Genomic DNA, 138,572 nt, shown 5'->3' on the forward strand with positions numbered 1-138,572 from the left:
TATGTTGTGAGGATGGGTGCGGTAATACTTTTCTGTTGTTAGTTCTAATCTTGTTAATTTAAGATGTATGTTGTAGGAGTGGGTCTGGGGAAAGTATATAAGGCCTTGAGAAGACTAGGAGTGGGGCACTCTGTCTCCCTTCTGATGTCTGTGTCACAGTAGAACTTCTGCCACACAAAAGCTCTGAGTGATCAAGCCTGGTTCCTGGTCCCAAAACTAAATCTTCTTCTTCAGAGATCACGAATCTGACATCATTCACTGTAAGCTATCAGAGTCATTATTTTGTGTTGGGGAGAGATTAAGAGTTCAGTTTTGAACATGACAAACCTGAAATGCCTTTGAGACATTCAAGTGGAGCTGTCAAGTAGGCAGTTGAAAACATACCCTTTGAGCCCAGAGGAGAGCCTGGATTGGTTATGGGCATATATATATATATATACACACACACACATATATGTACATACATATATATATACATATATATGTATTTAAGGCTTCCCTGGTGACTCAGACATTAAAGAATCTGTCTGCAATACAAGAGACCTGGGTTCAGTCCCTGGGTTGGGAAGATTCCCTGGAGAAGGGAATGGCTACTAAATCCAGTGTCCTTGCCTGGAGTATTCCATGGACAGAGGATCCTGGAAAGCTATAGTTCATGGGGTCGCAAAGAGTTGGACATGACTGAGGGACTAACACACACACACACACGTGTTTAAAACTGCAGTATTGGATGAGATTACCAAGGGAAGAAATGTACAGAGAGCCTTAGGACCTAGGACATTGATGCCAGTACTCAGAAGTTGCAATGACAAGAAGGTGCCAAGCCAAGAAATCTGATAAAGAGGTGCCACAGAGGTGTGAAGAAAACAAAGAGTGGGGTCCTAGAAGCTAGGAAGGAGGAAGTGGTAAACTGCTGAGGAAGGAAGTGATAAACTATTGAAAATAACTTGAGACTTTGCAGGTGGTCCAGTGGCTAAGACTCCAAGCTCCGGATGCAGAGGCCCTGGGTTCCATCCCTGGTTGGGGAACTAGATATCCTACATGCTGCAACTAAGAATTCACATGCCTCAACTAAAAAGATCCTGCATGCTACAAAAGACCCAGTGCAGTCAAATAAAAATAAAATAGCTATTAAAAAAATAAATGAAAGGGCAAGCAAGATGAGAATTTAAATGGATCCATTTAATTTAGCAACAAAGAAGTCATTGGTGAGTACAAAATCCTGCAATGAATAAACTCATGCATATGTTTTCTCATACACACACACGGAAGTCACTGGGGAGTATTAGGAAGAGGAATTCTGGTGGAGAGGCTGGAGTGGAAGCTACACTGGAGCACACTGAAGAGTACATGAGAGATGAGGAGGCAGAGACGGCAGGTGTCAGAGTTTGCGAGTGGGGTAGAGCAATTGGGCAGTAACTGGAGGTGGGTTGTGGTGGTCAAGGTAGAACTTTCTTAAAGATGTAGATACTAGTGGATACATGTGCTTATGAGAATGAGCCAGCTGAAAGAAACGGATGCTTCAGAAGGAAGATGGCATGATCAAAGGAGCAAAGTCAGAGAGAAAGGGGCAAGGGAGATGGTACCTAGAGCAGCATCTTCAGACTCCTTTGTTCATACTCCCTCACAAAATATTTATTTTTAAAATGTACCCTCTTCATTTTTGGTTATTGCCTAAATTATTTCATAATTTTGAATAACTGTAAAGGACAATTTTTCTGCCTGTTGTATATGCTCTATATTTATTTCTAAACTTATTTTTTCCCTTGATGTTTCATTTTAGATAATTTCTATGTCTTCAAGTCCACTGATCCTTTTGGTCTAAAACCTTGAAAGTATTGATTCCATCCAAGGATTTTTTTTTTTTAATCACAGACATTTTAGTTTTCATCTCTACAAGTTAAATGTGGGTATTTAAAATATGTGCTAAGTTGCTTCAGACTCTTTGTGACCCCATGGACCATAGTCCACCAGGCTCCTCTGTCCATGGGGTTTTCCCAGCAAGAATACTAGAGTGGGTTGCCATGCCCTCTTCTAGGGGATCTTCCTGACCCAGGGACCAAACCCATATCTCTTGTAACTCTTGCAGATTCTTTACCTGCTGCCCCATTTTCTATATATATATATATATATTCTCCAAGTCTCTACTTAAGCTATGTGACCATAGGGAATACAGTTATGATAATGTTCATATGTTCTTGGCTTTGCTCTCTCAAAGACTTGCTCAAGCAAAACATTCTAAAGTAGTCCTTTTATTTATTTGTTTGTTTATAGTGCAGAAAATGGTGCCAGAGTAGTAGGAGTCAGAATGAAGGAAGGGTCACTGCTGGGGAGGAGAGAGCGCTGGCCAAAGACTCCTTCTTAGGCTGATCAATATGTGGAGAGGGAACTTATGAAGGAAGCTCTTGAAATTGACTTCCAAGCCATCTGTATCCACCTATCTGCTATAAACCATTGGTGGGGACATTAACTGCTTCCTTGTTTGTAACAGAAGGGATGAGGAGAGAAGCCAGTAAGAGCAGGGTAGGTAAGCTGGGGACTGGGTGCCTTGAAGGTGAGGAAATTTCTGTCTGATGCCTCCAGCTTTCATTATGAATAATGAGTTTTTTGACTACTGAAAGTAGGTGTGCAGAGAGGTGAAGGGCATCTGATGTTGGAAGCAAGTGGAGAAAGTATGAAATGACTGCTGCAAAGAACTGAAACTAGTAACTAGAATGCAAGGAGGCTAGGCAGAGCTGAGGTTACAGGTGAGGCTGTGGTCATGAATTCAAATTCACATCAGTCTGCCCAGCTGAGGGATTCTCTTTAGCGATCTTGAAGCTCTAATTTGTTGTTTGTGAATTTGGTAAACTGTTGCTCTTCCCCTTATGCTGAGGTATAACATGAATAACCACACAGAGGCCTGATGATCATGATAAGTTTATCAAGGTCCTTCCAGGGCTCTTCAGCACAAAGTGGCTTAGGACAGCCCACCATTTACATAGCACGTGGTGGCTTTCTTTTGTTTCTTATCTTCCCGAATTGAGTGACTTCTCCTAAGCATAAATACCTCTACACCACCTTGAGCTACTGTCGTCCCTGTGAACAAGGGTGAGGGTAGAAAGGGTAAGAAATGTCTGTTTTTTCCCATTCCCAAGCAAATCTTGATGTATGTCATGGACGCCAGAGAGCTCATAATTGCCCACATGTATTATCAAAGGCCAAGATAAGGCCACCACGAAAGAAAAGATCAGAAACTCTTCGATGTATCTTCTTTTCTGATCCCCTCACTTGCCTTGTCATGGACTGGAAGGAGAGGAATGAGTTTGAGGGGGCTAAGGGCATTTGGCTTATAAATCTCTCGTGAGATGTCTCTTTCAGAATCAGGCTCAAGCTGAGATACCGCCTAAATATCACGGTATAGGGTAGGCCCCGTGCCTGTAAAATCTAAGATTTACCAGTCAACTCAGTCTCTGACATTGTCACCAAAGTGCCACAGCCGTGGAAGGATGGGTTTTCCCATAGTAACAAACTATACCAAGTTACATTTTTAAAACATACAATAACACATACTCATGCTCTGGGTTTGAGTTCAAGGATCTGTGGCACAAATAGGAGAAATGACTGCAAGTCCCAAATCAGTTTTAATACAGTGTCTCAGTGTTAAGGAGCCATTTCTTGAATTTTCCAGAGCCTCACAGAATGCTTCTAAGCTTCTCTCCATGTGTATCCAGGGCCATACACTCTTTGTAACCACCATAATGATGATAGTAAATCTGCTGAAAATACTTCAAATCTTGCTTTCCAAAGCTGGGGCAAGGGGGACTTTCCTGGGAGTCCAGTGGTTAAGACTCTGCACTTCCCCTACAGGGGACACGGGTTTGATCCCTTGTTGGGGAACTAAGACCCTGTCAAAAAAAACCAAAACACCAAAGTTGGAGCTAGAGATGCAGGTGGGATTACCCACTACTGTGATGCCTGCTGTTGGTTTGGGCCACTCCAGGTTCGAGGAGCTGACTGGGATTACACTGAGTTCTTCCAGTCCTTCGGGCACGCTGGTGTAAAGATCAAATCTAGTCGGTACTTTGGCTGCTCCAGCTCATCTGCCTTCCTGAAGGGTTGTGTGGCCCTGAGAGGCAGCTACAATGATGGAGTCAAGGCCAGACTTCTGCTCATGTTCAGGAGGAAGGGCTCACTTTGTCCTCCCTCTGGGTGATGATCCCAGATGACCAGAGCTCTACCGACCTGGCTGTGTGATAACAGGAGACAGTCCATAGTGCAGAGAAGCCAGGACTCAGAGGCTGATGAGCAGCCCTAGGCCAGAGAAGCTGAATTCCTCTCTGACATGAAGAGAGAGAGGTCCCTCAGAACTCCAGGGAGATGGTCCAAGTTAGTCCTAGTTACTGTCTCTCCTTCCTGACACCAGGAGTCAGATGGGTATCTTTATCTTGCAAAGCCGATGTAACCTGTCATTCCTGCCCATGGTCTTCTGTCACTTCCACAACTCCCATATCTCACTGATATCTCCATATCCCACTTCTTATAAGTTGGTGTGGGAGGTAAGTCTCAACAATACATATTTATATAAAGCCCAAACCCTCTAATTTGCCTCCAGTTCTGTCTCTTTGGGCCCAGAAAAATCCTTCCCCTCTGTGATGCTCATTTGTAAAATGACCTGGACCAGTGGTTTTCAAGACACATTCTTCAGAGCCATCAAGAGCTTTCAGGGTTCCCCAGGATCCCCTGAGAGGCACCGTAGAAAAGGAGGCTGACCTGGCTCTGGACTTCCCCACCCCCAGCATCCAACAGTGTAGTTGCTTTTTCTCAGCTTTATATGCAGTGTTTCCACACAAGGATTCTTTGAACAAAGGGTCCTGAGGCTCCAAAGTTTGAGAACTGCTGAAACAAATGATTGTTAAGGTCACTTCCAGGCTGAGATACTGAAGCCCAGCTCAGGAATCCTTCCTGGTTACCAGTCCTGGGTGCTTGAGCTCCAGCAGTGCTCATGGTGACAGGCATATGGCGCTCAGCAAGTGCTGTATGGTGCCATCAGTGACCCACTGATGCCTGCATGTATGGGGGTGGGGGCTGTTTCCCCAGCTAGAGGGTGAGATCCTTGAGGGCAGATGTCTGATTTTCCCTCCATGTCTCTGTCCTCTTATAGTGCCATAGGTGGAGTGGTGCTCAGTAAATTTGTTGATGCTCCAGGTGTCATGAGCCCTCATGTGAGATAAAACCTTCCAGAGAGACCCTTTGCTTTGGGGAAGGAGAGTCAGACTTTTGTCTGCTGAGTGCCCCTAGGGAGACCTGTCCTTTGGGAACCAGAACCCTGACCTGCGAAACAGCATCAGACTGCCATACCTCCAAAGAGGTCAGGCCTGAGTTCCTGCCTTAACTGGATTCTGCCCAGCCTCGACTGCCCTCAGTGCCTCTCCTGGCAGGGGCTCTCTGCACACCGAAGCCATGGACAAGGCCTTCCCCTGACCCTGAACTTGGGAATCAGATCAGCTTAGGTGCCTCATGGATGAAGACATCTCAGCTGGAGCTGGAAGGAAGTCCAGGGGCTATGGGGAGGAACTCCAGGCTTGCTCAGAGTGCAGCTTCTGGAGACGGAGGCCTAAAGTGGTACCCAGAGGCACCTGTGAAGACAGGTTGTTAAAAGGTGCCAGAGCAAAGGTCAACACAGCCGTAGGCCAATGTCCCTGCGGCAGCTAAACAGGAGGAGAGTGGGAGCAGCAGTGGAGTCAGTTAGGAAACCTGCTCTGCCACTCGCTCACTATGGGACTTAGTGAAAACAGGTAACCTTAGTTGCACTGTCTTTACCTGTAACCTGGGACCCAACCAAGTACAGGCTACCTCACACAGAAGTGATGAGATTCCCAGGACACAATGGGCATGGAAGTGTTCTGCAAACCAAAATAGGCGGGATGTAAAGGATTCTTACTGGTGTTAACAGGGCAGAGGACACTTCCATGCCAGAGCAGCTTTCCATGAGGGACTGTTAGCAATTCAGGGATGCTCTGGGACTCACCATCTCTCCACCACCTACTTTACTCCCAGAAGCCATCTTTGCTTGGCTGGGACAAATTTTTTGACAGACTGGGTAATGTGAGGGGAGTAGACCATTCAGGACAGAGACCCCAGCCCAATTATGACTCCAAGAGGCTCCCCCAAAGAAAAGGAAGTGTCCTGATAAAAAAGCCTCTGAAAGGTGAGAGGCCCAGGAGGCTGCTGAAGTTTCCCAGGGCTCTTGGTCGATGAAGGGGCCCACAGGATCCCAAGGACTGGGTCCCTTAGTCCCACTGAATTTCATGCCCCTTGTCATGGGGGCCAAGTCAGCCTCCCCCAGTACATGGAGCTGCACACATGACCTTCGCCCTTCCAGAGGGTGGGTCCTGGTTGGCACTGTGGGAACAGATGAGCCCTTCGCAGGTCACAAGGAGAGCTTGGCATTTCACTCCAAAGACCACCCCCCAAACCAAATCCTCCAGGTGTGGGGAGTAAGCAGCAGCCCAGACCAGGGCCAGAACATCTGGCAGGGTTTAAAATCTGCAGCTGGAGAGCGAGACCTCCCCACGCTGACGTGGGAAACACTATCAGGCTCTAGCCTGGTGCTGCTCTCGGCTCGTCATCCCCACAGGCTCTGTGCCCCAGTCGGGCCTCCCTGGGCCTCCCTCAGCTACTGTAGCCTGAAGTGTGGGTGCTGGGCCTGCGGACCCAAACATCTGGCAGATCTGGCTGGCTGTTGGGCAGCACCACAGGACTGCCATCCCCCGGCCCACCACGGCCCTTCCAGGACAAGCTGCTCTGGTGTGAGGGGGGCAGAGATGGGTCGTAAACAGTCTCCTTGAGCGCCAGCCACAGTGTGTCCCGCTTCTCATTGAGCTGGCCCCGTTCAGGTACTGTCTGCTCGGCTTCATCCAGATCCTCTGGGGAGGCACCCACGGAATCTGGCACACGGGCACTGGGCTCGGAGGTGCTTAAGCAGGTCTCATCAGAGACGCTGAGCCCCTCCAGGGTGCTGGCTGAGGAGCAGAGGCAATCAGGGGGCTCCACAACCTGGGGCTTGGGCCTGGGAGGGTGGGCTGGGGCTTCTAGTGAGGCCTGCACCAGCTCAGCCTTCTTCCCTGGGGAGTCCTGCATGGCCCGGGTTTTGGGGCTGGGTCCGGCTTGCTTGTAGGGAGAGGAAGTCTGCAAGGCTGGGCACTGGCTGAAAACTGCCTGGTGGTCCAGGAACAGCTCCCTTGGGGATGCAGGGCCTGGCGGGGGCCGGGGGCAGTAGGGGCCATCATGCAGCTGTAGATCTTCAGAGAGCACTGAGGGCCGGTGAGACAGCTTGCTGGTGGCTGTACTGGTGTCAAAGCTGGGACTCCGGCGTCGTGCCAGCGGCTGTAGCTCGTACTGCTCTGAGCAGGACCCGGGCACCCCTCCCACTGGCCCTGGTCGTGGGCGACCTGCCTTCTCCCCACCAGGCTCCCCAGTTCCAGCATCCCACGGCAGGTGTGCACAAGGCCAGAGGATCTGCCCACAGTTCTTCTCTGGTCCAAAGAAACAGCAGAGAGATTGGAAGAAGAAGCTGGCGAAGCCGCAGCTGACACACTTCACCATCATGAGGATGATGCCCAGCTTGCGATAGAGCAGCACCGTGGCAGGCAGCATGAGCACACCGGCTGCAAACAGGGCTGCAGCCCCCACTGCTGTGGCGCAGCTGGTCTGGCGCAGTGAGAAGGCCACTCGACTCAGGCGGTCAGGGTGTGGGCACAGGTGGTAGGAGATGCAGTAGTTGACAGTGAAGTCCACAGAGAGGCCCACTGAGGCGGAGAGAAAGAGGGCCTCGGCAGTGTTGAGCTGCCACTCGAGCAGAACCAGGAGCCCCACGGTGAGCAGCACAGTGCCTGCCACAGCTGCCACTGAGAACAGGCTAAGTGGAACATTCCAGGTGCCCAGCAGCAGTGTGGCAAAGGCCAGCGCCAGCGCCAGGCCCAGCACCACTGCAGGCTCGGTGCTCAGGCTGTGCTGCAGGCTGTACAGCTCCAGATGGCTAGTGAACCAACCCCGGCGAAGGCCAGGGGGTGCCCTGCCCAACTCTGCTGCCAGCCAGCGGTTGACCTCAGTGTAGAAGTGGTGAGCCTGGCTGTAGTCTGGACTGTAGGGGCAGTTGGTCTGGAACTGCAGGACCAGGGCAGCCAAGCCGCCCTGGGTATTGAAGCGGGGTCCCAGGTCCTGGGGGCTCTCCGGGCCTTGCTCCAGAGCCATCATCTTGAGGCAGTGTAGGAAAAGCTGCGGGGCCCAGGGGAAGCCCAGGTGGCCACAGCAGAGGCCCGGCCCCAGGCGGGCACAGCCGGGGCTCTCCATCCAGCGCTGGAGGGCCTCCACGAAGCACAATGTGGGCCAGCCCTCCGGCTGGGCCCCGAAGAAGCTTTGATTCCGAGCTCCGCGGCAGAGGGCCAGCAGCCAGCGCTGGGCCTCAGGACCGCTGGCTGAGAAGGTAGGGTCGCTCACCAGCGAGCTGTTGCTGCGAGGGTCCAGAGGGTCTCCCGTGTCCACGGGCAGGATGCCCCACACCAAGACCACGGGCATGTGGCCGCCCTCGCCCTGAGGCAGCCGCTCAAACAGAAACTGCTGACGGTACTCGGCGTCGAAGCGCTCGAAGGGGTGGCTGGGCCGGAAGACCTGGCCGCGGGGCGGCGGTAGCGTGGGCAGCCGCAGGCGGGGGCTGACGCCGGCGATGTAGGCGCCCCCAGCCGCCAGCGCGGCGAACCAGCAGATCCAAATGTAGCGGAACTTGATGACACCGCAGGGCAGGAGGCGCTGGAAGAGCAGGCGCGAGGTGCTGGCGGCCGCCCTCCGGAGGCCGCGGAGCCGTCGGTGGAGTGCCAGTGCCAGTCGCCGGGGCGCGCTGCCGGCCCACGGACCACGCGCCTGGGACGCACAGCCGCGCGCCAGGTAGCGCTCGTGCAGCACCGCGGAGGAGGGCAGCCAGGCCAGCGTGAGCGCCAGGTGCGCCAGCACAGCCGTTCCCATGTAGAGCGCGAAGCAGCGCACGGCCGGGAGGCGGCTCAGGTAGCTGGCGTAGAAGGCCGCGCCCGTGGTGAGGCCCGAGACCAGCAGCAGGTAGCCGAAGTGGTGCATGGTGCGGCCCACGCGCTGCGCCAGCCCCCCGGAGGGCAGCTGGCTCTTGCTGAGGCGCCAGAGGTCGAAGAAGATGAGGGTGTGGTTAGCGCAGACGCTGCTCAGCAGGACGAGGGCTGCCAGATTGACGAAGGGGAAGTAGGCCATCCGGAAGGCCACTCGGTAGAGAAAATAGGCAACCAGCAGAGAGCCCAGCACCCCCAGCAGCACCATGAGCGTGAGGAAGAGCGAGCGCAGGTAGAGGGCGATGCTGAGGAAAATGGCGGCCAGGGCCAGCAAGGGGTACACCGTGTCCTGGGCCAGGTAGTGCCTCAGCAGTTCCTGCTTGAGGCCCAGGTCCATGCCGGTGACGGACGTGTAGTTGTCGGAGAGCCCCCAGGGCACAGCGAGGCGGTCCAGGTAGATGCCCATCATGGAGGCACCCTTCAGGGAGGGCAGGAAGAGCAGGCTGTACCTGAGGGAGGGCACCTGGTAGTCCGCAGTCTGGGGACTCAGAAAGTCCCTGTCCAGCAGGAAGTGCAGGAGTTGGTAGACAGCACTGCTCCGGGAGCACTTGGTGGGAACCTGGGCACAGCGTGGGGGTTTGTCCTTTCCGGGTCCCAGACAGGAGGGCACCAGGGCACCACGGTGATAGTAGAGGGCACAGGCCCGCAGCAGGGCCAGCGTGCGGGTTGTATCGGCTTGCGTAATGTCTAGGCAGGAGGAGCGATTGGAGAGCACAGCCACGTAGTTGCCCAGGGACCAACTTGGGCAGCACTCGTTGGCTGCTGTACGCTGGCACAGAGCCCCAAAGCTGGGATGGGAGCGGATCTGCAGGGCACACACAGCAGGAGAGAGCTCAGGGGAACTGCCGGGGCCCAGGTTTCTAAGCACTGTCCCAGGCTCTCTCACCTCCTTTGAGGCAGCAGGGCAGAGGCAGAGGGGTATCTTGACCTGACTGGTCAGGCCCCTGTTCCAGCAGCTACATCTTGACTCCTTCAAGGAGGAGCCTCAGGACCTTTTGAAAATCCCCGGGCTCTGAGGGTCTGTCTCCCAGCAGCTATGTCTTGGCACTTCTGGAAGCAGCTGACTCTTCGCTTTCCTCTCCCCCACAACCTGGAGCCTCTTAGCAGGGTTGCAATAATTTTCTAAGCAGGGAATGCTCTTTCCTAGCCCAGCCTGGCAACCTTGGTTCAACTCTATTTCCTTATGATCAGGTCCCTGGTGTCCCTGGCTCTCCCCACCCCCACCAAGCCCCAGCACATCCTCAGCCAGCTCACCTGGTCATGTTCCATGCGACACATAGAATGAATGGCGTGCAGGTTCCACAGGCTGCCCGCTGAGGTGGACATGAACACCAGCTGTGCATAGCTCTTCTCTGCAACACATGGCCCAGAGCTCAGTGCTTTGGCTCCAGATCCTGGGCCCACCAAAGGGAAGATGCTTACTCTGGGCCATAAGAGGCTCAGATTCTCAGGAGCCTCAAACCTGTGCCTGGCTGCCTGATGCTGGGCCTGGATCCCTCCCCTGTGCCACACCCCCGTCCAGCTTGACCCTTCCTGGCTGGAGCAACTGAGACCTGCCTCATCCTCCCAGCTGTAACCCTTACTTCCTTGGTTTGAATGTGACTGGCCAGTCTCCTTCCGCTTCTGTCTGCCCAGATTTGTTCTCCTGGGCCCTCCAGTTCTAGTAGGTGGGGAGAGGGAGAACCACCATTAAAGCTAGGAACTGGCCAGGCTGCAGCTTACCAGGGGGGCCACAGAAGAAGCTCTCCTGCCCTCTGTCCTCCAAGGACTCCACCATCCTCCGAGGCCGGACCATCCCCTCTTGGGCACTGCTCCAGGGTGTGGCAGGGCTCAGAGTGGTGTGGGGGTTTGAGCTAAGGTAGAGAAAAAATCTATACCAGGCACTGTCCAGAAGGTGAGGGGCTCAGAAAAGGCCAGATACCATTGCCCAGGGGGTTCCAGCAAGGCCCTCTGACCTGATTTTTTTTTTAAACGTTGTTCTGACGGCACTACATGGCATGTGGAATCTTAGTTCCCTGACCAGGGATCAAACCTGTGTCCCCTGCAGTGGAAGTGCAGAGTCCCGACTGCTGGATAGCCAGGGAAGTCCCCTGACATGTCTTTGGCTCCTCTCTGGAGACCTCGTTCTATCTCTGGTTGCCCCCAAAAGTGGAAAGATGGGAAGTCATTACCTGTTTAGCTCAAGGTCTGGGGAAAGGGAAAGCAGCTTCTTGGGGCCTGTGAGGGCCTGCAGTGCTCTCCAGACAACTAGCTTGCGCCCAAGGTCCGTGTCCCGAGGCTCAAAGCCCTGCAGGGAGGAGGGCAGAGAAGATCAGACCACAAAGAGGGGGAGTTCTTCTTCCTTCTCAGTTTTGCTTCTTTGGGTCCCTGAGCAGGGAGGCCTGGCCTGCCTGCCTGAATGGTTGGACCCGAGGATCACCTCTGTACCCTTTCTGAGCTCTCACTGGAGAGTCCACTCCCAGCAGGGCCACTCCAAAGTTCTGCCCCAGACCGAGCTGAGGTGGTCAGGCATGGGAGCCCCATCCCTCCGTGGCCCCTCACCAGTAAGGGCTTGGAGAAATCAGGTAGCTGGCCCCCCAGCAGTCCAGCCAGGGTGCAGAGAAGGATTAAAGCCAGACACAGCAGCAGCACGGCCACTGGGCACTCCGCAATCAGCTGGGAATAGCTGGGAAAGAGGAAGAGATCACACATGAGTTGGCGTTGGGCATGGTAGCAGGGAATAGATGAGCTTAGAAGCCACCAAGAAGGGATGGTGGAGCTAAACTGGGCCTGGTCACCCCATGGGTCCAGAGAAGGCCCAGGCCTACCTCTTTGGCATCCGGAAGGCCCGTTCCTGCCTATGGGAGAGAAGAAAAGACACTTGCTTGCTGTAGTCCTCTTGTAAGGTGGGAGGTTGGAGTAGGGGTAGAGGGTAGAGGAAGTTGGCATCGACCCTTGCAAGCCTCCCCACTCCCGAGTTCCAACCCTTCCTTCCTCTTCCCTCCAGGCTGCCTCCTCCATCAGAGACAGGAGACACGGGCTGCCTCCTAGTGAAGGAATCTAGACCTCGGGGAGTTGGCCCCACTTTGCAGCCCTGCCCTACCTTCCAGGGCAGCTGGCCAGCTGCTGGACCCCTCCTTACCTGACGCTGACCACGTGGTGCTGCACAGATGCTGGCTTCCAGGTCCCATCACGCTGTGAGGGGGCTGGGGAAGGGCTGAGGCTGGAGGCATGGGAGCACAGTCCTGCCCGGTCCCCAAGCCCTGGCAGGGAGCTTGCCCCCCGGTGCTCCTGCGGTACTCGGGGATAGGTAAAGTGAGCAGGGGCTAAGGGGCTGGATGGGCCCACAGGCTGGAGGGTGGAAGTTGCTGGTGGTGGTCCAGAAGAACTGGAAGGGTCCTCAAGGGGGCAGCTGTGGAGGGAGCAGCTCCTCTCTGGGCTGGCCTCTGGGGCCACAGCCTTGCTCTGGGACCTGGGGGAGGAGGAGGCAGGGAAAATTGGGGTGAGACAGTGGTGGTCCATACCATGCCCCAGAAGTGTTCAGTGAGCTGAGATGGATGGGGCTTGGGTTTTACTGTTACTGGTTCTGGCAGGAGGCGACGAGGATAGAGCCTCTGGGTCTACACCTCCAGCCTACTTCTTGGGGTTTCTTGTCTCATTCCCTCATCAGTCTCTGCACCCCTAAACACATATGATTAATTTGCACCTTTAAAAACCATACAGGGGAAGTACTTTCCTTTTATAGAGTTGAGAACTGAGGTTCAGTGAGCCCTGAAGAACCAGGCCTTGAGCCCAGCTCTGTCTGCTGCAATCGTCTCTTCATTCTCTTGTCAGACGCTAATTAAGTACCTGCTGCACTTTTGTTCCCACCTTAAAAGCCAAGGAAAGTCAGAAGAAGTTTGGCATAAGCAATTATTGTCTTTTTCACCAACCCTAGGACTTTGGGAAGAGGTTTGCTCTGCAAGGGTGTGCACAGCTGGGAGAGGGAGTTAGGACCCCCAAGAGACTTGCCAGGAAGGAGTCAGCAATAGATTTGTCTTTCCAAATTACTCATGGGGGCAGTATTCTGTGCATGGACCCAGCCCCACTCCTTGGGTGCAGGGGGAGTTGTCCTACCCCAGTGGCAGGATTGCTAGACCTAGGAGAGAAGATGGTCACAGAACCAAGTGCCTGAGGGCCATGGGTGATTCCCAGAGGGTTCTGGGCCCAACAGTGAGTCTCCTTCCTTCCATCCTCCCGGCTCACCTGGCCTGCTAGAATTTGCATAGCTCCCATGGAACAGCCAGGTGTCTGCTGATCCAACCCTGGCTTCCAGTCTTGCCTGCTGCACTGCTGAAGGGGCCATGGGCCAGGGCCCTGGCTGTGATGGCAAGTGGACATTGCCCACAGAGGCTGGGTTCTGCCCAGAAATCAAGTAGAGGAACTGAAAAAAAGTAAGCTCCTTCTCTTCCTGCCAGAAAGCTGGGTGGCAGGCAGTCGAGGGGCAGGGGATAACCCTCATGCTGAAACTAAAATGAGGGAGCAGTGGAGGTGGTATCCTGGCCCCATCATCCTTTAGCTCTGGGGTCTTGGGAAAGATACACAGTTCTCGGAACATTGACATCCTTGTCTGTTGAGTGAGGGTATGAGAATAAGGTCCCCCTCTCAAGTTAGTCGGAGAAGGCAATGGCACCCCACTCCAGTACTCTTGCCTGGAAAATCCCATGTATGGAGGAGCCTGGTAGGCTACACTCCATGGGGTCGCTAAGAGTCAGATACAACTGAGCGACTTCACTTTCACTTTTCACTTTCATGCACTGGAGAAGGAAATGGCAACCCACTCCAGTATTCTTGAATCCCAGGGATGGGGGAGCCTGGTGGGCTGTTGTCTATGAGGTCACACAGAGTTGCACACAACTGAAGCGACTTAGCAGCTTAGCAGCAGCTCAAGTTAGTATGGGAATTAACTGAGGTAAGATCTGTGAGGTGCCTGGCATGGAGCCTGGCATGTGGAAGACATTTGCTTTCCTGCCTCTTCACACTCAGTGCTGCAGGAAGTGTGTAGATTAAGAAGTATATTTATATTTACAATTTGAACTCTTTAGGCACTTCAGATAATATGTCTCCATTTGAGAACTTCTCATACCTTAAGAATCTCTCTACATATATAATTATAATTACTTTTCTTTTTAAAATATTTATTTGTTTCTGGTTGTGCTGGGTCTTACCTGCAGCATGTGGGATCTAGTTCCCTGACCAGGATCCAGAATCCAGTCCCCCTGCATCAGGGGCATGGAGCCTTAGTCACTGGACCACCAGGGAAGTCCCAGTACTTTTCTTTTTGTTATCAAAAGCTGCATTAGAATTTATCTCATGGTTTATTTATTTTTTAATTTTTATTTTTACTTTATTTTACTTTACAGTACTGTATTGGTTTTGCCATACATGGACATGAATCCACCACGGTATCTCATGGTTTAAACTACTATTTCTTCTTCTTCTTCTTTCTTTTTTTTTTTACTAACTCTACATTTAGAAAAATAGGAATTTGACTGAAGTTGTTTTCAAGCAAGACCTCAGATGACCCCATAAAGTTAATGATATAGCAACCAGTGTCCTGGCAGATAAATCCCTTGTACATCCATCCCCATGGGCCAAAGGAAAGCTGGAAAAATGACCTGGGTTTCATATGTATAAGTGGGGATATCTATTTCTTTAAGATTTTTATTCTGCAGGTCTTTTCTGAGCACTTGCCACATGCTGGGCACTGTGCTTGGTCTGGGTTGGACCCTGAAGGCATGAAGGTGACCCATTTTATTTTGTATACATTTTTGGTTGCACCCTGTGGGGTGTGGAACCTTAGTTCTCAGATCAGGGATTGAACCCGTGCCCCCTGCCTTGAAAGGTGGAATCCTAACCACTGGACACCAGGGAAGCACAAGGCGACCCATTTTAGTCTTGGTCTCCCTCTTTAGAGTAGGGCCTGCTTTCCAGAGTCAGGAGGGTGGGGCAGCCAGGGTGCCTATTTCAGCTGCCCGTGATTTTAAAGCATCACTGAGCTTTGGGCTTGCCTTAGGAGTCAAGTCCCCACTTGGAGTGTCAGTTCCTTTTTCATGAGGGAAGCCAGCATTCCAGGGGGTAGTGGCTGAGAACTGAACTCAGTCCTCCTTAACCAGCCTACCAAATCTCATCAGCACCCCCCTTGCTTAGCAGGCTCCTGTTCAAGGGGGATTTCAGTCTCCCCCATTGGTTTGCTTCTACTGGGATCTCCCTAGCCCAGCCCCTTCCTGTCAATCCCTTTTATCCCTTTCCAGGAACCTAGGATCAGCTGTCTGCCTTGCTTCCCCTGGGGGCTTTCATTCTCACCCTCAGTTCCATGGCTCTGACTGGGATGAGCAGTTTCCTGGGCTGCTTGCCTGGGCACATTGGCCTGTAGGCCAAGTGACTGGGGCAGATAGGAAGGTTAATGAAAAGGGAAGACACAGGTCTGACTCATGGCCATAGAAGTTAGGGCCTGGCTAATAATGCCCCAGACCCTCACTTGGGAGCCCCATAACGGGCAAATATACAGGAGTATTAACCATGCCCCAAGCCCACGGACATATAGCTATATGAACAACCATGTGATCAGGCAGAATGGTCAGGACAGATGAGGGAGCTCCAGTTCATGCCACTAGGAAAATAAAAAGTAATTTTAAAGACACAAAGAATGAACTGTTTCAATTTGCCCTGTTGTCTTTACATTAGTAAATGTGTGTGTGTGTGTGCGTGCATGCGTGAGCACGCGCATGTGCTGTCTTATTCATTCTCCAGGGTGCTGCTTAGTTCAGCAGGAATGATTTTTGTTTCTTGGAATGAAATGAGTCCCCTTGCCTGATTTGTCCAGGGTCTCTGGGGAGGGGCAGAGAAGGGCCAGAGGTCTCAGGGAGTTACTAGAAGACAGCAAATAGTTCCTGTATTCAAGTATCAGCCCTATGTGCAGGGGAAGTAAGTAGTCCAAGATAGGGCTGATCCTGGGCAAAATATCTGAGGCAGCAAAAGACTCTCCAGCCCCTTCTAGGGATGCTCCTGGCCCCTGCCCTGTCACTATCTCTGCCTTGGCCATCCTTGGCTCTTTGGTCGGGTCATAGTGCCAGGCAGTCCCCTGGTCCAAGGAGCACATTAATCCTGTCTCTCATCCCATCGCAGAAAGTTCTGTGCCTTTCAGTCTGAAAGGTGGCTAAATCTATCCAGGCTGGTTTGACAGTAGAGGGAAGGAAACATTTCTCTCTGCTTGTGGGGTCTCCTCTTCACTCTGAGGTACAGAATATACATTTAACCGGGGCAGTCTGGAGATAATGTGTTCACCTCTGCTTTTGCCCCCAAAGAATGCTTCCTATTTCAGTCCAGGCAGGAGAGAGAGGCAGCGTCATGTCAGGTGAGGGATCCTGGGGGCGGCAGAACAGGCAGGGCACAGAAATTGCGCCATATTGTTACCTGGCTGGGCTGTTCCCTCACACATATGGTGGAGGAAGGGAGAGGAGAGGCACCAAGATCTGGGCCCTCAGCAGGAAGCTGTTCCTTCTGTCCTGCCAGCCTGGTGCTCCTTCAGGGAAGGTACTGACCACGACCTGACTCTCAGAGCCAGCCAACCCATCACATCCAAAGGGTGCAGGTGGCTGCCACACGTGGGGACTCCAGCCCACACGTGCGCAGCTGGCCATGCGGGGCGGCAGACTGGAGACCGATGGTGATGGACAAAGACAGACCCTAGTTTGGCAGCCGAGTGTCTGGCCTCTCCCTAGGACATACACCTTGGCGAGTCCATCTACGACACACACGCACCCTCGAGCACATTGACATGCTAGAACCCGGACTGAGGTTGCTGCAGGCTTGGGGCTTACAGAGAAGACTTGGGGGCAGGGCCAAGAGGGAGGGGTTCTGGAGGCCGGAGGGGCGGGGGAAACTCGAGGTCTTAGAGGTAAGGTATAAACAGTGGGTGGGGCAGGTCCCGGGGGCAGCGAGGGCGAAGGGGGGTGATATTAGGGAGTATCAGGGAGAATGAAAATCGGCAGAGAGAGGGCGTGGCCAGGGGGCCAGGAGTCTGGCGGCGCCAGAACGGGCTCTGGGAGGGTCTGGGGAATGAATGGGGCGACATATGGCGGCTACTGGGAATATCTGGGGCGCGGGTTCTGGGAAGGACTGAAGCTGGGTCTGCGGAACAGTCCGCCCCTACCTGTCCGGGGAGCTGCCTTCTGGGGCCAAAAGCTCCCCCTCGGGCCGCTGCTCCCCTTCCGGACCCGGGCCGGGAACCGGATCGCTGCTGCTGCTGCCGCCACCACCGTCCATGCCCGTGGGCGGCGCCGCTGTCCGGGCGCCGGTGCTGAAGCGGCGGCGGCAACGGCGGCGGCGGGTTCCTGCGCATGCGTCGACGCCAAGCAGGCCGGTCACTGGGCGGGGCCGAGGCAGAGCTTGGCCAATGGGCGCGTCACTGGGGGGCGGGGACAGAGGCTTCCCGCCGCGGGGCTGTCGGAGCTGGGGGCTCCCTGTCTTTAAACGATCCCCCGAACTGCTGTTGTGGGCCCCTCTACCCAGGGCATGTCTGACAGCTGCTGTTAGGAGTCTGGCCATCTGGCTGTAGCTCGCACACCGGCGTTTCTGGGGTGGATCGGTCTTCCGTGAGGGACAAGGAAACGCGACCCCAGGCTCCGTGTCGAGAGCCTCAATAACTTGTAACGCTGATTCTTCAAGCCCAGAAGAGCAAGCAGCTCCATGCCGGCACTTTACTGCTCAGAATGCTGAGGGGTTGAAAATTTGGGCTGCTTTTACTCCCATATTTCTCTGAGCTTCCCTTAGCGGACCCCCACCATTTCCTTCCCAGTGAGGCTAGGCGCCTGTTCAAGTTGGATCTTTCTCCAAGTTGGTCTGGACCTGGGTCTGTGCCCCTCAAATGTGGAGCCTCGATTCTGTTATTCAAGTGCGAGTATGACCCGGAAGAGAGAGAAGCGACTCAGAGAATCCTCAGCTCCTTTTCATAGAACTACCCCACTTCAACCTGGAAATGTAATCATTAGCCACTCATTTCCGAGTTCTTGCTGCCTCTCCCATCAGGGAATGGCTGTGAGAGAGGGGCAGTGTGTTGGGAAGTGGAGAGGCATGGTTGGAGAGCTGTAGTAGCACCAGAATAGGTAGGGTCCCTGTGAGAAGCCTAGGAGTTGGGAAGTGGAGAGGCCCCCAAATGTGGAATTTGAATGGGTAGAAGGCAATGGCACCCCACTCCAGTACTCTTGCCTGGAAAATCCCATGGATGGAGGAGCCTGGAAGGCTGCAGTCCATGGGGTCGCTAAGAGTCGGACACGACTGAGCGACTTCACTTTCACTTTGCACTTTCATGCATTGGAGAATGCAATGGCAGCCCACTCCACTGTTCTTGCCTGGAGAATCCCAGGGACAGGGGAGCCTGGCGGGCTGCCGTCTATGGGGTCGCACAGAGTCGAACACGACTGAAGTGACTTAGCAGCAGCAGCAGAAGGAATTTTACAGCAAGCAGGCTGTCTGTATGTTTGGGAGATGCCTTGGCTGAAGAATAGGGCTGGGAAGAGTCAGAACCCAGTAGTATCTGGACTATGGGTATCCCTAAACTGTGTGCAAATGCCACTCTATGCAAGGTATAGACCAGTAGGGGATGGGGGTGGGAGAGTCTAGAGGTGTAGAAGTGGTGGCCCTGCCCTGAGTAGCTTAATTTGGTTGGAGAGATAAAAGCTGTCCCATTAGTTGATGCCAACTGGGTAAGGTGTGGTTGGGCCCATGCAATGGTCGATATAAGCTGCAGAGAAAGGAGCAATGTGCAAAGACAGAGAGGACCTCACTCATCCTAAAGGGCTTTAGGGAAGGCTTCATGTTGATGGTAGAGCTTTGGTTGGCTTGGAAGGAAGGCTTTCCTGACCGGGGCTGAGGTGGAGGAGGTAGTGATGGAGAAACTGTGCAAAGGTAAGGAGTCTGGAAAGTTCTACATATTTTCAGGGGATAGTTAGTTCAGGATCCACTGAAGGCTTCTGTGGATCCTTCTAGAAGGAGGCATGCATAGCCCACTGTGTCTGAGTGTATGTGATGTGGTAGAGGTGATGAGACCATCCTTGAGACCCTTTAATGGGGGATGGGGCAGACGTGCAAACAAAGGAGGGGTGACCTTATTCAGCCATGTGCTGTGGACACCACTGAACCAAACTACTGAGTATGCCTGACTGGGACCAATTTTCATAACTAGGAAATTCAGAAACCACTGGACCCCCTGAGTGTCAGGTTGGATGTGAAGGAAGATTGGCTCTTTTAAGAGTAGAATATGGCCTCTAGGAGGCTGTTTATTAGGAACAGAAGATTCTGCTTCAGGCCCCATGCTAGATCACGCTCCCCATTCTTGGGTCCTGTTTCTTCTGCTTCCTCAGTGATGTGGGCCGGGGGGGTGCCCAGGGGGCCCAGGTGGGTGGCCCCTTCCAGGACAGTGCCCTGATCCAGGGTGGGGACATGGAGGGTGGGGGTGCCCAGGGCCAGGGGGGTGCCCATGGCCATGGCAGTGCCCAGGGCCAGGGGGGTGCCCATGGCCATGGCAGTGCCCAGGGCCAGGGGGGTGCCCGCCTCCATGGCTGTGCCCAGGGCCAGCGGGGTGCCCATGGCCATGGCAGTGCCCAGGGCCAGGGGGGTGCCCATGGCCATGGCAGTGCCCCTGTGGAAAATCAGATGAACAATATTAGAGTCAGAGGTCAGTGCCAGTCTTGCCTGAGATCAACTCCTCTTCTCCCTTCCCCTTGTCTCTCTGCTGCTCCTCCTCCAGAGGACACAGGATTCCTGGGTACTAGTAGGGGCTCATGGTAGAGGTCTGGGAGACAGAGATCGCAAGTGACTGCTCCTAGTTTTAGGCCTTTTGCCTTGATGAAACTAGAGCACAGAGCAGACACAATGGGAGGAAACTAGATTAATTGAGTTCTATTCCTTGAGCTGAGATATGGCTCCCATCCTCTGGACCTTGGTTTATTTTATCTGTGACTAAGAAGCTGAAGTATCTCATCTTCTCCCTTCCTTCACCCAAGAACCCATGAAGAGTGATTAGAGGTTTTGCCATGTTGACTACTTAGAAATGAAGGTAGGGCTGGGGGAGGCTACAGAAGAACTCAGTGAGGACCAGGGGCACGGAAGAGACAGGAGGCACAGAGAGGAGAGATGCAGGAGCCAAGGGGAAGGAGGAGTCAGCTGAAGGGTGGGAGGAGACAAAGGTAAGGATGTGCTTGTTCTCTATGTAGGTGGTACACGTGTGCAGGTAAAGATCTGTACTACCTCTACATAAAAATAGTTATGTCTATATACGTGAGCCTATAAAGACCTTCTGTGTACACAGGTACATGCTTATGGGTGCATGTGCCTGGCTATGTGCATACATGTCAACAGAAGTACATGTGAGCCCATGCCTGTCCCTGAGCAGGTGCTAGACTCATGAAATCAGGAAGAACAGAGAGTAAAATCAAGGTTTTATTGCTTGAGGCAGAAGAGTCCTGGAATGGGTGGTTTACCTTTCTGTCTTGGCTGGAACCACTCCTGAGGCCCCAAGGCCAGAGGAGTTTCTTTGCCTTTTAGCACAGGCCCAGGGAAGAGAGGAGACACAATTTTGCTTCCGGTGCTGGGCACTGGGGGCCTGGGACCCCCAAGGGAGCAGGCAGTGGAGGGTTATGGCCCTACTCTGTGTGTGTGCATAAGTCGCTTCAGGTGTATCTGACTCTGCGACCCGACACTTCTTTTGCCAAGAATACTGGAGTGGGTTGCCATGCCCTCCTCCAGGGGATCTTCCTGACCCGGGGATCAAACCATGTCTCTTAAGTCTCCTGCATGCGCAGGCAAATTCTTTACCACTAGCGCCACCTGGGAAGTCCCTAGGGGTTGGATAACTCCCCAGTCTGCTGCTTCCTAGGGCCTGATAATGGCTTATAACCTGTGGGAAAGAGGCAGGCTCCAGGGTTAGGAGTCTTTTCTGTGACAATATTAAGCAGCCGCTGCCCCATCCAGGCTCAGTGACGCCTGGAAATTTCCACCTCCCACCCTGCTTGCCTCTTCAATGTCTCTTTTGTGGTGGGGGCATTCCAGGCCTAGGAGTTGGGTCTGCTAGTGGTAGGGGGCTGGCGGGGGGGAAGCAGGGAGGAGGGCAGACAGAGGCAGATCACGGGTCCCTGCAGTGTGGTTGGGATTTGGGAGCAAGCCAGCCATCTGAGAGGGCTGTGGGTAGCCAGGAAAGCAGAGAAGCATGGAACAGGAGGGGAAGCAGCAGGAGAGAGGATGAGCTGCTGAGGCAGGGAGGGGATGTGAGAAAAGAAGAGGGACAGATGGGAAAACTGGGGAGGAGTAGAGAGGGCTGCCGCCAGGGGTTGGACTTGTACTGTGATGCTCCTCCCCTCCCCACCCCCACACCGGTGGGGCTGAGGCCTCCCTGCTCTACATTTAGGGGATGTCTGTGGCTGCCACCAGACTGTCTAGGAAGAGGACTGACAGCAGGGAGGGAAAAGGGAGATGGCTGGGGAACTTTCCTACCTGTGGGCCTGTGGAAGAGGAAGGAGAAAAAAAACAAAGGGCTTTGGTTATTTGGTTCTGCAGTGAGAATCCTGTCTTCTTCCTAGTGCTGATTTTGTGCCCACCTTCCACTGTCCTCCCCCAACAAGGCTCCTCAGACTTGACCAGTTGCCTGACCATCATTCCTTCATTCATTCATTCACTCAACACATACATGTATATGTGTGTGTGTGTGAATGCAAAGCTCAGTGGTGTGTCCCTGTTTGCTCAAGAGCTGGCTGAGTTCTCCTGGGTGGGGTGGGGCTGGTTAGGAAGTGTGGGTTCTAGTCCTCACTCTGTCAGCTGTCTGCCTCCTTGACCTTTTGTTTTTTTAAAAAATTTTTTATATATTTGACTGCACTAGGTCATAGTTGCAACGTGTGGACTTTGAGTTGTGGCAGGTGGGATCTAGTTCTCTGAACAGGGATCAAACCTCGACTTCCTGCACTGGGAGCACAGAGTCTTAGCCACCTGGCCCACCAGGGAAGTCCCTCAACCTTTAAAAAAAAAAAATGATTTAATTTTATTGTTGGAGTATAATTATTTTACAATGTTGTGTTAATTTCTGCAACACAGAAACTGTACAAAGTGTACCCTCCCAACCTATGTCAAAGTCCATGACACTAACGGAGGCGCCCTGGTTCTTTTATTTCCACCTTCAGGTGGGCCCCACATAGCCTCCTCCTCTGCCCCTTCCCACCAGATTCCACTTTTCTCAGGCTGATCTCTGCTCAGATCCTCAGCTGTTTCTTTGCTCATGCTTATAACCTTCTGGTTCCAGCTCTCAGACTTTGCTCTTATCTCCTGCCACTTGGAAATCTGTCTTGCTTCACTCTGTGTTACGTTCCTGCAGGAAGTTCACTTGGGTTGGACCGTCCTGCCTGCCTTGTCTGCCAAGCTTCGGGTCCAGTGGGCTCATTTCTGCCATAACCTATCTGACTGGTCCTGAGTATTTTGTAGTGCTCTGTTGGTGGGAATCATCCACTTGATGAGATTTATATTGAGGGGCATCATGGTCTCTTGTTCCTTTGGAGGGGAGCCATTGGCATAGCTGCCGAGAGCTGAGTTCTGAGCCCCAGATCCTGCCACACCTCCAGGGCCTCACCCTGAGAAAGACTGATAGCTTCCCTGGAGCTCACGTGAACAATGGAGGGAGCCCCTGCCTGTTTCATTCCTGAAGTCGAAGACCTAGTGACATGAAGGATGTGTGGGCATGTTTCTTAAACTGTAGAGTGTATTAAGAACATGGGGCTTGTTTTCATTTTGGAACCCTACCACCACACACACACACACACACACACACACGGCTTGCATTAGATGTGACTGACTGCCCCTGACTTCATGACCTTCCCTCCCTTCTTATTCCTTCTTCCACGCTACTGCCTCCCACCACAGTACTTACGTGGCTCCATGTTTTTGGAGCAGGCACAGGGAATGACGAAAGGAACACCTATGAGTCAATGGGTAAAGTTTAGTGTACTGTAATCTAAGCCTCAGTCTCTCCTTCCTCCCAGGGATGTACACACATAGCCCCTTAAGAGATGAAAGGGGTAAACTGCTCCCTCTAGCTTAGCTTGGGACTCAGTATGGAGCTGGGCGCTGAGTAGGTGCCAGGCATGGGTGTTGAGTGAATGCAGTGGGTTTATCCATCTGGTATGTAGACAGAGACATGAGAACATTATGCATCCCCGAACCATATACCCTTACATGTGACCCCTCAAGATCCACCCCCAGACTCACAATCATGTATGAACTCATTTCTACTTGGGCCAGTTTCAATCATGTTAGTTATTTGTGTAGCGTGCCTGCTATGTGTCAGGCCATAGTACTCATAGTCCCTATGAGTTTCATAGTCCCTAGAGACCTTTGTCCCTGTGTGATGTCTGGCATAAAGGTGTGTGGGGGGGGAAGTGGTGCAGGGAAGCTTGGAGATCAGTTCACTCAGAGCTGGGAGGACTGGGTTAGTGGGTGGGTGCTTCTGGGGGATGCAGGGGACTCTAAGACCTGTGCCTCCAAGCCACAAATGAATGGAAACCTTCCCTGATCCAAGCTGCCTGTTCCCGCCTCTTCCCACTAGGAGTGGAAGCTGGCTTGGTGATCTGAGTCAATTTGTCATATCCCAACAAGTGTGCTATCATAGGATGGAGCTTCTGGGTTTCTGAGGTGCTCTGGTGCCAAAGCTGGCATTGTCTTGCATGGGGCTGGTGCATAAGTCATAATGGGCAGTTCCAGAATGGACCCAGTGCAAATGCGGTATATTCATTTTTGTTTCTGACCCACAACTCAGAATATAATATGTAACATACAGACCAAATGCCTGACATCAGGGTACTCTGGTTGTTGAACACAGAAGCACAAGTGTTCACACACCACATACAAGCACACACATCTGTACTACAACAGCCCAAGCCTCTTGCAAGACAGGACCCTGGCACCTTTTGAGTCATCTGTTTCGTTGGCTTTTACTTGGGCCACAGATGTTGAGCTGAGGTCAGCCTCTGAGCTATGCTATGATCCTTCTTGCCCCCTCCTCCTTCCCCTTAATGAGTGATGAGTCTGGAAGAGATTCACGGGACTAGTTCTCAGGGAGGGAGTGGTAAAGAAAATGTTAGGGCCAGCCAGGATCTGACTTGGAAGAAAGAGAAAAGACTGACTCTGGAAAAAAACCCATCCCATTAAGAAATGGGTAGAGAACTTGACATTTTTTTCCAGAGATGACAAACAGATGGCCAGCAGGTACATGAAAAGGTGCTCAACATCAGTAATCATCAGGGAAATGGAAGCCAAAACCACAATGAGATATCGCCTCACACTCATTAGAATGGCTATTATCCAAAAAACAAGAAAGATGTTGGCAAGGATGTGGAGAAAAGGGGATGTAAATTGGTACAGCCACTACTGAAAACACTATGAGGTTCCTCAAAAAATTAAAAATAGAACTGCCATATGATCCAGTAATTCCACTGTTGGGTATTCATCCAAAGAAAACAAAAACCCTAACTTGAAAAAATATATGCACCCTCATATATTCATTGCAGCATTATTTACAACAGCAAAGACATGGAAACAATCTAAGTGTCCATCAACAGAGGCATGGATAAATAAAATGTGTATTATACACAATGAATATTATTTAGCCATAAGAAAGAATGAAATCATGCCATTTGTGACAGCATGGATGGATCTTGAGGGCATTATGCTGAATGAAGTAAGTCGGAGAAAGACAAGTACTACATAATCTCAATAATATGTGGGATCTAAAACAATCCACAAACAAACAAAACTTTTTGAGCTCATAGAATCAGAGAACAGATTGGTGGTTGCCAGAGGTGGTGAGTAGAGCTTGGGTGAAATGGGTGAAGGGGGTCAAATGGTACAAGCTGTTGTACACCTGATATAGATATTGATATTGATAATTAATATTATGATAATTATACCTCAATTAAAAAAAAAAAAGACAGGCCTTAGACTGTCCCTCCCCAGTTCAGACTAAGGTGCTTGGGGGATAGGAGTTGGTGGCTCTGGAAGGAAACTAATACAATTCCTTCGACCAGCTAAGCCCCTGTGCCTGGCACATTAGAGGCTGTAAATTCAATTCTAACTCAAGTAGAGAGCAGACCCAGGAGTCGGGGCAGGGCCGGGCAGGGGGCAGGCACCTAGACACATAGCACACAGACCTACATTGTATTTATGAGAGATACAGACCAACACACACACACACACACGACACACACACAAAGACACAGTGACACAGATACCAGTTCAGCACACAGACACACATACCCAGGGAGACCATGATCACAAAGACCCACAACACAAGCTCACAGAGGCCCTCCTGTCCCCTCCCACAGCCTGCAGAGCTGGACCCTTACCTGGGAGTGCAGGACAGGGGGCAATAGGCAATCTAAGGCGCTATCTGTCCTCAGGAGTATTTGTAAAGGATGGGGAGGGGCTGGCAAGGTCAGGTCCACAGAGGGTGTGGAGGAATGAACAGGGCTGGGCTAAACTTAAACAGGGCAAAGAGTGGTTGGAAGCAGGGTGTGTGTGGGTGTGTGTGTGTGGGGGGGTGTGTGGGTGTGTGGGTGTGCGGGGTGTGTGTGTGGGGGGTATGTGTGTGGGGGTGTGTGTGTGGGAGTGTGTGTGGGTGTGTGTGTGTGTAAGGAGGCTGGGTGGGAGGGAGCAGGGAAGAACCCAGTACCCCATCAGTCTGGTAACAAGATGCCACAGAACCAAGGAGGCCGGGGGCCCACACCATGGCAAGGCTGTTTATCACCCAGGGGCCATCTCTGAACACTTTCAGAGCTCCTACTGAATGTCAGGCCACGAGGTGCTTCACACTCTTTAGTTAACCCACTGACTCACACAGAACAGTGAGATTATCGCCTGTTCCCATGGGTGGAGGAGGAAACAATGCACCTCGTGGAGGGGCCTGTGGAACCTTTGCCCTGCACAGCAAACCCCAGGCCTGAACTCTCGCATGTGCCACCCCAGCTCAGGGAGCTGCCTGGGAGTGAAAAATGAATGAGTCAGGAAAAAAACAAAACAAAACAAAGCTTGTGGTTGTCAATGAGGGGAGGGACACATCAGGGGTATGGGATAACAGATACAAAGCACCATATATAAAATAGATAGGCAACAAAGATAAGCAGCTATACTCATCATCTTGTAATAACCTCTAATGGAATATAATCTACAAAAATAATTGTAAATCAACTACATTTCAACTTAAAAAAGTGTTTTAAAGCAGGACTAGGGATAAGATTAATCACTTGCCAGGATATTGAAGGAAAAAAAAAAAAAAAACAAAGGCAGGACTTTGGAGATGGAATATGGACAAGCAGGAAGGGGCTTTGCAGTCCAGGTTGCCAGCTTGCCAGCTGTCTGTTCTCTGTAAGTCCCTGGGGCCTGGGCTCCCTGAGCCCTCTGGCCTCTGCTGTGTGCCACACCCCTTGACCTCCCTTAGGCCCTTGCAGACAGACCGGGTGGCCCTGTTACAAGCTCCCCTCTCTCCCTGGGTTCTGTCTTCTCCTATCTCCTGCTCCACAGGACTGTCTGCTCACCTTTGTATTCCCAGGGACTGGCCTTTAGCAGATCTCCCAGCCCTCAGCAGGTGTCCAGTAACAATCTGGTGAATGAAGGCAAGGTTCAAGTGTAGTTGTGTGCTGTGTGCTCAGTTGCTTAGTCACGTCCGACTCTTTGCGACCCCTGGATTGTGTAGCCTGCCGGGTTCCTCTGTCCATGGGATTTCCCAGGCAAGGATACTGGAATGGGTTGCTATTTTCTCCTCCTGGGGATCATCCTGACTCAGGGATGGAAACTTCTTCTCCTGAATTTCCTGCATTGGCAGGTGGATTCTTTACCACTTTCACCTGGGAAGCCACTAAATCAATACAGCTGATAATTTAAAAGCTTAACACATGAGGGAAAAGTAGCCACTCTATAATCCTGGAAGCAATCTTTGTGTTCATCAATACACACCCATCACTTGAATCTGTTTTATGCAGTTACTGTTGGGTTATAACTGGTCTCGATTTCTGTGCTTATTTTTCTCTCTTCTACAAATTTAAGCTTTTTTTTCTTAGAGAAAGGAGCAGGAGGATCTTTCTCAGAAAGGCAGCTCCTCAGCAGACCTGAGTTCAGGCTGCCTACACTTGGGCTCACCGTGCTGGATGAAACAGGCCCACTGACACTCCCATCCTCACACAGGCCAAGGGGCTCGGTCTCGCCCTGCTTCAATCCAGGAGAACAATGATCATGTGAAATCTAGAACACACAGGAGGAAACAGAGAGGTTAAAGCAGCTGCTGTCTCCAGGCTGGCCTGGAAAAAGCCTGACTGAACTGGATGCACCTGAGCTGCATTAAATTCATTTTTAAAAAGTAACCTAGGACTCCCCTGGTGGTCCAGGGGTTAAGTATCCACCTTTCAATGCAGGGGACATGGGTTTGATCCCTGGTTAGGACACTAAGATCTCACATGCCATAGTGAAAGATTCCATATGACCTAAGTATCCAGAGTACAGCAGCTGAGACCGGATGCAGCCAAAAAAATAAATACTAACAAAAGTAAGAAAGGAAAACCTGGGCCTCACTAGAGTTTATACTTGAATGTTCATAGTAACTTTGTTTGAAATAATTAAAATGGCAGAACTTCTCAAACATCCATCAGTACGTGAATGAATAAATGGGTCACGGCACATGAACTCCATGGAACACCAGCGTAAAAAGGAATGGACTGTTGCTACACAAGAGAACATGGCGGAACCTCAGAATCACTGCTGGTGAAGGTAAGACAAAAAGAATCCACACTATATAATGGTCTATGAAATTCTAGAATGGTGTAAAATTCTAGAAAATGTGAACTAATTGATAATGACAGCAGATCAGTGGTTGCTCAGGGAAAATGTGGTGGGAAGGGGAGGGGCTGGAGGGAGCCATTAGGAAGGCACACAAGGAGAGTTTTGGGGTTCATGGATGTGTTCATTATCTTGATTGTAGTGATGTTTTCATGGAGGAAACTTATTAAACTGTACAGTTGGTGCCATTTCTGGTATATCATCTTGGCTTCCATCAGAGCCGTAAAAACAGAAGCAACATAACCACATCAGAAAACAATTTGAAAAATAGAGAGGTGGAAAATAGTGATTCTCCTTTATTTCCATGGTGGGCAGGAATGGTAAGTATTTTGTGTGTCAGCTTCTTTTAAAATACCAATTATCTCATATCAGGTCTTGGGGATATGTGTTATATCTTCTCTTTTCTAGATTAGAAAAAGCCAGGATTCAGAGAAGTTAAGACACGTGCTTGAGGTCACCTAGCCAGTGTGTAGTTGGTCCCAGTTGGGGACCATCTGAGTTTAGAGCCTGGGCCCCTTTCCCACATTATGTCGTCTCTCTTTTCAGGAATGCTTTTCTGAAAAATTCCAGCCTGCTTTGGTAACACTGTGGACAAAGGGCTTTGGTTTATGGCTGGGTGGGGAGTTATTAATCCATCATGCACACATTTGCTGTGAGCCTTCAGGGAGCCAGGGCATGGAGGGCGGGCAGAGGCTCACAAAGGCAGGGCTCAAAATGCTCCACCCTGTAGCCTGGGCTGCCTGAATGGCACCACCTGTGGCCACCACACCCCGTCCTCCCCAGCCCTCCCAGCCGCCTCTTTCAGGAACCATCCTTTTCCCCTTCCGGCACCCTGATGACATGAACTGTCACCTCCAGCCCCGGCCTTTAGCTGGAAGCTGAAAAAGGAGGCCTATGACTTCATGGACCCCCAAGGGGAGAGGGGCTGCAGGGCTGAGGAGGGCAGTAGCGGCTCTGGGCTCGAAGTTCAGTACCCCAGTTCTCTGTGTCTCTGGAGTCAGGGTCTGGGTCATGACAGGCAGGTAGGTAGTAGGCAGTACTGAGGTCTCGGGCTGAGGAGGGAGACCCATCTTGACGGGGTGGACAGAGAAGTGAGGATGGTCTGAGTGGGTCCTCAGACAGGTGGCGTGCAGGCCTTTGGGAAGCGAGGAGAGTGCCCATAGCAGTGGTGGGCACATTGTAGTTAATTTATAGCAGAGCATGATGCGGGGCTTCCCAGGTGGTGCTAGAGGTAAAGAACTTTCCTATCAATGCAGGAGATGTAAGAGACATGGGTTCGATCACTGGGTTGGGAAGATCTCTGGAGGGGGGCGTGGCAACCCACTCCAGTATTCTTGCCTGGAGAATCCCATGGACAGAGGAGCCTGGCGGGCTACAGTCCACGGGGTCACAAAGAGTCAGACACGACTGAGCAACTGAGCATGCACGATGTTCATGGGATCCCCCTACCCAGTCCTAAGATATTGTGGGTGAGCAGAGCCTAGACCACGTGTGAGTCCCCACCCTCTGGCACTGTACACTATAGATAGGTCAGCTACAAACTGGCACTAGCCAAGAGCGTTTGCCAGTGACTGAACAATAGCAAGGGCATTTGCCATCTGCTCTTCAGAGGAGATTGAACCCTGTGCAGCCGCTGACCTTCAACACCCCGAGGAGGATTCAGGGTGGAGACTGAAGCACTCTGTGCTCCAGAGAAACTGGTGGAACAGGTCTTTACATAGGTAGATATTTGCAGGAACTGATGTAAGATCCCAACCCTTGCATCTCCTCATATCTAGAAAATCACTAAATCCCTTCATGGTGACATCAGCTCCTCAGGAACGCTTTAACCTCTGAGCCACCAGGGAAGCCCTAGGACTAAGAAAACCTTTTGTAAAGTAAGCCTTGACTGCACTAAACTCCGCCTTTTGTGGCTCAGATGGTAAAGAATCGGCCTGCAATGTAGAAGACCCAGGTTTGATCCCTGGGTCAGGAAGATCCCCTGGAGAAGAACATGACAACCCACTCCAGGAGTCTTGCTTGGAGAATTCCATGGACAGAGGAGCCTGGTAGGCTACAGTCCATGGGGTCACAAAGAGTTGTACACGACTGAGCAACTAACACTTTTACTTTTCCGCCTTCACCAAAATCATATATACTGACCTTCCCCCATTTCCTCTTTGGAACAGTTTCTCAGAGCTATCTGAGCTGCTGTCTCCCGGGCTGCAAGCTTCATTTTGCCCCAAATAAAACTTAACTTGCAACTCTTAACGTTGTGCGTCTTTTTAGTAGACAGATACTAAGCGCTCACCAAGTGCTTGGGTTTATTGCCTGGCAGAGAGAGGTGGCCCTTCCCTGCCAGAAAGGCACCAAGTGGAGAATAAAGGCACTCAGGGGACAAGAAGAGACATTTCTTGGCTCAGGGAGAGGAGAAGCTGAGAGGCCAAGGGTGGTGGTCCTAGGGAGCATGCGGATGGACAGTGAAGGCCAAAAGGCAGGATATCGGCCCTTTCTGTGACCCCCCAATCCCTTTCAGCAGAGCCAGCAAGGCCTCTGCTCCTGGACAGTCCTATAGGGTAGGGAGGGAGACAGAGCCAGGCACATTTGCAGGGTTTGGGGAAGCGGGGGTGGACAAGTTTCCCATGGCAGGAGGGCACAGGTGGCTGGCTCTGGCTTGGGCTGGAGAGAGTGCCGTGGGGACCAGGCAGGTTTGGTGGGAGATCTCCACCTCACTACAGAGACCTCTGGGCAGGTCACTGACCCTGATCTCCAAAACGTGAAAAACACAAGCACTGACTAATTCACAGATTTCGAAGCCTGATGAGACCAAATGACACAGTGTGTGTGAGGGCTTTGGCAGTGCTGGGTGTAAGTGCAAGGTGTTACTGTGATGATCGGTAGTATCAGCACTGATGACCCAGGTGTCTTCCTGGCCTCACTGTTCTTCCCCTTGCTCACACTGGGATCTTTCTTCAGGACACATCCCTACCTTTGGCCTCCAGCTTCACTCGGAATATTTCACTCACAGGCTCCTGAGAGCCGGCTCCGGCCACTTGCCGCAGCCTCCTTCCCCAGAAAGAGACCGAACAGCCAGGCTCACCTAGGACCAAGGGAGCTCTGGACACAGGACTTCTGGTGCTGAGCTGGGCTCTATTCTAGGCAAACCTGGACAACAGGTCACCCTACTGCCCTCCCACCCCCAGGCTGCTTTTTCTTCCCCGTGGTGACTGGCGTTCCAGGCACGGCAGCATGTTTTCTCTCATCCAGTTGCCCTCTCCAGCCTTGAAGCCTCTAGGCTGGGTGACGCCACCCATGCCATGCCCCACCATTCCAAAGGCCCTGTCATCTTCTCAGTGGGACAGGTGGCCTGCTCTCAGAACTGGGCCAGATCTTTTCCTCATCCCTGGAGAGTGTGAACCCACCCATATCTCACCCCCCTGAGAGCCAGCCCTCCGTGGTAAGTGTCAAGGTGTGGAGGGACTTCCAGCCTCTCTGCCTGCTGGGAGGAAGGAGCACCCGGGCACATGCATGGCAAGCCCGCCTGCTCCCTACAGCCATGAGGGCCCCAGGCTCCAGACCTTGACACTGTCTTGGCTGCCCTGCCCCATCTCTCACTGAATGCACGCACCCCACCCCCACCCCACCCCTGCCACACACTGATGTTCTGAGGTGCTTCTGCTCACTCTTCCCTGTAAAGTCCCCTGCCCTGCCTGGTGCAGACCCTGCCCTGCAGGATCTGGACTCGGCCTCCTCCCTGGCTTCCTAAACCACTGCATGGACTCCTTGGCCCCCACTGTGAAACCTCCAGTGAGCCCCTCTGGACTCCTCTGCCCCTGGGTCTGCCCTTCAGTGACCTCCCCTTTAGGACTGCACCCTCCTAAGCTGATGTTCCCTCACTGGTAAGAAGCCACTCCCACTTCTCAGGCTGCATTCGTGCAACATTCTCACTGCCAGCCCCTTGCTGAGTCTTGCTCATCCCCTGGAAGCTTATCTTCTGGAAAACTCCTCAGTTGGCCTGGGTCCCATGTGGCCCCGGCCTCAGGCTAAGGTGGCCTGGTATCCTCAAACACCTCTGAGGTGGAGCCTGGATCGTCACTTTTTGTTCCCTTGTGTTGAAGGGGCCGAGTGAAGTAGATCAGGAGTTCAGTCCATATCAGAGCTCTCCTCCCACTGCTGGTCTGGAGCTGTAAAGCTCAGGATACCCCAGCCCAGGGTGTGCCTTGGAGAGCAGAATGGAAGAGGGGTCCTTGGACCATCTTTCTGCCACCCGCTGCTTCAAAGGACTTCGGCTCCATCCTGCTCTGGCACCAACATTGCTGGGAGAAATATCAGTAACCTCAGATATGTAGATTACACCACCCTTATGGTAGAAAGCGAAGAGGAACTAAAGAGCCTTTAGATGAGGGTGAAAGAGAAGAGTGAAAAAGCTGGCTTCAAACTTCACATTCAAAAACCTAAGATCACAGCATCCGTTCCCATCATTTCATAGCAAATAGATGGGGGAAGAATGCAAATAATGACAGACTTTATTTCCTTGGGCTCCAAAATCACTGCAAACAGCGACTGCAGCCATGAAATTAAAGGATGCTTGCTCCTTGGAAGAAAAGTTATGACAAACCTAGACAGCATATTTAAAAGCAGAGACATTACTTTGCTGACAAAGGGCCATCTAGTCAAAGCTATAATTTTTCCAGTAGTTGTGTATGGATACGAGAGTTGGACCATAAAGAAGGCTGAGCACCGAAGAACTGACGCTTTTGAACTGTGATGTTGGAGAACACTCTCGAGATCCCTTGGACAGCAAAGAGATCAAACCAGTCAATCCTGAAGGAAATCAATCCTGAATATTCATTGGAAGGACGGATGCTGAAGCTGAAGCTCCAATACTTTGGCCACCTGATGAAAAGAGCCAACTCATTGGAAAGGACCCTGATGCTGGGAAAGATTGAAGGCAGGAGGAGAAGGGGGGCGACAGAAGATGAGATGGTTGGATGGCATCACCGACACAATAGATATGAGTTTGGGCAAACTCCAGGAGATGGTAAACGACAGGGAAGCCTAGTGTACTGCAGTTCATGGGGTCACAAAGAATCGGACACAACAACAACAACTGCTCTGGCATGTGTGTTCTTGGAGCCATGGGGCCCAGACTGTCCCTGGCAGCGGGAGCCTGACAAGAGCTCATCCGTCTGCCCCTACATCACGCCCTCTGGGTCCTCCTTACCCAGGGCCAGGCCTGGCCTGAGCTGAGAGGCCTAAACTAAATCTCTAGTCAGTAGGAATTGTAACAGCAGTTTCTTGATCCAAGAAGGTGCTGGAGGCGGGTAGTTATGGCTATGGGCCCAGTTGGCAGGCTGCCTGAGAGGGTGGTGAACCAGCCACAGAAGAGACATGACCTAGACCTGTGGTTGAGGTATTGGGACAATGGGCCTATTCCTGGGCAAAGAAAGGGAGGGCACAGCATGAGGTGTCAACAGAAACAATGTTGTTGTAGCAGCCAGGAAGAACAATGGGCAGGAGGCAGATGTCTAGCTGCTGGTTTCTTCTGAGCCACAAACAGGCTGAGCAGCCCAGGTAGTGGGTGCTACCTCTCCCGTCTCATCACCAATAAAACGGGGCTTCTACAACCTGTGTGGCTTCGCTAGTTTGATGGAGCTGGGAGGCGGCATTGATTCAGACTTGCTGGAGAGGAGCTGGCAGCAGAACCCGGGGAAGAGCCATCCCCCACCTCCAATCAGGCTTTTTGAAGCCCTGCTGCCCCCTAGTGGTCACACAGACTAATAGCGGCGTGGTCCTAATCCCCTGTACCAGGGACCATTAGGCTGGTCACGCCCTACCTTCTCCAGACAGGGAAAGGAAATGCACAGTTAGCGACGTTACCGGCCACCTCCTCCCTCAGGGCTGCGAGTATTCTGGGTGGAGGGAACAGCAGTCCCAGTCGAAGCACAGGTACCCAGAGCCATGCGCAGGACGGCGTGGATTACTCACTCATATATTCATTCTGCAAGCCCCCAGGAAGGCACTGTAGTTTTCAGGGACACTGTGCCAGGCCCTGGGGATTTAGAGGCCCTCAGTACACCATTTCTGCCCTTAGAGAGCCTCTCTCCAGTAGGGAGCAGACAGGCACACCACAGACTCTGGAGAAAATAGGAGAATATGGGGGCTGTTCTGAGGCTGACATTGTGTGAGTAACACTTGGAATGCACATGGCCCGCAGCCGTGGGGCTGTCTGACTGTTGGTCTGTCCTGGTCACGTGGGCCTTCAGCCTGCTAGATGCAGAGGCCTTTGCCATGAGGTTAGGGGAGTCTTTTCCTGCAGGCCCTTCTAGAGATCTGGGTCGCCCACCCTGCAGGATGGCTGGATTTCTACCCAGCCTGCTGCTCCTCACTGCTGTCTGGCCCCCACCCTGGCTGGGAACAGGCGCAATGGGGAAAGCAGACCTCATCTCCTCTACCTGCATTCCTCCTCCCCAGACCTGGGTTCCAAAGATCATGCGGAACATTAGGGCTCAGCTGCATCCTTCACTCCCAGGCTGGTGCTCTAAGGGCCTTCCAGCTCCAAACACAGGGCATGGGCCAGGTGACAGGAGGCCTGACTGCCACCCCACCAGGGCCCTGCTCCAGCTGTCAGAGACTAGACTGGAACTCAGTAGGCAGCACGTGGAGAGGGTAGGAGAAGAAGTGTGTGTGTGTGTGTGTGTGTGTGTGTAGCCTGGGTGCGTCATTGTAGCTGGGAATGCAGACGAGTCTGACTCAGTGGGAACATCCGGCACGAAAGGAAGAGAGAGCGCAGTGGCATTTCCAAGCAGGATGGGAACTCTAGGGTGGTGGAGATCGGCTGCCGGGTCAGCGGCGCTGCTCCAAGGCCTGGCCTGGAAAGAGGCTCAGTGTGGTGCGCAGGGAAGGGCAGATAGGAAGGGGTGGTTCAAGGGCAGCAGGGGTTGGGTCTCTGGCTGCCTGGGCTGGTCTGGGTAGGAAGGAGAGGGCAGCAGGACTTTCTGCTTTGGAGACAGAAGGGGACAAGTTGTCCACGGGATTAGGGAAATAGATCCCGGTCAGTCAGGGCTGAGGGGGAATGCAGGAACCTCTGACCTATCCTTCAGGGCCTGGAGGTCGGGGACCTGTTACTATAGAACCAGATCCCAGGTGCTCCTGATACAGAGACCACCTCTCCCCCTGGCACCCCCAAACTCCTGGTCTCAGAGGCACTAGGGGTGGCATTGCCAGGCAAGCTGCTGTCCAGGGCAGAGACAGCAGCCTCGGGTGTACCGGCAAGATCTGGGGGGAGACTTTCCCAGAAAAGGCTGCTTCCAGTCTGAGGGTCAGAGAGGCTGAGAGGGCCAGCCCTGGAAAGCAAGGCCAGGAAGGGCTCCCAGGTAGGAGCCAAGGGGGAAGGCTGTTGGCCAGGCTTGAGCTGTGGCGGCATGGGCCCTGAGGGAGGTGCCCCACAACAAGCGGTGACCTGGACAGTTGACCCAGGAGTAACTGTACTTGAAAGTACAGGGAAGACAACGCTGAACCCAAAGGAATGAATGACTAATGGTGTTATTTTAGGTATGCGGTAGTACTTGATGGCCTAGGGGAGATGAACTCCTTGATCCCTTCGCATTACTTAAACCAGAACTGATGAGGAGAGTGAGGGGCCAGGGGACACTCATTTGAGCGGAGGCCTTCGGACCAGGGAGGGCAATGGGCTGGACTATAGGCCTCTCTCCACTAATGGGAGGGACAGAGACCTACTTGGCTGCCCATCTGTCTGCAGGCAGGCCCAGGCTGGGGTCCTACTGGAGCATGAGGCCCCCTGTGTGGGCTTGCTCTGCCAGGCAGAAGTCCCTGCCAGTCTGCCTGGGGACACTGGGGCGGGGCACGGAGAGGTGCTGGGCAGGGCCAGCTGCCTGCCGGTGCCCTGGTCCTCGCCCTCTGAGAGTGGATGGTGGGGGCGGTGGCCGCGGCGTTCCTGGCTGGGAGCCCAGAGAAGCCTTTTGTAATCACAACATGATCTCGTGTGCTGAGCAGTGAAGCCGGCAGGGAGAGGCCGGCGGAGGGAGGCCCGGCTCCGGTGGCTCCGGCTTCCCTCCCGCTCTAGCTCCCCCCAGGACTGCTCTGGAATTCTCTCCGTGCCCGCTGTTGCCATGCACTCAGCTGTGAGTGGCACCTTGCCTTTGGCGGGGGGCTTCTTGGGGCTGGGACGCCAGGCGGCCACACTCTGAGGGCAGCTAGGGACAGCTGGGCCCGGGAGGAAGAGGGCTGTGCCTAGGCGGGAGGGGAGGGCGCTGGGCAGGGGTGTCGGCCACGACGGAGTCCCTGCAGCCAGACAAGGAGGGACCCAGGGATCACAGTGTGCCCGGGGGGCTCCGCAGCGGGGCCCACCCACGGAGCTGACTCTTGCCGGCAGCTCTTGCTCTCAGCCTGGAAAGGCTGGGCCTGTGGGAGCGGCTCTTTCCCACAGGCTGGGCGCAGGCCTGAGAAGTGGGGTCCATGGCCTAGGAGCCCAGGACAGAGCAGGGGCCTCTCCTTTCACTGTGGTTCTCGGCCTCGGAGCCCAACAGCTCCCCCCTCGACCTCCTGAATCCCCTGGCAACTTCCCAGTCACGGCAGGTTCCGCTGCCAGAGCCATTTATAACTCCCATTCCGGGCTCTGCTCCGCAGCTGAGCTCCCTGGAGAGCCGGGGGGAGGGGCAACCACTGCTGGGAGCTGCGGGCCTGGGCATGAGGCTCTGACCTGAGCCCCCCGAGAGGACGCAGGGAGATGGCAGATGGGCCTAGCAGGGTGGGGGCTTACGGCCTTTCATGAGCTGACTCCCCACGCGGCCCTAGCTCTGGGTCTGGGGCTGTTCCTTGGGTGGTAAGAATAGGGTAGAATGGGCGGATATAAAAGTTGAGGAACTGGTAAGGGATGGGCCCAGCAGTCAGGAGCTTGGGCCCCTGCCCTCTGCAGGGGCCTCACGGGGCTGAGTCCCCGATGAGCAGGCAGGAGGAGAAGGACGCAGAGCTGGACCGGAGGATAGTCGCCCTTCGCAAGAAGAACCAGGCCCTGCTGCGCAGGTACCAGGTGAGTGGGCTGAGCCAGGCGGGAGGACCGACTGGGCTGGCACTCCTAGGCTGACCTGCAGACTCCGGCATGGTGGTCTCTCCCTGCAGGCATGGGTCTGGGACCGGGGTGAGGGTGGGTGTGTTCCATCTCAGAGGCTCTGCGAGGGTCTTGGGGACTCTGTGATGTGGTGTGTCTGCCCCCTGGTGTCCCACTGGTGTCTCTCTGTGTAGGCCTGTCGGCATCTGTGTATCTGTGCCTCTGGGGGGCCGTGGCCTGTGCTGACCCCGGGGCCCTCCCACAGGAGATCCAGGAAGACCGACGGCAGGCAGAGCAGGGGGGCATGGCTGTGACCACACCGGAGCTCCTTCGTCCTGATGGCCTCACTGTCACCGTCAGCCAGGTTCCTGGAGGAAGACCCACCCGGGAGACAGGGTGGGGTGGCAGGGAGGTGGCGGCCCAGCTTGTGCCGGGGGAGCACAGCCGCCCCTGCTCCTCTGCCTCTCCCACTTCTCTTCAGCGGCGCACCTACCAACCTCATGCAGCCCAGGCCACTGCTGGCCCCCACCCCAAAGAGCCACAGTTGGAAGGTGACCATGCCCTTTTCCAGCCCCAGAGCTCTGCACCTGTGCCCCCATGCACAGGCTGCCCCTAAACCCCAAGTCCCAGGGCACAGAGACGTTGGGGCTGAATGCCAGGAACAGCGTCTGAGAACAGAGCCTCGTTGTCTGAGCGCTTTGGATTTCCCAGCTCAGAGATGGGCCACTGTGGCGTCTTGGGCCCCTGGGTGGCCCCAGGCCTGGATAACCTAATGCCACTGGTATGTGAACGCCTCACAGAGGCAGCTCCTCAGTGGGCATTCCAGGGAGGGCCAGGGCTGGAACCCAGCCTGGGGAAGCACCCAAAGGACCCAACCCCCAACTTCTGCCCAGTGCTGCCCATGTGGTCTCACGGCATGGCACCTCATTCTGCAGGGGAAGCGGGTGGTCAGCCGGAACTGGGCGAGGAGTGCCCTTGGACCTGGAGCGGCCAGTGAGATGCTTGAGGATGAGCAGGCAGAGGCCCACACTGGCACCTTCTGCTTGGGGGAGCGGGTGGATCTGGCCGTGACCATGGAAAACAAAGCCGAGGTGAGCAGGGCGGGTAGGGGAAGCCTGTGAGCCAGGAAGCCTCCGCTTCTTCCCTGCCTGCGCCACCCTGCCCAACCTGTCCTCCCCAGGCCAAGCGGATCGTAAGTGAGAAGCCCACCAGGGCACGGAACCAGGGAGCAGAAGCATCACCTGGAGCAGGCGTGGGCCGGAGCCCCTCCGTGCCACCGGCCGTCAGCTCAGATTCTGCATGGAGGGTACCTCCCCAAGAAGGGATGGGGACATGAACGTGGTGGTCCCCATTTGGGAGAGGCATGGAAGCTGAGTCGCATATGTCCCCATCTGGGGAGACGTGACCCAGGCAGCACCTGCAAGAATTCCCACTCCTTATTCCCTTCTCTGACCAGTCTCCACAGCGGGTGGGTCATGCAGTGAGAGACAGGGCAAGCGAGAGACGTGTCCCAGCCCCTAACCCCTCCTGGACCTCTGGTGGCAATCTGGTGGGGTCTGGAGGTGGGTCTAGGGTGTGAGAGACTGGCCGCGTGCCAGGTGTGACCTCTAGATGGCAGCAGTCCCTAGTCTTGGCTCTTGCTCCCAGCAGCTGGGTGTCCCTCCACCCTCCGCCTGACCACACACCCCAGCAACAACCCCGTGGATAGCACTTTTATTATCTCCATTTCACAGATGAGGAAATGACCAACAAAGAGGTCATCTTGCCCCAAAGACACAGCTAACCTTGGATGGAAACCATGCCTGTGGCAAACAGGATTTAACCGACATGGAATGGATCTAATTTGGGGGTGGGGTTGTCAAAACCTTCAGAGAGGAAGGGGTTAGCAGACTCCCTGGATCCCCATCCCAAACCCAGGGCTGTTTCTGCTTCCACCCCATGGTGCTTAGTGTCTTTTCCCTCCAGGGTGTTCAGGAGCCCCGGAGTCCAGCCCCGGTCCCAGGCCCAGCTCCCCGTCGGGCACTGGGGGGCCCCCTGGAGGTGGGCTGGGACTATGCCCAGTGGAAGCAGGAGCGGGAGCAGATAGACCAGGCCCGCCTGGCGCGGCACAGAGACGCACAGGGTGACTGGCGCCGCCCGTGGGACGTGGACAAGGCCAAACCCACGTGGGTGGCAGGGCCCGGCAGCTGCTGGGTTGACATGCTGTGGGGCTGTGTCAGGCTAACTGTGGGCACCTCTTGGAGGGTGGCTGGGCACCCCCAGGGTGGTGAGGATCTCCCTGGCCCTCGGATTGGGCCCTGGGCTAAGGGCTCTGTGCAGGCACTGAGTTTCCCATCTTTCTTGGGCCCACCCTCTCCCTGCTGTCCTTAGGCCTAGGGCTAGAGTGGGGGAGGGGGTGTTGGCCCACCAGCAGCTCTGCAGTCTCTGTCCTTCCCGCCACCAGCCAGCCTGACTCCCTCTTTCTGCAATGCAGGCGACAGGGCTCCAGCAAGCCTCGGGAAGAGGGCCCAGCCAGGGTGGGCAGCACGAGGGGTGAGCCAAAACCCCACTACCCCCACCCCTCCTGGAGTTTTTCACCCCTTGCTCCCTCTTTGTCCTCTGTCTCTTGGATCACCACCTATTTTCAGAGCTGGAAAGAAGCGTGAAAGAACGTCTTCTTTCCTCCGCTCCCTATCAGATCTTCCTTTGCATCCTCTAAACCCGCAACCCTTGTCCTGGGTTTTGACCCCAGAAGGTCTGGAGAGAAGGCTCACTAGGAAGTCAGTACTGGGGTCCTTTTGAGGTGCTGGACCCTCCTGGGTGGCAGCTGCTCCTTATCTATTATAGGGATAATTCCACTGCATCGCAGGCCCCTCATTTTACACCTGAGGAAGCCAAGGCTGGAGAGGCTGCTCTGCTGGTCACCTAGCCAGAAGTGGCAAAGCAAGCACAGGGACGCAGCTCCCCTGATGCTGCCCTAACCGCACCCTCCAACCCCAGCACCCAGGCCAGACATCTTTCTGGGAACCAGAACACTTACAACTGGACCAAGAGAAGGACTGACAACTTCCTGGTATTGAAAGAGCTGATGTTGCTGCTTTGGCTCTTTTGTGATCCCACCCTTTCCCAATTTCCTCTTCCCTCTTAGGTCCCAGGAGTCACCGAAAGCTACAGCCCACACCACTGCCCCCTGAAGGCAAAGGTGAGTTGAGAGAGGAGGAGGATCAGGTCCCAGGAGCTGGTGAAGGAACCAGGCTGCCGCGATCCCCTTCTCTCTTGATGTGTACCATCTCTTGCAGGCAGTGCTACTCGGGGTGGGCAACAGGGCAGACCCGTGGTGGCGCTGGCCACCCGCAGCAAGGCTCGAGGGACAGAGAGGCTGACTGGCAGGGCCCGCAGGTAACATAAGACAGGGAGCAAAATCGGGGGGAGGTTCTGGGCTCCTGGATTTCCTGGCCTCTGGGAGGTCAGGCCGCCTGGCCCAGGTGCCTGCTCCAGCCCCCAGGGCCTCTGCCTCTTGGCTGACTGCTGCCTGGTGGCGGGTTAATGAGATGCGGGGAGAGGCCATCGGCAACAGCAGCTGCTGCAGCAAGAGCCGGGTGCCCTGGGAGGCCGGCGGTAATTACAGCAGTTCCTTTCCCCGGGGAAGTCAGGCGCGCCTTTCCCAGGCAGCACAGGCTGGGACACGCCCATCGTCCCCACAGAACTCAAGGTGCTGCGGGCTTGGCCATAAACAGCAGCTGGGGACCCGCTATAGTGGGCAGTGTTCAGAGGAAATGGCTGGGTTTGGGGCTGAAGGTCAGGCTGGAAGGGAAACATCCTGGAGCCTCGTTGTGGCTCTGACCTTCCTCTGAGACCCCTGGGCTCTTGTTTCTCCCTGGGGGACGTGGGCTGCCAGCTATGGAGCAGGTGGGGTGAGGTGGGGTGGGTTGGGTTAGGAGTGGGGCCTGCCACATGCTTTGTTTCTGCAGGTGGGAAATGAAGGAAGACAGGGAGGAGCCGGAGAGCCAGGAGGTGGGTACTTGGACATAGGATGGGGTGGGCTAGGGTCATGAGCCCTAAATTCGCCAACCAGTAGAGCCAACCTCTTGTTTTCAGGGAAGCCAGAGCACCAGAAAGACTCCGAATGGGAAGGAACATGAGCAGACTCAGAGCAGGATGGAGCCGGGCGGACCCACCAGTGCCCCGGGAACCACCCCCACCCCAGCATCGGCATCACCAGAGGGGCTGAAAGAGGAGTCGGGAGATTTGGCAGCCAGTCCAGCCAGTCCGGGCTCTCCACCAAACTCAGACTTGGTTCCCCTCGATCTCTCCCTAGGAGGCGCCAGTAGCTCTGGGTCTCAGGAGAGCGCCTGTGTGCTCAGTTCAAAGCCTGGGGCCCAGGAGAGCCCTGCATCCCGGCTGGAGGGCCAGGAGCAGCCCCTCGGGTCGACGGAGCCCCAGGCCATGCCAGAAGCCCAGACTTGTTCCAGGTCCCCCAAAGGGGCAGAGCCCCTGGAGCCCAGAGAAGACAGGCCTGGCAAGGCTGGGGCCCAGCAGGGCCTGACACCTCGGAGCAGGGCCCCTAGAGGAGGCAGCCAAAGGGCGAGGGGTGCAGGAGGTGTGAGGAGCAGGACAGGGGGTCCTGGCCCTGCAGGAAGATGCTGAGCAAAGTTCATGGGAGCAGGGGGCCAGGCTGGGGAGAGGAGGGAAGGTGCTGTCCAGAGTCTGCGCCATGGATGTGTGGTGGCTGGTGGCTGTGGCGGCCTGGCTGAGCAGTTTGGCAAACTCTTCAGGGGAGTGAGACCCTGAAGGCCAGGAGCCACCCCCTGCCCTCACAGGCACCCGCTGTGTACACGCGTGCTCTCACCTGCAGGTACAGCCCCTGGTGCATGCCCACGCCACGCCTGGTCCGTGAGGCTGGTGAGCTCTGTCCCACGCCTACTGCTGCCCAGGCCACAGGCTCCCTGCCATGACAAGAGGACAAGGCTTGGAAGCACTCAGCAGCCGGCTTACCTAGCTCCCGTCACCCCCAGGGCCTGGCCACTCTCTCCAGCTGCTGGCTCCTGGCTCGTCAGGTACTGCCAGCTCGTCAACTGCTGCCAGCCTCAGCAGCTGGCATGGCTAGCCCAGGCCTGGGTCCCTTTCCTACACTTTCCCCTGCCTTGCACCCATGTGACTCTCAGTCCCAGAATCACTGGATGACCAACGAGGGAATCTCACAATCACCTGGCTGCCTGCTACCTTTCGGGAAGAGCAGGCTGAGGCCCAGAGGAAGGGAGGCCACAGCCGGCAGGGACGGAGCTAGGGACAGAAGAAAGGAAGGGATCTCAAGAAAGTCTCTGAAGCAGGGTGGGGTGAAGAGGAGACAGATGGCTCTCTCTCCCTACAGCAGGGTTGGGGAGCTCATATTCAGGGACCTCCTCCCCACCCCTAGGTTAGACCTGAGTGCATCCTGAATGGGGGAGGGGGAGCCTGCCACCTGGGGTCGTTTTCTGCCATCTCCAACTTCCTCTTCCCACCGCCTCCCTGCACTGTGTCATGCCAAAGCGAGGTCTCAGGCAGGGACTCAAGAGGCAGAGAAACAGCAACTCCAGCTAAGTACGACATCAGGACTCGTCTTTCCTACTTAGTCTCTGTTCCTCCCCCCACCCCACCCCCCCACCCCCCGAGACCCACGTCTGGTGAATTATCCAGACCCCGCACAAGCTGTGGCTTCCTCTCAATTCAACAAACATTTCCTGAGCACCCACTACCAGCAATGCAGCCGGTGGGCGATGGTGACTTTGCCAGCAAGAGGGAGGGAAGAAGCCTTGTCATCCGGCAGATCCAGGCTGCACAGCAGGAGCTGTTCTTGGCTGTAGGTGCCCGACAGGTGTTGAAGATGGTGGTAGGAGCCCAGAGGGAACCATCCCACTGCTGTGTGCAAAGGTGGGCACGCCTCTCTTTCTCATTGGGTGTCCCCTTTGCCCCCAAACCCCTGCTTGGATCTCCCCACATAGCCAGGCCGTGGCTGTTCCTCTCTGCTGAGAGTCCCAGGCTTCTCTGGGTTCTCTCTGGAGTGTCCAGATCATCCCCAGCATTTCTCTCCTCTGAACTGTGGCTCAACTGTGAGGCCAGGCCTCCTCACTGGCTCTTACTCTACGAGCCACCCCCTCTATTGAGGAGGAGGGTGGAGGGGATGACTTTTCAGCAGATCAGATTGTTTCGAGTAGTGCTTCTTACACGTAAAGCTGCAGACGAATGCAGACTCTTAACTGTGGGCTGGGCCTGGGAACCTGCATTTCTCATAGGCTCCAGGTGCTGCCTTTACTGCGGGTTCCTGGACCACACTTTGAGAGGAAGGATTTGGATTAGAATATATGGAGGGCTGAGGACAGAGACAGACTCTAGACTCTTAAGGGCTGGCTGCTGGCTCTACATGGGGTGGTGGCAGGCTGCCCCTGCCAGGTGAGAGCTTCCTGGTCTCAGAGTCAGGTGGGAAGCTGCGGCTTTGGGTTAGAGGCTTGAGAGCTGGTGGTGCCAACTTCCTGTAGTGGGGAGTGAGAAAGTTGATTGGGAATGGGGTTAGGTGAAGGTGGTTGGAAGAGGTGAGGATTGATCAGAGGAATTCTGGAAAGGCTTGGGAACATTCTGTGCATGTAGGGAGAAGACCCCTGTGAGATATGAAAAGGCAAGGGTGAAAGATTCCAAGCTTAAGTTTTCCTCTTGCCATCTGGTCACACGTTTGTGACTTCAGAGCATTAAACTGGCTCTGGAACCCATGACTCCCAAGGATGGAGCTGGAGTAGAGCAGGTTCAAGCAGAGCCCTTGAATTCAGATGTCTCCCAAATTGTGAACCAGAATTTGGATTCTAAGAATTACAAACTTCCCCCAACTGCCAATGCTGCCAACTATACAGATGTGCCTTCATTAAAGGGTATGTGCCAAGTCATGTTTGACTGTGGGCTGGAGATGTAGTTTGGGCAGAGGTCTGCTTGGGGCCTTATGACAAGACCTAAGCAGGAGAGGAAGCTGGGCTAAAGGGCTGAGGAAAAATGGGCTTCTCTCTCTTCTGGGTGTTAGGAGAAAGGGATGTCATGGGAGTGAGTCACTAGCAGTTGGAGAGAATGGAGTCTGGCATAGAGTATCTTCATTGTAGGAAGAACTGTAGCACAAGGCAAGTATCACTGAGCTTTCCTTAGAAAAGGGGAGCCCTTCTTCAGGACCAACGAGCTAGCACTTCTGGTGGCCACAAACCCTGCTCCAGGATGAAACCAGCTAAGGGGCAGGAGGGAAGGGTAAACATCCCTCCACAAAGCTCAGGGCCATGGAAGGCTGCTCTGTTTCTTCCTGGATCCTTTCGTTAAAGGCCTGGCTGGGAGCCTTCTTGGATGTCCTTCTCCTCTCCAACCAACAGACGAGACTGCTTCTCAAAGGTGGGAAGTTCTTCATGGGACATGGCTTCAGGAGCCCAAGCACAGAGCTGGAAGAATTGATGAGGGAAAGTGCACAGGGCAGTAGGGGGCCAGCAGGGACATGAAAGCTTTACCCAGGGCCTCAAAACAAGGCAGAAGAGGTGGAAAGCATCTCTATCCTGGCGCTGATCACCTTACAGAGGGGCACGGCAGACCACACTGTGAGGGAGGTATTTGGGGGATGACAGGCAGCATGGTAGAGCGGAACAAACACGGGCCTTGGAATCCAAGAGACTGAATCTGAATCCTAGGTCTGTCACCTGCTAGCTGGACAACTCTGGTCAATTTTAATGTCTAAAAGCCTCAGTTTTGTTTGCAAAATGGAGCTAGTAATACCTATGTTGAAGGATTGTTAAGAAAATTAAAGATGAAAATATGCAAAATACCCCTGGCACACAGTAGGCACTCTATTAACAGTAGCCTGGCATGAAGACAACACTCAGTAAATATTTGTTGAATAAATGAAGTAGTGATTTGGTGTGATCTTGGTCTAGTTCGTTTTCTATCTTTTCCATTGCCTTCTCTTCTAGTCTCGTCTTCACTGGGGTCACACACTCTCAAAAGGAGGGAAGGTCTGAAAGGGTACTCAACCTTCTAGGACAGTAAGCTGCTTTTACTTCCCTGGGGTGGTCTTGATGAGTTAAAAGCATCATGAAGTGACTCTCCTCTTACAGGAAATGTTCTTTGCCCTCATCCACCCACTGGATCACAAGGATGTCCTAAACATTTCCCCCTAACTTTGACACTGGCTTTTGCAGTTCAGGCATTTCCTTTTTTCTTCTGTTTACATCAGCCGCAATCTCACAAACTCACTCCCCAGAAACAGACTCCTCTGTGGAGTTGCCTTCACGCCTCCTGAAGTTTTACCACCCGAAGGAGTAGCGTGCCTGTATTTTCATATAATCAAGGGATCCCTGGAAGTGGAGGATCCCCAGCTATCAAGGTCCAAGTTTGGAAGGTTTGACCACCAATCAGTTCCAGCCCCAAACCCTAGCCTCAGGGACAGGAATAAAAGGAAAAGATGGCACTGGCCCCAGAAAAGAATAAAGGAAATGCCAAAAATCCCAATATGGCCATATCTTCTTAACTGGGGGATTAAGTCCCAGGCAGGGAGTTCAAGGGAATAGGAGAAACGAAAGGCACCGCTTCACTTCTGCCACTTGAGTCATTTATCAGTGTCCACAGACCCTACAAGCATCTTGTCCTGAGCGAGGGCTATCAGGGCTTATGCGGAAGAGCAGACACAAGGTGACCACAGCCCCACGGGAGGTGGGGGGGAGAATGTGAGGCTGGGGAAGGCAGTGAGAGAAGCTGAAGAAAGCACAGTCCGAGGCTGCTTTCTCTCAACGAGTCTGCCGGCCTACGTCACAGCCTCTCATTAAGCATCCACTTGACGCCAGCGAAGTGAAATAGCACAGACCTGGCACCAGAAAGAACAAATGTGGCACCCACTGCTCCTTTTAAGGACTGGTTCGAGGAACAGCAGGCCCCAAGGCAGGAGGTCAGGCAAACACATCAGTATCTTTGTGGGACAGGCAGAGAGGACTCTTTTGGGCCTGCCTCCTCCTTAACAAGCTTTCCAGGGCAAGTTCTCCTGCAACCTTCAAAAAGAACCAACAGTAAAGGCCTTTTCCCTTTTAAAACTCTAGGGACACAGTGCTTCCTCTTCCCCCAGCAGGGCAGCTGGCTTCAAGCAAGAAGGAAGGTCAAAAGTCACCTTTGATAACCATCTGTCCAAACAGTAATACCCTAACCCCAACTTACTGAATCAGAGGGAAAGACTGGGCCGGTGCTTCTCACATGCTAGTGTGCATCCGAATCACCTGGAAGCCTAGTTAACGCCCTGCCCAGCTCCACCTCCTGACTTTCTCATTCAGTAGGTGTGGGATGGGATCTAAGCCATGGGATTTCTTACAAGTTCCCAGGTGATGCTGATGTTGATGGTCTGGGCTCTAGTGTAATGTTTACTCCTTGCTCCTTCACATTTCTTTCTATACAGCATTTTTGCCCAAAGGGACCGACACTCCCTTGAAAATATATTATCTCATATGGATATACTGTACTTTTATTCCCAAGATCTCCAAGCCCTGTCATATCTATTAGCTCCATCAGCCCTCGTGAATCGGAGAAGGCAACGGCACCCCACTCCAGTACTCTTGCCTGAAAAATCCCATGGGCGGAGGAGCCTGGTAGGCTGCAGTCCATGGGGTCGCTAAGAGTCGGATACGACTGACTGACTTCACTTTCACTTTTCACTTTCGTACATTGGAGAAGGAAATGGCAACCCACTCCAGTGTTCTTGCCTGGAGAATCCCAGGGACAGGGGAGCCTGGTAGGCTGCAGTCTATGGGGTCGCACAGAGTTGGACACGACTGAAGCGACTTAGCAGCAGCAGCCCTCATGAATTCCCATTTGCTGAGAAGGAAAGAGAGGGGTCAAGGGTGATAACTAATGCAATGCTGGGTCTGTAGGTTGTGTCTCTTCCAGTTCAGGGGTCCCTACCCATAGCCCACTGCCAGGTCAGCCTGGGTCCTGGTGATATTGTGAGTTGCCTACAGCTCAGAGACTGGCTGTGACTCAACACTGCCCAGACACCTAGACTACTAGCAGGGAGCTTAAGGGGACAGGTGGCCTCCAGGACGAAGGGAGAGGAGACCTCAATTCATCCTCTGAACACTGAGCTAGCAGAGAGGGATGGCTAAAAGGAAATCCTTGGTAACCAATAACCACTTTTTTGAACAAGTTGGTTTGGGGACTTCTGAGGCTCGCTTGGCACACTATAAGCGGTAAATAAAGAGTTCTTGAAATAATGGTAGCAGTTTATGGAAAATGTTCTAAGGAAAGTTAGAATCTTATTGCTGGGACTTCCCTGGTGGTCCAATGACTAAAACTCCATACTCCCAATGCAGGGGGCCCAGGTTTGACCCCTGGTCAGGGAACTAGGTCCTACATGCCACAGTTAAAGATCCCTTATGCTGCAATGAAGACCAAAGATCTGGCAAGCTGCAACTAAAGACCCAGTGAAGCCAAATCAATATTTTTTTAAAAGAGAATCTTGTCATTGATTAACAGATAGGCTATTGCAAAAACAGATTACTGAAGTTAAGAAAACAGAGAAGTAACAAGAGTAGATTCCTGTTGGAATGACTATACATTCCTTGTGGGCAAACACTGCACAGTCATTTTCTGGTCCCACAGTAGTTTAACAACTGTCTACAGAATGGCATGGGCACAGGGAAGCTGCTTGGGCTCCGGTGGTTCCCGTGCTCAGTGTGCTGCTGGGACCCGTGGCTGTTTCTGCACTCAGCATAGAGGGCCTGGTAGAGTCTGGGTGTGTGGCTGAAAAAAAGAATTTTTTCTTTGTCTTTTACTGGAGGGAAAAAAGAGCATAACACAGGTTCTCTGGTAGTAGAAACCCACAGGCTATGTCCTGTGGGACATAATGTGACCAAAAAACTGTCTGTAGAGCAGATATTTTTATAACTCACGATTAGGCCATAGAGCCAGAACAAAGGGGACAATGGAGTGGTTACATAGTCCATGCTGCTCTGTTAAGAGCACCACGTGGAACCCAACTGCGTACTTCCGGCACCTGGCCGGAACAGGCGGCCAAGCCCAAGCCCCTCAGCTTGGCAGTGAAGAAACTGACTGGAGTGGCCAGTGAGGCTGCCATCTAGCAGTTCACCCCCAAACCCAGGTGATCGACTGTGGATGCAGGCACACAAGTGGACCATGATGGTGACTCCACAGTGACACTAGGACCAGCTCTATCCAGCACAGATCAGGCAGAGGATCAACAAACCTGAGTGCCTGCTCCTGTGTGCCAGGCCCCGAGCTTACTGCTGGTCTTTGAGACGAACAAGGCCACTGTGGTCCCTCCCTCTGCCGAGGGAGACCAACAAAGAGTACAGTGGTGCCCTGCAATTCCAGAAATCCCTCCATTTTCTGCAGACAGGAAGGGGGGCGGGGACAGTTACTACCTCTTTTAAATAGCTGTGGTAGCCCTAAAGCTTGGGACCTGACCTTTCAGTTCCCCTTAAAGAAACATGTAGAAACAAGTTGATGCTCTCCACTCAGCATTTCAAAACAGGATATAAATACTCAATGCAAGAACACACTATCTTAGGAATCCCTAGTGAAAAGCAAAAAACAAGGTAGACAGAAAAAAATTCCAAAGCTGTGGTCTCATATGTGTGGAAATCTAGGGCTGTTAGGAAGAAAAATGTTTCTTATACTGCAAAGTTCAGAGAAACCCTTCTTCAGCACAATGGGGGACAGAAATGATACCCACAAGGCCAGTCTAAATGGCTCGGCAAACCCCTCAGCCCTCATTCTCCAAAATACACTTTCATAAGAAGTGGTTATTTCATCAAATTCAGGCTGTCAGGAAATAAATCATACAGTCACTTGTAATATAAGCAAATACCTAGAAATGGTCCAGGTAGTCCTGGTGCAAAACAGTTAAAAGAAAAGAAATCTTGCCCTGACTTCTTCCTGGCTCAAAACCTGATGGGCAATTTTGCAGCTAATTTCTAACCCTTGACAATAAAACGATTCTGGCCGCTGCTCCCACCACCAGGCCCTGCTCTGGTGGAGCAGTGCCCTTCACTTTGGTCAGCAGGGTCCTGTTGCACACACTGCTATATGCGCCCAAAGTGTGAAGCCGTGTGCAACTGCAGAAGCCACATTTTCCTGGCTCCAGAAAGGAGGGGCTAGCTAGAACCTTGGAAACTCTTTCACTCCCCTTCTGCTCTGCCTTACCAAGCCCTCTCACAGAAAGCCATTGTGTAGGTTCAAGAAAGAAAGAAAAGAAGGGCGGACTTTTCCTGGCTCCCCTGTGGACTACACAGCCATGTAAAAGCACAGCAGCCACCCCCAACAGCTCTGGAGAAGTGCAGGCCTCAGGGGGCTCCACCGACACTGGCTTCTCACTCTGGTTTGCGCAGGGCAGCATTGTCTAATAATGAGCTGAGCTCAATTGCTTGCTGTGTATTTTGCCGCACAACTAATCCCTCATATTTGTGCTTTTCACCCACAAGTCTTTTATTGTTTGCTCTAGGGAAGAAAAAGCCTCACCTTTGAAGCAACCCACACCTTCTCTCTGCCCTGTGGCTCTCTCACCTCCTCCTCTGTTGTAGACAACGCTCTGACCAACCACTGCAGACGCATCCATTTGTCTCCCCCAGTATTAGTGCTTCTTGAGCTTTCTAGGGGCCAATGGTCTAAAGGTGAGAACAGTGATTCTATCAGGCAGCTGATCCTCTAGGTCTCAGCCAGCTCAGTGTTTGTAATAATTCTTAAATGCATGCTTACTGGTCCCTTAATTTCCTCAGTTAGGCATCTGCTCAGAGTCCTTTAAAAGAAGAACTTTTTCCAACCATTTGGAGGTTAGCCAAAGGTAGCTGAACTAGATATCACTGTTCTTCCCACCCCGTGATTGCTCCGGACTAAGATGGATTCCTGCCACCCTTCACTGATCAATTTGGTCAAACCATCAGGCACAGAGAACATTAGAGCAATTTCTTTTCCCTCCTACGCTTATTTATCATCACCCATCCACCACACCTTAGACCATTACCTCTTCCAAACTCTAACTCCTTCCCCAAGAAGTATGAAAAGAGAAACGATCAACTTACACAGCCTGACGTAGAGTTCTTAGAATGTATTTTTGTTCACCTGAAAAATAAAACTTTTTAAAAATATACAGGACTTTTTGAGTACAGGTTTATCTTAAATGGCTGAATTATAAATAATGTCTCTGGGCATGCTCACAGCTGGGGCTGGAGTTGATGTCCCAATTCCAGTGAAGGCGTTAGAGTCAGGAGGCCAACAGCTGAACCCACAAGTGGTCTCTCTAGACGCCGATCCATCCCAAAGTGGATTCAACAGTCCAGAATGCAGGGGTCAGAATGGGGACAGGGGACTGGACTCCCAGATGTTCTCCTGCCAGTTCAAAGGATTCTTGGAATAAGAGATCGATTTACAAATTATTAAAATATAGGACTAAAAATTCACACAATAAATATAAATTACAGGCTATTATTGAAGTTATAAAGTGGCATTCTATGTTTCTTCCCCCAGGCCCTCACCAAAAATTTAAAAAGGTCTCAAAGGCTTCCTAATGACCAAAGTCAAGTGCTCAGAAATCTCCTTCAGCCAAGACACCTTGGGGGTGCTACCAGCCTGCCCCTAGGCAATGACAGCTCAGCTGCTTTTATCTTGCCCACAGCAGGACATGGCTGAAATCGAGGCTGTGGTCCTGTAAACCTGGATCAGAGCTAACTGGAGTATAGGCCAGAAAACTGGAGAGACAAATTGTTTCAGGACTCAGGTGGATAAGTTGTTGTTGTCGTTGTTTTAAAGTGCCTCATTTCCCAAAAAGGAAACACGAACGGGTTTGATATCTTGTCACTACCCACACTCAATTGCCTAAAAGCAAGTGGCGGAAGGAAATGGAATCCAAATTGAGGATGTAGAATTCTTGTGGCCCCAGAGCTAGCTTTACATCTGTCATTTCACTTGCTGCTTCTCATCTCAATGAAAGTATAGGCTGCATATAAGTAGGGCTTCTCAGGAGAGGTAAAGACTAGGCAGTTTAACTTTCCCATGGGTGGTCTATTATCTGGCTATCAAAACACAATCCTGAGTTTGAAGCCCATCTTTCAGCCTTTCAAGTTCCACAGTACAACTCAAAACCAGAGGATGTGCTCAAAGCTCTGGATTTACAACAGATTTCATTCTAATCACAGGGCTACACTGTCACTACAGGCTCAGGGCAAGAGGGAAGGTGAAGGTGATTACAGAACAAGACCTGACCTTGAAGAGCAGGGAAAAAAAAAAAGGATAAAACACTTGTGAGCCATTCTACTTACAAAAGCTTGCTCTTCCTAACCTCTGTGAGAAGGCCAAGGGTTGAAGCACAGAGACATTGCTCTTTCCCTTCCTTTCTTCCCTGGCGGGTATCCAGATACTTGGGGCTGCAATAGAAAGCCTCTTAGGTGGGGGCACTAGGGTGGGAAGAGGAGGAGACTGGTACATTCCTCACCCTCCCCAAACCGCTTCTACTTCTCCAAAGGTTTTCCATCGTCCTTTCAACAGGTTTGAGAACGATTATACTCTTTTGTGTCATAAACCTATCTTTCTGGGATAGGAGGGGGAAAAGGTAAAAAAGTGGGTAATGAAAAAGTGTTTGTGCCCTTCTGGCTAGCTGCACTTTGGGGGCCAGCAAATAGCCCTTGCTTAACCCCATCAGTCAGTAGCTACCCAGGGTGTGGGAGGATACATGTAGTTCTATGTAATTATAGCTTCTAGTGCATATGTCAACAACTATATACAGGGATCTATAAATTAAATGCATCTGTGGCCACTGCAACTAGGTTGACGTACCTGAGCTCCACTACTTTCCATGCCCGCCTCCTTGCAAGAGCTTCGGCTTATTAAAGAAGAGCCCCTACAGCTCCCTCCTTTCTTTAAGTCTTGGGGGAGAGCCCGAGTCACCCTCCACGTAGGATACATAAGAGCTAGCGGCGCAGAAGGGTTCAGTGCTGGGATCTCCCCACCCCTCCCCCACCCCCTTATGGCTCTGGGCCCTGGCGCAGCACCGTCCGTAGGAAGACCAAACCCGGAACCCCCGGGGCATAGTGGTCCCTTGGCTGAAGATGAGCTGCAGGGCGCTCACCCCTGGGGCGAGCCGGCGATCATCGGGGGAAGAGAGGCGTTCACTCCTGTGGGGGTCACTTCCGCGGGCTCCCCGCCCGGTCCTGCTGCAAAGTCCTGCCTCCGGGCTTGGGGAGGATGGTTTCCGGCCGCCCCTGCCACCGAGGGGTTCAACGACTCCCCGGCGCCGCCGCCGCTTCCTCCTCGTCCTCCTCGGCCCCCCGCGGCTGCTCCAGCGGCCCGGCCTGGGGGCTGTCGGCAGTGGGTTCCGGAGATACGGGCCGCGCCGCCTGCAGCGGGGGCGCGGCGCGCGGCGCCTCGCGACGGGACAATCCCGTGCTGTTGGGCCCCGCCGCCGCCCCCGAAGTCCCGGACGGGCCGGTGGCGTTGGAGCCGCCGGGGGGCGGGCCGGCGGCTCCCCCCGAGGTCCCGGCGCCCACCGGCTGCCAGATGAGGCTGTAGTAGACGGCGAGCACGATGGCGGCCAGCGACACGGAGAGCACGTAGGCGAACACGGTGGCGAGCCGGACCCACTTCTTGTTGGTCTTGGCCGCCATCTTCGCCTTCTTGTCCCCGGTGTAGGTGGCCGGCTTGCCCCGCTCGGCCGGGGCCGCGTCGCGCTCCTTCATGGGGGGCCCCCGGCCTTTGCCCCGGTGCTCCACGGCCCCGGTTGGAGGGGGCCTGGCGGCCTGCAAGGACTGGGCAAGGGGCGGCCCGGCGCCCTCGGTTCCCGGCCGCTCGGCTCTCCGCAGCCGCTCCTCACGCCGCCAGCCCGCAGCCCGCCACTGCGTCGCTGCAGCCGCCGCCGGGGCCTGGACCAGTCACCGCCGCCAGCGCCGCCGCCGCCGCCGGCCCGTCAGTTGCTTCCTCGCTGCCGCCACAGCCACAGCCGCCACAGTCGCCCGACTCCAAGTCCCCATCCGCCGCCGCCGCCGCCGCCTGCCCGGCCGGCCGCCCGGTCTCCAGTGGCCGCGCGGACAGCGCTCTCCGCTCTCCAGCCGGGTTCCCCCGCCTCGCGCGCCGGCAACAAGGGGCGGGGGAAAGAGCTGCTGGGGGCTGCCTCTTAAAAGGGCAACGGCGGGGGGGGGTCCGGAAGTGCCGCGCGGGGAGGAGGCTGGCTGTTGGCGGGAGCCGGGAGCCCCCCCCCCCCGCCGGGACGCCCCGTTAAGAGAGGGTTAACAGAGGCTGTCTCTTAAAAGGGCAACGTCGCCGCAGCCCCGCATGGGCTGACTCGGCGAGGGTGGGAGCCTCCGGCGCTTCTTTAAAAGGGGAACAGCGTCTTTTGGGGCGGAGTGGTGAACTAGAAGCTGGGCGGGGAGGGGCGGTCGGAGCGCGGAGCTGTCAACTCTGGCGCCTCCCCTCTGTGTTCAGACTGCCCGAAGTGACAGGTTATGTAGCAGCAGCGGCTTCCGCTCCCAGGCCTCAGTTTACCTCCAGAGGCGGGGGTGATGTCACCTTGGTGCTCTCGACTCGCGCCCGGTCCCACGTACCCTCCGGGCGGGTCTTTCAGACCCCTTTACTCCTAGCGAGCCTGGCCCACGTCTGGCGTAGGCAGCCCAGGAACCTGGAGAATGCACTGAGGTTGCAGCTGGTCGGTTTCTTTCCTAGCCCTCACTCCCACCCGCAGCCGCATCCCGCCCAGGGCTTCAGGCGCTCTCCCGATTCTGTCCTTTCCCGAGTCGGGAGAGTACACGTGCTGAGCTGGTTCTCCAGACTCTCCTCCCGCCTTAGTCCTGAAGTTCGCAACAGGTCCCAGATCCCGCTTTAGGGGGATTCTGGCTCCCGGGTTTAGGCTTGATCCGTGGACTCAAGAGGCTCCACTGAACCGGTGGAGCGGCTTACAGAGTTTTCTCCTTCTCTGACCCAATTCAGGTCTCAGCCTGGGCGGTGATCCCTTGCCACCCTTCCCATGTGGGGCTTGTCATCCCTTGGAGAGTCTGTCTCCAAGCTCAGACTCTCAGTAGCCACTTCTCTCTTTTGCCTTCTCTCCACCCCCGACTGCATTCCGTTTGTGAGATTTTCTAAAACTTCTGGTTCTCTCCTCCTTGAGTTCTGCTTCCTTTGTTCCCAGAGCTGGGTCTATGGACCGCCTGGGTATCTCAATGGGTATGGGAGAACTGCCTTGGAGTGGTGGGGGTAGGGTGAGGAGAAGACAGTCCTCATGGGGTTCTGTGGGTGAATCTTTCCTCCTGGCTCCTGTCTTCAGATTCTGTGGGCCAGGCTCGCTAGAAGTAAAGGGGTCTGAAAGACCCGCCCGGAGGGTACGTGGGACCGGCGCGAGTCGAGAGCACCAAGGTGACATCACCTCCGCCTCTGGAGGTAAACTGAGGCCTGGGAGCGGAAGCCGCTGCTGCTACATAACCTGTCACTTCGGGCAGTCTGAACACAGAGGGGAGGCGCCAGAGTTGACAGCTCCGCGCTCCGACCGCCCCTCCCCGCCATCTTGATCTTTTCCATTTCTCCAGCTTCTTAGTTTCAAGACCCCATGCCCCCTTACGAAGTCCCACCTCAACGCTGCTTCCCTGCCTCCTCAGCAGCACAGAAGTCAAGTGGCTGCCAGAGTTGAGTGTGCTGATGTGTGCCTGGAACTGCAACACCATAGCCAGGTGATTCCTGAAGCTCAGGTGCGAGTCTGCCGCTAGCAATGGCCAGCCGAACTTATTCCAAGAACAGCATTCCCTTTTACTTTTCTGAGAAATTTTAAGGACATTGAACGTGTGGAGTGCTTATTGCCTTCTGCAGGCTGATGGGGAAAAGACAACCACTCCTTCCCCATTCTGCTCCCACCGTGGCCAGAGCCTATCATGCAGGATGACCTGTTAAGTCAAACCTCCGGATTGTCTGGATGTTGAACTCTCTTCTCTCCCTTACTCTCTGACCTTCCTGGTAGGACTGTTTGTACCAACTATACCAAGGTGAATTATTAGTAAAGGTTCCAAGTGAGTCCATCCAACCCAAAGCCTCCTTCCAACTGCTTCCTTGAATGCACTCAGTTTCTTCTGTTGCAAAGTAAACTTCTTTCTTCTTGCTTGGCTCCCAGTGAAGTAGGAAAACAGCCTGTCACTTTTTTCCATACCGAAAAATAAATATACTTGCAGGCCCTATTCAAATCCTCTCACCCTATTCTTCTCCAAACTAAACAGTGCCAGCTTCTTTAACCTGTCATCAATAAGCTCTATTTATTATCTGGATTTACACAGTGTCTTTTACCCTAGGAACTCAAAATGCTTTAAGATATAATTGAGCCTGATCTCCGCGGTGCCTGAGCCATTAAGAAACCATTAGCGTATTCCTATTGCAGGCAACTAAATGGCCCCCTAGTGGCCTGAAAGTGAATATGCTTCTTTAAGAGCCTCTATTGGACTAAGGGTAGGCAGAGTCAGAGCAGAAAATCAAAGCAGCCTGGGGACAGAATAGGCCCCAAAGGTCCTCTTTTGTAAATACCCTAGAATCTTGCCCACAGCATCCTATGGAGCACCCTCCAGAATCAGCTAAAAGACCCTCCATGTTGGTGTACCTTATTGTCTGCTCCCTAAGGCAGCCCTTTTGGGGTTTGGAAAGTTCTGACCAATTGTAGCAGCAGCGACATCCACATCTGCATTATATGCTCAGCATTATGCTAGGGCTTCCCAGGTGGCTCAGTGGTAAAGAACCCACCTGCCAATGTAAGAGCTTCAGGAGACTCTGGTTTGATCCCTGGATCAGGAAGATCCCTTTGAGGGGAAAATGGCAACCCACTCCAGTATTTTTGCCTGGAAAATCCCATGGACAGAGGAGTCTGGTGGGCTACAGTCCATGGGCTTGCAAAGAGTTGGACACAACTGACATGCATGCAGCCGGCACTATGCTAAGCACTTACATTCCTTGTCTCATTTGTCTCACAATAATCTATCAGGTAGTTGTTATTTATCTTCATTTTAGAGATGAATAAATTGCCTCCAAAAAAGTTCAACAACTTACCCAAAGTCTCATAACTAGAGAGAATTCAAACCTGAGTCTTTCTGACTCTAGGACCTTAGATCCTGATCTCTCTCTGCCTCACAGGTAGAGCTGAAAGTTGTCTCTGTAATGAATGTTGGGAGTACCGCCCACATCACCCTCAGGATCAAGGCACTCATTCCTCTAGCTATTAGGGATGTTGACTTCTGATGGCTCACAGCTGCCACTGTCTCTGGGCATTGCCCGTAGTCACCAAAGGAAGCTGCATCTTTCTCTTGGCTCACAAGACCAAAAAACAGAGCCAAGTTGCAACAAACCTGGGAAGAGAAGGAGGAGGGCTCCATCTCCAAAATGCTGCAGAAGTAGCCAGTATGTATTGACAGGAGCCAGGAGAGAATGTATAGGCTGAATCAAGGGGGAGCTGAATACTATTAAGTTGAATGAGGGGCAGTTTATTGATTTAGGAGCACTGTCCCGTGAAACAGGATTTCATATCCTGACAAGGATCCTGGGAGACAGGAAACGGAAATGCCAGAAGTATCATGGCAGAAGGTGAAAGGAGGGTTCAAAAAACCCAGAGAAGTGGTCATGCTCTAGTGGATGTTCTGTGTAAGGCCAGAAATCCACTTCAGTTCTGCAGGAAGGCCCAGAGGATACTCTTGTTATCAGAGCAAGAAGGAGTGCACTTACTGAGAAGCTGAGTTTTGGCTGTCCTCTGCAGGTCAGGGCCGACAGCAAGAGACCAACACAGAACTGGCTCCCTAGTAACAGCGGGGTTGACGGGACCACAAAATGATGGAGACTGGAGGTTGTCACACCATTGTGAGGAGCAGCAAGTTGGACTGGCAATGGGGGGGTCCTGACGGTAGAGCCATGCAGATGGTTAATAAAATAGGATGTAACATTACATCCTATTAGTGCATAGGATGTAACATTACTGGGGCAAATTAGTGCAAAGAGTTCCCTTTTCACAATTTTGCAAGTCTCTTAAATGTGGTTTTATAGACAACAGCTGGATTCTCATATCAGCTATGGTTGGCTATATGTTATTTTGTTTAAAATATGTGAAGAAAATCTGGCCTCACAAAGACATGTAGTTGGAAAAGGAGCATTTTAATAGTCTTTTCAACTAATTGTGGGTATTTTTCTTTGATACTACACCGAAACTCAACAAGTGGTATTTTCTTAAATGGTAGTTATAATGTAGATTATAAAACTCTTTCAATGAACTTTTGTACTCAATCACATTAAACTCTATTGATCTATCTTGTATTCTTTTATTTTTTTTCAGCATTCACCAGCTTTATTTTTATTTTAGAAGGTAATATATACTCGATAAAAAAAAATATCATGCATTCTGAATGACTTTTCTACCTGTGCATGATTTTGTTACATCCTTTGGATATTTGGAAAATATTAGGTCATTGACTTATACAGATCTTTCATATATTGATACAATTCATTATATAATATTAAAATTCAAATTTGTTATTATCATCAGAAATATTGGGAATCTGTCAACTTGATGATAGTGCATACAAGTTTCCTAAAATTCTAATTTTCATTTGAAAGCTCAAATTGTATCATTGACAATAGATACTATCAGTTGTTTTCCTCAGAGTTACAGGCTTACTTGGCTTGAATTTGAGAAAATATCTGCCAAATAACCAAGTCCAATGACCACAGTTTATCTGTCAGTTATTTTTTTCAAGTGAAAGTGATGTTTCATGAAAAAAAAAAAAAAAGGCTAGTTTAGGTTATTCTCAATTGTGCAAGTACTTTTTTTGAGAGAACCATTCTATTTCTGTGTGTAATACAGTGCTATTTAATTACAGAGAAAATTAAAGAGACATGTATTTACAAGTTATGATTTAATAACATTTAACAAATTTCATTGCTTCATTAAGGACATTCTTAACTAAAACTGATTGTTTTCTTCTCTTCCTTCCTTCCCTTTCCTCCCTCCTTGGCCACTACCAGAACAGTTTGGTTCCACTGCCTTGGTTTGATAAGGTGCAACATTGCTTTTAGTGCAAATGTCAACACAGTTAAAAAGATAAATAATGTCTTACATGCAAATATTTTGACCTTGTGAAATACCTGAAATGGTTTCAGGAACTCCCAGGGATCTACAGACCACACACAGAATTGCTGAGTTGTACAATGAAAAGAAATCAAGAATGAAAGACCAGGAGACTGGTGATAGTTGCTCCAATAAAAAGTCCCAATACCAGGCTTCACTGGTGGCTCAGTGGTAAAGAATCCACCAGCCAAAGCAGGAGACACAGGTTGAATCCCTGATCCTGGAAGGTCCCACATGCTGTGGAGCAACTAAACCCATGACCCACAACTACTAAGCCTGTGCTCTAGAGCCTGGGAACTGGGATTACTGAGCCCACGGGCCTCAGCTGCAGAAGCCCATGCACTGAGAGGCTGTGCTCCACACCAAGGGAAGTGGCTGCACAGAGAACCCCACACATGACAATGAGTGAGTAGCCACTGCTCACACAGCTGAAGAAAAGCCTGCACAGCAACCAAGAGCCAGCACAGCCACAATACGTAAGTACAACTTAAATCAGTCAATCAATAAAAGAATTCGAAATATCAACTTAAAAAAAAAAAGGCACAATACCTTGTCTGGTTTCTAGACCTGACTCCATTTTCAGATCCAAAACCCTTTGACTGAAGGAGAGACTGGGTCCCAGGAGGAAGGCCTCCGTAATACTGAGGCAATACAGTAATGATTGTTCTACTCCTTCCGCAAAGGGACCTATGGCCATTTACTGGGTAACTGTACAGGGGGGAAAGTGGAATAGCCAAACTTTTTAAGGTCATACAGTGTCTGAGTTGACACTGATATCTGGAGACCTGAATTATCTTCATGGCTGCCTGGTAGAGTAGCCCTACATAAAAATATGTGCAGGCCCACGGGCTGTAGCAAATGGCTTGATGAGTTGGTTAGAGGCCTAGAAAGAGAAACAATGGGAAACTGGAAACAAGAAGAGGCACGCGGATGTATCTATAGGAGTGGACACAAAGTGTGAAGACCCACACATTGTATGTTAATGGCCACCGGAGGGGACCTGCCGTGGAGGAGATGCTAAATAGTCAAGCAGATATAATGGTTTGGCTAGTTGACATCAGTCAGTCTCTGTCACTGACCACTTGGGTTGGCCCAATGGGTACACGGATAAAGTGGCCATGTTGGCATGGATGGAGGCTACACTTAGTGTATGGTGGCAGGGATAGACCTAACAGAATGGGCTCTCATTCACCAAGGCTGACTTTTTATTGTTCCTGCCAAATCTCCAACCTGCCAGCATCTGACAACCAACCAGCTACTTGGTGATGAATTGACTACATTGTACTGGTTTTAATGTAGAAGGGTTGGTGGTTTATCCTGACTTGAATCGGCATGTATTCTGGATCGTTTTCTCTTTCTTGCTAAAGGCCTCAAGTAGCTCTGCTCTCTGAGAGCTTAAAGAGTGTTTGATTCATAGACATGGGATCTCACACAACATTACATCAGACCAAGAGTCCTACTTCACAGCAAAACAATGGGCACATAGTCACAGAAGAATCTTCTGGGCACATAGAATCTTCTGGTCTTACCACATTCTTTGCTACCTGTCTACTGGTGAAAAGAGCTGATCGAGTGAAGGAACAGTCTTTCAAAGGTGCAGCTGAAGCACTATTTTAGAGATGGTGGGACATCATGCTACAGGATGAAGTATGCACCCTGTTTAATTATAATATGGCCCAGGAGTAGGATACAGAAGCCTAATAAACATGGGGTTGAAGTTGGAGCAGCCCCACTCACCATCACTCCCAATGATACTTTGGGAGAATTTATGGTTCTTATTCCTACAGTTCTAGGATCTCTGGGTTTAGAGAATCTCGTTCCTAGAGGTGGAACATTTCCATGAGGGCACAGGAAAAAAAACTCATGAACTTTAAGTGTGGCTGCTTCCTGCCTCTTAGTTTCCTTGTGTCAAGAGACCAGCAGGCAAGAAAAAGGAGTCACTTCCTGCTGGGGGTACTTGACCTTGATCCTTGGGAATACGATGGCTGCTGCTCTATCATGGGGCCAGGGAAGGATATGTTTGGCACCCAGGTGATCCTCTAGGGTGTCTCTTGATACTCTTTTGCCCAATTTTGATAAGTTTGGCAGCATGGCTTGACAAGGGCATGGTGATTAGGAGCTCAGACTCCTGAGCCAGGTGGGCCACTTAGATCATGAGAGATACCAACTGTAGGGAAAGATAATATAGAAGGGGTATTGGAGGGATGCTGAATATCAGCCTGACACCAAGACAAGCTTCAGTAGTGAGGACTATGTTTCATTCTACTTGCCTCCCTGTAAGTTCCCCAAGGGAAACAATCACCAGAATTCTGGAGTGGCTCTTCCCAGGCGGAGGGTGCTTACCATATGATGCAAATATTTCTGAGCTGTGCAAAGGGGAATACTGTCCTGGTTGGTAGGGTGCACCACCCAGATCTTGCCTCTGGGACCAATAAGCTTATCCCCAAGTTGGTAGGAGTGTTGCTGCTGATGGCTCACAGCTGAGTTTCTCTCTAGGTATTTCCTTCAACTGCCAAAGTGAGCTGTCTTTCCTGACTTCATGAAGGATAAGCTACCAGGTCAGTGCTGCAGGAGGGCTTTCAACCTCAGTCAGGACCAACTCTGAAAGGTCCTCCCCACCTTCAAGCTGCCTGTGGAGGAGTCCTTGATTGTGACCGCATCCTTGATCCTTTTCTTCCTCTGCCCAATCTTGTTTCCTTCACTCCCTCAGATATGTTGTTTCTGAGAGCACTAAATAACTAAATAATTCCCAATGAACTTCCTACAAGCAAATATTCGTTTCATAATATTTCATGAGAAACCTGATCTAAGACAATCACCTAAACCACCTAAAATTCCAATCTTTGGGACCCAAAGGTGAACAAGTCTCATCCGTTTGAAGGTGGAACTCACCATCTTCTTCTATGCCATGGCTCCCTCTGCCACCCTCACAGAGCGTCGGGTGCATCCTACACCCTGGCCACCTTCCACCAAATGTCCTCCAGCTTGCTTTCCCCCATGATAAAGCCACCGAGACTGAAGTGCCGGAATGCAGTCAATGTGGTCTGACGTGCCAAGAATGAGCATAGGCGTGAGTCTTCCTTGGTTCTAGAGCCCTGGCTACACATTGGAACCAAGGCTGAAGCTCTTCAGATATCCAAACTCCTCACTTCCCCTTCCCCACCCACACATCCCAGGTCCTGATTCAGAAGGTCTGGGTACAGCAAGGAATAGGCAGCGTTTCCAGAGCTTCCCAGGCGATTCTGATTGATAAAATGGAGAGTCACTGGGCTCAGTATTCTACTTTAATTCAGCAGCCTAAGAGTCTGTCCGCTTTTTTGGCAGCCTTTTCATTTGACTCATGAAATGAAAACCTGTCAGCAAAAACCCTCAGTTTTATTCACACATGCTTCTGCTAAGCCGCTACTTCCCCACCCTGTCCTTGTACACTCGGTGCCTTGGAGCCAAGCCCAGATCTCTCAGTTAAGCCCTGTTCATTTTACCTTGTGAGGTTCAGGCTATTGCTCCAGCGGGTTAGGATGTTTGGGGATCCTGAGTATGTCTCTCAACAACTTCCCTGTCCTTACTGGCTTCCTGCTACTTGCAAAGTTGAAGGGCTGGTTCACTGCGGCTTTGCCCAGGTCCTGATAAAAAGATGGACCAGGATAGGAGTAAGGATGGAAGCAATCAATCAGTTCTGAGGGCATTCTTTATGCACAAGTCACCATGCCTGCCTGGAGAAGAATGTGTCTAACTTATTTCCATCACACTTATGAAAACAGGTCCTTTTCACAGACAGATGAACTGCGGCAGAGAAAACGAGAAATGTGTCCAAGAACAGCCTATAGGAGGAAGAGGCTATCCTTTTCCTGCTGTCTTCAGCTCTCATCTCTAGGTTTGTCATCTCTCAGAGGAAGATGACAAGGTTGGCCCTTCTGAATGGAAAGATTTTTAGAGCTGGAATGAATCTTGGAAATGATCAAATTTTAAAGATCAGAGAGCTTAGGTAACTTGCCACGATCCCATAGCAAACCTTTTCTCCAGTTGAGATTGAAATCAACGTTTCTTGAGGATGGATCCAGGCTTCCCCTAGCTATACTTCCATGTAAGTTTGATCCAAAATGACACTTCAAAGGGAAACACACACGGGACTGCTTCTTTTCCACTTTGAAGTCCCAGATGGTTTCTTCTATGATTCTAGCAGGGATTGGCATGGGAGGACAGGCAATACCTTCCTCCTGGGTTTCTGCAGAGAACTCTTGATCACCTGCTTTCATCCCTAAGGGATTAGCAGCTCAGCACCTGCTTACCCAGCCTTGTCCCTGCCTCCATTCATACCCAGCTCTCAGCATGCCTTTGGTGGCTGGGTCTGGAGCCACAGCTGGACATACAGCCAGACTAATGGACAGCCCCTGGTCGTTACTCTCATGGCTGCCTCATCAGCTGTGGGGGCTGTGATGATGGTAAGGTGGTGGGAGGTTGGTGCTTGTCCATGATGTGAGCCCTTGTGCTTATGATGTCAGGAGTACAGGCTGCTTGGGGGACAGTCTGCTTCAGGTCTAAACCAGGATCACCCCTAACTCAATTTGCCCTGGGAAGGGTAGGATCATACCTTGGCATCAGCCCCTGATCCACACAAACTGCCGAAAAAGAATCCAAAGTGCAAGTCAGTAAAGATGCTTGTGGAAACGATAGCAATATATACTGAGGAGAAAGTAATGAGAAACTGATTTTCTCCTGTCTGTGTCTGCTAAGAAGTAATAATATTAACAACAAAACAACAAAAATAATGATAATACTATTGTGCTCATGTGCAGGCCATGTATGAAGTACTTTACATCCATTATATAATTTAATTCTTATAGAGTCCTGTGAGGCATAACGATCCCCATTTTACAGGTGAGAAAGCTGAGGCACAGGAAGGTTAGCTATCACAAGACAAACCAGCTAGTAGGTGGCTGGGTTCATAGAGCAGTGATCCCAGCCTGGCTCCCCGTGCCTGACTAGGAAACCGATCTTCAAGGATGCAACATCTGAGCCATTTTCATTTCAAAAGTAAGCTGGCCACTGGCCCAAGACTCACCACAGGCCTCCGGGCTGCTGAACCCGCTGCTTCATCAGGTAAGTCATGGCAGCAGGTGAGAAACCCACCCAATCTGACTCTCTCATTTGTCTGGTAACTGGGCCACCCAAAGACCTAAGCTCGACTTCCACCACTAAACTTCTCTGATAAACAGGTTGAAAAACCAAACGCATGGTGCGGTCCTCACACAGAGCTGCCAGGTGAGCAAGTGACCTCAGGACCTGCCTATGGGGCTCCAGGCCACCTGGATCTCCCTGGGAGATAGCCGCCTATTGCAGCTAACTTCTCACAGCCTTCTACCACCCAAAGCTCGGCCATGCAAAACTCTCCAGCATACCCATCGCCACGACTGACAGACCCTCCAGAGACTCCCCTGAGGATCTGCCCTGCTCAGATTCCCAGCCTTTCCCCAGGAGGCCCGTGCTTTCTAGTGCGCCCAGCAGGGGGCATCCTCACCCTTCCTCCTTCTGCCCTGGGGGTGAGATTGGGAGCCGGTGTGAGGCACTCTCTACTCAGCTCAGCCCAGGAGTCAGTTTCTCAAACTGGGTATTCATGTGACCTCTCTGATTTTCTCTATATCCACTCTACCATTATTTACACAATATTTTTGTCATTCATATTTTAAAATACCTAAATGTATTTTTGAAGGAAAAGAAGCCCTTTTTGGGCTTCCCTGGTGACGCAGACGGTAAAGAATCTGCCTGCAGTGCAGGAGACCCGGGTTCAGTCCCTGGGTCAGGAAGATCCCCTGGAGAAGGAAATGGCAACCTGCTGCAATATCCTTGCCTGGAAAATTCCATGGACAGAAGGGCCTGGCGGGCTACAGTCCAAGGAGGTTGCAAAGAGTCAAATATGACTGAGCATCTAACACTTTCACTTTCAAACCCTCTTTGATGAACGTCTTCCCCCCTCCCTTCGCTGCATGGGTCTCCTGCATTCTGGGGGCTGCTTTGCAAGATGTGAGCAGGAGAGGACAGTTGAAGCTATAGCTGGGAGCCTCAAGAACTGGGTGTGTGGTGGGGAGGGAGGGGAAGGAGTGAGGGGAAATATATAATTATAACTGATTCAAGTTGATGTACAGCAGAGACCACCACAACATGGTAAAGCAATTATCCTACAATTAAAAAAAAAAAAAGAACTGGGTCCAGGTAGTGAATGTCATCACTGGGTAAAGATGAGTGAAACTTTATTCTGTGGATTCAGACCTTCAACATTCAGAGGCTGAGATAGAAAGGGTAAAAGAGTAAAGAGCCCTGAAATCCTTGCCCCAGTCCCATAAAATGGCGGGTGGCGGGGGGTCTGTAATGGGTGGGGATTGTCTTTCCAGATTCGGAGAGAAGGCTTCAGCAAGGTGGACAAGAGGGACGGACTTGGGTGCAGGAACAGGGTGGCTGCAGGTGACAGCTGCAGGGGCTTTGGGAAGGGACAAGTATTTCCCTTGCAAAATGCATTCAAACAGACAGAGAGGGAACCTGATCCCAGGGAGGGACTCATTGGAAGAGCAGGAGACACCAGAGGGGCCCACAGATGGGCCCGGGCTGGAGGCATGGGGGAGGAGAGGCGAGAGACAGCAGGACTCAGAGGGAAGGGAGCCTGGCTGAGTGCTTCGGCAGAGGGCAGGTCAGCATGGAGGATTCCCAAGCTGATTTCATAGGCTGTCAGGCCTTACTCCACCCCAGTGGTCTTACAATTATTTTTCTGAGAGTTATTTTTGTGCTAGGAATCCCCTCAGCTCCAGCCCCCAAAGGGCCCCCTCTTCCTGCCCTGGGCCAGACTGGCCATCGGAGGCAGTTCTAGGGCCTGGGCAAGGGTCCCGTGGTGACCAGGGGGTGGCACCAGGGTCCATGATGGGACCTGGGGCAGAAAGTGGGGCCCTGAGAGGGGAAGGAAGTCCTGGCCAGAGCTCTGGCTCCCCCAGCTGGGTTAAGAAGGGTGATAAGAGCAGGTTGGGCAAGAGGAAGTGGGCTGGACTGCCCGGGGCTATGACAGCGCCCGGGGCCTGGGCCTGGGCTGGAGTAGAGTTAGGGTCATGCGTCCTGAGTGGACCGAGCAGAGGCCTCTCTGAACAGCACCCCTCGCCCTAAGTGTTCCCTCTGACAGGCCCCAGTGCAGGGCAGAGGAGGAGGCCTGCAGGAGGTCACAGTGGAGGGCGGTGGCTGAAGGGTGCTCAGGGCAGTTGTGTGCCGAGTGGCGGCTAGTCAGCGAGGGTCCAGGCCTCGGCCACTCTGGAGGGCTGAGAGGAGGGAGTCATGTGACAGGTGAGGGGTGCAGTTGCCTCACTTGCACCTCATTTTCATGGGGAGGAAGGGTTGAGAAAGAGGAGCTGGGTGTTCAGCAAACTTTGCTTATTCAAAGCACTCAATCCCAGCTGGACCCTGCCCCACCCTCAACTCCCATCTTCAGGGTGGTCCCAGCCTCCTCTTCAGCCTCTGAGAGACAGACTCTGGTGCTCAGGACCCCACCTCTGTGGGGGCCCCTTCCCCCAAAGTGTCCACCTGGGGAACAGTACCCCTAGCTCATGCCCCTGCTGCATCTGATCTGGGACTAAGAGGCCCCTGCTTTGAGGCGACCAGACCTCATGACCTGTCTCTCAGTGCCGAGCAGCACAGAGAAGGAAGCCCTGAGCAGGAAGTGCTGAGGCGCCGGGTGAGGGCGGGGGCTTTGGGGAGGGGAGCCCGGCCTCCATGGGCAGGAACGGTGACCACAGCCCCCCGCTGCAGGCTGGCGGGAGGAGGCTGATTTAAAAGGCAGATGGGCCTCTGGCCCAAACACTTCGTCCTGCACCCTGTGGGCTGTAAGAGCACCCAGACTTCCGGACTAGCTGGGGCGGGTGCTATGTGAGCCCGGCTAGGCTCCCCTCCTGCCCGCCCTCTTTCCTCCCCTCCTCCCGAGCTCTCTGCCTGCCCAGCCTCTCCAAAGAGGGACTCTTGGCACCATGTCTCTTCTCAACCCTGTCCTGCTGCCCCCCACAGTGAAGGCCTATCTGAGCCAAGGGGAGCGCTTCATCAAATGGGATGATGTGAGTGGGGCTGGAGAGGGCTGATGCGGTGATGGGGTGGCGGATGGGCTGCTGCGGGCTTTGCCAGGGGGACTGGGTTGGTTTATGTCTGCCAGGATTCAGGCGCCCGTGTGGCTTGGCCAGGCAGCTGATACAGCTGCCCAGATAAACAAACCTGGGGGTGAGGGTATGTGCCCAAGCCTGTGTCCCTCGGCGGCCAGGGGCTAAGGCTGTGTGTGGATGTAAGAGGAGGATGGCTGCTCGGGTGGTCGCAGGAGGAAGCCTCTTTGGGTCTGGGTCTCCCCTTCTCCCTAACCCCCAACAAGAGCAGGGTGTGTTTCTCCTGGTCTCAGTGAGGGAGAGAGGAAAGGTGCCCCAGAGCCAAGGCCGGACCAGAAGCAGAGGTGAGCCAGGCCTCTGCTCCCAGCATAAGCACCTGCTGCTCTGCACCCACCCCGGCCCGTCCCGGGGATGTCCCGCTCCCCGCCAGCGGCTGTGGGATGACCCTGAGCGAGTGAGACCTGGAGGCTCTGCTCCCCGGGCCTGGGAGGAACTTATAGACTTCTGCTTTTGCCGGCTGCTCTCTGCCTGGCTCCCTGACGCCTGCCTGTCTGCAGGGAATGGGGAAACCACGCTTTGTCCTGCACCTTTGTCTCCATGTGTCTGCTCCTTCTCAAACTGGGCCTCCTTCCTAGCTTCTGGTTCTCCTGGACCCTGAAAATGTGTGTGTGGCCACAGGCCAGGCATTCTCTGGGCGGGGAAGGGGAAGGATTTGGGGTCCTCCTCAGGGAGGGGAGGCTGCTGGGCTGGCCTGGTGTGAGAGTCAGAGCTGGCTGGTCCCAGGTTCCCCAGAGGGAACCTGAAGGCTGGGCGGTGGGGCAGGAGGGGTGGGCCCTTAGGGCTGGTTCCTCCTCCTCACAGGTGGGATGAGGAGGGCCATGAGTTACGGCTCTCAGGCCTTTGGGACTGGGCTCGGCTGAGTAATCCGGTTGCCATGACTGTGGGGAGTGGCCCGTGGTAAGGGGCCTTCTGCTTTGACAGGAGTGGTGTGGCCACTGCGGCATGGTGGAGGTATGTCCCAGGAGTCTGCAGGACGAGGGAAGTGGCTCAGAATGAAAAGTGAAGTGGCCTCTCTCAGTTCCTCCGGGAAATGTGTGTAACCTTAGCGTCATTATGGATGGGGATGTGCCATGTGGCCTTCTCTGCAAGCCAGCCTCCGTGTACCCAGCGGGCCCGCTGCCCTCCCTGAGGCAGAGCACTGCAGGGTCCTGGACCCTGCCTCCCACGAGCAGGAAGCTCCTGGTCTCGGCACATGCACCTGCCAGAAGAGGCTCTGCTCTCAGACTGCCTTTGGTCCAGTTGGCAGATAACCTGGGTATTGGATAAGTACAGTGCGTGTAATGAGCTCTCAACTTAATTTTGTGTCCCAGAGCCCCTTTACAATGTATTCTGTGGGAGAAGCTCCCCTATGACCCCCGAAGGACACTTAGCCAGTCATGAGACATTCCATCTGCTCTTGGGGAATAGACAAGCTTATGGACTCTTTTCCTCACAAAGCCCAGTCTAACTTCAGAGACTAGTTATCTCAAAACTCCAACCTGACTTAGAATGACATCTTCTACCCCACCTCCAAGAATGGTTTCAGGTGAGCTGCAGACGTTCTGCGAAGGCCTGCGGGGGGATACCCTGCTCCTCCTCTATGCCTACTAGGAGTGGGGTGCACAGAGGGATGGGGCAAAGAGGTACTGATGCTCTTAACTGAGCAGCTGCTATCATGGACTGGGCCTGGCAAAAGGTCAAGACTTCTTTTTTTTCTCATGCATATTTTTGAGGATTCTTAGGAGACTCACCAACCACCTTCCCCAAACTGGGGAATCTTTTTCCTTAATTAAAAAAAAATTTTTTGGCCCGTACCACACAGCATGTGGGGGTCTTAATTCCTTGAGCAAGGAAGGAACCTCTGCACCCCCACCCTGCGAAGAAAGTGCAGAATCTTAATCACCAGACCTTCCAGGGAAGCCCCTGGGGATCTCTTACTTAGGGGCCTCCTGGGTTTGTGCTAAGTACTTCAGTCGTGAATGACTCTCTGCAACCCCATGGACTGTAGCCTGCCAGGCTTCTTTGTCCATGGGATTCTCCAGGCAAGAATACTGAAATGGGTTACCATAACCTCCTCTAGGGGATCTTCTCTACCCAGGAATTGAACCCATGTCTCCTGCAGCTCCTTCACTGCAGATGGATTCTTCACCCTTGAGCCACCAGGGAAGCCCAAGGTCTTCCTATCATTTCTATTTCAGGAGGTCACTTGAAACTACTTCTTCAGCCCCTCAGAATCCAGTTACCACTTTCAGTTTCTTGCAACTTTGGCTTTGCCCCTCTCCCACACAGGCCCATTTTGGACCCAGAAAATACGGATTTATTGCCCTACAGACTCTGGGGGTTTGGGCTCACTATCACACCACTATGACTCTCTCTCTCCAATAGTCAGCCCGTATGTCACCCATTCGTTTTCCCAGGTAGGTGTCAGACCCCACAACCTCAGGGGTGACAAAAGCTTTCCAAGTGCAGGAGGTTTAAGGTGAGGGGTCAGGCCCCCCAACCCTCCCTTGGGGAGGCAAGGGAACGGAGTTCACAACATAGCTTTTTTCAGAATTAGCAGTGTTCTCTTCCCTCTCATATCCTAACCACCCCGGATTTGAGAACATTTTTCTGGACCATTTCCTTTGTAAGTTTTGCATTTGTTCTGGTTTGGTGTGTAGCAACTACCATGCCTTGTTGGAAACTTCAACTTTAGTATCTTGTTATTTGTGCATACAAAGACCATTAAGATAAAAGGTAGCCTGTGTGCTCTGTGAGTGGAACAGGAGTTCAGAAGGGAGTTCATTCTTCATTCACTTCTTCAGCAAACATGGTGCACAGAGCTCATGGTCTAGGAGAGGCTTGTTTCCTGGAGTCTGTGAGCCCCTGGGGATTTCTTAGATAGGATTCTACATCTGAGAACCGGCTCTTACCCTGTTGTTGCAGCGTGTCTCAGGAAAGGCTTTCCAGAACCTCGTCTTTGATGATATTTTAGGCAAGAAAGTTTGGGTGCTTGTGTTGGGAGGTGGGAAGGAATGTGGGACAGTTGGGTGGTTGGGATCCACGGATGGGAGGACTGGGCAGGCAGGAGCTAGGCTGCTTTGCAGGGATTGGGTTCTCGGCTCTCACTGTGTTTAGTTCTCCTGGAGGTAGCATGGAGTCTTGGTGAGGAACATTCTACTCCAATGGTTGAGTTGTGGGCCTTGAAAACAGGGTAAGGTGGGGGCCAAGACTCTTGCTTGGGATCTAGAGGGAGAACTTCTATTTGGGATTTAGAGGGGAAACCCTCTTCTCTTCCAGAAATGTCATTTCCAACCCTCTACCCCTTCCCAGCCCTGGTTCAGAGCTTTTAAGGCTTATACCCCGCCTTTAGCTCTGGAGAACAAAGAGAAATACCCACAGACCCCTGGGACAGCCACCTCCTAGGCAGACGGTGAACTCTGAAACCCCTGGCTAGAGCCAGGAGTGCTCAGCCTGAAGTTTCAGAGCAGGGGGCTGACTCCTTCTCTCTGCAGGAAACAACGATAGCCTCTCCGGTTATCCTCCGTGTGGATCCCAAGGGCTACTACTTGTACTGGACATATCAGAGTAAGGTGAGGCAGCCCCTGTCTACCATGGCCCCGAACTCCTGCCGATCCATCGAATCCAAGCAGCCTCTTGACACAGGGGTGAAGGTGTGGATGCCAGCAGTATAGAGCGACCTGAAGGGGTGGCTCCATGGGACCCCCTGTGGGTGGGTCTGGCTGCTTTGGGAGGGAGGACCCCAGTGAGGACCACGACTGCCTTAGGCCCCGGTGCTCCACCCTTAGCATCTCTTGGAGAGAGAGAATGGAGTTAGAATTGCTGCCAAAGGCTGATTCCCTGTCTGTGGTTCTGGGTAACCTTCAGGGTCCAGAGAGATCAGAGAAGTCTCAGCACATGGGCAGAAAGAAGGGTGGGGGAGTCTGGGGAGAGTGCATCTGGGATGGAGGTGGGGAGATGAGGTCACAGCTGCCCAGTAATTTGAGTGGCCAGGAGAGGCGTGGCTATAGAGGAAGGGAGGAGGGTCGCATGAGGAAGGCGAGCCACTTGCTGAGAAGGGAAGTTTGCAGTCTGGGAGACCCCACAGTCTTGGCATCTAGAAAAGGCAGTTGGCCAAGATGTGAAGGGGTGTAAAGCTTCCTGCCCTTCATCCTCGATCTGATGTCTTGGTCCACATCCCGTCTTTGCTGCTACTAGGAGATGGAGCTTCTGGATATCACCAGCATCCGGGACACCCGCTTTGGGAAGTTTGCCAAGATGCCCAAGGTAAGTGGGCCCGGAGGAGACCAGGCTCAGCACAGCCATCAGCTCCATGGGGTAGGGGTCCCTGTGGGGGCGGGGAGCCTGATCTCTGGAGCGAGCCAAGGGTCTCTCCCTCAGCCATGAAGGGGTGTGGCTGCCCCCTGGCTTGCTGGGGCTTTGGTGTCAGGACACGGTGAATGGAGAAGTTGCACGGCCAGCTCTTGCCCCTAGAGCACCCCAGGCTGTCTGGGAGGTGTGGCTAGCCCCCTCTCCCTTGCCCTCCAAATGCTTTGCCTGTTTTTGCCTAATGCTGGTAAGGAAGTTGGAGGAAGGGATTGGTGGGAAGCAAGATTCCCTGAACCTGGGGACTAAGAATCTGTCTTCAAATGAGAAATGGCAAGCAAAATACACAGAACTTGCAAGCCCCATGGCCTTGGTTTGTCTCTTCCTGTGGGCCTCTCCTTCCGTGGCTCCCACGATGGGCACAGATGAGATGCCCTCCAGTGAGCCAGATTTCACGTGGCTGAGAAGGAGAGACAGGGGATCCACGGTGCAGAGGGCCAGGGGCACACTGCTGATCCCTACTGTGTCACCACCCGCTGCAGAGCCAGAAGCTCCGGGAAGTCTTCAACATGAACACCCCTGACAACTTCCTGCTGAAGACACTCACAGTGGTATCCGGCCCTGACATGGTGGACCTCACCTTCCATAACTTCGTCTCCTACAAGGAGAATGTGGGCAAGGTGTGTGGGGAGCACAGGTCTGGGCCCTGGGGACCGCCCGGAAATCCCAAGGGACGGGCCTGGGCTGTGGGGTGTGGTGGCACCTCTGGGGTCAGGGACCTGACCACTGTGCTCTGGGGTCCTGCAGGACTGGGCTGAAGACGTACTGGCTCTGGCCAAGCACCCGCTGACGGCCAACGCCTCCCGCAGCACCTTCCTGGACAAGATGTAAGTGCCCACCCGCTTGGCCTTCAGGGTTAAGTGTGCGGGACTGAGCCTTGACAGGCTGCTTTCTGCCCACCAGCCTTGTGAAGCTCAAGATGCAGCTTAACCCTGAGGGGAAGATTCCCGTGAAGAAGTGAGTCTCCCCTATTCCCTCCCCACATGTCCTCCCCTCCCCTCCTCCAAGCTCTTCAAAGCCTTCCCTCTCCAGGCCCGACACCCCTTCTTTGCCTGTTGCCTTTCTCAGCTGGTAAAGAATCTGCCTGTAATGCAGGAGACCTGGGTTCTATCCCTGGGTTGGGAAGATCCCCTGGAGAAGGGAAAGGCTACCCACTCCAGTATTCTGGCCTGGAGAATTCCATGGACTGTATAGTCCGTGGGGTCGCAAAGAGTCGGACACAACTGAGCAACTTTCACTTTTCACTTTCACTTTCTCTGCTCTCAGTTTTTTCCAGATGTTCCCTGCTGACCGCAAGCGGGTGGAAGCTGCCCTCAGCGCCTGCCACCTCCCCAAAGGCAAGGTGAGTGGTTCTCCTTCCTCAGCCCACTCCTAGCATTCTCCTCCTCACCTGAGTTGCCTCTGGCTGGAGGGCAACTTAGGCAGGCCTCATGGGAATAGGGAGGGCAGAAATGATGGTACAGTCCTGGCCAACAGCCTGAAAAGCCAGGTAACTCTGGAGCCACCGATTCCTGACATCGGGAGCAGTGACAGAACCAGGGCAGGGGGCTGAGGTGCCCAAGTTCAGAGTAGGTTGGTCTACATTCCTTCAGCTCAACACATGAAAACATCTTTCTTTCTACTGGTGTGCTTGCATGCTCAGTCATGTCTGACTCTTTGCAACCCCATGGACTATAGCCCATCAGGTTCCTCTGTCCATGGGACTTTCCAGGCAAGAATACTAGAGTGAGTTGCCATTTCCTTCTCCAGGGGATCTTTCCAACCCAGTGATTGAACCCAGGTCTTCTGTGTCTCCTGCATTGCGGGCGGATGCTTTACCACTTGAGCCATCAGGGAAGCCCCTTCTTTTTACTTAAGTAATTAATTTTGAATTACAAGTTGTATGCGGGGTCACCCATGAGGTACCTTAGGTGACTTACAGAAAGGAGCTGTTTGGGCAAACACAGCTCTGAGCCAGGGTTCCTGCCTGGCGGGGGTGGATCTCAGGCCCCCATCCTCCCTTGGTCAGTGCCTCAGTATAGAGTACCACCCAGAATCCATGGAGTCTTGTCTCCTGATAAGAATTTGGAATGCTATAAATAAATGAAACTGAGGCCTCATTGATCACCTGTTCACATGAATCCCAGGAGGAATCCTTCCCTGCGGTCAGCTCTATGGAGCTGGGGACCCCTTGGTGCCATGAGTCACAGGGGATGCAAGCTGGGGGTTGGGGAGAAGGTGTGAGTGGGCTCCTGCTAGGGTACCATGGCTGCTGTCAGTAACATCCATGCTTCTTTACTCCCACCTCCTGAGTTCCCACCTTGGCCACATCCTCCTTATTGATCAGTTCTCCAGCGTCGCAGTAGGAGCCCCTGAGCCATCTGTGCTTGTAATTGGTGGGTCCAAGATTCAAGTCTAGCTCGTCTGCTCAGAGCCTCTGCTCCAAACTGAGACCGATATTGGCTTTTCAGAGTGAACCTGGAAAACAATTGATGGGTTTTTCTGGAATGAAAAGCAAAGGCACAGAATTCTTGAATGCCACCAAATCTACTTTTCATTTCTGTTTCTATAGATTTGTCTCTTCTGGACAATTCATGTAAGTGGAATCATACAATATGTGATTTTTGATATCAAGCTTCATTCATTTAGCACAATGGTTTCAAGCTTCATCCATGTTGTAGCATCTACGAGTACTTCATTCCTTTTTATTGTGGAATAATATTCCATGGTGTAGATATCTGTTCAACAGTTGATGGACATTTGGGTCATTTCCACTTTTTGGCAATTCTGAATAATGCTTCTGTGAATGATTTTGTCTGGACATATGTTTTTAAGTCACTTGGGTACATACCTAGGGGTGGAATTTTGGGGTCATATAGTAACTCTATACTTAATATTAAGTATGACCCCAAAATTCCACCCCTAGGTATGTACCCAAGTGACTTGAAAACATATATCCAGACAAAATCGTTCATTAATATTCAGAGAAGGCATTGGCACCCCACTCCAGTACTCTTGCCTGGAAAATCCCATGGACGGAGGAGCCTAGTGGGCTGCAGTCCATGGGGTTGCTAGAGTCAGACACGACTGAGTGACTTCACTTTCACGCATTGGAGAAGGAAATGGCAACCCACTCCAGTGTTCTTGCCTGGAGAATCCCAGGGACGGGGGAGCCTGGTGGGCTGCCGTCTCTGGGGTCACACAGAGTCGGACACAACTGAAGCGACTTAGCAGTAGCAGCATACTTAATATTTTGAGGAAATGCTAGACTGTTTTCCAAAATGACCATACCATTTTATAATCCCACTTGCATTGCACAAGTGTCCCAACTTCTCCACGTCTTCACCAACACTTGTTACTCTCTTTTTTTATTTTTTACTTTAGTCATTCTGTGTATACAGTATCTCATTGTGGTTTTATGCTCTTTTTCCATTTGGCTACACCCTCTGGCTTGTGGGATCTTAGTTCCCTGACCAGGGATAGAACCTGTGGTCCCTGCAGTGGAAGAGTGGAGTCTTAACCACTGGACTGCCCTTCACTGTGGTTTTGATTTGCAATTATCTAAGGCTAATGAGAAGGCATTAGCTTGGAGAAGGCAATGACTACCCACTCCAGTATTCTTACCTAGAAAATCCCATGGACAGAGGAGCCTGGCGGGCTACAGTACACGGGGGTCAGAGAGTCAGGCACGACTGAGCGACTAAGCATGTGCACACGGTTTATCCAGATTTTCTTCAGAATGTTTTTTAAAAGTGCAAAACCCTTTAAAATGTTTACTAGTTGTATTGGTTTCCCTGGCTGCTGTAATAAATTACCACAAACTAGGTGACCTGACATATCAGAAATGTATTCTCTCTTGGTTGTTGTGGCCAGATGTCCACAATCGAGGGCCACGCTCCCTCCAGAGGCTCTGGAGGAAACTCTTCCCTCGCCTCTCCCAGCTCTGGGCGGCTGTTGGCATTCTCTGGGTTATGGCCACATCTCTCTTTCTGCTCTGTCTTCACATTGCCTTCTGCTCTGTGTAAACTCCCTATGCCTCTCTTTTATAAGGACACTTTTGTTGTAATTTCAAGTCCACTGAGACAATCCAGGATAATTTCATATGAAGAGCCCAAACTTAATTACATCTGTAAGACCCTTTTTCCAAATAAGGAGACATTCAAAGGCTCTGGGGATTAAGATATGGACATATCTTTTTTGGAGGTGACCTTTAGCCCACTACAGTCTGCCTTCTGGATCCCCAAATTTCTGTCTGTCCCCTGTGCAAAATATATTCACCCCACCCTAATATTCCCCAAAGTCTCAAACCTGAAGTTTAAACTCTCATCCAAACATCATCAGTTTGAAATTCCTAAATCTCATCTGTGTGTGTCATCGCTCAGTTGTGTCTGACTCTTTGTGACCCACGGACTGTAGCCTATGAGGCTCCTCTGTCCATGGGGTTTTCCAGGCAAATCTCATCTAGATCATCTAAATCAGCAACAGGTCAAAATCCTGGGGCAAAATTCCATTACATCTGTGAAAGTGAAGTCGCTCAGTTGTATCTGACTCTTTGGGACCCCGTGGACTGTAGCCCACCAGGCTCCTCTGTCCATGGGATTCTCCAGGCAAGAATACTGGAGTGGGTTACCATTTCCTTCTCCAGGGGATTTTCCCAAACCAGGGATTGAACCCAGTTCTCCCGCATTGGAGGCAGACGCTTTAACCTCTGCGCCACCAGGGAAGCCCTATTACATCTGTGAATCAGTGAAAAAGACAACAGGGCTCGTGCTTCCAAAATGCAGTGGTGGATAGGTATATGATAATAGTCATAGACATTCTTATTCCAGAAGGAAGAAAATGGAACAGACATAGAAAGGAGTTCCTTGTCCTGATGATTTTCAGAAACTGGCCCAGCAGAATCCCCTTCCCTGGTGGCTCAGATGGCAAATGCGGGGGACCTGGGTTTGATCCCTGGGTTGGGAAGATCTTCTGGAGGAGGGCATGGCAACCCACTCCAGTGTTCTTGCCTGGAGAATCCCACGGACAGAGGAGCCTGCAGGACTGCAGTCCGTGGGGTCGCAAAGAGTTGGACACGGCTGAGCAACTAAGCACAAGGCTAATGATGTTGAGCATCTCTTCATATGCTTATTGGTCATTTTCATATCTTCTCTGGAGAAACATCTATTCAAATCCATTGCCCATCTTTCAATTGGACTGTCTTTTACTGTGGCATGGTCAGTTACTGGATATCAGTTATTGGTCAAATATTGATTTGCAAATATTTTCTCCCATTCTGTGGTCTGTCTTTTTACTTTATTGACAGTGTCCTTTGGAATACAATTTTTTAAAAAATATGGAGCACTTCATGAATTTATGTGTCATCCTTGCACAGGGGCCATGCTAACCTTCTCTGAAGGAATATAAAAATTTTAAATTTGGATGAAGTCCAATCTGTCTATGTTTCATTATCATTCCTTGTGCTTTTTTTGTGTCTCCAACTATTGTTGTTGAACTGTCTATTTCTCCCTTCAATTCTGTCAATTTTGCTTCATGCATTTTGAGGTTCTGTTGTTAGGTGCATTGTTTATATGCAAATTGCTTTCTTTTGAAAATTTATCCTTCACTTAAAAAGCAAAAGATAGCCCACAGCTTTGACAAACAGCCCCACTTGCTTCTCACCTCTTTCCTTTCCTGTTCTGGTCATTCTTAGTTCAAATTTTATCTTAGCCAAGAGACTCATGCTCATTCACTCAATCGTGTTTGACTCTTTGTGACCCCACAGACTATAGCCCTCCAGGCTTCTCTGTCCATGGGATTTTTCAGGCAAGAATGGAGTGAGTTGCCATTTCCTCCTCCAGGGGATCTTCCTGACCCAGAGATTGAACCTGTGTTTCCTGCATTGCAGGCGGATTCTTTTACCACTGAGCCGCCTGGGAAGTGACTAGCTGAGGTCAATTCAGGGGCAAAGCAAACCAGCTAAGATGCTCTCTGCTCAGCAACAAGGGCCTTGAAAAGTAGGGGCTCAGGGTACCCTTGATGCTCTTCTGTCTGCCCTGAGCCATCCCTCTCCCCAGGTCCCCTTGCACAGGGCTGGGCCTAGTCTGAGGTTCCTAGTGTTGGGAGGTGGACCCCGGAGTCATCAGTGACTCTCTATCTCCCAGAATGATGCCATCAATCCCGAGGACTTCCCAGAGTCCGTGTACAAGAGCTTCCTCATGAGCCTCTGTCCTCGGCCAGAAATAGATGAGATCTTCACTTCCTAGTGAGCTTCTTGGGCTGGGCTGGGCTTGGGGAAGGGGTGGTGGCTGAAATTCCCACCTGCCATGCTGATAATTAGGTGATGTTGCTGGAGAAGGGGGTTGTCTGAGCCCCCTCTCACCCCAGCCCAGGGGATCTAGAGGGGGAACTGTGCTCCTCTCTCTGGCCTGCAGCCACTCCAAGGCCAAACCGTATATGACTAAGGAGCACCTGGCCAAATTCATCAACCAGAAACAGCGTGACTCCAGGCTCAATTCCCTGCTGTTTCCGCCAGCACGGCCTGACCAGGTGCAGGGCCTCATCGACAAGTATGAGCCCAGCGGCATCAATGTGCAGCGGGGTGAGGACTGAGGGAAAATTGGGCCTTCCATGGACCTTTCCCGTCCCCGTAGCTAGGCTGCAACCCTGACAACCACCCCATCCCCCAGGCCAGCTGTCCCCCGAAGGCATGGTGTGGTTTCTCTGCGGGCCGGAGAACAGTGTGCTGGCCCAGGACAAGCTGCTGCTGCACCACGACATGACCCAGCCACTCAACCATTACTTCATCAACTCCTCCCACAACACCTACCTGACAGGTGGGCCCTGGCGACCTCACAGCCAACCTCTCTTCTTCTGGGCCCTGTTCCTGTCCCCTGAATCCCCTGCAGGGGTTGCCCACAGGACAGCCCCCACGATGGAGAGGGGCGGGGCAGAGCAGGACTGTCCTTGAGTGAAACCCCTGCCTCTCGCCCCTCTTCTGGCTCAGCTGGCCAGTTCTCAGGCCTCTCCTCTGCTGAGATGTACCGCCAAGTGCTGCTGGCAGGCTGCCGCTGCGTGGAGCTGGACTGCTGGAAGGGGAAGCCCCCCGACGAGGAGCCCATCATCACCCACGGTTTCACCATGACCACAGACATCTATTTCAAGGTGAGACTCGGTGTGCAGAGGCTGGTGACAGGGGCACTATTGAAGGGCCCTGGGCCAAGAGCCTCTGGGGGTTGGGGGTGGTGAAGCAGGAGAGGAGGGATGGCTGGGAGGCCTTGGACCAGCGTGGGGACTAGAAGGGACCAGAAGGGACAGGGGCCAAGAGTCGCCCTCCAGTTCCATACGTGTGTTGAAACTGGAGAGTGGACAACGGTGCCTTTTGGGGAGTGGAAGCACAGCACTGACCTCCTTCTTCCCCATGGGGTCCCTTTCTCCTCCAGGAAGCAATCGAAGCCATTGCAGAAAGTGCCTTTAAGACCTCCCCTTATCCGGTCATCCTGTCATTTGAAAACCACGTGGACTCGTGTGTATCCCGGCCACCCAGCCTTGTTCTCTTCCCTGGCCCTGTCTCCCACCTGCTGCTACCCTCTCCACAGTCATTCCCCAGCCTCTTAGCCATGCCTTCCAGCTCCCTCCCAGGTCTCCTCACAATCTCCTTGGGACTGCGGGCTCTCCTGCCTCTGTCCCTGCCTCCCCAAATTCCTGAGCCCCTGATCTGGGTCATCAGGGGGCACAAAAAGATGGATAAGAGGGTAGAGAGGAGCAGCTGAACACCACCCACATCTGCTCCCTGCAGACCCCGCCAACAGGCTAAGATGGCCGAGTACTGCCGGACGATGTTCGGGGATATGCTGCTCACAGAACCCCTGGAGAAGTTCCCGGTGAGAAGACTTCACCTTGGGGCATCTGGGGCTAAGGGCTGGGGACCCAGGGCAGGGTGCCAGGATGCTGGGACTCACCTTGAGGATTGCTGGGTCCTATTGTCTACCACATGTCAGACACCATGCTGGGCTTGAGGGACATGTCAGTGGCAAAGGGGCCAGTCCCAGCGCTCAGACTGCTTACCCTCTAGTTGGGAGGCAGACAAGTAACCATGCCATTATAACCAGTGGCTGCTTTAGGAGTACTTGGGGCTCCAGATCTGGTCCTGGGGATTAGGGAAGGCTTCCTGGAGAAGGTGATTATTAAGCTGTAACCTAAGGGAGATAATGGATTTATCTTGATGACAGTGGGCAACACCGTTGCAGACTGAATAAGGTGAGAAAACATCACTGAGGAGCTGGGACAAGTTGGGTCAGACAGAGGACTGGTGCCCTAGGTGGAGTGAGGAGACATGAGGCTGGAGAAGTAGGCAGGGGGCAAGTGGAGGGCAGCCTGGCCTGAAGGAGCTTGGGCTATACCCTGAAGGTGAGGAGATGGCTGAGGCCTCTCTCTCTTCTCCCACAGCTGAAACCTGGCATCCCCCTGCCCAGCCCTGAGGATCTCCGAGGCAAGATCCTAATAAAGAACAAGAAGAACCAGTTTTCTGGCCCTGCATCCCCCAGCAAGGAGCCGGATGGGGAGGCTGAGGGTAGCAGCCCACCCAATGGCCCTGTGGGTGAGGATACAGGTGAGCTGGCCTGGGAGGAGTGGGGCTGGGCGTGGGCATGGGGCAGCATCTGGAATGGGAGAGAGGGGCTGGGCCTGAAGGGGAGAGCCAGCCTGGTGTGGGGTCTCCCGGTGCCCCCAGTACTGACGGAGCTGTATGTGGCAGTGTGGGCTGGTGAGGAAGGGGCTGAGTTGGAAGAGGAGGAGGTGGAAGAGGAAGAGGAGGAGTCGGGGAACCTGGATGAAGAAGAGATAAAGAAGATGCAATCAGATGAGGTGTGTGGGGAGTCCTCCAGGCGGGGGTGTGGGGCTGGGCTCTGTTCTGGCCTCTTCTCTACCCTCCCCCTCCTCCCTAGGGCACAGCGGGCCTGGAGGTGACGGCCTACAAGGAGATGTCCAGCCTAGTCAATTACATCCAGCCCACCAAGTTCATCTCCTTCGAGTTCTCTGCCCGTGAGTTAGCACGGGGTGGTGGGAAGCTGGAAGTCAAGATTCGATGCAGGAGAAGACCCTTTGGACGTGTGTCCTGACACCAGAGCAGCCTGATGGGTGGGGGTGAGAGCCAGGCAGGTCCTCCCCTCCCTTGGGCTGGGAGCCCTGTCTATAAATACCCAGCAGAGGAGCCAGGCAAAGGGCATGTTTAAGTGGCAGTGGCTCCCAGTGTGCTGTCACTGTACTGGGAACTTGGCAGCAAGCAGAATGCTCTGGAATGTGTCGGTGACAGGCAGGTCATTTACAGCAGGCCACCTCAGCTGGGCGTCCGGGGGCTCCTGTGGTCTCTGGGGCATGAGAACTCCTGGGAGGGGGTGGATGGCAAAGACACCAGCCAGAGCACAGTGCCTGTCCCCTTCCCTTTCTGAGCGCACCCGTGCTGTTTACCTTTATCTTCTCCGGACATGCTCACAGCGAGTTCCTCTCACCCTCTATGCACATCCCCATCACCAACACCTGTTTCTGTGTCTACTCTGCGATGCTTCTCATCCCTGAACCCGCAGCCTGCGCCCTTTCCTGTGCACCACTCTTGCTGTGGGCCCCTAACCTCTGTGCCCTGTACTTCATGGCACGTTCCTGACCTCTGGGGTCATCTCTGTGTGTTCCCCACACTCCCTGTGTGTGCCCGCCCTCCAGGGCTCTGGCACTCACAATCCACCCCTGTTGTGCATCCACTGTGCATACCCTTTATCCCAGGACACACCGCTACCCACAGAGATCTGCACATTTCCGGCTCTGGGACTGGCCCCTCGACCCTGAAGCATACCAAAGGGGAGGACAGGTTTATGGGAGGGGACAGCCTGATGTGGACTCTCCGTCATTCTCTATGCAGAGAAGAACCGAAGTTATGTTATCTCCTCCTTCACGGAGCTCAAGGCTTACGACCTGCTCTCCAAGTCCTCAGTGCAGTTTGTGGAGTATCCTTGAGACCTCTGTAGTCAGGGTCCCTGGTGGGGTGGAGGGGCGGGGGTCCTGGGACGAGGCTCGTGGGTCTGTGGTCCTCCCGGTTCCTATACTCCATGGCAGCTACAACAAGCGCCAAATGAGCCGCATCTACCCGAAGGGTACCCGCATGGACTCCTCCAACTACATGCCCCAGATGTTCTGGAATGCTGGTTGTCAGATGGTTGCCCTCAACTTCCAGACGATGGGTAAGGGCATGATCAGGCCCTTAAGAACCTTCCCCTGCCCCTCCCACCTTTACCCCTTCCCTGGGGAGGAGGAGGTGGTCTTTGAAACAGACTTGGGAGAGCTGATGTTCAATTAGGCTGATGCAGTTAGGTGGGTGCACGTGCAGGTGTGTGAGCGTTTAGTGCCTCGGCTCATACCTGTGTGACTGCAGGTACACCAGTGTGTATGTGGTGATGCCAGAGTGCTGGCAAGGGTTCTGGCGTTCTGGCCGCTCAGCCTGAGTGGGGCTGTGGGAACCCCTGCTCCACTGGTCTCAGCTCCCACTCTGAGTGTGAGGTCTGGTCGTGGTTTTGCTCTTGCTGACTTCGGGCTGGGGGCCCTTCCTGAGAGATGAGACCCTAAGGAACCAATATGGGATATGAGAGACCCTCATCCTTACAGCCCTCCCAACCTCCCTGCTCACAAGACGGGAAAGGCGGGGAAATGTGGAAAGAGAGGCTGTGTGCAGACTCAGAGCTGGGGCTCCCTGCCTGACTGTCCCTGTCCCCCCAGACCTGCCCATGCAGCAGAACATGGCGCTTTTCGAGTTCAACGGGCAGAGTGGCTACCTCCTCAAGCATGAGTTCATGCGTCGGTCGGACAAGCAGTTCAATCCCTTCTCAGTGGACCGCATCGACGTGGTGGTAGCCACCACCCTTTCCATTACGGCAAGGCCCTGAGGTGGACAAGTAGCCGGGAGGGCTGGGGTCTTGAGTAAAAAGACACAGGAGCCCCACCCCTCCATTCCCAACCCCCTTCCCTGATATCCTGAAAACTTCAGCCCCAGCCAGTTTCGCGCAGTAGCAAGTTGCCTTGGAAACTGCCTCCTCCTCTGCACTGGAGGCTGCCTCTTGGTCCCCATGGAAACCAAGGGGAAGGGCTGAGGCTGGGTTGGGGGAGGGGAGAAGAGTGGGCAGAGTGGGGCAGCAGGAGCCCCAGGCCCTGGGGGAGGGCCCTGTTCCTTCCTCACTGGGGAAGGAGGTGGGGAAGCCCACACCTCTTCCCTGAATGCTGGAAACACCCTGGATGCCAGAGCTTAGCCATAACCTTTGAGCCACACAGCCTCTACTCTATGGCCAGAATTGAACGGGGCTCTTCCCAGTACCCAAGAATGGATGTTTCAGCCAGGGGGCTGGAGGACTTAGGTTCTGGGCATGGCCTGAGTAGGAAACTGATACTGATCTCCCGTGCCACGGCCCACCCCCTCCAGGTGATCTCTGGGCAGTTCCTATCAGAACGCAGCGTGCGCACCTATGTGGAAGTGGAGTTGTTTGGCCTTCCAGGGGATCCCAAGAGGCGCTATCGCACCAAGCTGTCACCCAGTACCAACTCCATCAATCCGGTCTGGAAGGAGGAGCCCTTTGTCTTTGAAAAGGTGGGGGCGGGGCCCAGGGCAGGCAGGGGCTGGGACCTGCCCCTCCTCCTTGGTCTCTACTTGTAGAAGAGGATATACATAAAGGGAGTTCTTTGAACCTCCTCCTCTCCCCACCCCTCATCTGTGCCTCCTGAGTTTCAAGAGTTCAAAAACCAAGTTTACAGAAATTTACTTGGTGGGCAGGTTTTGTGTGTGTGTCCAGGTATGTATGCACATGCTTGTTCATGTTAGGATTAGAGGCAGAAATGTGCCCTCTCAGACCAGGGTGCAGGGGCCCAAGGAATCATGGGGGTCTTTTGCGCCCACTGGATACTTGTTGACAAAGCTGCCAAGGGCTGTCTGCAGCAGGCCCCCGGAGCCCAGGCCATATACCCAGCTCTCTGCCCTGTGTGGACCAGCCGTGACAGGAGCTGCTAGGATGGCTGTGTGCATGGCTTAGAGTGGGCCTTTCGTCCTCAGCAAACCTGGTAACATTCTCACACTGACCCTAGATTTCTGGAGCCAGGAAGGGGGAAAGCCTGGCCGCCCCCTCCCCACTCCAGCCTGTCCTGAACTCTCCCCAGATCTTGATGCCTGAGCTGGCTTCCCTCAGAGTCGCTGTGATGGAGGAAGGCAACAAGTTTCTTGGACACCGCATCATCCCCATCAGTGCCCTGAATTCTGGTAAGGACAGGGGTCCTTCTTTGCTGTTCCCAGTGGGTCTGAGACCAAGACCAGTATTAGGATCCTGTCCACAGGATGGGGCAGCTTCAGGAAGATAGCCCTGTCATGTTATCAGCCCAAGAAAATGGGGCAGGAACAGTACCTCTCCAGGAAACTGACAGAGGTTGAGACCTCTGCCCACCCAACTGAATGTCTCTAATTTTCCGGAATTACTGGGGCAGTTTCCCAAGCAGCTAACACTCACTGGGCACTTAAAATGCTTTAATGGCTTATAACACATTCTCACTTTATTTTGAGAATAACTACATGAAGTGGGCTTCCCCAGTGGCTCAGCGGTAAAGAATCTGCTTGCAATACAGGAGCTGCAGGAAACACAGGTTCGACCCTTAGGTCAGGAAGATCCTCTGGAGGAGGGTATCGCAATCCACTCCAGTAGTCTTGCCTGGGAGTATCCCATGGACAGAAGATCCTGATGGACTACTGTCCATAGGGTCACAAAGTTGGACACGACTGACTCCACTTAGCATGCATACAACCACATGAGGTAGACACTATTACCCCCATTTCACAGATGGGGAAAGTCTCAGAGATTTAAAGTAATCCACTCAAGATCACACAGCCAGGAACCAGACTAAAGGCAGGAGTGTTGAGTACTGGGCTGCTGGTGAGCAGTGCTGGAAGCAGTGGGCTCTGGCTCACTGGCCACTTGGTATGTCCCACAGGATACCACCATCTCTGTCTGCACAACGAGAGCAACATGCCACTCACCATGCCTGCGCTCTTTGTCTTCCTGGAGATGAAGGACTATGTGCCTGACACCTGGGCAGGTAGGAGGCCCATGGAATGCCGGGAGCCCCAGGCTGTCCATCCTCTCTCCTTTCTCCTCAAGCCAGCCTCCAGAGGAAGGTAGAACAGGGCATCCTGGGGCAGGCGAGGACGGGAGAGTCTTCGAGGCACATCTCCTTACCAGGCCTACCATATGCCTGTGCACCCAGATCTCACGGTGGCCCTCGCCAATCCTATCAAGTTCTTCAGTGCCCATGATAAGAAGGCTGTGAAGCTCAAGGAAGCCATGGGAGGCCAGCCCGAGGTCTGTGTCACCAGGTCTCCTGCCAGGGCCCCCCACAGGCCTTCCCCATCTTCGGGATGATGAGGGTGGGGGTGGACTCCAGGGCTCAGGGTGAGAGGCACCTTCCCAACCCACTCTTCACAACAGGGTCCCTTCCCTCTTGGGAATCATCCTGCCAGCCAGGTCAACGGGGCATCGGCTCCAACAAGCAACGGGTCAGCAGGTACGCGCTCGGTGTCCTCCCACCCATCCGAAGGGCATAGGCACATCCCAGCCTGGGGGCAGCTTTTCATTAAAAATAAAAATAAAAAAGCGAAGACTTTCACCTGGGGAGGGAACAGCTGCGTGTGAAGCCTCGGGCTGGGCAGTGCTCAGCAGGCGGCCCACACGGTCACGGGACTGGGCGGGGTGCAGCCGAACCCGGGGGCCCCGCAGGGCACCCCAAGAGCCTCACCTTTGGCTCTTGCAGCAGCCGGAGCCAAGGCCAGGGAGGAGGCCACGAAAGAAGCTGCGGGTAAGGCCTGCTGAGTCCGAGAGAGACGTTGGGGTCGAGTTTGGGGAGGGTCGGGGGCTCTGTGGTGGGGGGCGATTCCCGGGGGCGGTTCCCGGGGGGGCGCACGCCTCACCCTGGCCCCCACAGAACCGCAGACCGCCAGCCTGGAGGAGCTGCGGGAGCTGAAGGGCGTCGTGAAGCTGCAGCGGCGCCAGGAGAAGGAGCTGCGGGAACTGGGGCGGCGCGGCGTGCGGCGCTGGGAGGAGCTGCTGCAGAGGGGCGCGGCGCAGCTGGCCGGGCTCGGGCCGCCGGGCGCGGGGGTCAGCGGCGGGTGCCGGGGCCGCAAGCTCGGCCCGGGCAAGGGATCCCGCAAAAAGAGGTAAGGGCGGTGGCGGTGGCCACGGTGGCGGCACCCTGCCCTCGGCGGCGCGGATGGCCTGGGGCTCACAGCCTGTTCCCACGTGGCCGTCTGAGGACCCTGCCAGGCGAGGACACCGCCGGGGCGGCATCGGCCGAAGGCCCCGAGGGCGAGGACGTGCGCCTTCGAGAGATGAGGGACAGGCTGGAGCTGGAGCTGCTGCAGCTGGGCGAGGAGCAATGCGAGTGTGTCCTGAAGCTCAAGGAGCAGCACGCGGCCCAGGTGCCAGAGTCCGGGAGGGGAGGGAAAGGAGAGGAAGCGACGGCCAGACCCCACACCTTCCGCGCATTGCACATCTTCCGCGCATTGCACATTGAAGGGCTTCTCTTCTGCTTGGCTTAGCTGGTTCTTCCTCTCCCTCAGCAAATGACCAAGATGATGGAGCTGGCCAGGGAGAAACAGGCTGCAGAGCGGAAGACCCTCAAGGAGACCTTGGAGACGTATGCCTGCCTCCCTTCTACTCCTGACTCTTACCTCCTAGGAAGGCCCAGGCCGCAGGAAACGTCTTCCTGATGCCTGTTTCTCTGCAGTGACACCAAAGAGATGAAGAAGAAGCTGGAGGCCAAGAGGCTGGAGCGGATCCAGGCCATGATGAAGGTCACCACAGACAAGATGGCTCAGGAGAGGTGAGCCCTGGAGGGGAGGCACAGGACTTAACTCCAGGCCTGGTGCTGAACAGGAACCACTCCAGTGGGAAGGGGCCTCCCTACAAGGGGATCCTGACTTGCTTCTCGATTCCACTTCTGTTGCCTCTGAATCAAAGAATGTCCTCCTTAGGCAAAAAGCAGATGCCACCACTGTTTGAGCAGAGAGGAGAATTTAAGGGGAAATTAAACATGCCAAGAGGGAAGCGAAACCTTGGGACAACTGATTTCCACCTACACTTTCCCATGCATGCCTTGAGGAACAGTGCATTTTAGTGAGGAAGCCCCTTCCCTCAGAAGGCCCCCAGGGCTCCCAAAGGCTCCTCAGGTCCTCCGTGGGTCTGTCTGCTTACCCCTCTAGCTGGTTCCCAGACCAGACATAGATGTGCCAGCCACAGATGATTCTATGATGAAGTTCTCATTTTTGCCTACACCCTGTGGAGACTTTGTCCTACCCAGCTCTTCTCAGTGGCCTCTTACCTCATCTGAGATTCTGATCACCCCAACAGGTTGAAGAGAGAGATTAACAACTCCCACATCCAGGAGGTGGTGCAGGTGATCAACCAGGTGTGTTAGAGCTATGTTCTTCCCAAACACACTCTCTCTGAGGGAAGAGGTGGTCCCAGGCCTTTACTCTGCCCTTAGGAGATGCACTGTCTCGGTTGGCCCAGGCAGCTAGGGATGGCGCAGGAGGCAGTGGGGGAGGGGCTGCCCCTTGGCCATCTGGGGTTCTAGTATTTGTGCAGAGGTTGGGACACCAGCCTAAAGGGGTCTGTATCTGCCACTTACTCCTGCCCAGATGAAGGAGAACCTGGAGAGGCACCAGGAGAAGTTGGAGGAGAAGCAAGCAGCCTGCCTGGAACAGATCCAGGAGATGGAAAAACAGGTGGGGGTAGAGGGGCTGGGGGAGCTGGCCTGGCTCCAGGGTGTAAAGGGACCGGGCTCTGGGGAGCTACCAGTCAGGAGGTGGGAGGAGAGGAACTGGCCCCTCTCCCGAGGGGTCAGGGCTCTGGTTCCCAGGGGGTCATGAGGCATTTCTGCAGATCTCTTCGCTTGGTTGGCAAACCCTCCCCTGGGAAACCCCCTGATGGGCTCCATTTCCCACCCTGATCTCCTGGGCAGTCTGAACAAACCAGGCATCTCCGGGTTCAGTTCCACTGTCCTGGGGAGGGAGAGGGGGGCAGGTGGCCCATCCTGAGACAGTGGGCATTCTTCACTGTCCCCACAGTTCCAGCAGGAGGCTATGGCAGAGTACGAGGTCAAGATGAAGGGCCTGGAGATGGAAGTGAAGGAATCAGTGAGGACCTGCCTCCGGGCCTGCTTTCCCTCTGAGGAGGAGGACAAGCCTGAGAGACCCTGTGTGGTCTCCAGGGAGCTGTGTGAGCAGGACATACTCACAGAGCAGGCAGAGACCCAGGAGAGCCACCTCTGATGCCCCCATCCCATGGGGACATCCTGCAAGGACATTCATTCTTTTCTGGGACATGGCTCCAACCCCTGGAGGAGAGGGCCCCTTGCGTTCTGAGGTGCAGGAAGCTGGAGCTCCCTCGGACACTGGAGCTCCTCCCTCAGCTGCAGGCTAAGGTGGAGGCTGGAACCATGTGGGGCCTCTCTGGGGCCTTGAGGCCCTCTCCAAGCCAACATCCTGCTCCTCCTCCCCTCCTCTCTGAATAAGTGTCACATATTTGTGGAGGGGAAAAATATGACCCGGGAGGCAGGAAATGGTGTTCTGGCCCCCAACTCTTGCCTTTCCTAGTGAGCCACTCTGGACTCAGTTTCCTCTCCTGGAGGGTTAGACCTGGCCACCTGGAACCTCCACTCCTGCCCCTGTGGTTCAAGCAGGGCCAAACTCCGAAAGCTCCTGACCTAAGGCAGACGGCTTAGCCTGGCTCCTAGGCCCCATCTCCGGCTTGCCCTGAGTTGACCTCATTGTCAGTTCCCGGATACAGAGTCTGGCACTTCCTTCCAGTTCTTTGGGGATGGATGGCTGCCTCCTGCCTTTGGGGGATGGGAGGCTGATGTGGAAAAGCTGCCTCAGCTGTATGACCCTCAGGCCACTGAGACAACTGGGGCTGGGGGAGAGGGGAGAAAGACAGTCTGTTGTGCTCTCTCCCACCCAAAGCCCAATCACCCCTTTTCCAAGACCTGGGGGCATTTCCCAGCATGTGCCCCCGACTCAGACTGTCTGACAAAGTCAGCACCATTTTCTCTCCTGACTGTATGAGGTTTATTTATTTTTCTCTAACTCCTACTAAAGAACCCTGTCCCAAGATTTTCTGCCTAAGCCTGGCCTCTGTTCTCTGGCTGAGAAATGGGAGGCAGGCAGCAGAGTAGAGTGCCCCTCAACTGAAGTGCACTGGGGTTAGGGGTGCGAGGTCCCTTCCAGAGCACAGTGGGAAAGCCCTGCCTCTGGGTTTGAAGAGGATTCACTTCCCCTTCTGCCAGCCCTGATGCCATAACCACTGGAAAATGACATCACCCTTCTGCTCCACTCCCCACCCAAATGTGGCCTCCTTGCCTCTGCCCTCAGGGTTGGGGCAAAAGAGCAAAGGTGTCCCCCACCCTCTTGGGGAATCAGAATATTTCAGGCCAACTGGGCCCCTTGAGACAGACTTAAAGTGGTCAGATTTTTAGACTCTTGTGGCAGTTAGGGTTGACCCCACCATGTGCTGTAGGAGGCTTTGTGCTTGCATCTGCCAAGTTGCTCAATTGTCTCTGACTCTTTGTGACCCTATGGACTGTAGCTCGCCAGGCTCCTCTGTCCATGGGGATTCACAGGGATTCTCTACATAAGAATACTGGAGTGGGTTGCCATGCTCTTCTCCAGGGGATCTTCCTCACCCAGGGGTTGAACCCGGGTCTCTGCGGCCGCTGACTCACCGGGGAAGCCTAACACCTATTGAAAGTGAAAGAAAAGTGAAAGTGAAGTCGCTCAGTCATGTCCGACTCTTTGCGATCCCATGGACTGTAGCCCACCAGGCTCCTCCCGCCATGGGATTCTCCAAGCAAGAGTACTGGAATGGGTTGCAATTTCCTTCTCCAGAGGATCTTCTGGACCCGGGGATCAAACCAGGTCTTCTGAATTCCAGGCAGACACTTTAACCTCTGAGCCACCAGGGATTTCCCTAACACCTATTGACACAGTCTCAAATCCCACATGAAGACAGGCCCTGGCTTGGGAGAGGCAGGGTGGGAGGGTAGATTCTGGGAAGAGGTTGTTTTCTTATCAGAGAATTATAGCAAATGCCATTAGCTATGAGCACCTGTGCCTTTGGAAAATAAACAGGAGCCCCTCCCCCCGTTCCTCTGGGGGCCGATCTCTGGGATGCTAGCAGTCTCTCGTGGCACGATGAGGCTGAGGCCCTGCTCATTCACAGAAGTAAGTCCTGTCATTGATCAACCTGCATACACGCTGGAGGCAGCTAAGCCTGGGACATCTACATCCCAGGCCAGTGTTCTGTCTTCAGCCCTCCCGCTGAGCACTCAGCTGCCCGCTCTCCTCCTCAGCCCAGGGGTAGAACTTCACAGGGATGAGCATCCAGGCCTAAAGGAACTCACTGACCTAGCCAGAGCCAGCACCAAATAAGGCCCACTGGGCACTTCCCAGCTTTGGTCAATGGCCGCTCACTGGAAGTAGACTTCCTTCTCTCTGCCTCTCAGTCACTTTGGGGCAGCGTCCCTAGGCCTCCAGCCTGGGGCTAAGATGCCCAGGAATGGGGGAGAGGATGCAGTCCTGCTTCCTGGAGAGGCTGGGGCTTCCCAGAAGGAGGGGGCAAATATCCACCTTCCTGCTTTCTGTCCTCTGGAAAAATGGCAAGGTGCCCCTGGGAATATGCCATAGTCCTCGGACCCTGGGGGTGCATTAATTTCTGGCCCCCAGGGATGTGCAGAGGAGGAACTGATGCCCTCTCTCAGGGCTCTGGGCCAGGGAAGAGCACCTAAGTTCCACTCCTGTTGCAGATCTAGGGGGCTGGGGCCAGATTCCCCATCAGCGGCATGCCTCAGTTTCACCTTTTCACAAAGAGAAAGGTCCCTACCCCCTTCCCAGTCCCACTGCTGACTCACTGCCAGAGTCCCCTGCTGACTCACCCCGTCCCCTACACCCCCCTCCCCCCAGCTCTCTGGATCTCCCAGCCACGTGCCACCAGGCCCAACCCTGCTGAGCTGGTGCAACGTGACTGGATGAGGGGGCTGGTGACACTTGAGGAAGAAGGAAGGGAGCCTGCGGAGGGGGGCAGCTGCAGACAGAGTGACAGACTGCAGACCCCAGCCGCCTCTGGGAGGAAGCCCTTTGCCAGCCTGGGGCCTGCAATGGGGGAGGCTCAGCAGGTGGGAGGGGAGGGGAGTGTGGCGTGCCTGCCTGCCCCCTGCCTGCCTCAGCTCCATCGCCTGTCAGCCTTCAGCTCCCTAAGCGACAGCTTCTAATTCCGGCTGTTGGTGCCTCTGTGCTCCAAAGCAAAGTCTCGGCTTTTTTTCATCGTTGCTATTTCTTTTCTGCTCAGAACATGCTGAGCCCAAGGGAAGTCAGAGCAAAGGCTTTAGGGCATGAGACCTGGCATTGCCCTCCCCACCCCTCCCACCCCCCTCCACCCCATCCTACCCCACCTCTACACCGTCCTGCCATAGGCCTTGCTGGGCTGGTAGCACAGGCTGGAGCAATGGAACTGCTGCTCCTCCCTTAGCGCACACAGCTCAGCACACCCTGACAGGCCAGAGAGAGGCCTTGCCTCAGCTCCCTTTCTTCCTTCGAACTCTTCATCCACCACAGAGAAAAAGGCTGTAAACAAGGTTGGGTGGCCCAGGGAGGAGAGGCGCGGCGTGGCTCTTTGGGACTAGTGCCCCTTCTGTGTTCTAGCTGCTTCTCTCCTCCACCTGGGGGTGTCAGGTCCTGGCTTGTCAGGCCGACCTGCCACACAGACTTCTGGAATACCCCCTCCCTTAGTCTTGGAAACAGAGAAAGAAGAGAAGACAGCAATTTCCTTCATGCTGCAGAAAAGGGAAATTGAGTCATGAAGAGAGGAATACCTTTCTTCTGCAGCCTGAGAAAACAGGGAGATCATTCCTGCATTCTTGCTAGGGTTAGAGTCTATTCCGACCCCAGGATGCCTCCCCCCACCGCCACCTGCCCCAGTCTGGGGGTGGGATTGGACTTTCTGCCCTCTAACTGAGCAGCTCTTTCCTTGACACTCTCTAGCTTGCTGTTGTTGCTTGCAGCAGGCAGGGCTGGTGTTATCGGCTTTCTTTTGCAGATGAGAGTATTCCGGCCTGGAGCCACACTGCTAGTGAATGCCTTCAAGCTAGGACTTTACTGTCAAATACTGTGCCCTTTCTGTGACACCTTGAGAGAAAATCAGCAGATCCCAGAGTAGGGGGATTAAAAAATGCAGAAAGTAAAAGGGGAGGCTTCATGGTGTGTGCAGCCATACATCACATGCTCCCCGCAGGCAAGAGGGGAGTTGGGAGCCCCTGCTCCATGCTGCCGTCTATGGGGCTGCATAGAGTCAGACACAACTGAAGCGACTTAGCAACAGCAGCAGCAGCAGCTCCATGACTGGCCCTGATGCCAGATGGACATCTCGGAAGCCTGGGAGCTGGAGAGAGGTGAGATGCTTAGGGTGCAGGGCCAGGCATCCACTTTGCCTCTCTGCCATCTGGGCCCACTGGGTTTTCCCAGAGACAAATCTCCCTGCCCATACCTTTCCCCAGGCAGATTCTGCTGCAAAGCTTCTGGTCACTGCTTTGCCGCAGTCCTCAGCCTGGACTTCATTCTTCCTTTATTTTCCTGTCTTTCATATAAAAGGACCCGGAAAAGCAGCCCTCAACACTGTCCCCTAAAGGTGTTTTTCCTGTCTCCATGCCCTGGCCTCAGCAACCCCATAGGGATGTCTACCTTGCTTCTTAGCAGCCAGATTCCATCTTGGAAGGCCTATGCTGGGAAGATCCTAGGGCCCGCCCCTGCTCCACAATTCCCTTTTCTCCTTCAGGGATTGTCTCGGTTTTGTATTTTACAGACCTATTCAGCCCCCAGGCCATAAACTCGGCTTTTTATGTCCTGGTCTTGTCTTCCATCTTGAGAGGGGAGGTCTCTTCCATCCTGGACCAAATTTCCGCCTTTGTATTTCCCACACCTGAGAACACACAATACCTGGCTCACTAAAAGTCTCAGTGAATTCTGTAGTGGATTCCTGACTCACTTCTTCACAAATATTCATTCCACCCCACACACCGCCACCCCCAGCAGCTCTTGGGCGCTCGGACTCCCCGCCGAGGCCTGCACACCCCTCCCTCCCTGCCCGGGTGGAGCAGCGGGCCAGAGGGAGAGAGGCAGTGGTGGTTTTCCCACACTGACGCGTGCTGTCTTCCTCTCTGAAGAGGTCAGCTAGTGGTAAAGGTCAGAGTCGTGTGGTCTGGGGGTAGTTTTGTGCTCAAGAGGGAGAAGGGGACCCTGGGGCGAGGCTTGCATGTCCCTTGCTCTTTCTGGGGTAGCGACGGGTCCTGAAGCAGCGGGGAGCAGTGCCGAGGAGTTGCTAACGCGGCTGCCACACTCTCGGATCTTAAGACGCCCGCTCCGGTCGCCGCGTCTCAGCTCCGCCAGCGTCTCAGCCGCCGGGAGCTGGCGGGCGGGCGCTTTGTCGGGGTTGAAACGTCTGAGATTGGAGAGCGCACTCCCCCTCCCACCCCCGCGCCGAATGAGTGTGTGCGGGAGGAACGATTGTGTGTGCGCGCGTGATTCGCTACACTTCCAGGGGCCGTTCCCAGCCAGATCGAGCGGCCCCAGCCCCGCGTAGCGCAGGTACCCCCTCCCCGGATTTGGGGAGTGATTTACTCCCAGTCCGCCTTTCGCCGCCACCCCCAGCTCTCTTATGGTCGAGTTCTGCCCTCATGGGGTTCCATTTCCTTCCACCCACACCTCTGGGGGTAGCTCTCTTCTTCCCCGACGGGCTCGGGGTCCCGCCAGTTTCTAAGGAGCCCAGGGAACCAACTCCGGTGGGGGCGGAGGATGGGGATAGCAGACTGTGACACTGGGATTGGCCGGGTTGGGTACACATAGCCCTCGGCGAGCAGCCCCCGCCCCATCCCCGCTGCCGCAGTCCCAGGGAAGCGCGGAGGAGGAGCTGCTCCCCGACATCGTGGCCCACGAAGGGGTGGGTGGCGGTCAGAGGCGGTCTCCCCCACCGGGTCCGTTTTGGCCCAGACAGCTCAGCCCGCTTCTAGGGCAGCCATTGTCATGGAGACCCCCGAGGCTATAAAACCAGGTATCCAGGCGGGCGGCAGCTCCCGCGCCGCCGAGCCCCCCAAGTAAGGAGCAAGCGCCCTGGCGTGGCCCGGCCCCCGCGAGAGGGGAGGAGGCGGAGGAGCGGCGCCAGCAGATGAGGAGCGGCGCGCCCCGCCAGGGCTAGAGGCAGGCGCGCACGGCGGGCGCCACCGTCTCATCGGGGGAGCGGGGCTGCCCCGGGTGCGGGTGAGTGGCGCGGCTCCCAGCCACGAGGGACTGAGAGACGCCGGACACCGGGAAAGCAGCCGGAGAGTCAGGAGGGGCCTGAGTTTCGGTTCCCGTCGTCTTGTGGCGGGCCAGGCGCGGAGCCCGGAGTAGCAAGCAATCTACACCTTCAGGCGGGAAGCTCAAGAAAGGAGCAGCGAGACACCAGGGGTGCAACCCAGGAGCGGCGGGGCAACTGGGGACCGAGCCGGGACCTCAGGACCCTCAGCTGCAGCTGCCCACGCAAGGAGGGGGCTATACCGGACCGAGCCCGGCGGGGCGCGGGAACAGGGGCGCCCCCGCGCGGAGCTGCCGGGCCGCCTGGGCGCGGCGGCCGAAGCCATGCTTAAGCCCAAGGACCTGTGCCCCCGAGCGGGTACGCGCACCTTCCTGGAGGCCATGCAGGCGGGCAAAGTGCACCTGGCTCGCTTTGTCCTGGATGCGCTGGACCGTAGCATCATCGACTGCCGGGCGGAGCAGGGCCGCACGCCGCTAATGGTGGCCGTGGGCTTACCAGACCCCGCGCTGCGTGCGCGCTTTGTGCGACTACTGCTGGAGCAGGGTGCGGCAGTGAACCTGCGGGACGAGCGCGGCCGCACAGCGCTCAGCTTGGCGTGCGAGCGCGGCCACCTGGACGCCGTGCAACTGCTGGTGCAGTTCAGCGGCGACCCCGAGGCGGCCGACTCAGCAGGCAACAGCCCGGTGATGTGGGCGGCCGCGTGCGGCCACGGGGCGGTGCTCGAGTTCCTGGTGCGCTCTTTCCGCCGCCTCGGCCTACGCCTCGACCGCACTAATCGGGCGGGCCTCACGGCCCTACAGCTGGCGGCCGCCCGCGGCCACGGGACCTGTGTGCAGGCCCTCACAGGGCCGTGGGGCCGCGCAGCCGCCGCCGCCGCGGCCCGGGGCTCCAACTCTGACAGCCCCCCTGGCCGTCCAGTCCCCGCTCCCAGCCCGGAGCGCCGACGACCCAGCCCCCGCCGCCTACCGCGGCCTCTCCTGGCGCGCTTTGCCCGAGCGGCGGGCGGCCATGGTCACGGCGGCGAGGCTGGCTCGGGGGGTAAGAGCTTCGGTCGGCACCGGGCACAGGGCTGCGAGCGGCCGGAGCTGGGCCGGAGCATGAGCCTGGCGCTGGGTGCCGTGACCGAGGAGGAGGCGGCGCGACTGCGAGCGGGAGCCCTGATGGCCCTACCGCATTCGCCCCAGTCTTCGGGGGCTGGGCGGTGGCGGTCGCAGGAGGTGCTGGAGGGAGCACCCCCAACCTTAGTGCAAGCCCCCATTGGTCTTAGCCCCCACCCCGAAGGTGATTCCGGCTCTGGCCGCTTGGGTTTGCGCCGACGCTCCACAGCTCCAGACATCCCCAGCCTGGTCGGGGAGGCGTCTGGGCCCGAGAGCGGCCAGGAATTAGAGCCCAATGCTCTGCCACTTTCGGTGCCCGGGCCTCAGCCTTGGCAGGGGGGCACGGAGGCCGTGGTGCTGCACGCTCAGCGGTAAACAACCTCGAGGCTGAGTCCTGCTCTCCCCACCTTCCAATCTCTGCTCTACTGGGATTTCTTTTTCCTAGGTCCCTCACTTTCCTGGCAGTTTCTCACCCTCAGAGACTAGAACTTGCCCCTACTGCTGAGATGAGATCTCACTCCCTCAGCCCTCTCTCTGAAAGGGACCCCTATCTTATTTCTTTTTTTGTGCTTGTTGATACTCCCTAAGTCTCACACTCTCTGAAGGCTTGCTGTTCCTGTTGTGAAAGCTGGATCCATAGGCTACAACCTTCCAGCTGGACTTCCTTCTCTCCTTGCTAAGGTGTAGTCCAGAGTCGTTCTGGCCCCCGCAGGGTTTCCTTCCCCTTGGAGGGTTTCCTCACACCCTCATCAGCCAGGCAGAAAGAGTTGACCTGTAGAACAAAGGCCTAGTCTCCCCAATCCAACTCCAATGATGCTGACAATAATGCCCCACACCACCTAAATCTTCCTTCCCCTTACACATTGGAGTGCTGGAGAAGGGGAGCCCTTCTAGACAGGAGGGAAGGAATCTGGAAGTTTAGTTTTTCTGGGGAGAAACTCCTGCCTCAATATACTGAAAGCAGCTTTGTGGGGGGGGGGGGGCGGTGGCAGGAATGCCAGTTGTCCCTTGAACCAGCAGCTGAGTAATTCTAGCTCCCTCTGCCTGATCCAAAGATTCAACTTCATTGACAATGTGGGGTCTTCCGCCCCCCTCCCCTTGCCCAGCCCAGTTCTGGGCTCTTGAGTGATTTCCTCTCACTTTCAGAGACCTGAAACGAAAAGAACGTAGCCCTTCCCCCGTCCCCACCGCCTCCCAGCTCCTCCGTCCCGTATGTGGGTGCTCCCGCAGGGTGGAACGGTTGCGAAGGCTTTGCTTAATTGTATTTCTTCCAGTCCTCAAAGAACTCATGTTTTAAGTCTTTGTATGTGAAGCAGAAAGCAGCGGGTCTGATCCGAGGCTTAAGAACCTGACAATGTCTCTTTAAATAGAAGCTCCGCGAGGGGGATAATTGACTGAAGTGTTTGCCACGGTAAACGGCTGCGGCGCGAGGGAGTCTGAAGCCCACACGAGCCTCAGGTCCGGGTTTAAATTATATCAAACTGGCGAGAGCTAGAAGGGGGCTGTTAAACGGTTCCTGCTTCTTGCTGGGCCGTTAATGGAGGGCAGGGCAGATGATGGATGCTAGAGGTCGAGACCAAGGACCCCTGCCTCTGCCCCAACGCGTGGGACTCAGGCTCGGCCCAGCTTCAATACTGGGCAGATTAGTGAGTCACAGGCAACCGTGGAGAGGTGGTTAAAGGCCCTTTCCTGGCCTGGCCTTTGGTCCCCTCCTTCCTCTCCCCCGCCCTCTTCTTTGTGTCAGCCAACCAGGAGGGATCCGGAGGGTCCGGCGAATCGCGTGCCCTGCGGAAGCGCCAGCACACGAACCCGCGCGCCCAGCGGTTGTGGTAGCGGTGCGTGGGGGAGTTTTTTGTGAACCCCAGAGGTTGAGTTTGCAGCCGCTTCAGGAGCCGGCAGTGGGGTCCTTTCAAGACGTCGATCTGTTCATCTTTGCAGAACGGAGGGGTTCTCGCCAGTAACTCTAAGGAAACTGCCCAGAGCGAGAATAACCTGTGATGAGAAATAGGGCCTGCGGTGAGGGGTGGGTGATCAGAGGCCGGCCTCGTATAGGTGTCAGACGCTTGCGCAGGGCTTCCACCCCTCCAGGGTCCGCGAGGCCGCCAGGGCCCAGACTCTGGACGTGATCTCTGGTGCCCCCTGGTGGCAACACTGCGCTCTAGTTGCCTCCTGGCTCGGAGTTCAGACTTCTGGTTTTGCTTGAAATCACCGCTGTGTACTTCTCCGTTCCTGTGCACTTAGCCATGGAATCCTCTTCCTCTTGTAGTATGTTAAATCCGGATACTTGAAGTCATTTCACAGCAGTGAAGTGAGGGACAATGAACAAAAAACTCGCATGTGGAGTAGCAGGAGCCCAGACCCTTCGCTTAGGACCCCAAGATCTTCCAAGGCTGCATGTGGAGAGCTCCGGCTGACTTCTGAGAGACTGGGAGCTTCCAACCGGTCCTTTGTGATTTCTGAACTGTGGGGCCTACTGATTCTGCACTGTTTTCTTCTGATGAGATTTGCTTTCGTTTCTGGGGTGTTTTGCCCTTTCCCCACTCTTCTCTCCCTAAATATCTGCCTCTCCTCTGTCCCACTGTCTGAGTGGTGGGTGAACTAAAAAGTTCTGAAAAAGCACCTGAAAAGCCAGAGGGAGAGGATCTGGGGTGGGATGCGGGTGGTAATTGGATGTGCCAACTGCAAACTCCTTTTTTTCCTGATCCTTGCTTGCTCACTTATCCTTTTCCAACTGTGTTTAACTTTTATGAAGTTTTTAATGGTGTAAGAATGTAAGTATTTTGGCTTCTTCAAAATACCACATTGAAGACGTGGGTCTGGGGTTGCATGTTGTGTTGAAGGTGCTGTCATGTTTTAAGTGTCGCTAACATGGGGATTTCTGGTTGAAGGTCACCTTAGGTCCTCTTTATTGGGTAAACAACTTCAAGGGCTCCTCTCTGTGGAGTTGCCAAGGGTTTGATGGTTGAAAGTGCTGTTTCTAAAAAACCACAGCAGATCTTTCCTGTCTGAACTAAATTGTGTATTGTGACTGCCTTGCTGTTCTTGCAGACTTACCTGGCCCAGCTCTGTGCAAAACTTTGACGTTTCACCACAATTCGCTCTCCTGAACTTCCTCTCATTGTTAGCCCCAGAACATTGAGGCTGGGGTCCTCTTGAGCTCACTCTGGTCTAGCAGAGACTTTTCGAAACATTTTGCTTCTCCAAATTCTTGTTGCTTTCATCATTGTGAAGTCGCCTGTGCCACTGGAGCTGATGTAAGCTCAGAACTGGTCTGTGTGGGAAGCTAAATGACACAAAGCACAGGCTTGGAATGACCGCAGTGGAAGGACTCTCAGAACTCAGGACAGTTAATAAATCCAGTGTTCTTCAGTTAAGAGGACTGGTGTCTTTTTGCCTTGCCAACCACTCCTGACTGTGGGCTCCCGTTGGGAGGGGGAAGGTCCCACCTTCTCTCAGCCTCCTTCTCTGCCCAGCCCACTGTGGCTGCCTCCTGGAGGTAAGAATCAGGTGCTGCTGAGCGGTTGGGACTGGGACCCTCAGACCAGGGCAGCTGTCTAGGTGGGGTTGCGGTAAGGAGCTGTGGGGAGAAAGTCTGTGGGACTCCTTGCTCCTTCTAGGTAAGAGGTTCCAGTGACCCTGACAGAGAGAGGGTAGGATGAGACCTCAGGAAGGAAGTGCTGGAATCAGTGTCAGAGCTAGAAGTTTAAAGACCCGGGTTTCTTGATTTCCAGTTGTGCTCTTCACAGCTCCTCATGGTCTCCTTCCTTTCTGAGAACCGAAACAGAGACCGCTTTCTCACTAGAGGCATTTCCAGGCCACTTCCTGTAGACATCTTGAGGAGAGCCGCAGCTTTCTGGGGGTGGGAGAAGCAAACGGGGAAAGGGAGACACTGCTCCAGAAAGTTGTCCCTATCCCTGGCGGCTGCCCCAGAGCCCCCATGGGGGCAGCAAGCACGGCCCATGGCTCTGGCTTTCTGGTTGAGTTCTTCTCCCCTGGGAAGGAGCCTTGTCTATTTTTCAGCTCATTCAGTCCCAAGGGCCTTTCACTTCCTGTTTCCCTCCTTCTCGGCCCTCATTGCCACCAGAGAGTTGGGTTTTCTGTGACTCAGAATGGCCATGGGGAACTCACGTCAGGGAGGAAGGGGAACCACCCTGGACATCCACTACAGTGTGTCTAGTTTGAAGACAGCCTGGCTACATTCCCAGAGACAACAGGGAGGCCAGAGGTTTTGAACACTCAGTTTAATTTAAAACAGGCACAAGTGCAAACAATTCACAAAAGGGAAGATGCTTTTGTTTTTTAAAACTCTGACCCTTAAAAAAAAGTTCTTGCAATTTTTTCTTTTTGCCCCAAAGCAGGGCTCTAGGGACAGAGGAATCTAAAAATATTATCTAGATAGGGTCCAGACACCTGGAGTTCTTCCCTGGGATTCCCTGTCTCACAACAGCCCTGAAGGCTGGGAGGACAAGGAGACAGGTGTATGAGGAGGAGTTAGGGGTGGGTGGTCTGCACAGGCGGGGTGCCCACTCCAGTGACATGATGGACCCTGGGAGTTGGTTCACCTCCCCCAGACCAGGATTTTGAAATGAACCGGTCCCCCGTGCATACACAAAAGGAGCGGGTCCCTGATGACTTGGTTGTTGAGATGAAGCTCACAAAGCCTGTTCTCTCACCATACTGGTCCCTGGCTCTCAGACTCCACGGTACAGGAGAAAACTGCCAAGCACCTGGGATATGTTTGACAATATAGACCTCTTCATTGGTCAGGTAGAAACCTGGGACTTAAGTGATAGGAAGCCAGGCAGGTTGCCTTCAGAGCAGAACTCAGTGGGAGAAAAGATGGAGAAGCCTAACTGAAGCCAGCTGTGGGTGGCCTTCCCCCCCAACCACACGCACACCCTGTCAGGGGAGACCACCTTTACTGCTAGTTGCCTCCTTCCTCTTTCACCCAGAAAATCCCCCTCCCTCACCCATGTCCTTCGAGCTGGCTGTTCACACTCAGGTGCTGGCTGTGCTAGGGGCATGTTGTCATCACAGGTGGGACAGGAAGCCAGTGTAGGTGGAACTGCAACTTCAGGATGTCAGACACAAAGGGAGGAAGATGGATTTGGGCAATAAACGCCTTCCCTGTGGCCCTCTCAGACCCCAGGGTTTGGAGCTGGAGCTGAGAACAGCAAGCATCCTAGTGAAGACAGGCAGTCTGCCTCTTGGGTGACCTGGGATGCTCGTTTACAACTACCGTTATAAATATATATAAAAGAACCACAGCAGCCTTTTCTGCTGTGTTGGCCGCCGTGGCCAGAAGCGCTGGTCTCCATGTTTCATAGAAATATCCCTGTGCAAATAACAAAGGGTCATCCCGCAGAAGGGGTCTCCATCATCCCCAAGGCAACTGGGGACTCCTGGGAGGGAGAGTGACTGAGGGGCAGGTCCGGCCTGGCCCAGTGGGCTGAGGGGCAGGAGGGTAGGTTGGGGGCTTCACATTCAATCTTTGGAGAGAATACTGAGAGAGTGAGGCAGGCAGGCAGGCCTGTTGGCAAGCTGGCGGCCCAGTGTCCCCTGCCTGTGGGCACAGGTGGCAGGCGCGTTCTGGGGCCGGGCTCAGCAGGTGGAGGTCTGCTTGCGGTAGAGCTGGATCAAGGGCACCAGGCACTCGGGCAGCCCGGTCTGTAGCAGGAAGGGGTGGTCCAGGAGCTCCTGGGCTGTGGCTCTCTCCTGGGGGTCCCGCACCAGCATCCGGTCCAGGAAGTCTCGCAGCACGGGGGAGACCTGTGGAGGCAGGGCAGTGAGAGGAAGCCATAGCTGGTAGCCACTTTCGGGTGACCCAATCTGCCTGGCTCCACCATCATATGAAGAAAGCCTTATATTCTCTTGTTTCTTATTCCTGGTTCCTCCCAGGCTCTGCACTTTTTGGATTATCAGGTAGGTACCTGGCAAGCTACAGTCCATGGGATCACGAAAGAGTGGGACACAACTTAGCAACTAAACAACCACCAAGGAAAGTCAGCATCAGTCCAGGAAAAGTGGCCAGTTCACCACAGCGGGCTGTTGAGCAATGGAATTAGGGTACCTGGAGAGCTGGGCTCCCAGTACAGCCCATCTACCATGCTGCTTCTCAGGGCTCTGTGTTCAGACTCTGTGGAAAGGTGCCAGTGATCGAGTTCTGGGTCCATCCCTGATCCCTTGACAAGTCGCACTTTTATCTACAGCTCAGTTTTCTCATCTGTAGAATGGGCTAATGATAATATCTGCTTGCCTTCTCTTTCACACAGGGCTTTAGTGAAGGTTAAAAAAAAAAAAAAGAGGTCAGGGATGAAGAAGTGTTTTGAAAACTAGAAAAGTGAGACCTGAAAAGAAGATTCCTTGGTTGCTCGATGCCTTGGAGTCTAAGTCAAGGGCTTGCCTCAGTTCATTCTGAGAAATATTTTAGGATAAGGATGAGTCTTAGGCTGTTACAGAAAGCTGCATCCTCTGGGGAATTAGCTAATTAGAACTATCTGCTAGTCTAGGGGTCAGGAGTGCAGGCTCTAAGGACCATTTGTCTCAAAGTGTTTCCTGTCTGTCCTCTCATCCAGCTGGGCTACGAAACTATTTTGCCATTTAGGCACCCAGCTTCAATCCTCTGGGACATTTCTTACTCTGGCCACCAGATGGCAGTGCCATTTTGCAGCTCTGTGCTGAGCTGGCCACCAGCAGGGGGTACCCACAGGTAAGACTGGGGGTTTGGGTGGATTTGGCAGAAAAAGGTTCAACACACACACACACACACACACACACACACGAACACTGGTTTTAAGGGGAAACTGGCTTAGATGTGGTTAGCATATACACTGCCAGGGAGGGCAAGCCAGTTCTCTGGGATGGACTGTGAACATGTGCCGTGGTATAGCTCCCCAACACATGGGGTAGAGGGGGGTCCTGCTCAGTTAGCTTCTCTAGATTCTTTTCCAGGACGTCAGGGTTCCCCACAGCCTTGCTTCTGTTCTCTTCGGCTCCTGTCATTGCCTGCAGGTGGAAACCTGTCAGAGTGACCGTAAGAGTTTGTGACTAGGCTCCACACCCAGGTGCAGCTGGGCCTGAGAGCCAGGCTCTGATCCTTGAAGCCTCAGGGAGAACGGGGCCTGCAGGCTCACGCCTGTGTGCTGACTGACCTTGTGAGAGTTCTTCAGCTTGGGTGGGGGGCTGTCCCGGAGCCTCTTCATGGCTTGCACTGGGGAGTCACTGAAGTAGGGTGGCTCTCCATCCACCATCTCAATCACCATGATGCCCAGAGACCAGATATCTACCTGCAAGAGGAGAGTGTCCCTGACTCCACTGGCCAGAGTCTGGCCTCTTGGTAGTGAGCAGCGTGCTGCAGGCAGAGAGGAGTAGCTGGTCCCAGGTCTCCCTGGTGAGTTGGCTTCCTTCCTGGCCACCCGCCCAGCGCCCTGCTTAAGTGACCACTGGCTGCAGGGTCACAGCTGTCAGCCACTCTCTTAGAAAGGCCATCATACACAGGAAAGCCTGGCCACACCCTGACCTGCCCTTGGGCTTGGGGAAGAGCATTTGGGGGGCCAGCTTATGGCAGCAAACTCAACAGGCCAGAGAAGAACCATCCAAAAGGGGCCAGTGGACAGGACTGACTAAGCGGGAACCTAAGAACTGGGGGCAATGTTTGGTGGGAAGCTCTGGGGAGGACCACAAGTAGAACCATGTGTCTCCAAGCCCCTTCTGGGAGGACTGGGGGGTGGAGAGAGTGGTTACCTCAGTTGCATACAGAGACCTGGAGATCACTTCTGGAGCCATCCAGTACGGGGTTCCCACCAGGGACTTCCTCTTAGGGACATCTTTGCTGATCTGTGCACAGAACCCGAAGTCCGACAGTTTCACCTGGAGTTAGGGCAAAGGGGAGGAAAGGAAATGAGAGGTGAGGGAGCTGCGAAGGGGGTGGTGGGTGTGCCAGGATGGGCAGGGCTTACCCTGCCGTCGAGAGTCAGCAGGATGGAGTCGCTCTTGATGTCCCGGTGGATGACACCCTGGGCGTGCAGGTAAGCCAGGGCCTGCAGCACAGCCTCGCACACGGTGGCGATCTGCTCCTCATTCAGCCTGGATGTAGAACGCACGGCCACCAGCAAAAGAGAATGTTAGCTTTGGCAGGGCGGCCGGGCAGAGGGGCTGGGCAGAGTGGGTGCCCCAATACTGGGCCCCATAGCTTCCTGGGCAATGTGTGGAGGAGCCATGTCAGGTCAGAGCCCTGGTGGAAACGGGCCTGGGCCTAGGCTGGAGACCCAGTATCTTCCTCACTCCCCTAAGACCCCCAGGTTGGTTTACCCAAGCCGATGGGCGTGGGGAGGATGGCTCAGGACAATGCGACAGGTGGTACCTCAATCATCTGGGACTCAGGCTACCTGATAGCCCTGCCAGGACAGCAGTGGGGCAGCCAGTGCCAGGGCCCTGCTCTTCCAGCTGCCCACCTGACTTGGGAGACGATGTCCGTGAGGGCGCCGCCCTGCAGGAACTCCATAAGCACCCACAGCTCCTCGCCCACCAGGTAGCTCTTGTACATCTCCACCACGTTGAGGTGCTGGTAGTCCCGCATGATCACCACCTGGGGGCAGGAGGGGATGCCTGAGTGCCGGCACGCTCCCGGCGCCCCTGCTCCCGGAGGCCCGCCGCTGGCCGCCACACCCTCTCCTCCCACCTCGTTGAAGAGCAGCTCCCTGCGCTGCTGCTTCCTGAGGTCCATCATCTTGACGGCCACCTGGCGGCCCGAGTGCTTCTCCCGGGCCAGGCAGACGATGCCCGTGGAGCCCTCGCCAATCTTCACGTAGCTGTCCAGCAGCAGCCGCGGGTCACCCTGGTCCACCACCATCCTGAGCGCAGCCTTGAACTGCTCGTGCGTCACGACGCCCGTGTCCTCGCCAGCCAGGGCGCCCTTGGCCACCGCGGGGTCTTGGGGCAGGTACAGGTTGCTGGTGCTGATCTGGGCATGCCGGGTGCGGGGGGACCCTGCTGGGGAAGACCGGCCTGGAGGAGCGCCGGCGGCTGGGGCCGCGCGGAGGGACTTCTGGGGGCTGCTGGTATCCGAGGCGGTCAGAGGGCTGAAAGGCCCCACAGGCTGGTCTGAGGGCAAGGACTGGGCCTTGGCCACCAGGCTGGGGGGGCCGCCTTTCAGTGCCGGTCTGAAGGAGGAGCTGGGCTGTAGAAAGAAACAGAAAGAAGGTTGGCTGTGAGAGCACTTGGAGCACCCTTCCCAGGGACAGGGGGTGGCCTCTGTGACCTCTGGACAAGGGTAGGGTCAGGCAGGGCATCAGATGAATGTGGGAGATGCCTCAAGCAAAGATTTTCAAATGGAACTGAAGTCAAACCACAGTCCTGCTTGAGAAGCCAACCCTCAGTGTTCCCAAGTGAGCAGAAAAAATAACAGCTGTTTATATCCACCCTGCCCCTCCTGGGAAGACAAAGCCAGGTCCCTGGAGTGTCCTAGCTCGGTGTTTCTTCCCTGGGTGATGGACAGTCAGGCCCCAGGGAGGCCACCAGGAGGCAATCCCCACTCTGTGCTGTGGGGCTGCACAGGGAATCTGGGTCACAGGGATTCACAGCTGTGTCTCTCCCATCCAAGGGCTCAGGTGGGCAGAAGAGGCCCTGGGCATCGGGTGGGGGGTGGCAAACGCAGCAGCACAGCTGTGACTGACTCCTAGGGTAGGGAAGGAAAACCCCAGTTGAGGTCTGATAGTCCTGCTCGTTCCTGACAATAGGGAGTCTGTGTGTCTGTGCTGTGAGCCACACAGCCATGTTACCTAGGGGCGGGGTGGGGGGTGGTCCTTGGGTGTCCCCTAGACTGGGGATTTGGTGCTAGAGAGATGTGGAGTCAGGAGAGTAGGTCCGGCCAAACACAAGCCTTGGGGCTGGGGTGAAAGGGTTTCCTAAGGGCTCCCTGGAGCAGCCCCTCTGGGTGATACATGCAACCCCCATGTATCCCCCAACAAGGAAGAGAGGGCAGGGGGCCCATGTTTCTGATTCCTGGTGGGGAGTGAGGGAGAGAAGGTGGAACTGAGTGCAGACTGGGCTCCCAGTGAGCCCTGCACAGCTCCAGCCCTCCTGGCAGCCCCAGCAAGAAAGGGTCCCATCCTTGGGTTTTCCCCAAGAAGCTGGTCAAGTACCACACAACACCTCCCAGGGGCACCTGGAGAGGGCCATCCCCCAAAGTGACCTACTGGGGGACACTTGAGGAGCTGCAAGGGGACCTTCTGAGAATGTCTCAGAGCCCATTTCATAGACGGTTTGTCTAGGTGCCTAGAGGGTGCTGGCCCTCCCTTATCCTCACAACTGAGTCAGCATCCAGAGAATCTGCTCAAGCACTCAGCTTGGGCTGGACTGCGTCAGTCTGGGCCTTGGGTCCTACCAGGCTCAGCCAGAGCCTTCTCAACCTCTTCAGCAGCCCTTCCCCCTGGACTTCAGAGCCCCCACCCCAATCCCTGGCCTGGGCTGGCCTAGGGCTGAGCAGGTGCACAGTGCCACTGCCGCGGCTGCTCTGCCAGCCCCAGCCCCATGTGCCCGCTGGGCGTGCTGCAGCCTCAGGCAGGCTGTGCCTGGCTCCAGCTCAGTTCTCGAGGGGAAGGAGCAGGAACGCCTCCTGGGACCACTGAGACCACTCCACTCCTGCCTGAGGAGCACTTCTGGGGAGCACTTCTGTGCAGCAGGTAGACTGTCCCATGTCCCCGCCGGTACCCAACCCTCACCTGCCCTTCCCTAGTCTATTGTGCTGAAGCAGTGGGACCTCCAGCTGAGGGTCAGGAAAGGACCCGGATTCTGGTCTTGCTCTGCTCTGACTTGCCATGAATCCTAGGCCAGTCCCCCTCTCTGATCCCCAGTTTCCTCTGATCTGGGGAGCTGGATAAAATGCAGAATCCTGGGCCTTGGGAATGGCCTCAGCAGGTTTCTGAGAGAAGGGACTCTGCATTTTAACAAGGCCCTGGAGACCCAGGTTCGATCCCTGGGTAAGGAAGATCTCCTAGAGGAGGAAATGGCAATCCGCTCCAGTATTCTTGCCTGGAGAATTCCATGAACAGAGAAGCTTGATCCCTGGGGTCACACTGAGTCAGACATAACTGAGCAACTAACACACCAGCACTGGGTTTTGAGGTGGGAGGAACCTCGAACTGCAATTTGAGCTGCTCTGATTCCATGGCTGCGGGGAGCCCATGGGAGGGCGGGAACTAGGGGTAGAGGGAGCGTGGCCACCACTGAGGCTGTGGGGCCACAACCAGGAACAGAAGTATCACACGCTGTCACCCAGAAGCAGCGCCCAAGGCTCTGTAAAAAGGCTGCCTGCTGGCCAAGGCGGATTTAATACAGACAATGTGCTCTCTGAGCAGCACTGGTGTGGGGCTGGGCGGAGCTTGGGGACATGAAAAGCTCATGTTGCCCTCAACCTCATCCTCTCAGCCCTTGACCTCTCTCCACCGTGGATCTCTAAGGAAGGCAGACCATTTCCCATTCCTTCCAGCCTCTCAGCTTCTTGCATGAGCTCTCTGCTCTGAGGATGTGTGGACATGGGGAGGGTGGGGACAGGCCATGCAGAGGGCCTGAGGAGGGGGCTTCATCTTTCTCTGCCATCAAGGCCCCCATGGAGACCCTGAGCTGAGGGCCCAAGGTTACAGGGGGCGGACGGAAGCAGTAGATGGACCTGGTGGAGAAGCCAGCACCCATGTGGTCTAGGACATGGGCGTGGTGCGCCAGGCTTGGTCTTCACCTCTGCAGGGTCTGGTCCCAAGTGTCCCTTTGTGGGCTTTGCTGCCTGTCTCCACAAGGAGGGAGCTTCTACCTCACAGAGCCACCAGAAAGGACTGGGTGAAGCTTGTTAAACCATTCCAAGAAAGCAAAGGGCAACAAAACGTGGAATTAATTAAGGACTCTGGATTAATTCTGGAGTTACTTGTGTGACTGAGGCCTCTTGCAGGGCAGGAAGCCACTAGAAAGAAGAGTCGTTCGTGGAGTTACAACGCTGCCGCATGTTCCCTTCCTGGGCTGTGGTGACAGGGCCGGGCTCTCCAGCTATGGGCTCAGGAGGCTGTTCTGTCGGGGCTGCACAGGCAGAGGCCATCTCATAATATTTAAGAAATAATAAAGCCGTTTACAGAGGGCTTACCACTTTAACAAGGGCATTAAGTGCCTTATCTCATTTAATGCTCATGGCCCTGTGGCTTGTTTTATTAAGCCATGGGTAATATTATTATCTACATTTGTAGATGAGGAAATAGGCTCAGAGAGGTTAAGTAACTTGCTTAGAGTCACTCAGTAGGAAGCAGACTTCAGCCCTGGTCAGCCTAATCTCTGACCTCTATGCAGTGGTCTGACTGGGGGTCCTTGGCATATAATGGAGTACATGATACACAGCAGGTATTTAACCCAGGTTTGCAGATTGCTGAGGTCTTTCTGACTCAGCCTTCTGCCACTAAGTCGGACCACTTCTAAATCCCTCAAGCTCTGTCTTACCTCCTTGGCCTTCCTGTCCCTCCTTGAGGTCCTCTTTTGCTCTTTGGTCAAAGTGAGTGACTGCAGGCCAAGTGGTACAAGAGCTGAGGGCAGTAGTTCTTAACTGGGGGTGATTTTTTTCCCTTGAGGAACACTCGGCAATGTCTGGAGGAATTTGGGGTTGTCCCATCTGAGGGGGGCTACTAGCATCTAGAGGGTAGCGGTCAGAGATGCTTCTGAATATCCTTTAATACACAGGAGAGTCCTTACCACAAAGGATTATCTACAAACGTCAGCGGTACAAGGTTGAGAAGCCTGGACCCAGAATGGCTAAGGGGCAGTCTTGGCTCTGCCTTTTAGGGGCTTGGCTTGAGAACATCTGTCCAGAAGGGTGTGCCCAGGGGGCCAGATTGCAAACTGTGGACAAGAGCCACCTGCCTCCACAGGTACAGGGGAGATGCTGCACCGCCTGCAGCAGCAGCCCACAGTAGGCACCTGGTGAAGTGTGCAGAGATGGGGGATGGCCTGGCCCCCTGCTGTGGGGTGCAGGAGGGAGCCCTGGGCCATGCATGCCAGTTTTGACACCGCCTTTCTCCAAATCCCTGAAACCACCTCCCTGCTCCATCAGGACCCTCTACGTACACTTTCTGGTGGTATGCACCGTCCTGCTCCGTCCTTAGTTTTCTGGGGAATGTCTCCCCAGGGACAGCCTTCCAAACCCCTCCACACGCTCACAGGCACTCATGTTTTCTCACATGACATATCAAGCCACATCTCATCTATTCCTCTCCAAAACCAACCTCTGCAGAGGATCCTAGCCCACTGTCCTTTGTCCCAGTGGGGGCTGGAGGGCACAAAGCCCAGACCTCCTCTGGCTGGCAGCGACTTAGAAGGGGTTGAGGGTCCAGGTCACTCCCAACCCCGCTGTCCTCCACGCTCAGGCGGGACACAGAGGTGCCATCTGGGAGGGGAGACTCTGTCACTCACGCTGCTGTGGTGGTTATTTCTTAGATCTGACCTAGAACCCTCGTGGGCTTCTCTAGTGGCTTAGTGCTAATGAACCTGCCTGCCAAGCAGGAGACACGTCGATCCCTGGGTCTGGAAGATTCCCTGGAGAAGGAAATGGCAACCCACTCCAGTATTCTTGCCTGGGAAATCCCATGGACAGAGGAGCCTGGTGGACTGCAGTCCACAGGGTTGCCAAGAGTCGGACACGACTTAGCAACTAAACAGCAACAAGCTTGTGCTGTGGCTTAAGCTTATTTCTGCCTGTCCCTTAGGAAGGAGCTAAAAGATGCCTTTGTGAAAAGGCCTTCATGAGGAGGAGGTGTGAGCCCAGAGGGCCCCCCACCCCTGGCTGACTGTTTGAGTCCGTCTTCTCATCTGCCAAATGGGAAAGGATGTTACTGTCACCACGGACGGGGTGTCATAGGGTATGGAAGAAGCCAAAGCTTTCTCCTCTGCCTGCCAAGAAATGTCACCATTAGGGCTCCATTCACTGGTTCCTTTTTAACAAGAAAAATGTGTGCATTTGATACTGTCACACATGCTGAAAGTTGGTTCTCCCGATGCTCCCAGACCCCAGGCAAATTCAGTCCTCTAGCTTTTCATATGGCACACAATATGAGAAAAAAATAATTATAGAAATGTTAAACAGAGCAACAATCAGTAGGAAAAGGGTAGGCAGGAAGGAGGGGAGGAAGGGAGGGAGTGAGGAGGAAGAAATCCTCACTAGAGAAGGGCATTCTGAATGCCTATGGGAGAAGCAGTGCAGGGAGGCTGTGCCTGACCTCAGGAGAGCCCTGGGATAAGCAGGGGGTTGAGGCCAAAAGAAGATCTGAGAAGAGAGAGCCAGAGAGACCCTGCCCCCTAAGTCCTAGAGCCCCTACTTCTGCTGGGGCCTGGGTGGGGGTTGCCGGTCACTGGGGGCAGGCAAGAGTCTGGGCTTGCCGTTAAAAGTGCTGCTTTTCCAGGGGGCGTACCTGCCTCCCTGTGTGGTCTGCCTAGACACACCCCAGAGAGCAGGAGTGTCAGCTGGAGCATACTGGAGCCCCTCAGAAACCCCTGCAAAGTGACCTGGCTTGCAACCTCTGACTCACACGTGCTAAGCCTTTGGAGGAGGAGCGCTCAGCTGGTTCAGGGTAGAATCTGCAGCTGATGATCTGTTGCCTTCCCCCAACCCGACCATGTAAGCAGGAAAGGCGGGCAGGGCCCGTGTCCCCAGTGGATGCAGTGGGCCCAGCTGCCTACCCTGGTGAGAGTGGGGGCCCCGGCCTGACTTACCTTGCTCTGCGCTGCAGGGCCTGGTTTGCTGCTGCTTGGAGGGGCCGTGGCAGGAGCAGACAGGAACATGCTTCGGAACAGCCTGCGCTTCAGGCTGCTCTCCTGGGTCTTAGGGCTGGGGCTGCCCTCCCCGCCAGGTCTGCTCGCCGCCGAGCCCACCAGGCAGGACTGTGGCCGGGCCTCCTCGGGGCCATGCCTGGCAGTCTTGGTCCCACGCCTGCCTGTGGCCGTGGGGGGTGAGGTTCCGGTTGGGGAACTCTGCAGACAGGTGCCCAGCTGCAGGCAGCGCTGTGTGGCACCCTGGAACTCGGCAGGGCCCAGGGACTGTGCTTTGGCGGCCAGTCCATTGGGAAGGACCCGTGGGCTCTGCAGCTCGGGCCACGGCACCTGCCTACGTCCTGCTGGTGCACCCCCATTGCAGCTGAGGTAGAGTCCGTGGGGGTCGCTGCGCTCAGACTGGGGGCTCTGAAGGTACATGTCCGGGTCAGTGGCCCACTGCTCATCCCCCAGCAGCCCCAGTGACTGTGCCCGCCGCCGGCTGGTGGGGCTGCGGCCGCGCAGGGTGTTGGAACTGATGACCGACAACTTCTGGATGTCGTTGAGCAGCCCGGAGATGTAGCCGTCCGTAGGCACCGAGCTGCCCCGCACCACCGTCTGCAGGAGGGTGGAGGAAGAGTGTGGTGAGCCTCCTGTTCATGGTGGAGGGTGGGGGTCAGGTCAGAGAGCGGGGCCTGGAGGAGGAGGATCACCTGAGGACCTTGCTTGGTGCATCATCTACCTGTTCCTTAATTTTTCAGTCCCTTACCAGGGCTTACAGAGGGCCAGGCCTGTGCTGGGGTGGGCATACAGGAAGAAGGTTCATTCTCATGGGCTCAAGAACTCCGCAGACCGGCAGGGCAGGTGAGTAACCACACTGTTTAATCCAGCATGCCTGATGGTGTGGGTGGCTGAGCCTGGGGAGCTGGTGGGACTTCAGACCCTGCCTGGGGCTCGCTGCCATTCTCCAGCTCCATCTGTGGTCTTCTTGGGGGGCATGCAGGGCTCTCTGGGGGGAGAGGCTCCAGGCCAAGGCTCTCCTCCACACACATGGGCTTCGTGGCCTCCAAACCCCACCAGAGCCCTGACCCCAATCCCTTTATCACGGGGCTCTTTATCACGTTGTGTCCCGACCTACACAACATAATCCCCCTGGTCTGTGAGAGCCCCAGGTCCAAATATCGCTTTGGGACATACCTAAAGATTGTTCATTGTTATCTGAAACTCAAATTTTATTGGGCCTCCTGTATCTTTATTTGCTTAATCTGGCAACCCTCCCACCCTGTGGGTTGGGATAACTCTCCCCCTTCAAACCAGACTCCTTCTCCCTAGGGAGAAAAGAGGCTGATTAGCTGGGAAAGAAAACAAGGTAACTAATTGATAACTGGTTGTCACGTTTCCTCCGGTGCCTGGGTGGTCCTGCCAGCTGCCCTCTGTGGAGAGCGATGGTCTGAACCCCACCCTCCTCCCCGCCCCGCACCTCACCTTCATGGGCTGGAGCTGCACCCGGGTGATGCGTGAAGGGTCCACCACGGGCTTGGGTCGCCGCAGCGTGTCCAAGATGTTCTGCCATTGTGGGGGGAGGCCCACGAACTTGCCTTCTTTGGGGTCGAAGGAGGTGTGCACACGGTGCTGGAAGTTCTGTGGGGCCGAGATCTCGGGGCGTTTCTTCTTTTTCTTGCGGAACATGGCGCCTGCATGGGGAGGCTCAGGCTGAGCTCCGGCTCCACAGGGGCCTGGCCCCAGGAAAGCACAGGGGGCTGCAGCGTGTGCTGGGGCCCCAGGCTCCCTTCCCGGGCACAGTGCCCCCGTACCAGCCCAGGCTCCCCCTACCCCACCTCGCAGGCCTCTTCCTTGGGGGAATGGGCTAGCTCCCCACAGAGCGGTCCCAGAAGTAGCAAGAGCCCCATAAACAAGCCAACACAGACTACAAACATGGAAAAGAGGTGTCTGCTCTCTTGTCTGAGCCAAGTCCCCTGCCGAGCATGCAGACTCTGGGGGTGTGTTTTTATAAGATCCAAAGACATGACAAATATCATTCCACCGTCAAAGAGCTAAAAGGGGGGTGGGGAAGAGGGAGGAAAGCCCGCAAACTCATTGTATGACGTGAGGATGATCTTGATTCTTAAAGCAGATAAGACTAGTACAAGAAAAGGAAAATGTGAGCCAACTTCACTTATGAACATAAAAGAAAATCCTAAATAAAATTAGCAAATTGAATCCAACTGCGCATTAAAGGTTTTTGTTTTTTCTTTTTTATCACAGTCAACTCGGGTTTGTCCCAGGGTGGTTCTAAAACAAAACCTGTCAATGTGACATGCACCCTCACAAAAAGGCAAGCTGCTGATTCACAGGCATGCTGCCCAGTCAGGGACCAAACTAAAAGGACCCTCGTGGTCCCCAGGTGCTTGGCCCTAATTCTGGAAAGGCCCTGAGCCAAGGGCACTGCTGGGGAGGGTGAGGGCCACTATCTTACGGGGAAAAGATAGCCCACTTCCTCCTGGGCTCCTTTCTCTCTGGTCTCACAACTCTGACTATACAAAACATCCCCTGCAGTCAAATCTCCATCCCTTACTTTGCAGTTAGGGGTTTGCCTAAGGTGTTAAGGGGCTTCCCTCATAGCTCAGTCAGTAAAGAATCTGCCTGCAATGCAGGAGGTCTGGGTTCGATTCCTGGATTGGGAAGATGCTCTGGAGAAGGAAATGGCAACCCATTCCAGTATTGTCACCTGGCGAATCCCATAGACAGAGGAGCCTGGCAGGCTACAGTTCATGGGATTGCAAGAGTCAGACACAACTTAGTGACTAAACCACCACCACCTAAGGCCCTACTAAGCTCCATCAACAGCTCTGAGTGACATGGGCACACAGATCTGAGCAAGGGAGACTGACCCTTCCAAGTGCTGCTCTGGCCTTGCTTTCAGGGAGCCCTAGGCTGGGACCACATGTGATGGAAGACACAGTTGGGGTACTCACTCAAATACTTTTATGTCTGATGTGGCTCAAAATAGCTCAATGGGTTTGTGTGTGTATGTGGGGGGGGGGTATGTGTGCAAAAGACCCTCAGTAGGTGCTTGTGTCAGATAGAAAGGTCACTTTCAACAAGACATGTTTTGTGCCTTGAATTGAATGCTTGGATCTTTCATTTATCCACAGAACTGAATATGTTCATGGCATCAGAACATGGCATTCTCTTTTTGCTTCTGCTCTGGAGGTTAACCAGTAACCTGGTTACTTTCACAGGTTCTGGAGTAGGTCACAGATCTAGGAGGGAGCTGGTGCCCACTTGGAGGGAAGGGGGCTCAAACAGCCACAGCCTCTCCACGTTCACCAAGCATGAATCAATCTGAATCCAGGTCATACCTCTTGGAATGGCCATTACTTTGGGGACCTTGAAATTCAGTAATCTATCAAACATTCCCACCAGGCAAAGCCACATATGCAGAAGCTCCAAGAACCAAGGACTTTAGAATGAAATATACCTTTGAGTTATAGGAGAGTGGCAGGAAGTCTGCCACTAATTTGGGGAGATTCTGAGTGAGTTACATAAATGCTATAACCCTCAGCACTCTTCATCTATAAAGTGGGGTTAATAAAAGATAACACACAGGTTTAGGGAGTGTTGAGTGAGCAGATTCCCACGAAACCGGGGCTTTTTCTCTTGCTCTGTTACCTCTCTGAGCATCCTCTCAGTTCAGGGCTCTGCAGACAGCAGAACATGAGCAGATACAAGTCTGGAATTGATGCTCAACCCCAATCCTTCAAAGTCACCTGGCACGGGTTATGTGTGATTTCCGGTACCAGGGCCCTTGCTACTTCTCTACAATGTAGACTCTTCATGGTTTGGTAAACCTTGACCTCCTCCTGGTGGTCTTCGGCTACAGAAGAATCTCAGTTCTGCAATTCTGTTCTCAGAGCGTCTCAGACCCTCTGGATCTGTCCAGACATCTCTGGATTAGCTCAGCTGACACTTTCACTCTCCTCCCTACTCTGTGAACTCCTCTAGAGGTGCAGGGAACAGCCAAGAGTTGAAAAAGAGCTGGCTAATACTCCCTCCTGCAAGGAGATCAAATCAGTCAATCCTAAAGGAAATTAACTGAATATTTATTGGAAGGATTGATGCTGAAGCTGAAGCTGCAATACTTTGGCCACCTGATGGGAAGAGCCGACTCGTTAGAAAAGGCCCTCTGGGAAAGACTGAAGGCAGGAGGAGCATCACCAACTTGATGGACATGAGTTTGAGCAAGCTCCGGGAGATGGTGAAGGACAGGGAAGCCTGGTGTGCTGCAGTCCATGGGGTCACAAAGAGTTAGACAATGACTTAACAACAACAATACTCCCCACAACCCCACCCAGAACAACCTCCATGCTAACTTCTTGGCCCCACTCAAGGGCCCAGCATTTGCTGCAGCAATGTGCGGAGACAGCATCTTCAGTAAATGGTCTATGTGACTCCAAAATCACCCTAACAACTATTCCAGGATAAAGTTCTTCCCACAGGTATCAGGAAGGGCCTGAGGAGAAAGGAAGACAGTGCAGGGTCCTAGGGCCCAGGAGTTGGGGTGGGAGGTCAGGAGCTGACAGAAGCAATGAATTGAGCTCAGGCTTCAGGGGAGGGGAAGTAGAGATTTAGGAATCGGAGCCAGTCACTTAGTGAGTGGGAGATCCACACCTAAAGGGAGGCTTCCAGGACTCATCCAAAATGATGGTAAGGCCAACACTGCTTGAGACAACATGATTTTGCACAGAGAAAAATCTACACATAATCTTTTGGGATTAAATGTGAATTTTAAAAGTCCCTAATTTAAGATCAGTATAAAAAAAAATCAATTGTATTTCTGCACACCTGCAACAAACAAATAGAAAATGAAATTAAAAAAAATTCTATGGTACCATGGGAAATGGACCTTTGGGCTTTGTCCCCCAACCCTTCCCCCAGCCCCCACCCCTGGTACAGAGCTCTTAAAATTCTTGGAATCCCCAGAGTGATAAAACGGTTGAAACGTTCAGCCTCACCCTCTCCTACTTCTGCAAAGGGAAGAGGGGGCTGGAGACTGAGTTAATCCTCAGGTCCAGTGGTAAAGAATCTGCCTTCCAATGTAGGGGATGTGGGTGTGATCCCTGGGAGGGAAAACAAGATCCCACATGCCACAGGGCAACTAGCCACAACTGGGAAGTGTGCACGCCGCAAGGAAGACCCAGCACAGCAACCCCGCCAAAGCCATCAATAGCCGATGATTTAATCAATTGTGCCTACTTAACGGAACCGCCATTCAACCCCTCCGGGATAGGTTTCAGGGCTGGTGAACCCAGGTGCCAAAAGGGTGACGTGTCTGGGGAGGGCATGGAAGCTCTATGCCCTTCCCTTCTCCTGCCCAGAATTTCTTCTTCCCTTTGGCTGTTCCTGAGTTGTCTCTTTTCTAGTAAACTAGTCATAGTAACATGCTTTCCTGACTTCCACCAGCCATCTCAGCAAATTATCAAATGTGAGAAGAGGGTTGTGGGAAACTTAATTTATAGCCAGGTGGTCAGAAGTACTGGCTTTGGAGTGGGAGTCCAAAATAGGGGGCAGTTAGTAAGGTTGAGCCTGAGGAGTCTGTGCTATTCCAGGTAGTTAGTGTCAGAATCAAACTGCATTGTGGAACACCCAGTTGATCCCAGAGAGTTGGAGAAGTGATCTTAGGAGGAAAAAAAACCTTCTCATTTGATGTCAGAAGTGTTATTAGGTAAAACCCTTCAGCCATCCTTTCCCATTTTACATTAAAAATATCAGATTTTTATGAATAAATCTAATTGAAGAGATGCAAGGTCTCTACATGGAAAGATATCAAACATTAAAGATAATAAAGAATGTTCATAGGTTAGAAAACTCAATATTATAAAATTATCAATTATTCCCAAATTAACCTACAGAGTTATTACAATATCAATCAAAATCACAGCATAATTCTGTTGATAGAAATTGACAAACTGTTCTATATTCTACCAATGAAAAATCAGAAAGAGAAATTAAGGAATCAATCCCATTCACCACTGCAACAAAAACAGTTAAGTATCTAGGAATAAACTTACTTAAGGAGACAAAAGAACTGTACACAGAAAATTATAATACACTAATGAAAGAAATCAAAGATGACATAAATAGATGGAGAGATATTCTATGTTCTTGGGTAGGAAGAATCAATATTGTGAAAATGACTATACTACCAAATGCAATCTACAGATTCAATGCGATCCCTATCAAATTACCAATGGTGTTTTTCACAGAACTAGAACAAAAAATTTCACAATTCATATGGAAACACAGAAGACCCCGAATAGCCAAAGCAGTCTTGAGAAAGGATGGAGCTGTAGGAATCAACCTTCCTGACTTCAGATTATACTACAAAGCTACAGTCATCAAGACACTATGGTACTGGCACAAAAACAGAAATATAGACCAATGGAATGAGATAGAAAGCCCAGAAATAAACCTATGCACCTATGGGTACCTTATATTTGACAAAGGAGGCAAGAATATACAATGGGGCAAACACAGCCTCTTCAATAGATGATGCTGGGAAAACTGGACAGCTACATGTAAAAGAATGAAATTAGAACACTTCCTAACACCATGCACAAAGATAAACTCAAAACGGATTAAAGACCTAACTGTAAGACCAGAAACTATAAAACCCTTAGAGGAAAACACAGGCAGAACACTCAATGACATAAAGCAAGATCCTCTACAGTCCACCTCCTAGAGCAATGGAAATAAAAACAAAAGTAAACAAGTGGGACCTGATTAAACTTAACAGCTTTTGCATAGCAAAGGAAACTATAAGCAAGGTGAAAAGACAACCCTCAGAATGGGAGAAAATAATAGCAAATGAAACAACTGACAAAGGTTTAATTTCCAAAATACACAAGCAGCTCATGCAACTGAATACCAGAAAAACAAACAACCCAATCAAAAAGTGGGGAAAAGGCCTAAACAGATATTTCTCCAAAGAAGACATACAAATGGCTAACAAACACATGAAAAGATGCTCAACATCACTCATTATTAGAGAAATGCAAATCAAAACCACAATGAGATATCACCTCACACTGGTCAGAATGGCCATCATCAAAAAGTTTACAAACAGTAAATGCTGGAGAGGGTGTGGAGAAAAGGGAATGCTCTTGCACTGTTGGTGGGAATGTAAATTGATAGAGCCACAATTGAAGACGGTATGGAGATTCCTTAAAAAAAAACTAGGAATAAAGCCACCATATGACCCAGCAATCCCACTCCTAGGCATATACCCTAAGAAAACCAAAACTGAAAAAGACACATGTATCCCATTGTTCCTTGCAGCACTATTTACAATTGCTAGAACATGGAAGCAACCTAGATGTCCATCAACAGATGAATGGATAAAGAAGTTGTGGTACATATACACAGTGGAATATTAGCCATAAAAAGGAACACTTTTGAGTCAGTTCTAACGGGGTGGATGAAACTAGCACCTATAAAACAGAGTGAAGTGAGTCAGAAACAGATAAATATCGTTCTAACGCATATATATGGAATCTAGGAAAATGGTACTGAAGAATTTACTTACAGGGCAGCAATGGGGAGACTTACAGACATGGGGAGAGGGGAGGTGGGGGTGAGATGTATGGAGAGAGTAACATGGAAACTTACATTACCATATGTAAAATATATAGCCAATGGGAATTTGCTGTACGGCTAAGAAACTCAAACAGGGGCTCTGTATCAATCTAGAAGGGTGGGATGGAAAGGGAGATGGGAGGGAAGTCCAAAGGGAGGGGATATATGTATATACCTATGGCTGATTCAGGTTGAGGTTTGACAGAAAACAACAAAATTCTGTAAAGCAATTATCCTTCAATAAAAAAAGAAATTGACAAACCGATTCTAAAATGTACAGAGAAACAAAGAATCAGGAATAGCCAAGACAGTCTTGAACAAGAACGAAGTTGGAGAGTTACGTTACTAGACATCAAGACTGATTATAAAGCTACCATAATTAATGCAGGGTGGAATTGGCACACAGATTGATAAGCAGACCAGTGGAACAGAAGAGAGAATCCAGAAATAGACTCACTCACATAAGGTCCTTTAATTTATGGCAAAGGTGACACTGCAATATGGCAGGGAACTGATGATCTTTTCCATAAACGTAGCGGAAGCAATTAGATCTTCGTATGAAAAAAAAAGAATCTGGAAAAATGAATTCATATCATATCCTCAAACTAATTGGCTCTAATTGTGAAAGGTAAAATAATAAAGTGATGGTGGAGGGTTGGAGGGGGAAACCCATAGTCTGGCCATCCCCTGCCCTAGGTCCGCTGTGAGTGACTATCGGGGCCTCTTCTGGAGGCCCTGACCTGCTGGGGCCCAAACCTGTCCATACCCATGGGTCCCAAGGACAAATTAAACTACCAAGGTCTTCTTTGTCCAAAGCAGGCCTAGGTTAGCAATAGTAATTTCTTTCTAAAGATTTCACAAAGGTTTTTGTAAATATTTTACAAAGATTAATTTGTAAATGCAGTATGAACACAATGACTATCTGAAGGGAAATATAGCAAAATATTCATTATCCTCATGTTTGACTGGTGGGGCCCCAGGTGATTTCCTCCTACTCCATCTTTGTACTCTTCTGAATTTTCCTTGAAGACAATGGGCTGCTTTTCTAAGTCACTTCAGTTGTGTCCGACTCCGTGCAACCCCATAGATGGCAGCCCACCAGGCTCCCCCGTCTCTGGGATTCTCCAGGCAAGAATACTGGAGTGGGTTGTCATTTCCTTCTCCAATGCATGAAAGTGAAAAGTCAAAGTGAAGTTGCTTAGTTGTGTCTGACTCTTAGCGACCTCATGGACTGCAGCCTACCGGGCTTCTCCGTCCATGGGATTTTCCAGGTAAGAGTACTGGAGTGGGGTGCCATTGCCTTCTCCAAAAGAAAACAACATATTTTCAAATAAAGAAAAGAGTGATCCATGAGGACTGAGTTCCTAAGAGATATGCACCCACTTAAGTCTCTGATGTTGCCAGGTCTACTGTTGCTGCTAAGTCGCTTCAGTCGTGTCCGACTCTGTGCAACCCCATAGATGGCAGCCCACCAGGCTCCCCCGTCCCTGGGATTCTCCAGGCAAGAACACTGGAGTGGGTTGCCATTTCCTTCTCCAATGCATGAAAGTGAAAAGTGAAAGTGAAGTCAGTCAGTTGTATCCGACTCTTAGCGACCCCATGGACTGTAGCCCACCAGGCTGCTCTGTCTATGGGATTTTCCAGGCAAGAATACTGGAGTCGGGTGCCATTGCTTTCTCCGTTGCCAGGTCACTGGGTATCAATCACCTGAGTGCCTCTCTCCAGTTCTGTGTCCTAGACACACACACTAATGCCCAGACAGGGGCCCTCCCTTGCCATTTCTAGGTCTCCATCTTCCACGGAATTTCCCACCTTCTGACAAGCCCAGGAGTCCCTGGGCTGAGGGAGAGCGGGTGCTGAGTCAGCCTTGAGGTTAAATCAAATCAGGCCACGCCCACGTTTAAAACTGTCACCCAGAAGCTCCAGCTCTTTGAGTCCACACTCGATTCACCTAGTGGAAGAGCTCTCCTTAAAGAAGATACTCTGGAGCAGGAAGCAGGAAGACGGCTGCTGTCCCCTCAGAGAGCCAGTCCCGGCCTTGCCTTCTGCCCAGCCTGACAGAAAATATGTGGGCTTCAGTGGCGGAAGAAAGTGGGCAGAGGCAGGGTGCCCGCTCTGGTTCAGGGTGAACTCTGCTGCCCAAGCCCCTCCCTTCTGGTCTGACACCTCGCCAGACCAGAGGAGGGAGGGGTGAGGAGTCTTCTGTAGGCTGGGATGCGTCTCTACGCCTGAGGAATGCTTTGCACATTCCTCTTCTGAATGGCCAAGGAAGTCACCTTCCAGCCAGCAGGCTGGCCCATGACTGGGTGGGAGAGGAAGGGAGAGGAGGGGAGAGCCCTGCCCCAACCAGTCTGAGGAGGAAGCTCTGGGCACAGCTCCTGCTGAGGCTGCTCCCTCCAGTGCGAGCCGAGCCTGGCACTTGGGGAGCCGGTCAGCTCCTGGCAGAGCCTTCTGGAGGAAGAGCTGCCACACCCAGTAACACTGAGGGCGGAGCTGGTGGGAGAGTTCAGGGAGCCGAAGCCTGGGGTCACTGAGGGGCGGGACTCTCATGTCAGAGGAGCAGGAGACTCCAGAGAGAAAGGGAAGTAACTTTTCTTGAACACCTACTATGTGTTAGCCACTTTTCAAGCACCAACTAATTTAATCCTCACAACAACTCTGGGAGGTAGGCATTATTATTATCATCTGCAAATCCAGATGGGTTCAGGGAGGCTGAATAACTTGCCCAGGGTCACAGAACCAGGAAATGACCGAGTTGGGGTTTGAACACAGATCTGATTCCCAAGTCCTGCTCCATCCACCATGCCCACTTGGAAGGACTCGGGCTGTTGTTGGTCTCCTTCCCAGAGGTATCTGTGAACAGGGAGGGGCTGCGCAGCCTGTGTAGAAGGGGGTGGGCCAGGGCCCGCTCCCTCAACCAAGATTGCTGGGTTCTTTCCTGTTCTGATCTGTGAGTCAGAGGCCAACGGAGACGGGTGCTGACTTGTAAGCTGACCCTTACTTTGGAACCAGGACTTGTTTGTATTTTGCCTTGCAATGGTGGCGGTGCGGGTGTTCTAAAGAGCTCGCCTTGGCAGCTGTGATGCAGGGCCTGGCACATACAGAAAGACGGCAGAAATAGCAGGAGAGTATTTTCTCCAGCACAGGTCACATCCCCTCAGTAGGGTCTCAGCCTAAAGTCAGGCAACTGGCAAGCCTGGCTCAAGGAGGGCGGGCAGAGCTTTGTGGCTGATGCTAAGGTTCTATGGTGACAGGTGTGTGTGTGGGGTTTGGGCGGTGGAGCCCCCGGACTAGGTGCTGTGGCTCAGCTGGTCCAGGGTCCATAACAGGGACGGCAGACAGCTGCACTGGGTAGGTCACTCCCTCAAGCTGCTCTTCCTCTGAGTGAGGAGACATCCGTCTGCCAGGCCTGAGGTGCCAGGACCACCCAGTTGTTGGGACCCCACCAACCCAAGGCAGAGCCCCGAAGGCATGAGTCTGCGCTTAAACCTCAAAGCAGAGCACAGGCTTCCCAGGGAGCACTGCCATTTGAGGCAGACCCTGGGGAGTGAAACTGCCCGCTCCAGACGTGCTCCCAGACTGCCTTCCTGCCAGAAGTTCTCTTGGGACGTAACTCTGGGGCCCGTCTAGAGCCAGCGCCAACTGTTTTCTTAACCCGTGGTCTCTGCTGTTCACCAGAAGAGCTGGTGTCCAATGTGGCTGCCTCTCCCCCAGACCTGGCTTCCAGTGGGCTCTGGCTGTTCCCACATGTTGAATTCTTTTCAAGGAAAGGACACTACCCCACTGAAGGGATTCACAACAGCACACTACAGGCTGGGAAGGTGCTTTCCAGGAAGCGAGCCTGAAGGAGTTTGCAGCCACTTGTAGGGAATAGGATTTGTTTGGCTTCATAAGCTCCGAGATGTTGTAAGCTCTCTGTTAGGATGGGGCTGGTGGGATCCCCCTCCACCTCCAGATGACTGGGAAAAGAGATGGCAACTGCCCCCGGGGCCCCACTCCTTCCGAGGGCTAGGGAGTGAGAGTGGGGTGCACACTTAGGCCCCGTGAGGGAGGCCCGGGGCCGGTTTGTCAGGGCTGTTTGCTGGCTCAGCGTGGACTGGGGTGTGCAGTCCCTAAGTTCTGCTTGTGATCCTGACCCCCTCTTCCTTTCTAGGACTCAGCATTTCTGGAGGCGACAGGGGAATGGATTTATTCACCTCTGCCAGCTTCTCTAGGTACAGTGAGGCGAGAAATGCCATCTGTCCCAGTTGGAGGGGCTGTTTGGGGTATTTTTAGTAATCATCCCTGAGGAAGTGCCTAGAGTAAGCACTAGGCTCTGGCCTGAGCATTTCGCACACGGAATCCTCACCACAAGCCCGTGAGATGGGCCCATTACTGTACCCATTCTGCAGATGAGGAAGCCCTTGCTCAGAGATTGATCTGCCCCAGTGAAGCAGCCAAGAAGGGAAAGATCTCTGTTAATTGGACCCAGACCCTGATGTGAACGCAGCTGCAGTCAGCTGTCACCTCCTACCACCCCACTCGTGTCATTCTCAGAGTCACGCAAGAGGCTCTGTGACCCGGAGGAGAGGTAAGCCCGAGTCCTAGAGTGTGCACAAAGGCGCCCCAGTGCTGCCGCCGTCCAGTCACAGAAGGGCCTATGGGGGACCCTGTTACCTCCAGAGCTGGGCCCTTCATCCCGAGGTCTGCTGCCCGGCCTCTTCATCACACTCTGTGGGAACTGTCACCCCCCCCACCCTTCCATGACAAGCAATGTGCCTCACCAGCCCCCTGGTTGAGAATACCCTGGACAGAGGCCAGTCTTTCACTGGAGTATTCTCATCCGTCAGCAAGATTATTCTCAAAGTTTTATAAAATTGTATTATTCGTTCATTTATTCAATAAATTTCATTTGTTGGGCATCTGCTCTGCTCAAGGCTCTGGGGATCGCAGTGAACAAAACAGAATCCTTGCTCTTGTGCGTTTAGCTGGCTTTTCCAAATAGATGTTGTTGGTCCCCTGACCTGCGCGGCCTGCCTGTAGGACTTGCTGGGGTCTGGCTTCCCCTGAGTCCCTGCCTCATTTTCCATCCCTTGGTGGCATTCTCTCTAGGAGCTCGCCCACATCCTGCTGGCCAGTGCCAATGCATTCAGTGATGGGGATGTGCCCCTTCCTAAGGCCCCTGCCCTCTGTCCCCTCAGAGCTCGTCGTCCTTCGTGTAGGGCTGAGTTCTGTCCCCCCTCAGCTCACCAGGATCTGGGCCTCAAACTGCCCTCTGCACGTGACAAGAGAGGTGGCACCCCAGCACCCTTCCTGGCCCCTAGAAATGCACCAGGCAAAGGGCCTGAAGACAATTTCATCTGCTCTTCTGCCCAGTTGTCCCCTGCAGTGTAGGTGGGTCCTAGAGCCAGGCTGTACCCCTTACTGCCCCTGCCCGCAGGCTCTGTAAGATCTGCCCAGGGTGCTGTGTGGAAATGTGGATGGAGCATCCCCAGGATGCAAAGCAGTACCCTGAGGTTCTTCTGCCCTACCAGAACGGCCCAGAGAGAAGCCCAGTGTGCAGGACAGAGGGCCTGGGCACAGAATGCGCCAGAATGTCTGGGTTCCCCACCCCTGGCATCCTACCCACACTACAGGTCTTAGTGAATCCCCAAGGGAAAGATAATGGGGCTGCTGTTGAAAAGAATATGATAATAAGTCTCATTCAATCACTTGTGTCAACACTCCAGCTGAATGAGAGGCCGAAGAGTCAGGCTGGTCAGCCAGGGAAGGTCAATATTGACTCAGGCCTGCCTCCTGGGCCCAGCTCCAGCTTGCAAGTGCCGTGCTGCGGTCCAGCCACAGCTCAAGCCAGAGCAGCCCTCTGACCTCTTCTGTTCACCATACTTAGAATCTCAACTGCTTCCCCAGTCGGCAGCGCTGGGATTTCCTGGGCACAGGATTATCTCCAAGGGCAGAGGGAAGCATGGCAGGGCTGTAGGCCTGGCCCCTCTTTGCTATTCAATTTTCACCAGCTTCCACATAGACAGAGAGGTCCAAATCCTCATCACAGAGCCCTTGGTGCCTCGGCCAAAGAACCTCCAGAGTCCCCTAGTCACAAAAAGACTGTTTTTACAGTTATCGTTTGTACGTTGCTCACCTCCTCACTCCAAGTTCACAAAACTGCAGTGAGATGGGCCAAACCTGTTTGAGTGTATTTTTTAGGAGGACAGGTGACCAAGGAGAGGAAGGCAGAGCTGAAAAAGGGAACCTACATATACACCTGTATTACGTGCCCAGCACGTGTCAGACACTGTGGTCATGACAGTGACAACTCTACAAGGTAGATTTTAAGAGCTTAAGTCTACAGGTGGAAAAACAGGCTCAGAGGGATGTCATTGTCTGAGATGGTGAGTGTGCAGCTAGGATTCAAGCCCAACTCCCAAGCTCTTCCACGATGCCTGATACACATGGAAAAGCTAACTGACCTGCCCCAGATCACACAGCTCCTCTGGGCAGAGGTAGGACCAGAAGCCTCAAGCCAGAGTCTCTCTCTGGCCCAGTCTGCACTGGTGGTAACAACATGTCCAGGGTCACCTATGAACAGGTGAAGCCCTGCAAGGCTTCCCAGAGCATGCTGTTGTTTCTGCCTCCAAAGCCAATTCCCTTCCAGAAATGGCCCCTGCCCAGGGGCACCTCACTATCCACCCTCCACAGACCCTTGGCCTTGACTTTATTCCCCCTGCTTGGCTCTAACATCCTCCACAATCTCTTGTCACACAGCCAGACCATTCTTCAAGTTCTCCAAGAGAGGGCTCAGGTGGCTTAACGTTTTCCAAAACTGGAGGCAAGGCAGGTAGGCTCCTGCTGGGGCTGTCCTCCTTTATCAGTTATTATTGTCACTTCACCAGCTGCCTGGCAAGGAAGGCATGATCACCCCCACATTATAGATAACTTCATTAAAGTTAGGAGAGAAAACAAAGCAACTTGCCTAAGGAATCAAAGGTAAAGAGTCAGAATTCGAACCCAGGTCTTTCTGGGTTCTGGGTTCCAAATGCTGTGCCCGCCACCACTGTCATACGTATGACCGGGAAGAGCTCACAGCAGAACTCACACCATGGGCTTCCCCGGTGGTCCAGCGGCTGGGAATCCACCTTGCAATGCAGGAGACTCAGGTTCAAACCCTGACCTGGGAAGACCCACATGTCACGGAGAAACTAAGCCCATGTGTCACAACTACTAAACCCATATTCTAGAGCCCTCAAGCCACAACTACTGAAGCCCACACGCCCTTGAGCCTGTGCTTGGCAACGAGAGGAGCCACCGCAGCGAGAAACCCGCACACCACGATAAAGAGTAGCCCCTGCTTTCTGTAGGTAGAAAAAGCCTGAGTGCAGCAACAAAGTCAACAAATAAATACATACATCTTTTTAAAAAACACACACACCAGAATGGGGCAAGGTAGAGAAAATGCAGCCTACACACCGGAAATCTTCATGTCTTGGCCCTTGGTGTCCTCAGCAGCATCTCCCTCCCAACTGGAATCCACTCACTGGGTGTGGGTAAAGTTGGAGAGATTTTAGCAGGTTGGAGAGCTGGGGAGTGAGCTGGTAGGCTGGGCTATGCGGACCAGCACCTTTGGCTGGGGCTCCTCCCTGACCTGCTCAGCCCAAAGGCTGGGCCTGCTTCCCTCCTTCCTGTTTGGGAACCTCTTTCCCAAACAAGAATTCAGTGCACTGGCCTTGGTGACACTGCCTCTCCCCAGACAGGCATCAGACCTGGGCCAGGAACAAGGGCGGGCCATTTGAAGCCCTGTGCCTGCTGTGGGTGCAGGCAGTTGAAGTAACAATGGACGCCCACTAAGGACTGGGAGGGACCCCTGCCTAACAGTACCGAAAACGGGCCAGCACAGGAGGGCCACCTGCCTGCCACTGTCCCAGCCTGTGCCTCACGCAGGTCCGAGAAGTCCCCTGGACACCCTCCCGGGGCTCACTCACCTCTGGGCCGCCTTCCCGGCCTCTTCTTTCTCCCGACTCCTCACTCTTTAGAGGGCAGAGCTTTCAGGCACCGAGGAAAGGGAAGGCCTGGCACCTTCCAGGGCCAGTCCTCCGAGGCCTGGGTGGAAACATCAGAAATTCATTGTGACCGAGGTAGTAAGTATCTCCGCGGATTTTGCGACTGGCCGGAATCCAAAGGCTTCGGAACCGCCACCCATCCCCCTCCGCCCGGCCTCCGACTGAGCCACCTTCTCAGGTGCGAGGGGAGCGCACGGGGACAGGGGGCGGTAGGCTCAGCGTTCCCTCTGGCCGCCTCGCTCCGACCCAGCGCGGCCGCCGGCCCCGCCTCGCCAGCCCGGGCGAGGCGCTCTCTGGACGAAGCCCGCCCCCGCCAGCCTGGGCGCGAGCGCCGGGCGCACACGCCGAGGGAGGTCGGCTCCCGGCGCAGCCGAGTCCCCTCTGCCCGCGCCGGGGGCCCCGCACTTTGGGGAAGGAAAACCCGGGGACCCGGAGCCTCGCGCGCGGGGAGGCCGGTCCCCGCCCCGGCGGAGCTCACAGCCCCTCGGCGGTCGGGACACCCACCTGCCGAGCGGGAAGCCCCCAGAGCTCTCCGAGAGGCCGCGGCAGTCCGGCCCACCCTCCGCCGGGAGGCGCTGGGAACGACGAGGAGAGGCCGCGCTTACATGTTTGTGCCGCGCCGGCTTCACCTGCCCGGAGTTTGATTTCGGGGTGTGGCCTCAGGTAGGACGCGGCGAACGCAGAGCCCGGGAGAAGTCGCCGAGGCGCGCAGGGGCAGCGGCCAGGGGGCTTCTTCTCCCGAGGAGCGCCCTTCTGCTCAACCCATTTTCTCTGGCCGCTCCGCTCCAGCGGCAGCCAGCCCTTTGCCTTCCGGTACTGGTCCCGGCCGCTGCCTACCGTGACCTATACGTGGCCCTTCGGACCCTGGGCTGCCGCGTAGAGGCCTGACCTGGACTGTCCCCCGAGCGCCTCTTTGTAATTAACTCCCTGATTTGCATTGAAGACGCACGCCCCGGCGGCGCGTGCCCACCGCACACCGGGGAGAGCGCAGCTGGAGCCCTGAAACCTGCCACCTTGGCCTGTCCTGTCCCACAGGGACAAGGTCCCACGACTGCCTTGGGGTGGCCCCCTTGTGTGGGCAGGAAAGCGGAAATTATAGACCCCAACGCCTTTGTCAGATCTTGCTCAGTTTTGAGAACCCTCTGGTCTCAGGATTGTAGGGGACCTCTGGGGAAAGAAAGCTTCCAGGAACCCTGGACCCCCACCCTACCCCCAGCCCCACCCCCGCCAAACAGAGGAAAAGATATGGTTCTAGGGCCAGTATCTCCTAGTTGTCCCCAGCAGCGCCCTGGCCGAGGGTTAGGATGGCAATCCCAAGTGGCTCACTCTGGGCTGCTCTTTGCCCTGCCCCTGGATTGGAGGATGGTTTGTCCTGTGTTTATATGTGTGGGAGAGGGGCAGGGGCCATCTGTCTCTTCCCCAAACAAGGAAGTGAGAAGACTCCTGCTGTCCTTGGGTCCCGAGAGAGGGCTGTGTCCAACTGAGTATCCAGGGGATTCTAGCTTAGAAATTCAGTATATCTGGACCCCAGGTGGCTGCCCCCACAGCAGTGGCAGGCACTGGGGACAATGCAGGGATTTTCATCACTTTGAGCACCTCAAACTTTATCATTGAGGTCACTGTTGCCATGTACATTTTTGCTCACTGATTCTTTAGACATTGTGCAATTTATGGATAAAGAATTTGCATTTTAGGCTCAGTTGCTATGCACAGTTTACTGTAGGCTCCCACCAAACAGAGCTGAGATGGCCAGTGGGAATTCATCCCCCCAAACAGGCCTGCACCCTGTCTGGCTGCATCACAAAGCCCTGATGTCTGTCCTCAGCCTCCCTGGGGGAAGGCATGGTGATGCCAGATGGACAGGCTGGCTATGGGAAGCTGGTTGTGCTGGGTGGGAGAAGGAAGAGGAGAAGGAGAAGGAGAAGGAGGGAGAGGGGAAAATGGTTGTTGAGGATTTGAAATGAAGCAGGAACCAAAGCTAGAATGAAATGCATTACACCATTGAACCTAGAATCAACACCCTAAGCTATTTTTTTAATTGACACACATGAATTCTTTTCTTTTAATTAAAATACCTTATATGCCAAAACCACAGATCCAAGCAGGACTTTTGAACTGTTAAGCTACACTAAAGTGTGAACATTATAGTATTATCAGAAATGAACTGGTATTTAATTTGGTTGGATCCAGGCTTGGGTGTCCCAGAAAGGCTACAAGCCAAGTCCCATCCTTACCCCATAGGGAGAAAGTCTAGGGAAACTTGGGGGGGCCTCTCATCTTTGAGAGCTGCAGTGGGGTTTGGGGCCTTAAGAGAGACAGGACTCCTACCTAAGTAAGACTGACTGAGGAAGTAATGAATCCCCCATCTCTGGAGGTATTCAAGAAGCAGATAACTATCTGTCAGATGGGCTAGAGTAAAGGTTCCCATAGTGAATACCAAACTAGACTAGGGGGCCTCTTGGGCCCATCATAGCTACACGTTTCTGCACTTCCAGGCAGGGTGCAGATGGGTCGGCTGCGGTGGGTTGGATGAGCCTCTGCATATCTGGATGGCTGGGAGGCGCAGAATAGATCCTGAGTGAGTAACTTCTGTGTGTGACTCTCTCCCCTTCCCCATCTTCCCCTCATCCACTCCCAACTCAGCCCCGCCCAGGAGGAGGAGGCAGAATAGCAGTGCTGGAAGTGGTGGGGACAGTCTAGGGACAGCTTCTTCTCCAGCATCTACAAGCCTTCGGGCCTGTTGCCAGGTTGCCACCCCAAGCACAGGGAGAGGGACCAGGCACACCCTCCTCTGAAGAGCCTTGGCAGCTGGCATAGGCCTTCTGGTCGAGGGGGTTGTCCATGCACTGCCATTCCACAAATTGGGCAGGAGTGCTGGACTGGGGCACTGAAAGCTGGCATTTCACCATGGGCTGTGGTTCTCAGAGCCCTACCAGCTCTGGGGCACTGGTCAACCAGCCTGGTCTGGGAGGGTGTCAGGGAGGGCACATGGGCAGGGCAGGCACTCCCTGGCTCTCAGCCTGTGGCTGTCGGGGCCTGTTGTAACATCTGAGCTGAGAGCCCGGGTTAGGGCCAAGGAGGAGAGATACAAATCGATATGTGGTTTGGAAACACAAACACATTATCTTTTCCCGGCACCTTTCTGCTCCGTGACTCGAAAAACTTCCTCAGGGTCCTTTCTCTGGATAACTGCCCTTATGTAATAATAGTAATAATAATGCCTACTGATTATTGAATGCTTCCGATGGGCCAGGCCCCATGCTAAGCTATTTACACATATCATCACTCAAGTCTTCACAACAACCCTGAGACAGAAGGACTATGCCGTTGTTATTCTCATTTTACGGATGAGGAAACAGATGAGGCCCGGACTGGTTAAGCAGCCGGTTCAGGGTCTTGTAGTTACTGAGCGGTGGAGCCAGAATTTCAACCCAAGAGTATCTGTCCCCAGTCCATTCTTATAACTCAGTACTGCTCAGAGTTCCCTGGTTGCAGAGACTGTCAGGTATGATGGACCATGTGGGGTCAGGCCCATGGCAGCAGTCTCTGGGGGACGCACTGGTAATTTGCCTCTTGGTGCCGGCCCTGACCACCACCCAGGGAGGGTAAGTCATGTGACACAGAGAAGTGTGGGGGTAACCTCTCCTCCATTTCTGGTGAGGGGATGAGGAGCCCCACATGGCCCTGGGTATGAGGGGCAGAGAGGGCCTCAGTTTCTGCCATCTCTCACTGAGTCATGAGCCAGCACTCTGCTTGAAATCCCTGCATCAAGCCATCTGTCCCTCACAGACCCAGAATGTGCCAGGTACCCTCAGGCCACATGGGGAGGTGGGGCCTTGCACCTGCTAGCTACTTGGCTGGAGAAACCCCTTGGGGCCGGGCACTAGGAGGAGTAGCAGCCCGTTTACCCTGAGCCCCTAGTCTGAGGAGAGGAGGCATTCTTTGGAGAAGATCCCTTCCTCCCCTTTGCTTGCAGGCTGTCCACGCCTGTCCCTTCCTGCTCTTGGGGTGGCCTGGATCAGTGCCCCTCACCCTGATAGAACTATCCATCTCTCTCCTGATGGGCTTGGGAGGCAACCTCTGAGGGTTTGGGAGAATGAATTGAGAAAGCTGAGATTGCCAAACCCTTGGGGTCTTCAGGCAGGAGGGAGGTCGAATCTAGCCACAGAGACCATGAGTTCCTACAAGATCGGAGCCCTTCTGCCTTTCTAGACTTCCAGCTTGTTTCAGCATTAGTTTCTTGATATGTATAAAGGGGGAAAGGGTTCCCTTCTTAGGGGGGATTTCCTGATGTCTCAGTGGGTAAAGAATATGCTTGCAATGCAGGAGACGCAGGAGACGTGGGTTAGATCCCTGGGTCAGGAAGATCCCCTGAAGTAGGAAATGGCCACCCACTCCAGTATTCTTGCCTGGGAAATGCCATGGACAGAGAAGTCTGGAGGCCTACAGTCCATAGGGGAGCAAAGAGTCTGACATAGCTGAGCAACTGAGCATGCATACATGGGCCCTTCTTCCTTGGGAAGATGGTGGAATGATGAGGTCTAGAGCATTGGGGTACAGGGCCCCCAAAGGACCAGCACCCCCAAACAGGGTGAGAGTTCTTGGCTCTTGGCCCTCACAGCTGCTGAAGGGTCCAAGGAGAAAACACCCCTCTCACACATCATGTATGCACAAGCTGCCACTGGGAGCAATGGAGCCCAGTTTAGTGCACCATCAGGGCAGAATCCCAGGGTTCTTCCAGGAGGCCTTGATACTAAATCGCTCCAAATCCCAGAGAGAGAACCCCAGCCCTGTCTGGCAGCGCCACCTGGGCCCAGTTAGGTTTGGGGAAAGTCCAGATTCTCCCCTGCCTGGTCACTGCCACTCTGAACCTCAGCTGAAGGAAATGACCACACCCTGCCTTTTCCTCAAGCATGCATCTGTACTGGGCTTCCTTTGCCAACTAGAATACGTAGGCCCATCTTCTCTAAATGAAAGTTGACACTGTGGCTGAGCTTGCCTGAGAGTCCCAAAGGGACCTGGTGACCTGGATGAACCACCCAGATGCAGGGGCCACTGTCCACCCACCTCAAGGGGCTGGAGCAGGAGCAGGGCAGACTGCAGCACCCTTCCTGGGTACATGGGGGCATGAGCCACACTGGGGAGGGTGGCACCAGAAAGAGCCACCTCTGTGCTAAGGACACTCATTTTAGAGACATGATGAATTCCTTTAATATCTTCTCACTATGATCACTTTGCAGCCCCTGCTCTTAATGGGCTCCAAAGTTCCATCCAAATGTCTGTTGTTGGCACTTTAGTTCTCTAGCTGGCATTTTTGCTGGCAGAACTAACAGCTGGAAGCTTCCTGAATGGAAACCCTTCATTGTCATTTCCTCTCTCCCAGGAACCTCCAGCAGCTGCCCCCAGTCTAAGGTCGGGGCAGGGTTCTGATGGGCACCCATGTCCTGGAGCCCAGGGCCTGACTTTCAGGAAGGACAAGTGGCCTGGAGCAGCAGAATGCTTGTGCTCTGAGTAGGTATGAACTCCGGCCAGAATCCAGGGAAGGAAAGAGTAAGGAAGCATGATGTTGGCTGCCTAAGGCACATCTACAACCTTCTGGGGGATACCTTAGCTCTAAATGCACAAAGTTCACAGACTCTGGCCCATGTGGCCTCTTGGGAGCATTAACCATGTTGCTATAAAGCTTGTGGCACTCCACCTTCTGCATCCGCCTTGGGTCAGTGTGAGAAGACATGACTTGCCACTTGGCTGGGCTGGGCTATGCTTAGAGGGTGCTAGGATGGGGTGTGGGCAGACAGCTTCCATCATCTGTTCTTAGGGTGTTTCATTCTTTAGTCTCTGGACCACACCTCAGCCATCCTAGGTGGGCCTGTGGGACCTTTATGTGAACACTGACAAGAAGGGTCCTGGTGTGCACTGCCCTACCCGCCTCTCCTCGCAGTGGTTCTTGCTGAGAGGCAGCTCCACCTCCTGTCTGACCAACCTCTTCTCTATAGGAGGCCTGCATGCTTGTTAACTCCTGGCCTTGCATTCATGTCCCTGGGTCTGGCTCCATCCCTCCTCAGGGTCTGAGACCTCCACCTTTCCTGATCCCTGACATACCATCTCCCAGAAAAACCCACTATCATGGGATATAAAAGCCAGCTTGAGCCTGGTGTCAGGGAGACAAATGACAGATGACAGGCCGCCTGCTCCTGGAATCTGACCTTTTATGGTGGACACTTAAATTCCTGCTCGGGGTCATGGCATATAACCAGGGAAAAGACCACCTGAGGCAGAGGATCTCCTGTGTGCCTCCCGGTCACAGAGTCAGCTCCAGAATCTCTTTCCTTCCTAGATGCTATCACCATTACCCCGTCCTTTGGCTTCAGACATTAACAGGCTTATGTTTAAAATAGAAAATGTTTCCTGGGACAAGTAGAGCTGAGTCTATGTATTTACAAATTAGCTGGATCTGTTTATCAGAGAATGGCTTGGTCCCAGGAAGGGGTCAAGCCTGTCTCCTTCTGGGGACCTGGTGAAAGAGCATGGGCTGAGCTGGGGCTCCAGGTCAAGTGAGAAGTAGGGGCTGGGGAAGGGCAGGGCCCAGCCCTGTTAGGGCTGGAAGCACAAAGGAGCAAGGGAACCTGTCCGGCCTGCTACTATGAAAGGCCGGCTGCCTCTCCCAACCATTGTGTTACCTGGCAGCTCTCATTTGGCCCTGCTTGGGGGCGCCTTTACTGATGCTCCTAATGGAAAGGCTGGGACCCCCAGGCCCAAAACTGACTCTGCTGCCAGTCAGTTCTGTGATCTCAGGACCCCACTTTTCTTCTCTGGGTTCTGTTTCACTCTGCGAAACGATGAGAGCTGCGTCACAGTCTTGGGGCTTCCCTTTGGCTTGATGCTCTACAGCGGTCCATCCAGGGCGGCCAGCTTCTGTCTGGCCCAGCCCTTCCCTGCTCTGCGCTCCTGTCCACTGGCCTGGGAATGCGCTCTGCATGCACAGCTGGTCCCTGTCTCCCTGCACCGTCTGTGTCTTGCACAACTCCCTAGGGAACCTCATTCGAAGCCGAAAGGAAATGGATGTTGGAGGCGCCAGGCCAGGACTGAACCAGAGAACTAGTCCTCCCGGTTTTAAGGTTTTAACCCTGCCGCGGCAGCAGCACTCAGGGGCGGGGTGGCGAACAGGCAGTGGGGGCCTTGAGCAAGGTGACTGGTTCCTTGCTATTTGCCCTGCAGTGGGTGAGTGGGCTGGGTTCCTGCTGCATGGGATTCAGAGACCAGAATTGGGAACCAGCAGACCTGAGCTTCCTAGTCAGGCTTCTCTGAGCACGCGGAGCCCCTCCCCGTCCCCAATCCTGGGCAGCCTGAGTGTGCAAGAGAACACAGCCCTGCCTACCCACCCCCATTAGCCACAGGCCTGAGGCCCTCCAAGTTCTTGGTGAACTTGGGAAAACCAGAGCCAAGCAGAAAGGTGTCAGCATTGCTGACCGAGCACTTCAAGGGTGAAAGGTCACCACAGAGAGCCCATGGGTGTACAAAAAGCCATCATTGTCCCTCTGTAAAGTCTCTGCTCTGCCTGGTGAGTTGTGATGAGGTTTTATAGAAAATGCTGGCCAGCGTGAGTGTCCCTTTGTTAGGGTGGGTATGGTGCCATGGAGTTGTAAGGGAACCTGTCCCCTGCCCCCCGCCCCCACCCTGTCCTGTGCTAACTACCCCCAGGGTATGAAAATCCATCCGGTTCAGCTTTCCTCTCCCCTGTTGAAGGGCTGTAAGCTCCCCAGAAAAGACAAGTCCCCTCCTTTATCCCACCCTCACACCTCTCACCTTAGCCTCCCACAGGCCCTCAGACTGAACTTGGAAAGGGCTGCTTCCAGGACCAGTGGGCCTGTTAATCCCAGACAGGAGGGCCAGCCTGCCTTGAGGAAGTCAGAGCTCTTCGGCTTCCGAAGCTTCCATTTTCCATGATTTAGTCCAACCTGTCGGCTAGTTCTTCTTTTAGGGACAGGCTGCTGAGGGCCCGTTATCGAGGTTTGCTAGCATGCTTCCTACCGCCTGAGTCTCCTTTCCACTCAGGTGTGGGGAGCATCCAGCAGGAAAGACTCTGCTTCCGGCCACAGGTCAGCTTCCCCCAAGTCCTTCTGGCCTTCTGAACCCAGGACAGAGTGCACAGAAGGCTCTGGGGCCATTTGGGTGAGCAGTGCAGTGTCTCAGGGTCTGTGCCTCCTCCCTGTCCGGCCCTCCCACTGGGCCCAGCCAGCTACCACCCTGCTGGCCTGCTGTTTGTCTGGTGCTTCCCAGCTGCTGCCTCTCTGCCCCCAGCCAGACACCAGCTGCTGCTCAGCTTTGCCTACGTAGGGCACTGCCAGGCGTGGAGCGGCCTTTTCCCAGGCAGTGGGAATACCCCTCAGCTGGTAATGCCACAGCTCATAAAGACTCCCTTTTTCCTTGCCCTGGAGCCACGTATGGGGATTAAATGAATGGGAGACACTGGTGCTCATCCTGACTCTGGTCCCTTGAGCTCCTCTGGGATAGGGGCCTTCCTGGTCGTTTTGGGGGAGTGTGCGCAGAGCGGGTTTGCCCTGGTTGGAGGCCGCTGACCTGCGCCTCTCCCTGTGCCTGGCATGTTCCAGACTGCTCAGCTCACCAAGAATGTCTGTCCCTGGGGGACTGAAAGGTCCATGCAGCCCCCATCTTCCTCCCCTGTAGCCACTGCAAGGTGCACAGAGCTTTCCACCCAAATCAGGGGCTCCCAGGCCTGCTCCTGGGGCCAAGTCCTCTTCACAAGGCACCCTGGTCACCAGGGCTCTCAGGTTTGTCACCCCTTGCTTACCCCAAAGGCCTTATTCTTGGCCAGGTGAGCTTCTGTGAGGCTGAGTCCCAGGCCCACCAGGCCTGGGGACCATGCAGTCCAGAGCTCATTCTCTACTTCAGAAACCTGGTTCCCACCAAAATCACTGAAGGAGAGACCCCAAGCAGGACCCTCTGACCTTGGTGTTACACCATATGAGCTTTGCTTCTTGCGAGGTGGGGTGGGGGCGGGATGGAGGGGGGGCCCAGTGCTTTATAAACTGGAGCTCAATAGGCCTGGTGTCCCTGAAGCCAACTAGGTCATTAACCCTGCATGGGGTCTGGGGCCTGCTCTCAGCCCAGCAGTCCCCTGAACTGGGTTGATGCTGAGTTTCAGGGTCAGAATCTGTGCCAAGTCAAGCTCAGCATGAGGGTGTGACTTGGATCCCAGGCCCCAGTGGATGCTCCATAAATATTTGTGGGATGAACACATGAGGGGAGTGTCCCAGAGGTGGTGGGGCCTCCTGGAAGGGCGTCCTGGTGGCAGTGCGCCGCCCAGCAGGAAGGGGAGGTGAAGGCAGGAGCAGCGGAAACAAGCATTTCTCTCTCTGGCTGGGGAGCCAGAGGCCAGCTTGGACAGGGTTGCTTCCAAATCCATCAGGGAAGGGGGGCAGATGGGGTGGGGTGTGGGCATGGGGCTCCTGAGCCCAGAAACCCACAGCTGCCACTCCTGTCCCAGATGGTGGGCAACCTGAACACCTTGGCATCCCCACCCTGCCCGGGGGGCCCCGAGCAGCAGGGACCTTACCTGAGCTGTCCTTGGGCAGCTGGGCCCCGGGCTCCCCACCGCAGGCCGCTGCTTGTCTCTAGCTCAGGAAGCGGCACTCCCTTCAGGCAAAAAAAAAAAAAGGAAAAAGAAAAAGAAAACCTCAGTGCGTTTCTCACTCAGCTGCTTCTCCCGAAGGCTCCTGGTTGATGTCGTCCTGCCTCTGTGGGCACACAGCCTCCTCCCTCCCGGCGGCTTACTCACCGGTGTACTTGTGAGGCTGCCAGCTGTGTGGGGGAGGCGGGGGGCCCACGCCCCTCGGCCTGACACACACCGGAGCATGCCGCGTGGGGTCGAGGGCCCAAGGGGCTGGCCCTCTGGGTCCTGAGTATGGGGGACCGGAGCCCCGAGCAACATCTTCCCCAGGGATGTCCCCAGACGAGCTCGGTGGGAGACACTGGTGGAGAGGGACTGAATTCCTGTAGGAAGCTGACTGCCCAGGGCTGCCAGAAGAGGGGGCAGCCCAAGCGCTGTCCGGCACTCTGGGGGGTTGGTTTCCAACCTTGGACCACTCCCTGCCCTGGCACCCTGTGTGTCTCTGCCCCGTGGACTCAGTGGGTCCTGGGCCCATCTGAGCTGGAACTGCACCTCACCTGCTCAGGCCAGGTGCCTGGCATCCTTTTCAACAGCACGCATCTTGGGCAGGCCCAGCATCGGTCAGGGTGAATGGATGCCAGATCCCCCACCCCCAACTCTCACTGGCCCCTCTGTGGTCTGCTCTCACACACTTGCTCCTCTCTCTCTCTCCCTCTCACACACACATACACGTGGGGCCACACCCAGCAGAGCCACCTACCTTCCCCAGGCCAGCCTAAGCCAATCCAGCCTCAATCTCCAAGTGCCACTCTGACCCTAGGAGCCACTCATTTATGGAAATATCTTGTAGGAGGTGTGTTCAAAGCCGGGCAGGAGGACTCTGGTCGGCTGGACCAGACTCCCCTTCTCTCCCGACACCTCCAGAGGACAAGCCGCCTCATCACCTTATCTGCTATTGCACTTTGCCGACTGACGTCTCTCCCTGGGCACCTCGGGCCCTCACAGCATCTTCCATATCCTGAGGGGGTGGCGGCAGGCTTGTGGCAGGTCCCATCTTCCGTGGAGCCCCAGGTAGGGAGGGGAGAGCTGGAAGGGGCGGGACCCAGGTGCAGCTCCAAGTTTCCAGCTCCCAAAATAATCAGATGCAAAAGGGAAGGAAGAAATCTCCAGGCCAGCGGGTGACTCAGTGCCCGTGGGCCGGCTTAGTCACCTGGATAGCTGCTCCTGGCTCCCAGCACCTCAGGCTGGGAGCAATGCCCTGCCCCCTGCAGCCAGCAGCAGCAGGCTGTCAAAGGGAGTGCGGCCACGGGGCCCCAGCTGGCCCAGGGCTCCCGGCAGGCGGGCTCCAGCTTCCTCCCTGGCCGCCTGTCCCTCCTCCACCGAGCACCCCGGCTCACTTTGGGATTTCTCCATTAAATCCTCAGGCAGCGACCTGCTCGTTTGGGGCGCCGAGCTGCTCCAACGTTGCTTGGCAATTTTGATATCGTCGGGGGTTGCCATGGGGAGGAGGATGATGTCATTGACACAAAAAAAAACCCACTGAATTTACAAATCAGCTGGGGCTGGAGCTATTTATAAAAACACGTTTTTTCCTGCCTTCCTTTACTGAGGGGGAGGCGAGGGGGAAGGGCTGCCTCTGCTCTCAGAGCCTCCTCTCTGCAGCCCCGGACCTACTGGGCTTCCCGCACCCAGGGCTGCAAGACCTGGCTGCTGGGCCACAGCTGGCTGAGCCCCTTTCGGGGTCTCGGTTGGTTTTGCTGTGAAGAGTGAGAAAGCGGCACATAGAGGGTGCTGGGCAGCAGGGGCATCAGCTTCAGGGCTTGGCAAGGACCCTTTGTTTCCCAGCCCCTGATCTGAAGTATCTGCCTTTGCAGGTAGGTGCTTGAGCTCCCCTGGGGCCAGGGAGAGCTCAATCTTGCACAATGCCCTCCAGGTCCCTGAACCCACCCATCCACTTACTGGTCCTTTATCTTCTCCCAGTGTCCAAGCCCAATCTCGGCCCCCTGCTCCTCTCTCCCAAACTCGCCCACGGTCCTGTTGGAAAACCATCCTATCCATGGTTTTGACCATCAACCTGGAAATGCTCATTCCAGAGCCCAAGTCACAGCTGCCAACATGGGCACCACCTTCACCAGCCAGTTCCCACCCCAGTGCCCACTGCTGCTGATGGCCAGATGGAAACCCACCATTCCCCTCGATGCTTCCCCACCCCCGCCCCTTACATCCAAGGTGGCACTAGGCTGCTCATGTTATTTTTGAAAACTTCATGAATTTTCTTCCATAAAGAAACAGTGTGGTGTTTGGTTAAAAGCCCAGGTTCTGAGCTTTCCATCCCGAGTTCACATCCCAGCTTTACCGTTCATCAGCTGAGTGAATTTTGGCATGTTATATAACCACCTGGACCTTGATTTCCTCATGTGTAAAATGGGGATGATTTCACCTGCCTACAGGGTTGTGGGAAATAAGTGAACAAAGCTCCTGGCACAGGAGCTGCTCATCCTGAGAGCTCAGAAAACATGAATGTTCTCAGCTTTCCACTTCATGACTGTGCTGTTTGGGGCTCATTCTTATCCACCCACCAAATGGCATCAGATTAATCTTCAAAACGATGACCCCAGTCACCTCCTGTGTGAAGGTCTCAGGCTGCACACATAGACATTTTGATTGAGCTGTGCAGTGTGGGACCACGTGGCCTGTTTAGTCATAAAAACTCAATTAGGGTTTCTAATTACTAGTCATCTTGAGCAGAAAAGGGATTTTTTTGGACAGCCATCAGGTAACTAGCTCCCAGCACTGATGAGAAATCTGGAGAATCAAGTCCGGGACAGAGGCCAGGCAGTACAGAGGTCTCTAGGCATCAGACCTGACTGCAGATTCCATGCCTCTCCCACCTGGATGGAAGATGCTCCCACCGCGTGCTCCACCTGGTGCACCTCTGGTCTGGTGGAGCAGAGGGTAGCCTAGTCAAGGGTTCCCATTACCCACATGAGGTGGGAAAGAAGAGTAGGGTGCAGGCGCTGAAGGAAACGGTGCGTGCATGAGTGCACAGTTACTCAGCCATGTCTGACTCTCTGCGACCCCATGGACTGCAACCCACCGGGCTCCTCTGGGATTCTCCAGGAAAGAATACTGGAGTGGGCTGCCGTTTCCTCCTCCAGGGAGTCTTCCTGACCCAGGGACCAGACCCACATCTCCCGTGGCTCCTGCAGTGGCAGGTGGACTCTTCACCACTGAGCCACCTGGGAAGCCCCAAAGGAAAGGCTGCTGGAGTTCAGAGACCAGTCAAGGGTCGCCATGGGTCTTGGCCACTTTTGCTCATCCTTCCAAATTTCTGAGAGTGATAATCAGACATTGTTGATTCTGTTAGTCTTGTCTTCAGGGACTTTGGGAAGCTGACGCCTGCACAGAGTAGAACTCATTCATTCCTCTACGTAATGTTGCATGGATTCTTTTTTTTTTTTGACAGGGACTCTTGATTTGGTGAGAATTGCATTCAACTGAGACCCCTTTCCTCACAGGTTGTAGAAAAGCGGAAATCTGTCAGCCATTGGAAGAAACCCTTCAAAGGCTTGGCTGCCGCCTGTAGGGGGCAGCCCGGCAGACGCCTGCATTCGTGGGCCATTGCTTGGGTGCTCTGCACGCTTTGTTAGCCCAGCGGGTCACCTCTGCTGATCCCAGCAGGCTGAGCTCTTGGGGGCAGGAGCCCCAGCATGGTGCCCGGCACACAGTAGATGCTCACACATGCTTCGTTGAGTGAACGAAAGCGTGAGGAGGCTCTGTGCTCTGGCCCCCCATATACTTGGAACACAGTGAGTCATGGAGTTGCAGGGGACTCTCAAATCATCAGCCCTGCCCCGCCTTCCGCAGGTGAGGAAACTGAAGCCCCCAGAGATGAGGTGACTCAGCAAAGCCACACAGGATATTAGAGGTGGTCGGGACTGGAACGCAGCCTTCCTCCTCACAGGCCGGTGACGCTCCCCTTGCTGCCCCCGCAGGCCCGTTCTGCTGAAGCCCCAAGAGTGAGGTATCTGTCATTCAGTCCAAGGCAGCAGCGGTGCTGTCTCTGTGGGTTTTTCTGCCTTTTACTCTTGGCTCTCAGGGAGTGGCAGCGTGTGAATCGGCCTAGATGGTGTCCTTACAACTAATTAATACAGTCTTTCAGTTTTCTCCATTTTACTGTTGAAAATGGTGATATTCTTAAAGCCTCAAAAGCAACTTGTCTGGTAGGCACCATTTTGGTGAGTCAGGTTCCACTGGATTGAAAGCTTACACCGAAATATCCCACTGAATGGCTTTAAACAAATCATCTGGGAATTGGTTTGGAAAGGCCCTGTAATAGCGAAGCCCTCACATTTTCATAGACAAA

General features: G+C 53.8%; 6 protein-coding genes and 1 non-coding gene across 11 annotated transcripts; 3 read left to right on the top strand and 4 right to left on the bottom strand.

Annotated features, from left to right (window-relative positions):
- Positions 1–6,654: 6,654 nt before the first annotated feature.
- DISP2 (dispatched RND transporter family member 2) lies at positions 6,655–17,402 on the bottom strand. The gene is made up of 8 exons (XM_068966752.1): positions 17,290–17,402; positions 12,238–12,567; positions 11,924–11,953; positions 11,658–11,781; positions 11,288–11,403; positions 10,839–10,969; positions 10,371–10,468; positions 6,655–9,921 (listed from the first exon to the last, which is right to left on the bottom strand). Exons 1-8 carry the CDS (start codon positions 17,400–17,402, stop codon positions 6,655–6,657), a joined length of 4,209 nt encoding a protein of 1,402 aa, XP_068822853.1.
- Positions 17,403–36,019: 18,617 nt separating this feature from the next.
- Positions 36,020–41,673, top strand: CCDC9B (coiled-coil domain containing 9B). The gene is made up of 11 exons (XM_068966279.1): positions 36,020–36,121; positions 36,916–37,029; positions 37,313–37,419; positions 37,982–38,138; positions 38,228–38,353; positions 39,013–39,212; positions 39,521–39,579; positions 40,175–40,228; positions 40,326–40,425; positions 40,998–41,040; positions 41,125–41,673. The coding sequence occupies exons 1-11, from the start codon at positions 36,110–36,112 to the stop codon at positions 41,671–41,673; spliced, it is 1,521 nt and encodes a 506-aa protein (XP_068822380.1). The 5' UTR covers positions 36,020–36,109.
- Positions 41,674–52,289: 10,616 nt separating this feature from the next.
- On the bottom strand, positions 52,290–52,748 carry INAFM2 (InaF motif containing 2). The gene has a single exon (XM_068963394.1). The coding sequence runs from the start codon at positions 52,746–52,748 to the stop codon at positions 52,290–52,292; it is 459 nt and encodes a 152-aa protein (XP_068819495.1).
- Positions 52,749–66,011: 13,263 nt separating this feature from the next.
- Positions 66,012–88,119, top strand: PLCB2 (phospholipase C beta 2). Of its 4 annotated transcripts, none has more exons than XM_068966535.1 (32): positions 66,012–66,222; positions 69,795–69,872; positions 70,498–70,566; positions 71,148–71,285; positions 71,413–71,492; positions 71,569–71,622; positions 71,932–72,007; positions 76,788–76,888; positions 77,058–77,224; positions 77,313–77,459; positions 77,630–77,787; positions 78,066–78,148; positions 78,422–78,506; positions 79,072–79,234; positions 79,379–79,488; positions 79,569–79,665; positions 80,537–80,621; positions 80,731–80,855; positions 81,388–81,542; positions 82,085–82,249; positions 82,813–82,912; positions 83,635–83,739; positions 83,908–84,002; positions 84,129–84,204; positions 84,451–84,495; positions 84,622–84,853; positions 84,949–85,114; positions 85,256–85,332; positions 85,423–85,518; positions 86,046–86,103; positions 86,336–86,422; positions 86,765–88,119. In XM_068966535.1, exons 1-32 carry the CDS (start codon positions 66,139–66,141, stop codon positions 86,966–86,968), a joined length of 3,561 nt encoding a protein of 1,186 aa, XP_068822636.1. In that variant the 5' UTR covers positions 66,012–66,138; the 3' UTR covers positions 86,969–88,119. The 4 variants fall into 4 exon arrangements, with proteins under 4 accessions (XP_068822636.1, XP_068822637.1, XP_068822638.1 ...); XM_068966536.1 differs by having other exon boundaries at positions 79,072–79,222; XM_068966537.1 differs by lacking the exon at positions 84,451–84,495.
- Positions 75,974–76,076, bottom strand: LOC138074681 (U6 spliceosomal RNA). Its single transcript, XR_011144507.1, has one exon. It is a non-coding gene; the product is annotated as a U6 spliceosomal RNA (small nuclear RNA).
- Positions 88,120–93,358: 5,239 nt separating the features above from the next.
- On the top strand, positions 93,359–94,507 carry ANKRD63 (ankyrin repeat domain 63). Its single transcript, XM_068963109.1, has one exon. It carries the CDS (start codon positions 93,359–93,361, stop codon positions 94,505–94,507), a length of 1,149 nt encoding a protein of 382 aa, XP_068819210.1.
- Positions 94,508–99,733: 5,226 nt separating this feature from the next.
- PAK6 (p21 (RAC1) activated kinase 6) lies at positions 99,734–110,596 on the bottom strand. 2 transcript variants are annotated; one of them, XM_068965223.1, is made up of 8 exons: positions 110,393–110,596; positions 108,872–109,525; positions 102,813–103,310; positions 102,586–102,719; positions 102,091–102,217; positions 101,876–102,001; positions 101,284–101,418; positions 99,734–99,901 (listed from the first exon to the last, which is right to left on the bottom strand). In XM_068965223.1, the coding sequence occupies exons 1-8, from the start codon at positions 110,594–110,596 to the stop codon at positions 99,734–99,736; spliced, it is 2,046 nt and encodes a 681-aa protein (XP_068821324.1). The 2 variants fall into 2 exon arrangements, with proteins under 2 accessions (XP_068821324.1, XP_068821325.1); XM_068965224.1 differs by lacking the exon at positions 101,284–101,418.
- Positions 110,597–138,572: the final 27,976 nt, after the last annotated feature.

This window comes from Capricornis sumatraensis, chromosome 2, assembly GCF_032405125.1.
Source record: "Capricornis sumatraensis isolate serow.1 chromosome 2, serow.2, whole genome shotgun sequence".
Classification (NCBI taxonomy): domain Eukaryota; kingdom Metazoa; phylum Chordata; class Mammalia; order Artiodactyla; family Bovidae; genus Capricornis; species Capricornis sumatraensis.

Coding starts and splice junctions, on each gene's coding strand:
- DISP2 (XM_068966752.1), bottom strand. CDS start 17,402: ATGGACGGTGGTGGCGGCAGCAGCAGCAGCGATCCGGTTCCCGGCCCG. Junction 11,954..12,237: donor CACCACGTGGTCAGCGTCAG/GTAAGGAGGGGT, acceptor TCTCTCCCATAG/GCAGGAACGGGCCTTCCGGA. Junction 10,970..11,287: donor CCAGACCTTGAGCTAAACAG/GTAATGACTTCC, acceptor TCTCTACCTTAG/CTCAAACCCCCACACCACTC.
- CCDC9B (XM_068966279.1), top strand. Junction 37,030..37,312: donor CCCTGCTGCGCAGGTACCAG/GTGAGTGGGCTG, acceptor GCCCTCCCACAG/GAGATCCAGGAAGACCGACG. Junction 40,229..40,325: donor ACTGCCCCCTGAAGGCAAAG/GTGAGTTGAGAG, acceptor CATCTCTTGCAG/GCAGTGCTACTCGGGGTGGG.
- INAFM2 (XM_068963394.1), bottom strand. CDS start 52,748: ATGAAGGAGCGCGACGCGGCCCCGGCCGAGCGGGGCAAGCCGGCCACC.
- PLCB2 (XM_068966535.1), top strand. CDS start 66,139: ATGTCTCTTCTCAACCCTGTCCTGCTGCCCCCCACAGTGAAGGCCTAT. Junction 71,493..71,568: donor AGCACCTTCCTGGACAAGAT/GTAAGTGCCCAC, acceptor TCTGCCCACCAG/CCTTGTGAAGCTCAAGATGC. Junction 79,666..80,536: donor CTCCTTCGAGTTCTCTGCCC/GTGAGTTAGCAC, acceptor TTCTCTATGCAG/AGAAGAACCGAAGTTATGTT.
- ANKRD63 (XM_068963109.1), top strand. CDS start 93,359: ATGCTTAAGCCCAAGGACCTGTGCCCCCGAGCGGGTACGCGCACCTTC.
- PAK6 (XM_068965223.1), bottom strand. CDS start 110,596: ATGTTCCGCAAGAAAAAGAAGAAACGCCCCGAGATCTCGGCCCCACAG. Junction 109,526..110,392: donor TGCAGCTCCAGCCCATGAAG/GTGAGGTGCGGG, acceptor ACCCTCCTGCAG/ACGGTGGTGCGGGGCAGCTC. Junction 102,002..102,090: donor TGCTGACTCTCGACGGCAGG/GTAAGCCCTGCC, acceptor CCCTAACTCCAG/GTGAAACTGTCGGACTTCGG.